Consider the following 142,365-nt stretch of genomic DNA (forward strand, 5'->3'; position numbering starts at 1 on the left):
TGCGGCTCCTATACCTGATATCCAGGCTGCCGATGGAGATGTACCGCCTGTGGTGCTGTGGTCAAGGGACGATCTGGCACCTCGATGGATTAGACGCAGCAGACGGAGGGTGAGACAGGGGGCCTCAATGGTTTCCGTATTTCACGCAGTCACGGACCGACTCAAGGGGCTGCAGAGCAGGCGACCGGCCCAGCCAGGGGGAGCAGCAGCAAGTCGGGTTTCTCTCTCTCCCTGTGATCTACGAAGCGCCCAACCTATTGGAAATTACAGATGCACACGCAAACCAGGGTTTGTACCCGATTCTACATTGTCTTCCTGTGCTCCTCATATTGCAGAGGGTTACAGACACAAGTTTGGGGACAGATCCCGGGAGGCCCTCAGCAGACAGCGATATCACAATGAGCTCCTTAGCCCATCTTGTGCCCACTTTCTCTCACAACTTGGAGTGGGTTAGAGCCAGCTACTCCTCATCAACGAGCTCTTCAGGATAAGTGATGTGTAGGGGATAGGTGAGGCGGGAGGGCGAAGGTTTGGGACTAATAATAGGAAAAAAATAAATAAAATAAAAAACCCAATCTGAGAAAATTCAGTGTGACCCCCCATACATATCTAGGTTGGATCTTAGGACAAACAAATGAACTATTATGTTTATGAGGACTCTGTCTGAGACTTAATAATAGTTGTAGACTTGTCTTTCTCTAGATATTTGGGCCCTACACACTACTTTTTAGCTTAAAGCTGACCTTTGTTGCTGTTTATTTATTTATGTTCCTTTCCCTGTATTTTTGTTACCCAGATTCCTTGTGTATTCTTTTTTTTTTTTTTTTTTGAGCCTCTGGACAAACTTCAATCGTATTTGTGTTTTCTGTCAATTGCTTTGCTCATACTAATCCTGTACTGGCTAGCTCTCTAAGTTCATTAAGAGTCTTCATTGTGACTTCTAAAACCTATCCCTTAGGCACTCATGAACAACTATATACCCATATAGGAGCAGGGTTATATACTTCTAAATACTGAAGTGCTGAACTATAATAAGAAGTATTGGTAATGTTCTAGCCCTACTTTATTCATTTTAGCTTTGGTTCAGTTTTTGCTGGCCACAGAATATGTTAAAACTGTTAACTGCTGGTTTCACGTGAAAGAACAGGTTATTTGCTCTTTTTAAAATTATTGTAAGCTAAATTACAACTTAGTCTTAAATACCAGCCTGCTAGTCCCCCTAGTACATTCTGTAATCCGCCCCTTCGCCCATAATCATTCATATCACAGCCCATAGCTTTCTTTATATCTGTCTGCTATAAAAGATAATAGGTAATGTGTTATATTTTTTTATTCTTTTAGCTCTACATAATATTGGCTCCCATATCATTATATCACTCAATTTGCTACTATCTACTAAAGGACCCACAAGTGGTCCTCCCTTTCATTTCTTATCCCTCATATCCCCCGTCTTAATTCTAACCAACAGTTAGCAGTCCAAAAGTGGCTGGTTTTCTTTTTCAAAAGGGGGAAATTGTTAATTGTTTTTGAGATCTCCATATAAAGGGATTTATATATACAGTAAAAATGAGGTATGACATGTAATTTTATTATGGCATGTATGCATATTGTGTTTTCCAGGATTATTATGCAATGCTCAATTAACGTGCTGCTGATTATCGCACTGTAAGACATTTTTTATGTTTATATGTTTGTAAGTTAAACCTCAATAAAAATCACTTAAAATTAAAAAAAGAAATAAATAAATAAAAAATAGACTGCCTTCTGGGCAGGCTTATCGACTAGTTCTTTATAAATGTGTATATTTTTAACCGGATTTGGAAGCTCACTCGCAGTATGCAATATTGCTTGTAATGTATAGGGTTTAACACTTTCTATCTCTAAATCTAAAATTGCATAGTGTTTTTTTTCATGTCAGCCAATCTATTGCCGTTTTAGACAGTCATACTAGTCCTTCAAGGTTAGGAAGGGCCCAGCCGCCATATTTTTTATCTAAGTATAGTTTCTTTAAAGCAATACTAGGGGTTTTTCTATTCAAAATATATTTTCAGTGAGGTATTTAATAAGCTAAGGTCTTTTTTGTAATCTCACAGGAACATTTTCCATAATATATAAAAGTAAAGGCAAAGTCGACCATCTCGATAGATCCGATAGGATTTTGTTAATAATGGGCTTATAGTTTAATTCATACCACTGTTTGGGAACCTTAGATACTTTAATACCTGAATATGATATGTAATTCTTAGTTTCCCTAAATGAGTAGTTGGAACAGGAATATTTATTACACACAATAAGTTTTCTAATCGTCGGGAGAAGAGAGTGTAAAATGGTTGAACATTTTATTAGTAAACCTAAATAGGATTATTTTATTTGCATAAAAATATATTATTGTGCTCAGTGAATAATACATTATCAAAGTAAGGGTTGTAGCGCTTGTTTTTTGCAGATAGCGATTTCTGAACATGGGCCTATATTGTCAGTGTGTTTTTAAAGTGATCACAAACAATTACAAAATGTCTCTGCTGTTAAAGGGACATTATACACTAGATTTTTCTTTGCATAAATGTTTTGTAGATGATCCATTTATATAGCTCATACAGTTTTTTTTTTAAATGTATAGTTTTTGCTTATTTTTAAATAACATTGCTAACACTGCTCTAACCAAGCCCCAATGTTTTAGGAGAATACTGATGTATTCCTACTCCAGCTGGCTTCTGTTTGTGTAAAGAGTCTTTTCATATGCAAAGGAAGGGGGAGTGTCTGCTTTTCCCACTTGCAGTGGGTGTTCCAGCTACCTTTTTAACAGAGCTAAACTGGAAGCTTCTAAGTAAGTTTTAAAAGTTTTTATACTGGATGTTTATATCAGTATCTGAGCATATTATTCTTTATAGTAGTGTCTATTTCATGCAATTATATGAAAATTGGTGTATACTGTCCCTTTAATAACCCTCACATTTATCAGCATTACCTCTTGAGAACAACATGGAATGGTTGTTAATCTCACAATTTAGAAAAACTAAATGGCTAGGGTTAATGACACACAAAATGGGGATTTAATGGGTTTAGCAGTTACATCACAGGTTAAATGATCTTTTTTTAATAATGTGTAGTAATACTAACAGGTGTCTTATGTTGTATATGTGTGTATATCTTTATAAAGGGACAGCAACCCCCACATTTTTCTTTCATAATTCAGATAGAACATACAATTTTTAACAATGTTCAAATTTACTTTTATTATCAAATTTGCTTCATTCTCTTGTCCTTTGCTGAAGGAACAGCATTGCACTACTGGGAGCTAGCTGAACACATCTAGTTAGCAAATCACGAGACAAATGCGTGCAGCACCAATCACCAGCTAGCTCCACTAGAATAGGATATGTGTGTATTCTTTTTCAACAATGGATACCAAGAGACCAAAGCACATATGAAAATAGAAGTGATTTTAAAAGTGTCTGAAAATGACATGCTCTATCTGATTCTTGCAAGTTTAATTTGAACTTTCCTATTCCTTTAATGTATTTGAACAGGAGCATCATCGATAAAGAGACATATTTTGACAGCAGATAAGATAGGCCAAGTCTGCCCAAAAATTCCTAAAAGTTTAAGCTTATTTTGCAGGATATCTTTATGCTAATCCCAGTCATTCTGGAAGTCCAAGTGTGTGTCCTTACAATGGATAAATAAATAGTAAGATCCCCTGTAAATCATGACAAACAAAGTAGCTTATGAACCAAACAATATAACTCCTTCCTCATCCCTGCGCTTTTCTTGGCACCAAACAGCATGAACAAATCAATTTAATCAAGCAATCATTTGTTTTTCCTCTGTTCCTTCTAATAATTTATTTGGTTGTTCGTATATCAAAGACTTGATAAATCAGCAAAATTCAGACAAATTGACATTGGTCTGAAGCCCGAATGCACATCTCTATTAAATAATGCAAATAATAAGTAGGTATAATGGCACAGGTATGAAGAAATAATGAATCCTATAGAAAAATCAGTTAGGCTGAAAGGGACAATAAAATATATATTTTTTATTCTTACACCTGAAAGAGGTCATTTTACAATGGATTACAGTTTTTTTAAATGTATAACCAAGGTTTTTTCTAATTAGATTTTTGTTGTTCTTTTCTTTCATGTAATTGGCAAGAGTCCATGAGCTAGTGACATATGGGATATACAATCCTACCAGGAGGGGCAAAGTTTCCCAAACCTCAAAATGTCTATAAATACACCCCTCACCACACCCACAATTCAGTTTTACAAACTTTGCCTCCTATGGAGGTGGTGAAGTAAGTTTGTGCTAAGATTTCTACGTTGATATGCGCTTCTCAGCATTGTTGAAGCCCGATTCCTCTCAGAGTACAGTGAATGTCAGAGGGACGTGAAGGGAGTATCACTTATTTGAATACGATGATTTCCCTAACGGGGGTCTATTTCATAGGTTCTCTGTTATCAGTCATAGAGATTCATCTCCTACCTCCCTTTTCAGATTGACGATATACTCTCAATTTACCATTACCTCTACTAATAACTGTTTTAGTACTGGTTTGGCTATCTGCTATATGTGGATGGGTGTCTTTTGGTAAGTATGTTTTTTATTTCTTAAGACACCTCAGCTATGGTTTGGCACTTTATGCATTTATATAAAATTCTAAATATATGTATTGTACTTATATTTGCCATGAGTCAGGTTCATGTATTTCCTTCTGCAGACTGTATATTTGGGGAATATAAACATCTTTTATATATGAAATTTATTTCTTACCTGGGGTTTAGTCTTTTTTTCAATTGACTACTTCTTACAAATTGCGGGCGGTATTAGGCCCACGAGTGCGACAAATGCTAAACTTTATTGCGTCATTCTTGGCACGAAATTTTTTTTGCGTAGAAAAGTACGTCTATGATGCAAGTTCGTCACTTCCGGCGGCGGTACTTGACGCCGAGACCTTTCACACTGTTGCATCATTGGTGACGCGAGTGTGTCATTTCCGGTTATTTTTTGGCGCCAAAAAAAGTTTAGTTACATTGTGCGTCATACTTGGCGCCAAACTTTTTTATTATTTCAATACCCCATTGATGTTTGCCTCTTGTTTTTTTCTATCAGAGGGCTATGCTATTTGCATTTTTTCCCATTCCTGAAACTGTCATATAAGGAAATAGATAATTTTGCTTTATATGTTGTTTTTTATCTTACATTTTGCAAGATGTCTCAACCTGATCCTGCCTCAGAAGCTTCTACTGGAACATTGCTGCCTGACATCGGTTCAACCAAAGCTAAGTGCATTTGTTGTAAAATTGTAGAAATTATCTCGCCGAATGTCATTTGTAATAGTTATCATGATAAACTTTTACATGCAGATAGTGTATCCATTAGTAATAGTACATTGCCAGTTGCAGTTCCTTCAACTTCTAATGTACATGATATACCTGTAAATTTTAAAGAATTTGTTTCTGATTCTATTCTGAAGGCTTTGTCTGCATTTTCACCTTCAAATAAACGTAAAAGGTCTTTTAAAACTTCTCATTTAGTTGATGAAATTTCAAATGACCAACAACATAATGATTTATCCTCTTCTGATGAGGATCTATCTGATTCAGAAGATCCTTCCTCAGACATTGACACTAACAAATCTACTTATTTATTTAAAATTGTTCTTTATTAAAAGAAGTGTTAATTACTTTCTATAGAGTTTTGGGAAAAGATCCCCAAAGTTGATGGGGCTATTTCTACTCTTGCTAAACGTACCACTATTCCTATGGAAGATAGTACTTCCTTTAAGGATCCTTTAGATAGGAAGCTTGAATCTTATCTAAAGAAGGCCTATTTATATTCAGGTCATCTTCTTAAACCTGCAATTTCTTTGGCTGATGTTGCGGCTGCATCAACTTTCTGGTTGGAGAATTTAGCACAGCAGGAATTGGATTCTGATTTATCTAGCATTATTCGCTTACTGCAATATGCTAATCATTTTATTTGTGATGCTATTTTTGATATTATCAAAATTGATGTTAGATCCATGTCTTTAGCTATTTTAGCTAGAAGAGCTTTGTGGCTTAAATCCTGGACTGCTGATATGACATCTAAATCTAGATTACTATCTCTTTCTTTCCAAGGTAATAATTTTTTTAGGGTATCGAATAGGATTCAGAGTAAGACCTCCTGTGAGAAGATTTTTTCTCTCACGTATCCCAGTAAATCCAGTAAAAGCTCAGAGTTTCTGGATTCCTCAAACAAGGGTCACCTTTTTAGGCTTACAGAACGATTCAGTGTCCATGTCACTAACAGACAAGAGACGTTAAAATTGTTGGCAGCCTGCCGGCACCTTCAGTCTCAGTCATTCCCTTCAGTGGCTATGTGCATGGAAGTTTTAGGTCTCATGACTGCAGCATCGGACGCGATCCCCTTTGCTCGTTTTCACATGAGACCTCTTCAGCTTTGTATGCTGAATCAATGGTGCAGGGATTATACAAAGATATCACAATTAATATCCTTAAATCCCAATGTACGACACTCTCTGACATGGTGGATAGATCACCATCGTTTAGTTCAAGGGGCTTCTTTTGTTCAGCCAACCTGGGCTGTGATCACAACAGATGAGAGTCTCTCAGGTTGGGGAGCTGTTTGGGGATCTCTGACAGCACAAGGGGTTTGGAAATCTCAAGAGGCGAGATTACCAATAAATATTTTAGAACTCCATGCAATTCTCAGAGCTCTTCAGTTTTGGCCTCTGTTAAAGAGAGAACCGTTCATTTGTTTTCAGACAGACAATATCACAACAGTGGCATATGTCAATCATCAGGGTGGGACTCACAGTCCCCAAGCTATGAAAGAAGTATCTCGAATACTTGTTTGGGTGGAATCCAGCTCCTGTCTAATCTCTGCGGTGCATATCCCAGGTGTAGACAACTGGGAAGTGGATTATCTCAGCCGCCAGACTTTACATCCAGGGGAGTGGTCTCTCCATCCAGATGTGATTTCTCAGAATGTTCAGATGTGGGGTTTTCCAGAGATAGATCCCATGGCCTCTCATCTAAACAAGAAACTTCCCAGATACCTGTCCAGGTCCTGGGATGTTCAGGCGGAAGCAGTGGATGCGCTGACACTTCCTTGGTGTTATCATCCTGCTTACATCTTCCCGCCTCTAGTACTCCTTCCAAGAGTGATTTCCAAAATCATCATGGAACAATCATTTGTGTTGCTGGTCGCGCCAGCATGGCCACACAGGTTTTGGTATGCTGATCTGGTTCGGATGTCCAGTTGCCCGCCTTGGCCACTTCCGTTACGGCCAGACCTACTATCTCAAGGTCCGTTTTTCCATCAGGATCTCAAATCATTAAATTTGAAGGTATGGAAATTGAACGCTTAGTTCTAAGTCATAGAGGTATTAATTTATACTATGTTACAAGCTCGTAAATATGTCTCTAGAAAGATTTATTATAGAGTTTGGAAGACTTACATTTCATGGTGTTCTTCTCATAAATTCTCTTGGCATTCTTTTAGAATTCCTAGAATTTTACAGTTTCTTCAGGATAATTTGGATAAGGATTTGTCTGCAAGTTCCTTGAAAGGACAAATCTCCGCTCTTTCTGCTTTATTTCACAGTAAGATTGCTATACTTCCTGATATACACTGTTTTCTACAGGCTTTACTTCGTATTAAGCCTGTCATTAAATCAATTTCTCCTCCTTGGAGTCTTAATTTGGTTCTGAAGGCTTTACAGGCTCCTCCATTTGAGCCTATGCATTCTTTGGGCATTAAACTACTTTCTTGGAAAGTGTTGTTCCTTTTGGCCATCTCTTCTGCTAGAAGAGTTTCTGAGCTATCTGCTCTTTCTTGTGAATCTCCTTTTCTTTTTTTTTTTTTTTTTATATATTTATTTATAATTCAACAGTGTATACAATTTGACATGAACACATTTAACATTTTCAGTTCACCTCGCAGGGTATCAAAAACTCTTTACAAATCATGACAAGTTAACATAATTGTAAACTGAAAAACAATACCATTCAACCTAATCCTTCTATAGCTGAAAAACAAAGACAATGGAGCCAATATTCTCTTGGTAAGGATATACAAAAAGGAAAATAGGCACTTACATTTATTATGTAATTACATCCTGTCCTCCTTAATCAGAACTTCACTGTTGAAATTTTTAACTGAACTAAAATAACATAACAAACATGACGCATACGCACAAAAAAAAAAAAAAAAAAAAAAAAAAAAGGAAAAAGGAAGGGGGAAGATGTGATTCTCTACTCCGACGTCCCCCTCCCCCTGTCCCCCACATCATATACAAGGGGTTATTAATACCAGGATACAGGGAATATATTGCGTAAGATTAAGCCTTCAAAATATGCAGATTTCTGAAATGCTTTAGTAAGTATATATTGTGTAGGAAGCGGGTAGGTCAGTATTACTGTCAGCCATTTGTTAAAGAATCGTTGGATTTGTTTTTCGCTGACATTGGAGACATTAAGTTGCTCGAACATAATTTGTGTTTTAACCGCTTGGAGAAATAGACTAAAAGGTGGGGCTTTATTGTTTTTCCAGTTTTTTAATATTAAATTCCTAACCATTAAGATAATGGTGTTTGCTAGGTTATGGGATACTGGATCTGATACCATAAAAAAGATTTTGTTTAGATCAAATGAAATGGGCTCCTGTATATTCTTATTTAACCAATAATTTACTTTACGCCAGAGCTGATTTATTTTTGGACAGTACCAAAAGCAGTGAGATAAATTTGCAAGAGGAAATTTACATTTATAGCACTGTCCTTGCGTTTCTAGGGACCAGCTGGCATGTCTTTTAGGTGAAATGTATGCGTTATTAAGAAGTTTTAGATGAGATTCCTTCCAGGAGAAAGGAAGGGGTGCGTCGTTCACCCATTTAATGCTTTTATTAATTGTTTCATCACTAATTTCACTAAGATGTCTAGCCCAGTATGCTGAACATTGTTCCATAATTAACTGGCCTTGTTTTGCGAGCAGTATATTGTACAATAGCGAGATTGAGTGCTTCCCCTGACTATATGCGTTAATATAATCTCCAACCCTATCGTATTTCCCTGGCCAGAGCCCCATCTGCAGCTTTTCCTGGATAAAATGACGGATCTGTAAATATGCATAGAAGGATTTATTCGAAATATTATACTGTGTAGCAATATTCTCAAACGTGCGTATCCCCCATCCCTCATCTAATAATTGTGCTATCAATATTAGGCCTTTACTAGCCCAGCCATCATATATTGCATATTGAAATCCTGGCTCAAACTCTGGGTTACCTATGATAGGAAGGAAGCTGGATATATGAAAGTTAATCGTAAGCCGTGAACAAAGTTGCTGCCATGCTTTAACAATATTAGAGATACTAGTTAATGATTTAATTTTTTCAGGGAGTCGTCTATGGGGACAATGTAGGGCCGCTATAAGGGAGAATGGCTTAATGAGCTCCTCCTCCGCGTTACTATTTGTTAGATAGTCGGCAGCTAGTAACCAGTCTACTCCATATCGTGCCAATATGGCGATATTATAAGTCTTAATATCCGGGAATGCGAGGCCTCCGAATTTCTTAGCTTGGGAGAGCTTTCTAATAGAGAGCATGTGTCTGCCTTTGTTCCAGATAAGATCTGCACATGTGCTATTAAAAAACTTAATGTCTTTGTCCAGAATGAATAGCGGCAGATTGTTCATTATATACAGTAACTGAGGAAAAAGAATGGATTTAATAAGCATTATTTTTGCGGTTAATGAGAGTGGGAATAAGGACCAACGATGTATTCTAGATGTAATATTAGCAAAGAAAGCTGTATAATTGAGTTTATACCATAGCGCAGGATCTCTATGTAATTGGATTCCTAAATATCTAAAACTTTCCACTTCTCTGAAGTTATGTTGGTGGAAGCTCTCCTTGTGTTTATAAACCCATAATATCTCTGATTTAAGAGTATTTACTTTATAGCCGGATATTAGACTGAACTGTTCTAGGATTTCGATGGCTTTTGGGATGTTTCTTTTAGTGTTTTTAAAGTAGAGTAGTAGATCGTCGGCATATAGGGAAAGTACACACCTTTGGGAGCCCAATTTTATGCCTGAGATTTCTTTGCGAAGATATATTGCCATAGGTTCTATTGCGATGTTAAAAAGCAGGGGGGAAAGGGGGCAACCCTGTCGAGTCCCTTTTTCTAGTTTAAGAGGCGCGGTTTGGCTACCGTTAACCAGAATCGTGGAAATGGGAAAATTATAAATGGCTTTGACAAAATGGGTTATATTTCCAGAGAAACCAAAGTTGGATAAGGCATTGTGGAGGTGTTGCCAAATAATAGAATCAAAAGCCTTCTCGGCGTCAATCATCACTAGGGCAAAGTCTTGTTTACATGCTACTTTGTTTTCATGGAGTTTATTCCATAAATGTTCAAGGATCATATATGTTCTACGAATATTTTTTGTTGGAGATCTGCCCATCATAAAGCCTGACTGATCTGGGTGGATAATCTCCTGTAATACGTTTTTAAGTCTATTAGCAATAATAGTTGTGAGCATTTTATAGTCTACATTCAGTAGAGAAATCGGTCTATATGAGCCAGGGTCTGAAGGATCTTTATTCTTTTTAAGAATAAGGGTGATGATTGACGCCGAGAAGAATCTGGACATGGCCTTTTTGTTGACATAATACTCATTAAACAACGAGGTAAGGATAGGTACAATCTCATCTTTAAGTAATCTATAAAACTCAGCAGGTAATTGATCTGGGCCGGGGGCCTTGCCTAGTTTGGCTTCCTCTAAGGCTTTTGTAACTTCCAAAGTTGTTATGGGAAGATTCATTGCTTCTATCTGGTCAGGGGAGACTATTGGGCATGAAATGTTATTCCAGAACCTCACACTGTCCTTTGAGTCAGTTGTTTTGGCAGTATATATCTTTTGATAATAATCAAAGAAAACATTTTTAATGTCTGCCAATGCTGTATGGTTCTTACCACCCACTACTAACTGCTCAATAGTGTTATTCTTTTTCCTAACTTTATCCAGTCTGGCCAGATATTTTGCAGATTTACCGTAATGTCCTGTATAGAGAGCATTCATTCTACTTTCTTCCACAGTCAATTTGGATCTTAAGAAAAGGTCCCTGTCCTGCCTGGCCATCTTATATTTGTCCCAAAATTTCTTTAGTGGTGTAATTACATAGTTTCTATAGGCGTTCGTGACTGTATTTGATAACTGTAGTTCGCGTGCAATATATTTCTTTTTGGCTATAACCATATAGGCTTTAATCTGACCCCGTAGGAATGCCTTTGCAGCTTCCCAAAAAATTTCTGGTTTATCTGCATGTAGATAATTGTCAGAACTATATTCTTGCCATTTATGACGTAACCAGTGTTGGAACGGAATATTGTTTATTAGGTGTTTAGGGAAATAGAAATTGTTAGTTGCTTCTGCTAGAAGGGGCTGGAGTTCCAGTTCAATAGAAATTATGGCGTGATCAGTAATTACAATATCATTTATCTGAGCTTTACTTCTGACTTTGAGAAGAGGACTAGAGATTAAAAAAAAATCAATCCGGGAGAAAGATCTATGCGATTTAGATTCGCAGGTATATAATTTAGTATCAGGGTGTTGGATACGCCAAATATCATGTAATTTAAGATTTTTACAGATCTGGCAGAATAAGCGCATTTTTTTAAGAGGAGGGGTGTACTGTTTAGGGGTGAATCTATCAAGGACAGACATAGGGGTCAGATTGAAGTCGCCTGCCACTATAATTTTCTGGTCTATGTTGGATGACAGTTTAATAATGATATCGTCCCAGAAAGCCTGGTCTATATTATTGGGCCCATATATATTGCACAGAACATATCGAACCCCAGCAATCTCAATGTGTAAGATTAACCACCTATCATGTGTATCAATTTGAATATTCTGAATGCTATATTGTAAATTTTTATTAATAAGAAAAGCGACCCCTTTCCTTCTCCTGGAGCAATCTGAAGAGATAACCTTACCTATCCATTTACATTTAAACTTCTCCATCTCTGCTCTCTTTAGATGTGTCTCCTGTAGCCAAACAATATCTGGTTTATGTCTAGCAAGTTGTTTGATAATTATTTTCCTTTTACTAGGAGATGTTATTCCGCCAACATTCCAAGAAAGATATTTTAATTTATCTATCATTGTGCTGGGGGATCAGGGGAAAAGTAGTGATATACCGTATCCACAATAATAAGGGGGCAGGCCAAGACAGATAAAATGGACTGTGGGGGAGAGAGAGGGCAAGGGGGAGAGGGAGAGAGAACGAAAAGAAAAAGAGAAAGAAAAAGGAAAGAGGGAAAAAAAAAAAAAAAAATCAAAATAAAAAAGAGACAAAAAAGAGGAGCAGAAAACAACACTCAAGTCCCTGCGCTGCAGGTGAGTTGCTGATTTAGACATCTCAAAGCAGGTCAACATTATTAGCCGGCTAATACACATTTTAAAAGTAAAAAAACACATAGTACATGTGTATGCTTCTAATATAACTTATCCTTATCTGCCTTTTTTACCAGATAATTTCCTTATTTTTACAAAATTCCCTGGCTTCTAACACATTGTTGAGGGTACATTTACCGTCTTGTTCCTCTATTACAATTTTAGCAGGGTAAATGAGTCTAGCTTTGAGGCCAGCGTTAATCAGTTTGGTACAGTACGGGGCTAACTCTTTTCTTTTAGAGGCAGTCTCACTGGAATAATCTTGAAAAATTAAAACTTTACTTTGGCCAATATATAAATTCTCCATTTTTCTATAAAGTTTTAAGATATTCATCTTATCTTGAAAGTTAAGATATTTAATCATTACTGGTCTGTTATAGTTCTTATCATTTATGGCATCCCTAATTGGCCCCAACCTATGTGCCCTTTCTACTGGTGTTGGTATGTCTTTCTGTAAGATACCGACAGCCATGGGGAGAGTTGTATTTGAGAAGTGAATTAGATCTGCATAGTCCCCGTTGTCGGGGAGGCCAATTATTTTAAGGTTATTACGCCGCGAGCGGTCTTCTAACTCATGGATTTTTGCTTGGAGTACTTTCAGGGTTTTAGTATTTGCATCTATGTTTTGTTCCTGCTTATATAGTGTATCCTCGTTTACCGATACCCTATTTTCAACTTCTGTGAGTCGGTTAGAAAACTGTTTAAATTCTGACATTATGTCAGTCATTTGGGTTTTTAACAACTCAAATTGTGGTAGGAAGAGATCCGACATCTGATTAACTAATGGTTGAGTATCAAGTCTATGTAATGATGGTTCAGTTACCATGTCTGGATGTGCGTCAGATGTGCGTGGTTTTTTGTCTTTCGGTTTGGGGGGCATGATTGGCGAGTTAGCTTTAAAGTTTGTGATAAATTTATCCATGTGCATTTAATCTCATAGAAAATGAGAAAAAAAAAAAAAAAAAGAGTGCAGGGAGGGAGTTTAATTATAAAACGGGGCGGGCATAGCCCCTTAAATTCCAGTGTTTAAGTGAAGAAGTGATTGTAGTGTGGTGATATTACTGAATCTCTGCCCAGTGCAAGCGTGATCAAACATATATCCTTAGTGCAGAGAAAAAAAAAAAAAAAAAAAAAAAAAGTGCAGCAAGTGTCTTCCTAGCCAATCATGTCGCCCAACAAAGCAGGTTTAAGTGTAATAATGTGTAAGGTTCCTTTTTCCTTTTCCCTTCTCCTTCTCCCCCCTTTCAAGGAGGGTACTACTATTATACAGATCGCACAAACAAGTTCTACAAATCAAGCATGTCTATACACTTTATGTTAAGCTCTTATATGTCCTATTGACACCTCAGTTTACTCGTTTACCACCCAATCTGATAACACTGAGTCGTGCTACCATATAGTACACAGATACCATTTACAAGTAACAGTGAGAATTCATCAGGGACCTCCTTCTTTGACTCCTGTAGTATTTAACATAAGGTCTATATTCCTTCACATTTTACCAGAGGGTACCATATTCAGCAGGCAACAGTATTAAGCTATATCAGGCTAGATAGGAACATTTACAAAGAAAACAGAACACTGCAGAAAAACAAGAAAAACACCTATCCTCTAACCATATGACTATTGCTATAGAGATATTAGATAGACTTTTCAACAGATTTTCCCTTTTTTCCTCCTTCTTTTCTCTTCACTTCCCCCTTTCCGTTTCGTTTCCCTTTAATTCTGGGGAATATATTCAAAGGACATGTCCTTAAGAGTCCAGTTCTTAATTACTTGCGGGGTATTGTAGTGGGGTCTGTTTTACGGGTATGTGGCAATCTTCCTTAAGCCTTCACAATTAAGGATCCAGGGCACGGCTTACTAGCGTGGTTTAAAAGTGTATCAGCGCTGTAAACTACTGTGTCTCAGTTATTACCAGGAGGGAAGGGGGTGAGAACCTGTGCCCTCCAATTTATACAGCAGTAGCAGGGATGTGAGTCCCAAGAGTGGGTATTGTGAGAGTCAATAAAGGGTTTTTCTCCCTGATTTTCTCCCTTTACTTCCTGCCCTTAGCGTAAGCATTCCCCTTCCCTTGGATTAGCTTTTGGGGAGAGATTTACTTGTGTGCGGGAGCCTTTTTGATTAAAAGGATTGTGATGCAAGGTAACTCTGAAAGTTCTGAAAACTTTTCCCAGCCTCGATTATAAGTACCCAAATCTCTGCTTTGCAGGTTATAGATCACTCAATTATAGGTACCAAAGTCTCTACTTACAGTCTGTAGATCGAATAGCACAGGGAGTAGGCAAGCCGTGATATATCAACTCTAGGGACTTTCCCCAAACGTGTCCTCTGCGTGTTACCTCGGTCTTTACCAGGAAAGGCCTTATCCAGTGGTGTCTTACCCGTAACCAGGGGGTTTCTGTAAGCTTCTGCTCCTTCCCTCCGCCGAGGGGTGCTGCTCAACTTGTCGGCCCCCCGCACAGTACTTGTTTCCAGCAGAGCTTTCTGTGAGGCAACCACGGCTGATTCTTGCGGCGGGCCTCCAGGCGAGCAGTGGTCTTAGTGGTGGCGGCAGAGACAGCGGTACTACGTGTCGGCTCCAGCGACCGAGCCAAGTGGCTTGTTCCGGGTCTCCGAGCTGTGCACCGGTAATCTAGTGCAAGCGCCCTAGGCAGGCGGATAGCCTGCAGCAACGGGCCAGGAGCCGGGGTTGGTACAATTCGAGCTCTCCGCAGCAGCACTCAGCATTCCACGTGCTGCGCTAGCTCCTCCCACCGGAACCGGAACCATCGGAAATCATGAAATTAGTTACACACACAGAATTGTCTAGTAGAAAAGGAGTGAATCTCCTTTTCTGATTTTTCATCAGGATAAGGCGGTTTTGCGGACTTCTTTTGAATTTTTACTTAAGGTTGTGAATTCTAACAACATTAGTAGATAAATTGTTGTCCCTTCCTTGTGTCCTAATCCTAAGAATCCTTTGGAAAGATCCTTTCATTCTTTGGATGTGGTGAGAGCTTTGAAATATTATGTTGAAGCTACTAAAGATTTCAGGAAGACTTCTAGTCTATTTGTTATATTTTCTGGTCCTAGGAAAGGTCAGAAGGCCTCTGCTTTTTCCTTGGCCTCTGGGTTAAAGCTTTTGATTCATCAAGCTTATTTGGAGTCGGGTCAAGCCCCGCCTCAGAGAATTACAGCTCATTCTACTAGATCAGTCTCCACTTCGTGGGCTTTTAAGAATGAAGCTTCAGTTGATCAGATTTGCAAAGCAGCAACTTGGTCCTCTTTGCATACATTTACTAAATTCTACCGTTTTGATGTATTTGTTTCTTCGGAAGCAGTTTTTGGTAGAAAAGTTCTTCAGGCAGCTGTTTCAGTTTGATTCTTCTGCTTTTGATTTAAGTTTCTTTCTTTCAAATGGAAATAAACTTATTTTTTGGGTTGTGGACTAATTTTTTCAGCGGTATATGGCTGTTTTTATTTTATTCCCTCCCTCTCTAGTGACTCTTGAGTGGAGATCCACATCTTGGGTATTGATATCCCATATGTCACTAGCTCATGGACTCTTGCCATTTACATGAAAGAGAACATAATTTATGTAAGAACTTACCTGATAAATTCATTTCTTTCATATTGGCAAGAGTCCATGAAGCCCACCCTTTTTATGGTGGTTATGATTTTTTTTATATAAAGCACAATTATTTCCAAATTTCCTTTGTTGATGCTTTCTACTACTTTCTTTATCACCCCACTGCTTGGCTATTCGTTAAACTGAATTGTGGGTGTGGTGAGGGGTGTATTTATAGGCATTTTGAGGTTTGGGAAACTTTGCCCCTCCTGGTAGGATTGTATATCCCATATGTCACTAGCTCATGGACTCTTGCCAATATGAAAGAAATGAATTTATCAGGTAAGTTCTTACATAAATTATGTTTTTATGCTTGAGGATCATTTTGTCCTTATGTTAATATAGGCAGAACCAAAAAGAAGATTTTTAATATAACTCAATTATACTAAAAGAAGAAATATTCTTAGAGCATACGATAATAGTGCCTAATATGCAACGATGAGCAATACAACAATATTCAATCCAAGGATCAACTTGTCCTTATATTAATATGGGCAGAAACATGAATAGGATTTTTACAAAAACTAAATTACCTGAAAAAAAGAGAAAGAGAGAGGGAGAAAAAAAAATGTGGGGGGCAGACGAATTACTCTCTTCATACTTCTCCCCCACCCCCATGTTCCCCCTAATAAGCTCATGTATCCTACTCTCATTTCCTAAAAAAAGGAGATTAAATCTTCCCAAATTATATTGAAAGATATTATCTAGAGACTCTACTTCTAGAGAAGCTACTGGAACTTAGAAATGGAGTTAAAATCTGTTTTTAGTTTGAGAGAGGATAGGTTTTAATTATAGGTAACCATTTATTTAGGAAATGTTTGATTCTTCTTTCTGAGGACATATTAATATTACAAGACTTAAAGATAATTTGGTTCAGAACTTCCTTAAGAAATACAATAAAAGCAGGGGCAGAGTGCGTTTTCCATTTTTAAGAATAAGGGGCGCAATCCCATATACGGCGCAGGTTTCGGCACAAGTGTGGGAACCTGCGCCACCCGTAATTTCACCTTGCACATCGGGGTATTACATATACCCCGCCGGCAGTTCCTAAAGTGCCGTAAGTCTGATAAACTAGTGATGTCCAGAAATGAGCGTAACTACAAATTTCTGGAGTCGCTAGTGACTTACGGCACTTTAGAAACTGCCGGCGCCTAAGAAAAGTAAAGGAAATATCAAATTTCCCGTAAGAGTCTAACCTGCCTCCCAAAAATAGCCCGACACGTAAAACCCCTATATCCGCAATCCCCCCCTCTCACTACTAATAATAAATGTATTAACCCCTAGACCGACAACCCCACACAACGCAATAAGCCTAATTATTAACCTTTAAACCGCCATAGCCCACAAGGCAATTAACCTATTTAAGTATTAACCCTTAAACTGCCATAGCCCACATAGGCTATTAAATGTATTAACCCCTAATCTGCCGCCACCACTATAATAAAGTTATTACCCCCTAAACCTAAGTCTAACCCTAACACCCCCCCTAACTTAAATATTATTTAAATAAATTTACTATTATTAACTAAAGTATTCCTATTTAAAACTAAATACTTACCTATAAAATAAACCATAAGATAGCTACAATATAATTAATAATTACATTGTAGCTATTTTAGAATTTATTTTTATTTTACAGGCAACTTTGTATTTATTTTAACTAGGTACAATAGCTATTAAATAGTTAATAACTATTTAATAGCTACCTAGTTAAAATAATTACAAATTTACCTGTAAAATAAAACCTAACCTAAGTTACAATTACACATAACACTACACTATCATTAAATTAATTAAATAAATTAATACTTACCTAAAATTAAATACAATTAAATAAAATAAACTATAGTACAAAAACCCCCACTAAATTACAGAAAACAAAAAAGAATTACAAGACGTTTAAACTAATTACACCTAATCTAAGCCCCCTAATAAAAAAAAGCCCCCCAAAATAATAAAATGCCCTACCCTATACTAAATTACAAATAGCCCTTAAAAGGGCTTTTTGCGGGGCATTGCCCCAAAGTAATCAGCTCTTTTACCTGTAGAAAAAGAAATACAACCCCCCCAACATTAAAACCCACCACCCATGCCCAACCTTACTCTAAAACCCACCCAATCCCCCCTTAAAAAACCTAACACTACCCCATTGAAGATCACCCTGCCTTGAGCCGTCTTCGCCCAGCCGGGCAGAAGTCTTCATCCGATCCGGGCACAAGTGGTCCTCCAGCCGGGCAGAAGTCATCATCCGATCCGGGCAGAAGAAGTCCTCCATCCGTGCAGAAGTCTTCATCCAAGCTGCATCTTCTATCTTCTTCCATCCAATGAGGAGCGGCTCCATCTTGAAGACATCCGACGCGGAGCATCCTTCCTGGCCGACGGACTAACGACGAATGAAGGTTCCTTTAAATAACGTCATCCAAGATGGTGTCCCTTGAATTCCGATTGGCTGATAGGATTCTATCAGCCAATTGGATTTAAGGTAGGAAAAATCCTATTGGCTGATGCAATCAGCCAATCGGATTGAAGTTCAATCCGATTGGCTAAGCCAATCAGCCAATAGGATTGAGCTTGCATTCTATTGGCTGATTGGAACAGCCAATAGAATGCGAGGTCAATCCGACTGGCTGATTGCATCAGCCAATAGAATTTTTCCTACCTTAATTCCGAGGTGTTTATGTTCCCAGTGTTTTACAAAACACTCTTTGTACAACATAGTCTTCTCCAACAAAAAGGTATATGACTACTTATAAAGATCACATTGGAGTGTGAAGCTGTGTAGATTAGTTTTCTGGACCAGGTGAGAGCAGCTCCATTTTCCACTTGTTCAAATTGAAATTGCGCACTTGAAAATATATGTGTTCGGGTTAGTGCGCAAGTGGGGTGTAAGTTTTCTTCCACTTTTTTTCTCTATTGACTTCTATTAGGGAATAGGTTATTATTGGCTTTTTGTAATACGAGTGCAACCGACGTGCGCAAAAGAGTTTACTACTAGCGCAGTTAGCACACTAGCAATAGCGCTAAATAGCATTTTGCTCTATGATAGCCCTTTACATGTAATTATCAAATAATTTAGCAGGACACAGATTCCAAAGGATATTTAGAACTGACATTTTATGAATCCAATATTCTATAAATATGTTATTCATTAATTCCTTAGTTGTCTTAAGGGATTAAAGGCCTACAGCTTGTTACCAGCAGAGAGGGAAATATAACTTAACCAATACCTAACCATAACTTATACTCTATAATAACTTATAACTATAAATAACGACACAACAACTTAGATTTAGTGGATAAATTTTAAACCGTCACAGGTTAAAAATTATGTTTATTATCAAAATTAGAGATAACTTAGGAGCCAACAAGGCAAAACTGGCGGCAAAAAAGCTGGCTAACCCAGCGCTACAGGAGGTCAGTGGCCCCAACGGAGACAGCAGCAGAGGGGAGGGTCCCCTCTGCCCTGGGAGATGCTACTGAGGGAAGCAAGCGGATGGACCCACCCGCAAGGGGAAGGAGGGGCACCTCATGTGCACCTGAGGCTATCCGCCCCTCCCACTTTTAGATTGGCCACCGCTCCCCCCGTTCACCCTCTCCCCACGCAACAAGGCCACGACCTCCCGCAGTCAGGGTGCAAGACTTCTCCGCCTGTAAGGATAACTACCACCCCAGGCCACTCGGACCGAGGAAAGCAGTAAATGGAGAATCATATACTACAGCTATGGGCTTACTGAGCTTAGATTGACTAATCATAACTATGCCATAGCGATACTAAAATTTGGAGCCGCCAGAAAAAAGGGGAAGGGAGGGAGGGTAAACTTCTCTGCTTCAGGATCCAGGAGAAGAGGGCAAGGAGACTGACGTCAGCACATTTTAAGGTCAGGCTGGGGCTCCTCCTTAAACTAGCAACAATGTTGCACTACTTCACTACCCAGCCCTCACTCCTATCTCACTCACTACAGCCTTAACCCTTAGATTGCTACAGTCCCATTTGGTCCTTCCACTGCCTTAAGGGATTAAAGGCCTACAGCTCGTTACCAGCAGAGAGGGAAATATAACTTAACCAATACCTAACCATAACTTATACTCTATAATAACTTATAACTATAAATAACGACACAACAACTTAGATTTAGTGGATAAATTTTAAACCGTCAAAGGTTAAAAATTATGTTTATTATCAAAATTAGAGATAACTTAGGAGCCAACAAGGCAAAACTGGCGGCAAAAAAGCTGGCTAACCCAGCGCTACAGGAGGTCAGTGGCCCCAACGGAGACAGCAGCAGAGGGGAGGGTCCCCTCTGCCCTGGGAGATGCTACTGAGGGAAGCAAGCGGATGGACCCACCCGCAAGGGGAAGGAGGGGCACCTCGTGTGCACCTGAGGCTATCCGCCCCTCCCACTTTTAGATTGGCCACCGCTCCCCCCGTTCACCCTCTCCCCACGCAACAAGGCCACGACCTCCCGCAGTCAGGGTGCAAGACTTCTCCGCCTGTAAGGATAACTACCACCCCAGGCCACTCGGACCGAGGAAAGCAGTAAATGGAGAATCATATACTACAGCTATGGGCTTACTGAGCTTAGATTGACTAATCATAACTATGCCATAGCGATACTAAAATTTGGAGCCGCCAGAAAAAAGGGGAAGGGAGGGAGGGTAAACTTCTCTGCTTCAGGATCCAGGAGAAGAGGGCAAGGAGACTGACGTCAGCACATTTTAAGGTCAGGCTGGGGCTCCTCCTTAAACTAGCAACAATGTTGCACTACTTCACTACCCAGCCCTCACTCCTATCTCACTCACTACAGCCTTAACCCTTAGATTGCTACAGTCCCATTTGGTCCTTCCACTGCCTTAAGGGATTAAAGGCCTACAGCTCGTTACCAGCAGAGAGGGAAATATAACTTAACCAATACCTAACCATAACTTATACTCTATAATAACTTATAACTATAAATAACGACACAACAACTTAGATTTAGTGGATAAATTTTAAACCGTCAAAGGTTAAAAATTATGTTTATTATCAAAATTAGAGATAACTTAGGAGCCAACAAGGCAAAACTGGCGGCAAAAAAGCTGGCTAACCCAGCGCTACAGGAGGTCAGTGGCCCCAACGGAGACAGCAGCAGAGGGGAGGGTCCCCTCTGCCCTGGGAGATGCTACTGAGGGAAGCAAGCGGATGGACCCACCCGCAAGGGGAAGGAGGGGCACCTCGTGTGCACCTGAGGCTATCCGCCCCTCCCACTTTTAGATTGGCCACCGCTCCCCCCGTTCACCCTCTCCCCACGCAACAAGGCCACGACCTCCCGCCACAAGATAACCTCGGAGACGGTATCCTTGCCGCCACAATTATACCTAGCACCTGACTTAAAGGAAGGGGATAAGAGACCTTCGAATATCACTTATAAATATATCCAAGGCTGCATCCTCTAAATGTACCCTATCCTTCCTGTAATGCTCAGTCTTGTCAGCCGTTAAGGCATCGTGTCTGACCACAAAACCTCCCTGCTCTGTGACGGTTCTACCTACAGTCGAATTAACTTTCTTCCTGACCCTATACGCTGCACTATGGGAGGACATGTGCCTCCATTCCAGCCTCAGTATAATATTGGACCACCCCAAGATGACATCGGGGATACAGGTTTTTATCCATGTTATATCAGCCTGCATAATCTTAATCAGCTGCAGGACAGGAAGGGCACCTAAATCATTTCCCCCCAAGTGCAAAATGATGATATGGGGCTTACCCCAGCGATTAAGGGCTTCGGACAAAAGGGAAGGGAGCCTAGGCCAACACATTCCTCTCTCCCCTAACCATCTAACTGACGCCCTGGCAGGGGGGAACCCAAAACTTTGTCCACCTGGGCGGGATAAACACCGGAGAGATGCCCAGTGTATGTAGGAATGACCTACAATCCAAATTCTTGTTGCGCCCTGGGATGCTCCTAAAAAAACAAAAAGGGGTTACTAACTGTGTCTGACTGCAATCAGAGTTAAACAAGGGGTCGTACATAAGACCTATACTTATTCGAACGCCACCTCCCTAAGCGCTTAATAGATTCCACAGATTGCCCTGATGTCGCTGCGTTCGTTGCTGCACCTATCCTGAATGAGTGCGGGGCTATTTTGGTTGCATCGAGACCAGCTATGGTAGCAGCGCGGGACAGTATTCTGCGGAACTGATAAGTGGACAATGCAGAACCATTTTCATGCATAAGCAAGGGGCCAGGAACTGGGGGAAGAGTAGCTAGATAAAGGTTCACTAATTTAACAGGGCAGCAGTCACCTGACCCTGGGGAAATGGTCACCCAAATTCCCTTTCCCTGCTGGTCAGTTTTTGAACGGGGGAGGAAGAGTAAAAGAGAATCAGGTGATGCTTTAATATGCTGTATTTGGACGCCCCTATTTGTGCAACTTTTAGATGGGGAAAGCAGTTCGCCTATGCGCAGGGCAGCCGCGTATGCCAATACAAACGCTGACAGGAATAAACCTATTTCATAGGGAGAAGAGCACACAGCCTCCAAAGCCGCCACCAGCTTCACCAAGCGTTCTTGGGTAATGGGCTCGCATGAATCTTTCTTCTGCGGCTGCAAGCGACCCCAACCCTTGAGCACTCGCCGAACAAAAAATGAATTTGTGGGATCAGGTAATGCAAGGGCCCGATAGAAAAAGGCGAGTGCAGCCATGCGAGCCTGAACGGCACCGGGGCGTGCCCCCGCCGACCATAAACTCACCAGCCAGTTACTTAAGACAATTTGCGTAGCTGAAACCGACTCCACTTCCTGATCATGGCAGAAGGACTCCCATTCCCTCCAAGACCTGACATAAGAGTACCAGGTGGATGGAGCCAATGATGCGCGGACTAAAGGGAGCAGGGATACCCAGGATTCAGAAGCTGCCAAAGAAATTGGGGACATGGTAAGCCTGATCTGGCAGCCCAAGGAGCAAGACGCCTAAATGTCGCCCATTCAAACCTAGATAGGGCGTCAGCAATTACATTATTCACTCCTGGGACGTGTTTAGCTTGAAACTGAATGTTAAGTTCCAAACAGCGTAACACCAAGTGCCGTAACAAACAAACCACAGCAGCAGAAGTGGCAGACAATCTATTGATGGCATGCACTACACTAAGGTTATCTGTCCAGAAAACAACATTCCTATTAGAAAATTGTGGTCCCCATAACTCGACTGCCATGACTATGGGGAACAATTCCAGGAGTGTGAGATTACGGGTTAAACCCCTACTTTTCCAATCTGCAGGCCAGGGGCCCGCACTCCACTCCCCCTGAAAGTATGCCCCATAACCACCGGATCCCGCGGCATCAGTGAACAAATGAAGCAGCTGATTCGAGATAGGTTCCGAGCGCCAGAAACAAATGCCGTTAAAGTGCTGCAGAAAAGACTCCCACACCTTTAGGTCGGCAGTCATTCCCCCTGAAATATATATTTTTGCTTTTGGTTTGATCCTGCCACTTAATTTACTCTCAAGCCTGCGATTAAATACCCTCCCCATGGGAATAACACGGCAAGCAAAATTCAATAGGCCAAGGATTGACTGCAACTGCTTCAGAGTAACGAACTTTGAAGACACAGCCGCTTTAACCGCCTCTAGCATGCTCTGCACCTTATCAATGGGCAACCTGCAAATCATTTGCATCGTGTCAATCTCTATGCCAAGGAAGGTTAAGCAAGTAACTGGACCTTGTGTTTTTTCCTCGGCAAGAGGAACCCCCAAAAAGGCCATAAGCTCCCGCATTATGTTCATTGCCCGTAAGCAATCCTCAGAATCCTTCCGACCTACAATCAAGAAGTCATCAAGATAGTGCGCAATGCAATCCCTACCCACTCTATGAGCCACGGCCCAGTGCAAAAATGTGCTGAATTTCTCAAACAAGGCACAAGAAATGGCGCAGCCCATGGGCAGGCATCGATCTACATAAAAACTACCCTGGAACTTACAACCCATCAGCGGGAAGGCAGAAGGATTTAGGGGCAACAAACGAAACGCAGATTCAATATCTAATTTCGCCAATAAAGCACCTCTACCGCACCCCTGGACTAGCTCAAGAGCGCTATCAAAAGATTGATATCGCACTGAGGTAAGCTCAGGATCAATAGCGTCATTCACTGAGCTTCCCCTAGGGTAGGAAAGGTGCTGTATCAGCCAAAATTTTCCCGGCTCTTTTTTTGGAACTACCCCTAATGGCGAGATGACCATGTTAAGAAATGGAGGTGACCGAAAGGGGCCTATCATGCGACCAAGGCGAATTTCCTTTTCTAATTTTTCCTGCACTACTTGAGGGTAATCGTATACTGAGCGTAAGTTTCTATGTGTGATTGACCCCTTAACAATCGCATTAACTGGGATGACGAAACCACTGCTGAAACCCTCTCTTAGTAAATTTGCAGCTTCGCAATCGGGGTAGTAACGCAGCCATAAGTCAAGCGTGTGGGACCTCACTGGGGAGTGAGCTTTTTTGGCCAGCAAGGATTCTATTCTGGGGTCTACTAACTGTGCTATCTTTCCTCCTGCAATCGCAACCTGAGTGCAACCCCCCGCAAAACTTGCAATTATGTTTAAATCCACAAGCGCTTCCTTTTTCGCATTTGTTATCTTGGAAAGCCCAGCAGAATCCACCCCTGCGCTTACCCTTCTGGTTCTGAAAGGACTGAGGTGCAGCTGTGGTTGACGTGGAGGGGGAACACTGTGGGCCCAAGCGCTGCCAAAGATGGGAATCCGTGCAATCAAATGTAAGCACTGGGTTACCCGCCATTTTGCGCCTGAACTCAGAGTCATAGTCCCGCCACGCTCCCTCACTGAATTTCCTTTGAATCCAGTGGATTGAATCCGTATATTTTAAAATGGCGAGGTTCTGATTCGGGTATCTCTCTAGATAGCAGGAAGAAAACACTCTAAAACAAATGAGCCATTCCTCAAAAGTTTCGGGGCGCTTAAACCTCTTAGGGCCAGTTCCATCGGAGCTTTTCTCCTTCTGTCTATAAGCCTCAGGGGATAGTTCAAAAACATTGACGTATTTCCCCTGCTGTATTTTTTTAATAACCTTTGGCTTTAAATGGGCGTGCAGCGAAGGCATATAAGAGGGAATAGTGTCTCCGTGCATTGCAACCTTCCTCTCCGGGATACCAGACAATGGGGAATTCTGCAGCTGACTACTCTGATGCGCTGACTTTGCGACCGCCAAGGATTGATGAGCTAAGTGCGCTACCGCGGAGGATTGTGCATCCGCTGGCGTGGCTAATTCAGTAACCCTGGAATTCTGCTTAAGACCTCCTGACTGCATCTCGCGCCACATCTTTTTAACCATATGAAACATCCGCTTCTGACCCCTGCCCCTCAAGCCTAAAGACGTGTCACTACCTGAATCTGATTCGGATAAGGATGAGTCAGCCGAATCAGATCTATCATGTGTGAATGCAGGTGTACTATGCTCATTGAATACATTTGCACGTGACTCACCAGTAGCAGAGGAGGATGGCTGAACCTGAGTTGATGTTAGCTCCGAAGCCACTTGAACTGGGGCTGAGGTTGCCGCCTGGTGAACTTGAGTAGAGCTGGGCGCTGAAGAGCTTGCTGCAGACGCTAATGCTTGCTGCGAGGCGGATGGCAGGATAGATGCTTCCTGAAGAGAACTCATGCCGGACACCTGGTTTTGCGGTTGCATGACCCCCTGTAACAAAGAAAATAACTCGCGAGCATTGCGAACTTGTGGCATGGCAGGAGTTGCAAATGGTACATCGTGTGAAATTTGTTGCATATCAGGAGCTGTTAATGGGACGTTATGTGAAACTTGCTGCCCATACGTACGATGATCATGAATTATGGGCATTTCATTCACCCTGCCAGTGTTAGTTAGCACATTCACATCATGAATAATGGACATGTCACCCATCCTGCCAGTGTTAGTTGACACATTCACACCCCCAGAGTTATCAGCCACAATCATTCCATAACCCTGAGGCTGTGAAGCATTCTGCAAAACATTCACCCTCTGCAAAACGCTATCTGCTTGCGTGTGACTCAGAGTTGCTGTATTTGCCCCACTATGCTGTGTATTCAAAGGTACATGACCATCTGTACTGTGCTGCATTGCGCTAATGTTATGAGCTGCAATGTGCTGTCCATCCCTGACATGTTGTATACCGCTAACGCTATGCGCTGCAATGCGCTGTCCCTCCATATTATGTGGTATACTATGCGCGGCAATGAACTGCCCATCCCTGCTGTGCTGCACATTAATTTCCATTAAACCCTGCGCATCCACAGCATTATCTTGTTGTATTGCAATCCTGGATTGCTGCAAATCACCAACATTCAATGCTGCCGTGTGCTGCGCAGCTTCAATATAGCGTGGCATGTTATTACTAGGCCCAGGCCTTTTGCCCTGTGCCTTACGCAGCGGAGCTTTTCCTTTTGAATTTCTGTTTCCAATAAGCTGCCTAGACGTGCCGCGCCCTCTAGCCCAACCTATATTTCCAGTGTGCCCCCGTGTAGGAAATACACCCCTAACACTATTGGCCCCAGAAGCTGCATTGCCCCTTTGCATATTGACACCTGATTGCCCAGGTCCTACCCGTCCCAAAGCTCTCTCGTGATGCTCACCTGCAATCCGAGGAGCGATGGACCGTTGTTGCCGAGGACCTCTATCCAAATGACTGCCGGTGACGTAACCGGAAGGGGCGGGACGCGCACTGACGACTTCCGGTATCGCGTGTGGACCAACCGGAATGGAGGACGAGGACGCCATCGCTGGAGAGGAGGATGAAGAAGCCATCGCCGCTGCCACCGACGCTAGGAAGGCCGAAACCGCCGACGCCGCTGCAGGAGGGACCGACGCAAAGAGGGATTCGACCGAGGAGGCAGGTAAGACAGGGGGCAATGGAGGGGGCTGCACGATGAATTCAGAGGTAGGCCCTGAACCACCAATTACATCATTGGCCAGATATGTGCCCTGTGCTGGTCCTGAAATGGCGGATTGAATCCGGGGGATATTTTGCCCTGCGCCACCAATGTTGCTTACATTAGTATCAGCCGCGGTATTAGATGAAATATTTGAAGGCCCTTGAGCAGCCAGTGCCCTATTTGAAGGGCCCGCAGCACTTAAATGTAAATTAGAAGGCCCTGCAGCTACCGGCACCATATTTGAAGGGCCCGCAGTACTAACTTGTAAATTTGAAGGCCCTGCAGCAACCGGCGCCATATTTGAAGGGCCAGCAGGATTAGAAACCGGGGGCATATTTGAAGGGCCAGCAATATTTGAAAGCCCTACTGAGTCAATAGAGCCAACAGGACCCCCACTAACATCAGCCCCTTGAACAACTGGGCCAGAAATTATTTGTATATGAGCTAGATGTTGCTGTTCAGGGGACTCCGGTATCACTGTCAGTGCATCCTGAGACCCCATCTGTGAGCTAAACTGTTCTGTGTGTACGCTTGGATGCTGAGTTGGGGGGACAACATCATCTACATTTTCCATATTGGTAGTGCTACTTATCTGCTTTTTGCTTTCAGGTCTCTGGAATTGAAGTTCCCTGAAGCGAACAGGAGGCAAGCTGGATCGCCTGAAGCGATGCATCCTAACCAGATAAGGCCTAAACGACTGAAGAAAAGAAGATAGACTTCTCTGCTAAACTTCTCTGCTTCAGGATCCAGGAGAAGAGGGCAAGGAGACTGACGTCAGCACATTTTAAGGTCAGGCTGGGGCTCCTCCCTAAACTAGCAACAATGTTGCACTACTTCACTACCCAGCCCTCACTCCTATCTCACTCACTACAGCCTTAACCCTTAGATTGCTACAGTCCCATTTGGTCCTTCCACTGCCTTAATCCTGTTTTTGTCACTTGTTTTGAAATATTACAAACAACCTAATGTCAGGATAATGTAGGCGCTTTACATGTCAAGCTGAGCCCACAGCTGATAAACCTGTTTGATTATATAACCTAATGTCTCTTAACACAAAATACCTACTAATGCTGTGGCAATCTCTTTAGAATTCTGCTTCCTGATTCTTGCATTATTAGTTTTAGTAATTATTTTACTATTTGCCTTGCCTTAAAAGCAATTAAAAAAATGTAATTTGTACTCATGGGTTTACATCTAGCTTGTTTATTTATTTATTTTGCACTCTCGCCCTGAAAATGTTTCCATGGATGGCTTCTAATGTATTGTTATGAAAGACATTGTTATAGTATGTAATCACACATAAAAATATATTCTCTTTTTCTATAGTGCAGACTTGGGGGTCGATTTATCAATGTCTGGTGGACATGATCCACTGTAGCGGATCATGTCCACCAGACATCTCTGAATGGTGAACTGCTTATGCAATGCTGCCCCCTGCAGATTCGTGGCCAATCAGCCGCTAGCAAGGGGTGTCAATCAACCCGATTGTACACGATTGGGCGGATTGATGTCCGCAGCCTCAGAGGTGGCGTATGAGTTAAGAGGCAGTGGTCTTAAGACCGCTGCTTCTTAACTTCTGTTTCCGGCGAGCCGGAAGGCTCGCACGGAAACAGTATGATTAGGGGCCATTCGTCCATTGTTAAATCTGCCCCTTGGTCTAGTGCGCAACATCATATGTCAGAGCTCTCAGTTGTCCTGACGTTTTAGAGATTGTCCCAACATGTGAAATCTTTCCTTTTTGTGCCTTTGTCTCTAAAATAACTTGAAAATAACCAGATCCTGTTTCATTACCATACCACCCCAATCCTCAAATGCAACAGCATCTTGTCTTATGGGGAAATGGTGGATATAAATAATAAATATAGAAATAAGTACTACACAATGATGTCCCACCTGCACAACCTTTTTAGTTAGCCCAGACCACCCGGACTCCCCCTTCCCAAAGTCAGCAGTCCCAGCACTAAACAAGTCTCTGTTGAGAGATATACATTTTCCCACATAAGGGCACAAATGAAGCGAATATACTCATGAACAATAGAGCAAATACACTTTGGTACCAATTGCAGTCCTAGTGGGTGTGGCAGCAAAGGCAAAATGCATGCATTTTACAAATAAGACAAATGTTTTTATATATTTATTAATGAAACAAGGCTATTAGTATTGTATTAGGCCACTGTCCTACTGTAATTCATATATATAAAACTGTGATGCATTTAAAATAATCTATAATGCGCAAATATACTGCACCTTGATTGTAAAATCAACCCATATATTATAACAATAATAATCATTTTTAAAATTAACAAATAAGAACTGAAGTCGACTTTTTTATAGCTCTCCTAGTTAAAGGGCCAGTGATTACAGTAGAACTGAATAACTGACAAATACACAATACAAAGACAATGCAAAAGAATTTACTTTGAAGTGAAATGAGCAGTAGAATATTTTTTAGCAAATTTTCAAATTGAATCCACTTTTTCCTCCCCCTGTATCACGTAACAGCCACCAGCCAATCAATAATGGCATAAACATATATACTGTGCACATGCTCAGTAGAAGCTGGGACATCAGAAAGTGTGCATATAAAAAGAATGAGCATATACAAGTGGCTGACAAATATTACTGGCTATATACTGCAAAACACAGCTTCAAATTGCTCCTTAGCACTAACAAAATGTGTACAGAGTTTTTCCCAAATATGGCACCCGTGTATAATGTATGAAAATCTAGCGGTGACCTAGTGAAAGCATTGGGTGCACATTGTTTATCAGTGGTGGATTGGTATTCTCTGTGAGGTTCAATCTACTGACACAGTATACACAGGAATGGCCAATAAAAAATTAAGGGAGTAAAGAAGCATTGCCTTAAAGCTACATATAAAGGCTGGGTAATGTTTTTTACTACTTCCCTTGTCCTGATATGGTAAATGGCATCTACAAAATGGACTAACTTGCAAATGTATAGACAATGATACCTTTGAGAGCAGGGAGTACAACAATAATGATTGGGGCACAAAGCTCACTTAGCACCACCTAGAGCTGCCATCAGGTATTACACATTCTTGTCTGACTTCCAGCTTGAGTTGACACACAGGAGAATAGAAACAGGTAAACAAAATAGTGATCAGCAGCTTATATTAGTGATATATTTTAATTAATAGAAATGTAAGAAATAAAATCAGCTGTCAATTAGGATCACATTTGAAGTGTAAGCAAAAACATATACTTTTTTTTATTACCAGTGGTTTACAGTGTTTCTCATTTCCCTAATCATTCCCTAAATGTAAATGACTATACTACAAAGTCTTGTCTTGTCAGTAACCGACACCCATCACTGACTATTGTTACCTGTGAGGAATGCAGCTCAGTCTGGAAATGGCACGCTTCACTTATCATACATTAAGTGCATATGAATGTAAATCCTTTATTTGTGTCCATAAAATGTAATTCTTATGGCTATTATGCAAACATGTGCAAGGCGTATACATACCAGTCAGATTCTTTGTACAAGGGGAGAGCGGAAGGTGCTGATCTCAGACTGAAATATTATTATAATGATATGGTAAGTGTATTACTGATCTTACTATTGTTATGCATGTCTTTAATATGTGATATTTATTTAGTACCTACTCCCCCAAACTGAAAATGCATGTGTTAATATCTTAATGTACCATTTTGCTTATAGTTGTCTGTAGCTGCTATCTCAGGAGTACCAAGTAATTCAATTAAGAAAAGTCCTCTTACCCTAAAAATATATTTGTCCACTAAAAAATATTCACAATCTCAGGAAACTCAGATACCATATACAGGTCATCCAGAAGTGTTAAAATGATGCACACAAAAACAATGTCCAAAAGTCTTTGTACTCACATACTTGCCATGGTGCTCATTCTGATAAGTAAATATAATGATTAGTAATGAAAATAAGCACTCAACGGTCTTTATAATGCAAATAAAAAAGTCTCCCAAAGTTTATTGAAAAAACACTGTACATAAGTAGTGCTGACATTTTTTCAAGCCTTTTTCAAAACCTTCAAACCTATTGTCGACCATATATATATACTGTATATATATTATATATAAAGTACTATGTGTGTGTGAATATATATATATATATATATATTTATGTATTTATGTATATATACACACACATTAATATATATATATATATACACCTGTATATATATATATATATATATATATATATATATATATATATATATATATATATAAACTTGCATCATTCTAATAGAACATGTAATTTTGGACACTTTTAAATTCACTTCTATTTTCAAATGTGCACATATCATACACTAGTGGGAGCTGCTACTAATTGGTGCCTGCACACATTTGTCTCTTGTGATTGGCTAAGTAGATGTGTTCATCTTGCTGCCAGTAGTGCAATGCTGTTCCTTCAGCAAATGATAACAAGAGAATGAAGCAAATTTGATAATGAAAGTAAATTGGAAAGTTGTTTAAAATTGTATGTTCTATCCTAATCCTGAAAGAAAATGGTGGGGTTTCCTGTTCATTTAAGTTATAATATATAAACAATATTAATATAGTTCATTTACACACACAATAATTTAGATTGTGATCTTTTTGGAACTAGGCATCATTGTGTAGTGCTATGTACAGGTTATATTATTGTTTTGCTTTGCATAAATTTCATGTTACAGCAGCTCATTATTAAGCTCTGTTGATTACATATAAATGACAGTACTAATATGAATACATATATTATAAACTATTATACATAATTCATATACTGTAAACTGTACCAAAAAAAAGTTATTGTCACACTTTTCCTCGCCAGTATTTTGCAAGGTAATGAATGCAGCCCTGGGCAAAGGAAGCTTTACATTTTGTGGTTGGTTTAGGACAGTTAAGCTGGTCACAGAGTTGTAAAGCTTTGGGAATCTCAGAGAGTTAACGGGGAGTGTTTGTAGCAAGCTTTCTGTCACCAAGGAGAAGTGTGTAAGCTATTGGTAAGGAAACAAAACACTAAACAGCACTTTCTGAACAGGCATTTTTTTTCTCTTAGCCTAGCTGGGTAAGTGCTATCTGCAATTTTCCAAGTCTCACTACACCAGGATGAACAAAGGATGACATGAAAATCTGTAAAGGACAAGATACTAAGTGTGAGGCCATCCTTACAAAGAGGCTGCTGCACATTTTTTTCCTGAGACATAAAAAAGTAAGTTAGGTAGAGTTTGGGGAGGGATGTTTACAACGTGACTTGAAAACATAAAAGGACAATGAACACATTTAATGTAATTTAGCTCTAAAAATGGTTGATTTTGTAATTATCAGAGTTGCAAAAACACACTGCAGACTATTTATGGCTAACCCTGCTACATATGTTAACTATTTAGATTTAACAGATAACAACTGCAAAACAAGGAACTTATTGCTAACAATATGACAGTCGCTAGCCTTCTTGTCTGCAGACTAAAACCTGGATTGTCTCTTCTAAATAAGGCAAGTGGTGCATGGAATTTGTCTATTGAAAAACAATTGCAGCAAAAAAGGTGTTACTTTATTAAAAACAATGTTTAGACTTGGCTGATATGTTATTTTATAGCAAGAGAAGAGAAATGTCTTGTAATTACATGCCGTTTACTGTCCCTTTAAGACAAGTTGTGCAAAGTCCACATAGGAAATTCTTATTTTTTTAATGTTAAAATGATACTGGTGTTGGGTCAAATAAATGTACTTATTTTTTGCTGTGTATATTGGAATTATTAATACTTTTTTTTTTATTTAATATTATACTTTTTTAAACATTATACTATATTCATATCAGAGGTTTCCAATTTTTTGCAAGGAGGGCCAACGTATACAGCACTTCATTGGCTTGTACATACAAGCTTTTCACCAGTTGTCTTAATCCAATATCTCTACAGGTTTACATATACTGATCAAAGAAGAATGGCCTTATGATTTATATATATATATATATATATATTCTCTCTCTTCTCTCTTTTCTCTCTCTTCTCTCTCTCTCTCTCTCTCCTCTCCCATGTGTCTAGCATATGTCTGTAATATGAGGATAGAAAAAAGGAGAGATATATATTCTCTCTCGCTCTCTCGCTCTCTCTCTCTCTCTCTCTCTCGCTCTCTCTCCTCTCCCATGTGTCTAGCATATGTCTGTAATATGAGGATAGAGAAAAAAGGAGAGATATATATTCTCTCTCTCTCTCTCTGTCTCCTCTGTCTCCTCTCTCTCTCGCCTCTCCCATGTGTCTAGCATATGTCTGTAATATGAGGATAGAAAAAAGGAGAGATATATATTCGCTCTCGCTCTCTATCTCTTCTCTCTCTCCTCTCTCTCGCTCTCTCTCTCTCCTCTCCCATGTGTCTAGCATATGTCTGTAATATGAGGATAGAGAAAAAGGAGATATATATATTCTCTCTCTCTCTTCTCTCTGTCCTCTCTCTCTCACCTCTCTCTCTCCTCTCCCATGTGTCTAGCATATGTCTGTAATATGAGGATAGAAAAATGGAGAGATTCTCTATTACAATAAAAACATTATTCTATAAAACTTATTTTCTTCAAGTCAGATCTTACATCGGCCACGATTACAAGTGGAGCGCTACTGATAGCACAGTATGCACTATCAATATTGCGAGCCCACGCTCAGAATAGCCCACAAACTGGTATTACAAGTCTATGGAAAAACAGAATTACCAGAGAATGTTTAGCACGGCCGACATCTCCTTAGCATACCCTATAATTTCAATGGATAGCTCAGCCGTGCTAAACATCGCTCCTATTAGGTATTTGCTGCGCTCAAACACAACACATTACATTGCTAAAAAAAATCATGACTTGAGACCTGAAGTAAAGTGTTAGTGCTAGAATAAAGTATAATAAAACCTATTAAATAACGTATTTCACTAGTTATATGTATTAAATGTCAAGTATATGTTTATGAAATAAGTGTACAAAAAGTGTTTGAAAGGGATATGGTATAATACGGTATATCTGGTGACAAGGTAATTGACCTGGAAGGGCTCAAAGGTGACCACCTGATGTTAGCGTGCAGGAGGCTTTTGCTCAGCTGAAAACTTTTAGCTTTCAACTTCCAATCTGAGTGCAAGAGTAGGAGAGCTATTGAGTTAACTTGAGCAGTGCCGGCGGTAATATTTAATCTAGCCCATAATGTAGTCATAGTACATGCAGTATCTTTATATCTATTGGCCTTAATTTGGGCCAAAAAAGTTAAAGGGACATTAAGCACTAAATTCATTTAATAACCATAGTATTGAGGTTATTCCCCGCCTAACTCTAGTCTTAGGTGCTGTCATGTTGAAATCTGTCTTTCACTACATTCCAGTGCTGACCTGTTTGCTCATGTGTTGTAGCTCTTCTTCAGATATCTGCGGTGTAACCTGGGTTCCATAATGGCAGCACTCATGATTAAAGGGAGGGGCATGAAATGTATTTATTGCTTAACCCCTTAAGGACCAGCGACGTACCCTGTATGTCACTGGCCTTTTTTTGGGACTTAATTGTTTTATAGCGCGGTCTTGCCACCAGCGTTGAGACTGCTCTATTCCACAAAGCCTGCTGGAGGGAGGGAATTAATAGCGTGTTCTTTCTAGACTTGTGCTTTTATGTCCTGAAAAAACCCTTAACGACCAGTGACATACAGGGTACATTGTGGTCATTAAGGGGTTAATGTCCCTTTAACATATTTGATTAATGTAAAGGACGTACCGTTTCATTTATTCTTTAATCTTACATTCTTACTTGTTGCATTTCACAAGACCTCACATAATTCTGGTAATTATTTTACCAAAGCATCTTAGTGTCCAAAATCTTTGTCAGTGCACCGTATACAATTAACAAATAGTGCGCTCATATTACAGTTGTTAAGTATTGTGCTCGAATGCAATACAAAACAGTGCTGTAAAATGTAGTGCTTCTTGAGACCTGGACTAATTTATTATTGCCTACTAGTTTGTATAATAAAACACACAAACATGTTCTGAAATTAAAAGATTTAAAGGGATAGTAAAGTGAAAATTAACAAATAAATTGAATAGAGAATGAAATTCTAAACGTTCAAATGTATGTCTTTTAAATTTGCTTAGTTGTCTTGGTATACTTTGTTAAAGATGAATCCCAGGTGAGCCCAGGCACGTGCACATATCTTAAGCCACCTGGAAGCAGTTTTCTAACAATGTTTATAGCATTGTTATACATATTTGCAAACATTTCTGACATAAGATGCTAAAGACGTGCATGCTCTTGATCTCCTATCAGCCTACCTAGCTTTACTCCTCAACAAATGATACCAAAAGAACAAAGCTAATTTAATAATAGAAGTAGATTGGAAAGGTGTTTAAAACTGCATGCTCTATCAGAATCATGAAATTGTAATTTGGAGTTTAGTACCTTTAATTTATATTTACAATTAACGCTTATTATTAAGAAGGGTTTCTTGTTCCTGTTAGTGAGTTTCATTAACACTGATTTAGAAAGAATATGTAAGTTGACTAATCTTCAGTTTTTCTTCTGAATGGAACTGCCAACAAAAGTAAACTTGCTTTCCTCCAGAACCAACAATGTCATATTTTCAAAAATGTTTCTTTTCTTAGCTATAGAGTACATTATATAGTTTATTAACTGTAGCTGTTGGCACTGAAGTTAAATATAAACGTGTTCTTTGCCCCCAACAGATAATGACTGTTCGTATACTCAGTGTGCCCCTTATTGAGTGGGCAATCTAGCAGCATGAAATGGATTTCTAAAAGCCTGTGGAAGACTAGTGAGTCTGAAAACCTTGTTGAATTTTGACTTTCCTTCTCAGACTACATTATTTTCTAGGAGTCACCATGTCAGGTCACCAGGGGGGTAGTGTGCGCAGCATTCGGACATTTCAGTCCAGTGAGCAGTACCTGGATGCCATGAAGGAAGACTTGGCAGAATGGCTGAAAGAGTTATATGGTTTGGAGATTACAGTAGATGACTTTTTTGATGTCTTTGAGACTGGAACTGTACTCTGTCAGCATGCCAACTATGTGAGCGATGTGGCAAAGGAATTTGCAGCAGAATATCCTGCACTGGCACAAAAAATCCAACTGCCAAAATCAGGAGCCAAATATAACAGTTTAGCCCAACCAGGCACATTTCTTGCCCGAGATAATGTATCCAACTTCATTCGATGGTGCAGGAAGGAGATGGACATTAAAGGTGAGATTTTTCATTGTCTGCGACCAAATACATTTATCATTACTGTTGCATCAAAACATGGTGAGCAGCATGAGTAAGCACTGAATAACTTTTTGGTCATTCCTCAATGGGTTGAAATTAAATCAGTTAATTATAAACTTTTTTTGTTTTGATCTTATTGCTCAGCGGTCTCTTTACAGAGGTCTGACAAAAAAAGCTGATTGCTACAGAAGTTCAGCTTAAAGTAACTCTAGCATTAAAAATGCATTTCAAAATATTTGTAGAATATTACACTAGTAGATCATATTGATATTATTTTGGGCTATTTCTATTTCTAATGCCCCACTCCCATTGGAGCCAGCTATTTAGATAAATGCCTCTATTTATCAAAGGTCTTGCGGACCTGATCCAACAGTGCAGATCAGGTCCGCAAGACCTCGCTAAATGCGGAGAACAATACGCTCTCCACATTTAACATTGCACAAGCAGCTCACAAGAACTGCTGGTGCAACGCCGCCCCCTACGGACTCTCGGCCAATCGGCCGCCAGCAGGGGGGTGTCAATCAACCCGATCGTACTCGATCGGGTTGATTTCCGGCGATTCCTGTCCGCCTGCTCAGAGCAGGTGGACAGGGTTATGGAGCAGCGGTCTTTAGACCGCTGCTTCCTAACTTGTGTTTCTGTCGAGTCTTCAGACTCGCCAGAAACACGGCCCTTCAAGCTCCGTACAGTACTTGATAAATATGGGCCAAGGTCTCATAACAGAAAAATCTTTTGAAAAGAGGTGCGAGGACTTACCAGCTCTCAGAACAATAATAAAATAATGAGGACTCAATCATGGGTGTCCACAGTCCAGAGAAATAATGCCAGGTGGAAAACAATAAAAATACGCAAATTTCCAGATGTCATTTGAAACAGACCCCCAAAAGAATTCACCAGTGAGCATTGGATTACTGCAATTACACTTTATATAGTGAGACAATAAAAATATTTATATTGCAAAACAGCATACACTATTTGATTTATCACTTACATCTTTGCTTCTCTAAAGTATTTTGAGATTTGATTTCAGTATCAGCTTTCACTTCCGTCAGTGAGAGTCAATAAAATCACCACCTAGAGTTTTTCACATTCTCCCTAATATTACCAAGAAGATAGTTTGATACAGAGCATATAGACTTTTTTTATAGACACATATACTTCATAGGTGTGACTAACGGATTCATATGTAATTCCTAGTGGGCCCACAGACATTGTTGGATGTAACCTAATAAAAGCCTGTGTGATGGCTGAAACATTTCATAATGTTGTAAATCCACAGTATATATGAATTCCAGTAGTGCCACACTATCTTCTACTTTTGGATCAAGCTACCTACTTGTGCATCCTAATAGTTTTTTATGAGCTATAAAACTCACATATACACTCAAATACACTCAAACACGCCCACATGCTCATACTTACAAATGCACGCACACCCCTGACATGTTCCTTTTTGTTTAATATATTTCCTTATACTTTAATGAAAATAAGATTCCTATTATTATATTTTTATTATCTTTAAAGAATAACTTTTTTTTTATAAGAACATGGAAATATTTTTTAAATGTGTGTCATATAGTCAGAATAGATTACCTGTGTTGTCTTTCCAGAATTAGTAAAGTTATGAAGTTAACTGTTAATGAATGATGGAAAAGCATGCTGTTCTTGTTCTTGTGGCTATTCCTGGAATAGAAGATATAGACTAAGACTTTTAATTACAAAATGTGCTGGTCTGTAAATTGCTTGTAAATGGTTTGCGGGTTTAAAAACTCCTCTGCATGAGTTTGTGTTGTTTAATATATGGATTTTAACATTTTGTATATTTAAAAAAATAGTGTTTTTTAGTTTTGGGAGCCAACAGCTAAAAGAATGAACTGGAGATATTGGCCTAGATTCATAGATGTTTGTGAAATTGCCGTGGGTCCTCATTATGAAGGCAAAAACACAGTCAAAATTAATTGAGCATCACTTCACCTATACTTTTCAATGATTTGTTAGTGGGCATCACTGCAATTAGCATATATAGTTACATTACAGAGACAATACACAATACGACTGCAACCTGGGAAGGACACCCTTAAAGGGACAGTACACTGTAAAATTGTTTTTCCATAAATGTATTTTAAATGACTTGTTATACCAACTGCAGAGTATAAAATATTTGAGAAATTGCATTTTCGGGTTTATTTGTGTATCTGAAGTAGCTGGTTTTGTGCTTTGAAACCACAGCCTATTACAATGGGTTGAGCTTCAGGAAATATCAGATCTCATTATGTTATCACTTTTATGTACACAGACTTGCTTCCTTATCTTATATTTGTCTAGAACACCAAACCTCAATATATAGAGAGAACAATGGAAAATTATCATTTTATTACTTAACTATCATGCCCCCCACTGAGGGTGTAATCTCTTCTGCTGGCTGTGTTTACTTAGGCTTCTCAATAGCATATACGCCAGTATCAAAACTTTCAGTATAGGTTGGGAAACCACAAGCTAAATCAGCTATTTCCAATGCTGAAATAGGAGTAAAGGAGCCACTTTAATACACTCTAACAGGTAAAAAGGATCATTGGGAATAATTTAAAGGGGAGAAAGTTTTTGGGTGAACTGTCCCTTTAAGATATGTGGGGCCCTGGGCAAGACAAATTTGACGATCCCAGAACTCTTATTCCCCTCCCCCTGTATGCCATAACATCTGAAAATGCGGGGGCCCCGTGCCGGTGCCTCTTTCCACCCTGCCCAAAGGGCAGGCTTAACCATAACAGTTTACAAAATATGCTTGTAACACGGTTAATGTAAATGTAAAAGGGAAAAGTAAAGGCACTGAGTAGAAAGAAAGGTGTCTCAGAGGTCACACAGAATCAGTGAAGTGCTCACAATGGGCCTACTGGGGGCGTGGTTAGAATTTGGGACTAATGCCAAACCTGAGGTATTCATAAATGCTTTATTACCCATATGAACCAAATCACATTCCACTAATGCCTCACTATTTCAAAGTTAAAGGGACATTCTACACTAAAATTGTTATTGTTTAAAAAGTTAGATAATGCCTTTATTACCCCTTCCCCAGCTTTGTACAACCAACATTGATATATTAATATACTTTATAACATTTAAACCTCTAAATTTCTGCCTGTTTCTTAGCCACTATAGACAGCCTCTTATCACATGCTTGTGTATTTGCTTTTCAAAACAGGAGACTGCTAGTTTATGTGAGACATATAGATAACATTGTGTTCACACCCAAGGAGTTATTTCAGATTTAGCACAATACAGTACTTAATGCAAGTCAATAGATAATAACTATAAAGTCATGTGATCAGGGGGCTGTCAGAAGAGGCTTAGTTACAAGGTAATCACAGAGGTAAAAAGTATATTAATATAAATGGTTTGGTTTTGCAAAACTGGGGAATGGGTAATAAAGGGATTATCTATCTTTTAAAACAATAACAATTCTATTGTAGACTGTCCCTTTAAGTTATCTCAGTGTTTTTTTGTTTGTTTACTTATTTCAGTTTTTCTTTGCATATGTTAGGGTAGACTGTTTTAGAAAGGTGTTTATTTTCCATTGTATTAGTTTGTAACCTTTTAAGGACATTTAAGTGATTCCGGTAGGTATCCTTCACAGTGAAGCTCATTCTAAGCGTTGAGTTGAAAGGTTATGTGTTTGATGTTGCTCTATTGATTATAATGTAGAGCCATTTGCAGCTCTTGGATGTGATGATGGGCTGGTACAAATATCTTTAAATTTCTCAATTTTTGAGTTGTGATTTTGTTTAGAGTTTTTCCAGTGAGATATTAGTTTCACAAACATAATGCCCCTCATTATTTGTTGCGATTGCTTTGACAGTGTAGGCAAATCCATTTCAATGCTTTGCCATAGCAACAGGGCCATATTTACATACACACACTACTGTTGTACTTATTAATCATTTTATATGTGGATTTATTCCTTAACAATGAATACAAGGCTGTGCTTTGTCGTGGGGGTGTTGTAAAGTTCTATTATTTATATAAAGCTGAAATTGAAACCACTCGGCAGGTTCTTGGTCCATTAGATAGGTAAAATCCACAATGGGGCGAAATGCATGAAGGAGCTGGAACATTCTCTGTATTGGAAATAATGAAGTTTTGTAGTGACATGTTGGTCCGATGATGCTATTTTTGTAAAGTGAAGTTAAACCAAGTTTGCGCTGCTACTTCTGCGGGCAGTTGAATTTAAACTGAGCTATGACTATTTTTCTATTTTCATGAAGGGTTCAGAGTTTTGGAAGTTTCAATAGCAAATCATCACAGCTCTGACAGACTTTTTTCTATCCATTACTTGATAACATTATTTAGAGGGTGGTTTTGACTTTTAATGTTAATATTTAAGGCAATATAGGGCCATATTATTAGTGGAGCAGTATTTAAAGATCCCACTCAAGCACTAACTCTGCTAGAAGTAAGCTTTTTTTCTCGCGTTGGGTAGCACTCGTATAACAAGATGAAAGTAAATTGTTTTCGCTCACGCGCTAACCGATGCACGTAAAAAGCCAAACTTAGAATATTGCATGCGTGATAACATATTCCCCCATAGAAGTCAAAGGAGCTAAAAAAGTGTTAAAAACAAAACAAAACACCTTACTTCCAGGCTAACCTGATTGCATATTCTCAAGTGTGCTTATATTTCGCATTCCAATGTTCTTCACATAGCAGAATATGTTCTGTTTATTCATAAATACATTGGTTTCTGAAAACAATATAATGATGGGCTTTACCAAAAAGCTGTAATTTTGTTTCGTCTGTCCACAGCACATTCTCCCAAAAGGATTTTGGCTTCCTCAGGTAAGTTTTTGGTAAACTCCAATCTGGCTTTTTTATATTTCTGTGTCAGCTGTGGGGTCCTCCTGGGTCTCCTAACATAGCGTCCCTTTTCATTCAGATGGTGACGTATAGTGCGAGCTGACACATTTGTACCTTGTGCTTGAAGGCCAGCTTTAATTTGTCTAGAAGTTGATTGAGGTTCTTTATCCACCATTCGAACAATCCTTCGTTGAAATCTTTTGATCAATTTTTCTCTTTCGTCCACATCCAGGGAGATTAGCTACAGTGCCATGGGCTGTAAACTTCTTGACAATGTTGTGCACAGTAGACACAGGAACATTAGGATCTCTGGAAATGGAGTTGTAACCTTGAGATTGTCCATGCTTTTCCACAATTTTTGTTCTCAAATCCTCAGACAATTATTTGCTGCTCTTTCTCTTCTCCATGCTCAGTGTAGCACACAGAGACACACAACAAAAAGGTTGAGTCAAATTTTCACCATTTTAACTGGTTGCCAGTGGGATTTCTATATTGTCAGCACCTGTTAATTGATACAGGTTAGTTTAAGTACAAATTACAGGAGCATCACAAACTTGGAATGCAATTATTTCTTAAAATTTTGAGAAGATGGCAATAATTTTGTCCAGTCCATTTTTAGAAATGTGCGGGGAATGTGTCAGATTTGGCTTTTTTTTCTCCACTTCTTTGTGTCATACCAATACAAACAGAAGAAACAAACATGAGAATGCCTAAACATTTGTAATTGCAACAATTTTCTGTGCAAAGTGGTGCATTATCTGACAGAAATGCAGGGGTGCCAATATTTTTGTCCATGACTGTATGTCTATATATGTATTTTTGTGTATATTTGTCTGTAAATACATATATACTTATAAACATAAATATATATATATATATACACATGCATATACATCTTTAGACATGTATATGTCTGTATCTCTATGTTAAATCCCTTTGCCTGAGATAGTTTTATTATGAGTGTAACTGTACTTTGCAATGTATTTTTTATGTGTTTTGTGACAATTTGTTTTGCAAAATAGTTAACGAGAGCTCTGAGAATGCAGTAATCAGTCTAGCGTAAATTATGATTGCGTTCAAACTATCGCATTTTCTTTCAACATGTAATACAAGTGGTAAACGGCAACAGCTGCAATAAAACCCTTTTCTCTCCAATGTAACTGTCAATGTGCCACTTGTAATCTGGCCCATAATGGGTACAAAATAACGGCTAGATCCCGAATTCTGCATTAGCCTTAAAAAGCAGCGTTGAGAGGTCCCAATGCTGCTTTTTAATGCCCGCTGGTATTATGAGTCTGGCAGGTACAGGTGTACCGCTCACTTTTCTTCAGCGACTCGAGGCTACCGCAAATCCCCTTACGTCAATTGCGTATCCTATCTTTTTAATGGGATTTGCCTAACGCCGGTATTACGATCGCCTAAAAAAGTGAGCGGTAGACCCTCTCCTGGCAAGACTCCTACCACATTTGAAAGTCAGTATTTAAGAGTTTTATGGGCTAACGCCGGAATATAAAGCTCTTAACTAAAGTGCTAAAAAATACACTAACACCCATAAACTACCTATTAACCCCTAAACCGAGCCCCTCCCCCACATCGCAAACACTTAAATACATTTTTTAACCCCTAATCTGCCGACCGGACATCGCTGCCACCTACATTATACCTATGAACCCCTAATCTGCTGCCCCTAACATCGCCGACACCTACATTATATTTATTAACCCCTAATCTGCCGCCCCCAACGTCACCGCCACCTACCTACAATTATTAACCCCTAATCTGCCGACCGGACATCGCCGCCACTTTAATAAATGTATTAACCCCTAAACCGCCGCACTCCCGCCTCGCAAACACTAGTTACATTTTATTAACCCCTAATCTGCCGTCCCTAACATCGCCGAAACCTACCTACATTTATTAACCCCTAATCTGCCGACCCCAACGTCGCTGCTACTATATTAAATGTATTAAACCCTAAACCTAAGTCTAACCCTAACCTTAAGCCCCCCTAACTTAAATATAATTTAAATAAATATAAATAAAATTACTATTATTAACTACATTATTCCTATTTAAAACTAAATACTTACCTATAAAATAAACCATAAGATAGCTACAATATAACTAATAGTTACATTATAGCTATTTTAGGATGTATTTTTATTTTACAGGCAACTTTGTATTTATTTTAACTAGGTACAATAGTTATTAAATAGTTATTAACTATTTAATAACTACCTAGCTAAAATAAATACAAATTGACCTGTAAAATAAACCCTAACCTAAGTTACAATTACACCTAACACTACTCTATAATTAAATTAATTACCTAAACTACCTACAATTAATTACAATTAAATTAAATAAACTAAAGTACGGAAAAAAACCACTAAATTACAGAATTTTTTTTTTTTTACAAATTTTAAAACTAATTACACCTAATCTAATCCCCCTAATAAAATAAAAAAGCCCCACAAAATAAAAAAATTTCCCTACCCTATACTAAATTACAAATAACCCTTAAAAGGGCCTTTTGCGGGGCATTGCCCCAAAGTAATCAGCTCTTTTACCTGTAAAAAAATACAATACCCCCCAACATTACAACCCACACACCCCTACTCTAAAATTCACCCAACCCCCCCTTAAAAAAACCTAACACTAACCCCCTGAAGATCACCCTACCTTGAGTCGTCTTCACCCTGCCGGGCACAAGTGAACCTCCAGAGGGGCAGAAGTCTTCATCCGATCGGGGCAGAAGAGGTCCTCCAGACGGCAGAAGTCTTCATCCAGGCGGCATCTTCTATCTTCATCCTTCCTGAGCGGGTCCATCTTCAATCCAGCCGACGCGGAGCATCCTCTTCAAACGAAGTCCTAACGAAGAATGAAGGTTCCTTTAAATGACGTCATCCAAGATGGCGTCCCTTGAATTCAGATTGGCTGATAGAATCCTATCAGCCAATCGGAATTAAGGTAGGAAAAAAAATCCTAGATTAGGGGTTAATAATTGTAGGTAGGTGGTGGCGACGTTGGGGGCGGCAGATTAGGGGTTAATAAATATAATGTAGGTGTTGGCGATGTTAGGGGCAGCAGATTAGGGGTTCATAGGTATAATGTAGGTGACGGCGGTGTCCGGAGCGGCAGATTAGGGGTTAATAGTATAATGCAGGTGGTGACGATGTTGGGGGCGGCAGATTAGGGGTAAATAAGTATAAGATTAGGGGTGTTTAGACTCGGGGTTCATATTAGGGTGTTAGGTGTAGACATATTTTTTATTTTCCTATCGAAAACAATGGGGCTGCGTTAGAAGCTGAACGCTGCTCAGCCCCATAAAGCAACGCTGGTATCGAGGTGAGATGTGGAGCTAAATTTTGCTCTCCGCTCACTTTTCTGAACAACATGTCTCACTTTTCTGAGGCTAACGCAGCCATTCAGAAAACTCGTAATAACAGCGTTGTTTTAAGTGAGCGGTGAAAAAAAAAAGGCTCGTTAGCACCGCACGGCTCTACCGACAAAACTTGTCATCTAGTCGTAAATGTTTGTTTCTTTATAATCAGTTATACATTGCTATACACACTTCTATTTGTTCAAATACAATTGTTTTTAGATTTTGACAGTGTTTCAGTCTGAGACCCTCTATTCTGGCTCTCAATGAGGTCCAGGTAGACTCGACTGGAATCTTCTTTAAGGAGATCAAACACATGCAACATTTTTAGTGAACATATACTTGATGTATGGCTTGAGTAAGGTTACATGTATGTACATCTGAATTGTTAGATGTATTTGATTCAGTTTTGATGCCCATAAATATAGGGGCTCTTTTAAAACATGCAGTTAGATTCTAATGTGGAACTGTACTCTTTCAAGGTTTGTGCATCAAACCTTTATCCTTTTGTGTTCTTCATTTGTATGTTGAGCCATACATGACTGGAGATTATTTGTCAGAAATATGATTTACCTTTAAGGATAGTGGTGGTATAAGCAAGCTACTTGGAGGTTGCACCTCTATGCAGCTAATGACTATCTATCTATCTATCTATCTATCTATCTATCTATCTATCTATCTATCTATCTTTCTATCTGTCTGTCTGTCTGTCTGTCTGTCGGGGATAGTGACTCTATAGCTTATCACCCTACTGAAGAACAGCTGTCTTAGTCTTACATTACAAAAAAGTCATCTTTTTTCTTTTTTTTAATGAAGTCATTTATTAGATAAATTTAAATACACTTGTAATCTATTACCAGTTAGAAACAAAATATTTTTTTCTATTTATTTACAAACCATATGTTAAGTAAAATGCATTTGTCTTAATGTTTATTAAACAGCAAACTTAGCATTATATTCATCACTTTTTTGTTCTTTCCTTGACATTAGATGTTGTAATGTTTGAGACAGAGGATCTGGTACTGCGTAAAAATGAAAAGAATTTTGTCTTGTGTCTGCTTGAGCTTGCCCGTCGGGCCTCTCGCTTTGGCGTGAGTGCTCCCATGCTAATACAGATGGAAGAACAGATAGAAGAGGAGATCCGAGAGGAGCTAGACTTGCCTCCAGAGGAAATCCCACTTCCCAAACCCCAAAGAAAACCTTGTAACTTTAAGAACCTAGATCAAATGGTAAGTTGTTCTATATAAATATATACTAAATGTTATGTCTCATTGGTTGGATATTTATAATATTACTTCTAGCTATGGTGTATTGGAATTTTTTTTAAAGATAATAATTGCATAATATTAGTCCTGAGGCAATTGATTATTTCTACCTATATATGTGGTTATTGTTCTTTCTAACTATATTTATGTATTGCATATCATATAAAAAAGATTAGAGGCAGGTGTCTGAGGAGTTATTTGAAGTTCATATTGTGAATATATTATGACATTCTCCAAGAGGTGGGGTGGTAGTCAATTTGCAAGATAAAAAGGATGAGTAACTCATGGCAGTATTAATGAACTTCCAATTATGTGCACCATTATTTTGTCCCTAAGCTTACTGTAACTTTATAATTAACAATTTGGCTATATATTGGTAAATTAGCTGGTAAGTAAATTTATTTGAATCGTTTTTGAGTTATTAAAATAGCAGGATAAGGAACTTTCCAATGTTGATTTGTTTGGCAAGGAAATACAACCTGAAGGCCTTTTGAATAAATCAATTAAATCTGTGTAGTAATTCTGCAGGTATTAAAATCCATTGAAGAAACATAACCATATTTGTGTGCATTCACACTCAGAAGAAATAAAATCACATTCATATTAGAGTGTTTCTATTCAACAATTCCATATTGTTGTGACAGGTTTAAATTTGCTTTATGTCATGGTTTAAGCATAAACAATCTTCTGGGAAGATTGTTTTCATATATATCTTGTTTTTGAATAAATTGCACCTGGGCAATAGGCCAAAACAGCTGGTTTATTTAAGGTTTCACAGAAATGGAGAAAATACAGAAATGTAAATTCCTGTTGGTAATAGGATGTGAAATAGAGGGTTTTATACATTACAATCTGTAATGTCAGTCCTTACATAGTGGTTGTAGACATACATGCTATTTCCAAACCATTATAGTATAATACACATAGACATATCTGTATCAGGATTGTATATATGAGGCTAGTACAATAACCCGGTACAATGTAAAGGAATAATATCAAGCAAACAATGTTAAAATATGAGAACGATAACCAACACGTAAAATGTACATAAAAGAATAGCATCATCTGTCATATAATTATGGTTTTTTTTTTATAATTTAGCAAATATTCCCTACATTACTCAGAAGGTCACTCATGAACTTGACTAGGCTGATGGTGTAAAGGATAGGGAAACTAGAGTTTGGAATGGTCACTCTCGGACCTTAATGCATATAGGAAGAAATCATGTGCTAATATGATATAGGAATAATATATACTCCAATGTAGGCTAATATAAAATTATAATATAAGATTTTATGGCAGTAATAGTGAAAATTAAGGGTTTTGGGTAGGTCTTAGGGAATGGTAAAGTTTAAAACATGGGAGGTAGTACTTTTTGAAACCCATAGTCTAACGTAAGCAGAGGTCTCTGTTTTCTATGCATTTCAAACAAAAAACCTAATATTAACTTAGAAACATTTCAGTTACTTATTGAGATACTTTTCAAGCACCACTATAATGTAATTTTAAGAAAAGCAATTGGAAAAAGGTTTACATTATGTAAAATGTAACAGGTAGTGAGGATATGAGGGGAACTGGTATTATGGGATAGGTTGGAAGCAATGGATTGTTCTAGAATAGACAGCAGGTAATATTGTAATGTGTTTATATTATAGATCTCCACCTTATCAGATATACTCACTATATCGTCATTATCAATAACATAAAGCTCTATATAGAAAAAATGTAAACCCAAGTGCCCACGTATTTATGCGTATATGTATATATACGTACATGGATGCTAAGTTTAGATGTCTCAGCTATTATGGGGATTTGCCAACTAGATATGTTATGTATCTGTGATTATAAGTTCAAAAGTGGATATACAGAAATATTGCTGGGCACACTTTCACTGATCTATTGTAGGTACAAACTCACAAAAGATCTTTGAGCTAGGGTGCACCCTACAATAATCCCCATCTATCCCACTCCAGTGGTAACGATCTGGAGCTGAGCCTGCAAGTTAATGTACGTGGAGGTACTGTAGAGGAAAAACCCTGAGATTGATTGATGAGTAAAAGTTATAAATTGGGGACAAAAAGGATATACCCCTCCTTTCCCCGGACAGGTTTAATATAGTCTGGAGGCAATATATATATATGTGTCCCTGGATCCAGAGAGTAGCAGGCACTGAGCCTCTGAATGGAAGAGCAGTCTCACTTTGTCCGATTAAGCTGAAAGTCTCTTCCCTGGCCTCCACATGATAACTTAGGATGTCCGTAGGGGTATCGTGCTTACAAGGAGAAGTAATGGAAAATTTCATGTCACTTTCCCTTGGATGCTCCATCTCAGGATGATCAACAATTCACCTCTGCTGATCGGCTGCATCTGCCGGAGCAAGCGGAAGTCCAAAGTTACCCCTAAAGTCGCTGGCTTGTGGTGATGGCAATTGTGCAACATTCTGTGATGGGGTCTACATAGGGGACTCACCCTGGTGCTTTCTCTTCTTGTGCTCAGTACATCAGACTCAAGTGCCGACACTGCTATTTCTGATCTCGGAGGGGGTTGATAAGGCATGTCATCCCCAGTCCTCAGGAATGAAAGTAAGTCGGCCATCTTGTTGAATAACTTTGTCTCAAGGTCCTCCAACATAATTTGGACAGTGTAGTAATAGTCTTCCATTAGTAGAACAGGAGGCGGTTAGCTAAAAGTTATGTAATAGCTTGAGTAGTACTTGATGAGGGTTTATTACTGCAGTATGATGTTGACTGCTATACCCCAGGTTTGGGTGGGATGGGATGTTGAAAGATGAAATTTAGGCCGCTGCCAAAGTCTTCAACAGTCCGGGATACAGCTTTCACACAGGGTTACTTGCACAATATTGACACCAAACAGTGCGATAGGTGCTGCCGAAGCTTATACTTTATGTATAGGTTAGCGATGCCACTTCTATAGTAGAATAATTGTCAGATTATTTAGGTGAAGTGAGGAGCTCCTAATATGGCCACTGCCCGGACACACACCCTTCTTTGCTTATTTTAAGAATCATCTATCATTGACCTAGACATTCAAGAATTCTTAGGCCAGGAAGTGTAGTTAAAGAATCCAACTTTAATTTTAACTCAAATGCACAAAAGCTGGGAATCTCCTGGATTAACATGCTAACATAATGGAAATCTTGAAATTAAAGGGACATTAAACACTTTGAGATGGTAATATAAAATGATAAATTGTACATATATAAAAAACCTCTGCAATATACTTGCATTATTTTGTCCCCTTTTTCTGTAATTCCATTCTGAAATTGTTAGCTTTTCAGCTCCCGTTAGAAATGGAAGTGCAGAACACTGTTATATTCCACACAGTCATTGGCTGCACACTCTAGTGACCTGTTTATAACTGTCCCTAATTGGCCACAGCAGAGAAAGTAAGCTAAGTTACAACATTGCTGCTCCCATTGTTTTATAGGAACTAAAGGATTTACACTTACTTTGTCAATATTTAAGCAGCTAAGGAAACTTTAAAAATGTCCTCTACATGTCATTCTCAGACTGATTTTTTCTTTGAAAGCATCATTTTATCTAGTATTTATTTAGGGCCAGATAACAGGTGGAGCGCTAAATATTGCTTTCATGAAAGCGATATTTGCGCTCCATTGTATAATACCAGCGCACGTTAATGTGCGCTGGTATGACATGTTGTCAGCAATGCGAACGCGAGCTTTCATTTGCATTGTTGGGAAGCATTGCTTTCATGAGATCGCATTTTTATAGGCTCCAATCTGAACCTTGTTTTGATGTTGTCAGACACTCCGTTCCCGCTAACTTTAGCCCCAAAATACTGTTTAGTGCAGTTGTTTTATTAAAAAATAAAGATGCTGCTATCTTTATTTTTTAATAAAATAAACTACACTGTATTTTGGGGGCATTTGGGGTGCATTTATAAAACTGATCTCTGGTTAATTTTAAGCCCTAAGCACTTGTAATGTCTGATTAATTATCGCTCGCCCGCAAACGCAATAATTTAGCGTTCCACTTGTAATCTAGCCCTTAGTGTTGAATGTCCCTTTAAAGCTTGCGTGGGCATGTTATATATATGACAATGGTAAGTGAAAGTCAACAGTAGAGACAATCCCTTTCCAAGGCCCTTTTTATTTAATAAAACCTAAATGATGGATAATAATTTGTAATTTTAACTGTTGATAAGGAATACATTAATAAATTACATTTATATGCAATATAATTTAAAAATAATGATTTTAAATGGATCTACCAGTGTGAACAGAATTAAATAATCCTTCTATTTATGGTACTTAAGCAAACAAATAATTCAATAATAATATAATAACAAAATAATTGGATTTATGTGAACTTTATTTAACAAGCTGATAAAAATGTATTATAATAATAATAATAATAATAATAATAATAATAATAATAATAATTCAGTCCGGACATATTATGTATCTAGGCTAGGGAAACTATACCAGTATAATCAGTATTAATTAGACATGTTTTTCTCAAAACACTAATAAAAAATTAAAACTAATTTTATATTTTTTGTTCTGAAGGTTTTTTTGTTACAACTTAATTAAAAATATTCAAAAGTAATATAGCTTGACTTAAAATATATAAATATTTTCAATACCCAAAAAACACTTGGGTAAATGTTAGTTTTTGAATTACCATGTTAATATTTATTCAGTTTTTGAAAGATTTTTTTTCTAACTTTTAAATTAGTTATCACAGCAATTATGTGATATTCACTCATATTGGATTGAATTGATGATGTATGTGATGTTATGTCTATTAGTGTAAAAATATTGTTGGAATTTACTTGATTTTAAACATTTGAATGAGAACTTTGCCTATTAATTTCCTGACTTTATTTGAAATATTTGTAAAATATTTTTAACGCATAAGTATTGTAACCAGAAGGTCACATCTGATTAATTCTGCTATCTTATACTTTCATATGATTATGATATACATGGTATATGAGATCATCCAGTATAAATAAAAAGTTATCCCCAAACTTTCAAATGTTTTAGTACTTTATGTTGGCCATAATATCAAAGCACACATGCTAACCTCATGTCACACCTTGGAGACTTTATATTTTAAGGTAGGATTTTGGAGGTTCCAGGTTTTATTGAGAAAAATTGGTACATAAATAGAGGAGGGACAGTGAGGCACAGTTCTCAAACAAATGGGTAGTTTTTCTTATACCCTACCAAATTAACACATTCATGTAAATATCACATATCCTTTGAATACATATTTGTTTTGTGTGTATTATTTAATCTCTCTCTCTCTCTCTCTCTCTCTCTCTCTCTCTCTCTCTCTCTCTCTCTCTCTCTCTCTCACTTATATAATATACAGCTTATTACATATACTTATACACCTTTATTTTAGGCTACCATCAGGATGATGAAGGCTGTATCACTCATATTATTATAATCTGTGGAATGAGTCTAGCAATAGAGTCTTTGGTTAGCTGCTTTCTTATAGAAATAAAGGCATTTTTTCTGAATGAGTTGTTTGCAGACAAATAATTACATTATTTTATACAGAAATAGATCATGCTCGTTTAAAATAAACACTTGACTGGAAGTTACGCACTAAAGTTGATGAATCGCTACCATGTCTCTTTAATGTATAATACTTAGATTCTGGCCTCCATTACTATAGAAAAAAAATATGTTTATATTTTACCTACTATTAAAGGGACAGTCTAGTCAAAATTAAACTTTCATGATTCAGATAGGGCATACAATTTTAAACAACTTTCCAATTTACTTTTATCATCAAATTTGCTTTGTTCTCTTGGTATTCTTTGTTGAAAGCTAAAGCTAGGTAGGCTCTAAGCCCTTGAAGGCCGCCTCTTATCTCTTATACATTTTGACAGTTTTTTCACAGCTAGACAGTGCTACTTCATGTGTGCCATATAGATAACACTTCTGTGGAGTGATTTATGAGTCAGCACTGATTGGCTAAAATACAAGTCTGTCAAAATAACTGAAATTAGGGTACAGTCTGCAGAGGCTTAGATACAAGGTAATCACAGAGGTTAAAAGTGTATTAATATAACCATGTGGCTGTGAAAAACTGGGGAATGGGTAAAAAAGGAATTATCTATCTTTTTAAACATTAAAAATTCTGGAGTAGACTGCCCCTTTAAGTGTCATTCTCTTTATATATGTAATGGTGGTATGCAAAAACAGAATGATAGACTAATGTTATAAAAAACAAAGCCTAAGGCTACCTGAGATGTTGAAGAATTATTAGAGTAATCCTAGCTGAGTTAAGCAGTGTGCATGTATCTTTAGCCAGGGCAGCACACTGTTTGCAACAATGTTTATAGAAATGTTATACATAGTCACAAACAGAGCTGCCATACACCTAGATTACGAGTTATAAGCGCTATAGGGAAATTAACGAACGCAACAAAAGTATTTAACCCCCTATAGCGCAACCATTACAAAAAAAAAAAAAAAAAAAAAAGGCTTGTGCTTGCGATATGGCTGCATTGAGCTCCATACCGCACACAATCCAAGAGCTGATTTGATGTGCTTGTGCACGCTTTCCCCATAGACATCATCAGGGAGAGCAGGTCAGAAAAAAGCCTAACACCTGCGATCGCAGAATGAAAAGCTCCGTAACGCAGCCCCATTGATGTCTATGGGGAAAAATAAAGTTATGTTTAAACCTAACACCCTAACATAAACCCAGAGTCTAAACACCCCTAATCTGCCGTTCCCAACATCGCCGCCACTATACTAAAGTTATTAACCCCTATTCCCCTGCACCCCAACATCGTCCACACTATAATAAATCTATTAACCCCTATTCTGCCATTCCCCGACATCGCCAGCACTAAATAAAGTTATTAACCCCTAAACCTCTGGCATCCCACATCACTGCCACTAAATAAACCTATTAACCGATAAACCGCCTGCCCCCCCCACCGCAACAACCTAAATTAAACTATATATTTACCCCTAAACCTAACCCTAACATAACCCTAACCCTAACCGTAACCCCTAACTTTAACATAATTAAAATAGACCTAAATTAAACTTACAATTATTAACTAATTAATTCCTATTTAAAACTAAATACTTACCTGTGAAATAAAACCTAAACTAGCTACAATAAAACTAATAGTTATATTGTAGCTAGCTTAGGTTTTATTTTTATTTCACAGGTAAGTTTGTATTTATTTTAACTAGGTAGACTAGTTAGTAAATAGTTATTAACTATTTACTAACTACCTAGTTAAAATAAATACAAACTTACCTGTGAAATAAAACCTAACCTGCCTTACACTAAAACCTAACATTACAAAAAATAAAAAACACTAAAATTACTAAAAATAAAAAAAACTAACATTACAAAAAATAACAAATTAAATTATACAAAACAATAAAAATTATTCCTATTCTAATACCCTTTAAAAAACACCCCAAAATAAAAAAGCCTAATCTAGAATAAACTACCAATGGCCCTAAAGTTAACAGCTCTTTTGCTACAAAACAAAACAAACACCCTCTAACATTATACAAACCCCCACCCCCAAATCCACAAAATAAAAATAAAGTAAAACCTAATCTACCCATTTCCCTGAAAAGGGCATTTGTATGGGCATTGCCCTTAAAAGGGCATTTAGCTCTTTTTCCTGCTCTTAAAAGGGCATTCAGCTCTTTTATGAAATGCCCAAGCCCTAATCTAAAAATAAAAACCTACCCCAAAACGAAAAAAATACATTAGACAAAATAACAAATTATCAAAAATAATAAAAAATATTCCTATCTTAATACCCATTAAAAAAAAAAAACACCCCAAAATAAAAAACCTAATCTAGAATAAACTACAAATAGCCCTTAAAAGGGCCTTTTGTAGGGCATTGCCCTAAGTTAAACAGCTCTTTTACCTGAAAAAACAAAGACCCACTAACATTACAAACCCCCAAAACCTAAAAATACCTAACCTAACCATTGCCCTGAAAAGGGCATTTAGCTCTTTTGCTTTGCCCTGAAAAGGGCATTTAGCTCGTTTTTTTACAAAAAGCCCATACCCTAAATTAAAAAAAAAACACAGAAAAAAAAACCTTAAAAAAACCAACCCCCGAAGATCCACTTACAGTCTTTGAAGGTCTGCTTGAACGATCTTCATCCAGGCGAAGAAGTCCTCATCCATGCGGCGAGAAGTTTTCATCCAACGGCCTCTTCTATCTTCATCCAGGTGGCGAAGTCCTAATCCAGATGGCAAGAAGTCTTCATCCAGGTGGCATCTTCTATCTTCATCCCAGCAAGGCGGAGCAGGTCCATCCTGAAGACATTTGGCGCAGAGCATCCTCTTCATACGGTCTTCAATGCAAGGTACGTTATTCAAGATCCTCTTCAATGCAAGGTACGCTATTAAAGATGGCGTCCCTTGCATTCATATTGGCTGATTTAATTTTGGAAATTCAAATCAGCCAATAGGATGAGAGCTGCTGAAATCCTATTGGCTTTTCAAATCAGCCAATAGAATGAGAGCTAATGACATTCTATTGGCTGATTTGAACAACCAATAGAATTTCAGAAGCTCTCATCCTATTGGCTGTTTTGAACAACCAATAGGATTTCAGTAGCTCTCATCCTATTGGCTGATTTGAATTTCCAAAATCAAATCAGCCAATAGGAATGCAAGGGACACCATCTTGAATCACATACCTTGCATTGAAGATTCAGTGTACGGTGGCTACCGTATGAAGAGAAAGCTCCGCGCCGGATGTCTTCAGGATGGACCTGCTCCGTTCCGCCGGGATGAAGATAGAAGATGCCGCCTGGATGAAGATAGTAGAGGCCACCTGGATGACGACTTCTCGCTGCCTGGATGAGGAATTCGCCACCTGGATGAAGATAGAAGAGGCCGCTTGGATGAAGACTTCTTGCCGCCTGGATGAGGACTTTGCCGCCTGGATGAAGATAGAGGCTTCTTGGAGGAAGACCTCTTGCCGCCTGGATGAGGACTTTGCTGTTTGAATGAAGATCGTTCAAGCTGGACTTCAAAAACTGTAAGTGGATCTTCGGGGGTTAGTGATAGGTTTTTTTAACCCCTTAAGGACCACAACACTTTTCCATTTTCTGTCCGTTTGGGACCAAGGCTATTTTTACATTTCTGCAGCGTTTGTGTTTAGCTGTAATTTTCCTCTTACTCATTTACTGTACCCACACATATTATATACCGTTTTTCTCGCCATTAAATGGACTTTCTAAAGATACCATTATTTTCATCATATCTTATAATTTACTATAAAAAAATATATAAAATATGAGGAAAAAATGGAAAAAAACACACTTTTTCTAACTTTGACCCCCAAAATCTGTTACACATCTACAACCACCAAAAAACACCCATGCTAAATAGTTTCTAAATTTTGTCCTGAGTTTAGAAATACCCAATGTTTACATGTGCTTTGCTTTTTTTGCAAGTTATAGGGCCATAAATACAAGTAGCACTTTGCTATTTCCAAACCACTTTTTTTCAAAATTAGCGCTAGTTACATTGGGACATTGATATCTTTCAGGAATCCCTGAATATCCCTTGACATGCATATATTTTTTTTTAGAAGACATCCCAAAGTATTGATCTAGGCCCATTTTGGTATATTTCATGCCACCATTTCACTACCAAATGCGATCAAATAAAAAAAATTGTTAACTTTTTCACAAATTGTTTCACAAACTTTAGGTTTCTCACTGAAATTATTTACAAACAACTTGTGCAATTATGGCACAAATGGTTGTAAATGCTTCTCTGGGATCCCCTTTGTTCAGAAATTGCAGACATATATGGCTTTGGCATTGCTTTTTGGTATTTAGAAGGCCGCAAAATGCCACTGCGCACCACACTTGTATTATGCCCAGCATTGAAGGGGTTAATTAGGAAGCTTGTAGGGAGCTTTTAGGGTTAATTTTAGCTTTAGTATAATGTAGTAGACAACCCAAAGTATTGATCTAGGCCCATTTTGGTATATTTCATGCCACCATTTCACCGCCAAATGCTAACAAATAAAAATAAAGCGTTAAATTTTTCACAATTTTAGGTTTCTCATTAAAATTATTTACAAACAGCTTGTGCAATTATGGCATAAATGGTTGTAAAAGCTTCTCTGGGATCCCCTTTGTTCAGAAATAGCAGATATATATGGCTTTGGCTTTGCTTTTTGGTAATTAGAAGGCAGCTAAATGCCGTTGCGCACCACACGTGTATAATGCCCAGCATTGAAGGGGTTAATTAGGGAGCTTGTAGGGAGCTTGCAGGGTTAATTTTAGCTTTAGTGTAGGTATCAACCTACCACATGATACATCACACCCCCTGATCCCTCCCAAACAGCTCTCTTCCCTCCCCCACCCCACAATTGTCCCCGCCATCTTAAGTACTGGCAGTAAGTCTGCCAGTACTAAAATAAGAGTTTTTTGGGGATTTAAAAAAAAAAAATGATAATTCTGCTCTGTAGGATCCCCCCTTAGCCCCCAACCTCCCTGATCCCCCCCAAACAGCTCTCTAACCCCCCTCTCAGCCTTATTATGCGCCATATTGGGTACTGGCAGCTGTCTGCCAGTACCCAGTTTGAAATCAAATATGTTTTTTATTATATTTTATTATTTTAAAATTCTATTTTCTGTAGTGTAGCTGCCCCCCCTCAACCCCCAACCTTCCACCCTCCCAGATCGTTAAATTACAAGTTAATTTGTAATGTTCCCACCCTCTCTCCCACCGTGTACCACTTAACATTTGTTCCATAGTGTAGGGTTCCCACCCGCCCGCGCGTGCACCCGCTCCCGTGCACGCGCACGCACCCGCTCCCGTGCACGCGCGCGCACCCGCTCCCGTGCACGCGCGCGCACCCGCGTGCACTTGATCTCGCCCCCTTCTCCACCGATGGCCGCCCACCCGCCTCCCTGGATCAGCTCCCACCCACCAACGAACATGGCCATTGATGGCCGATGCAGAGAGGGCCACAGGGTGGCTCTCTCTTCATCGGTGGGCTAAAAAATGTTATAGCAGGATGCCTCAATATCGAGGCATCACTGCTATAACATGAAAGCAGTTGGAAGTGATCAGGATCGCTTCCACTGCTTTCAAAGACCAACGACGTACGGGGTACGTCCTTGGTCATTAACTGCATTTTTTTGCAGGACGTACCCCATACGTCGTTGGTCGTTAAGGGGTTAAAGGGTTTTTCTAGATGGTTTTTTTTAAGTTTAGGGTTTAGGCTTTTCGCAAAAGAGCTAAATGCCCTTTTAAGGGCAATGCCCATACAAATGCCCTTTTCAGGGCAATGGGTAGTTTAGGTTTTTGTTAGAGTTAGGTTTTTTTATTTTGGGGGGTTGGTTGGGTGGTGGGTTTTACTGTTGGGGGGTCTTTGTATTTTTTTTTATAGGTAAAACAGCTGTTTTAAGGGCTATTGGTAGTTTATTGTTGGCTAGGTTTTTTTTATTTTGGATGTGCTTTTTTTATAGGACTATCAGATTACGTGTAATTCTTTTTTATTTTGGATCATTTACGGCTAGATTACGAGTTTTGCATTATGAGCGGTGCGGTGCTAACTTGCAAGTTATTGTCACCGCTCTCTTACCTACAGCGCTGGTATTACAGGTTTGCAAAAACCCGGCGTTATAAGGCAATATGTGAGCGTAAAGCAAAATTAAGCTCCATTACGCACTCCAATACCAGCGCTGCGGTGAGCTGCAGTGAGCTGGTTTTACGTGCTCGTGCACGATTTCCCCATAGACATCAATTGGGAGAGCCGGCTGGAAAAAAAGCCTAACACCTGCAATAGAGGAGCGTAAAGCTCCGTAACGCAGCCCCATTGATTCCTATGGGGAAATTCAATTTATGTTTACACCTAACACCCTAACATGAACCCCGAGTCTAAACACCCCTAATCTGCTGCCCCCGACATCGCTGACACCTTCATTACACTTATTTAACCCCTAATCTGCCACACCGCCACACCCTACCTATACTTATTTACCCCTAATCTGCCGCCGCCGACACCTACATTACACTTATTAACCCCTAATCTCCCGCCCCCACCGCCATCTACCTACACTTATTAACCCTTAATCTGTCGGCCCAATGTCGCCGCCACCTACCTACACTTATTAACCCCTAATCTGCCGCCCCAATGTCGCCGCCACCTACCTACACTTATTAACCCCTAATCTGCCGCCCCAATGTCGCCGCCACCTACCTACACTTATTAACCCCCTAATCTGCTGTCCCCAATGTCGCCACCACTATACTAAAGTTATTAACCCCTAACCCTAACACCCCCTAACTTTAATGTAATTAAAATAAATCTAAATAAAACCTACTATTAATAACTAAATAATTCCTATTTAAAACTAAATACTTGCCTATAAAATAAACCCTAAACTAGCTACAATATAACTAATAGTTACATTGTATCTAGCTTACGGCTAGATTTAGAGTTTTGTCGGTAACGACCCGCGTAGCTAACGCTGGCTTTTTTCTGGCCGCACCTTTAAAATAACTCTGGTAGAGAGTCCACAGAATGGCTGCGTTAGGCTCCAAAAAAGGAGCGTAGAGCATATTTAACGCAACTTCAACTCTCGATACCAGAGTTGCTTACGGACGCGGCCAGCCTCAAAAACGTGCTCGTGCACGATTCCCCCATAGGAAACAATGGGGCTGTTTGAGCTAAACAAAAACACCTGCAAAAAAGCCGCGTTCAGCTCCTAACGCAGCCCCATTGTTTCCTATGGGGAAACACTTCCTACGTCTGCACCTAACACTCTAACATGTACCCTGAGTCTAAACACCCCTAACCTTACACTTATTAACCCCTATTCTGCCGCCCCCGCTATCGCTGACCCCTGCATATTATTATTAACCCCTAATCTGCCGCTCCGTAAACCGTCGCTACTTACATTATCCCTATGTACCCCTAATCTGCTGCCCCTAACACCGCCGACCCCTATATTATATTTATTAACCCCTAATCTGCCCCCCACAACGTCGCCTCCACCTGCCTACACTTATTAACCCCTAATCTGCAGAGCGGACCGCACCGCTATTATTATAAAGTTATTAACCCCTAATCCGCCTCACTAACCCTATAATAAATAGTATTAACCCCTAATCTGCCCTCCCTAACATCGCCGACATCTAACTTCAATTATTAACCCCTAATCTGCCGACTGGAGCTCACCACTATTCTAATAAATGTATTAACCCCTAAAGCTAAGTCTAACCCTAACACCCCCCTAAATTAAATATAATTTTAATCTAACAAAATTAATTAACTCTTATTAAATAAAGTATTCCTATTTAAAGCTAAATACTTACCTGTAAAATAAATCCTAATATAGCTACAATATAAATTATAATTATATTATAGCTATTTTAGGATTAATATTTATTTTACAGGTAACTTTGTATTTATTTTAACCAGGTACAATAGCTATTCAATAGTTAAGAACTATTTAATAGCTAAAATAGTTAAAATAATTACAAATTTACCTGTAAAATAAATCCTAACCTAAGTTACAATTAAACCTAACACTACACTATCAATAAATTAATTAAATAAAATACCTATAATTATCTACAATTAAACCTAACACTACACTATCAATAAATAAATTAAATACAATTCCTACAAATAAATACAATGAAATAAACTAACTAAAGTACAAAAAATAAAAAAGAACTAAGTTACAAAAAATAAAAAAATATTTACAAACATTAGAAATATATTACAACAATTTTAAACTAATTACACCTACTCTAAGCCCCCTAATAAAATAACAAAGCCCCCCAAAATAAAAAAATGCCCTACCCTATTCTAAATTACTAAAGTTCAAAGCTCTTTTACCTTACCAGCCCTGAACAGGGCCTTTTGCGGGGCATGCCCCAAGAAGTTCAGCTCTTTTGCCTGTAAAAAAAACCATACAATACCCCCCCCCCAACATTACAACCCACCACCCACATACCCCTAATCTAACCCAAACCCCCCTTAAATAAACCTAACACTAAGCCCCTGAAGATCTCCCTACCTTGAGTCGTTTTCACCCAGCCGAGCCAAATTCTTCATCCAAGCGGAGCAAGAAGAGGTCCTCGGAACAGCCAATAGAATGCGAGCTCAATCTGATTGGCTGATTGGATCAGCCAATCGGATTGAACTTGATTCTGATTGGCTGATTCCATCAGCCAATCAGAATATTCCTACCTTAATTCCGATTGGCTGATAGAATCCTATCAGCCAATCGGAATTCGAGGGACGCCATCTTGGATGACGTCATTTAAAGGAACCGTCATTCGTCGTTCAGTCGTCGGCCAGGATGGATGTTCCGCGTCGGAGGTCTTCAGGATGCTGCCGCTCCGCTCCGGATGGATGACGATAGAAGATGCCTCTTGGATGAAGACTTCAATCGGATGGAAGACCTCTTCTGCCCCGCTTGGATGAAGAATTTGGCTCGGCTGGGTGAAGACGACTCAAGGTAGGGAGATCTTCAGGGGCTTAGTGTTAGGTTTATTTAAGGGGGGTTTGGGTTAGATTAGGGGTATGTGGGTGGTGGGTTGTAATGTTGGGGGGGGGTATTGTATGTTTTGTTTTACAGGCAAAAGAGCTGAACTTCTTGGGGCATGCCCCGCAAAGGGCCCTGTTCAGGGCTGGTAAGGTAAAAGAGCTTTGAACTTTAGTAATTTAGAATAGGGTAGGGCATTTTTTTATTTTGGGGGGCTTTGTTATTTTATTAGGGGGCTTAGAGTAGGTGTAATTAGTTTAAAATTGTTGTAATATATTTCTAATGTTTGTAAATATTTTTTTATTTTTTGTAACAGTTCTTTTTTATTTTTTGTACTTTAGTTAGTTTATTTCATTGTATTTATTTGTAGGAATTGTATTTAATTTATTTATTGATAGTGTAGTGTTAGGTTTAATTGTAGATAATTATAGGTATTTTATTTAATTAATTTATTGATAGTGTAGTGTTAGGTTTAATTGTAACTTAGGTTAGGATTTATTTTACAGGTAAATTTGTAATTATTTTAACTATTTTAGCTATTAAATAGTTCTTAACTATTTAATAGCTATTGTACCTGGTTAAAATAAATACAAAGTTACCTGTAAAATAAATATCAATCCTAAAATAGCTATAATATAATTATAATTTATATTGTAGCTATATTAGGATTTATTTTACAGGTAAGTATTTAGCTTTAAATAGGAATAATTTATTTAAGAAGTGTTAATTTCGTTAGATTAAAATTATATTTATCTTAGGGGGGTGTTAGTGTTAGGGTTAGACTTAGCTTTAGGGTTTAATACATTTATTAGAATAGCGGTGAGCTCCAGTCGGCAGATTAGGGGTTAATAATTGAAGTTAGGTGTCGGCGATGTTAGGGAGGGCAGATTAGGGGTTAATACTATTTATTATAGGGTTAGTGAGGCGGATTAGGGGTTAATAACTTTATTATAGTAGCGGTGCGGTCCGCTCGGCAGATTAGGGGTTAATAAGTGTAGGTAGGTGGAGGCGACGTTGAGGGGGGCAGATTAGGGGTTAATAAATATAATATAGGGGTCGGGGGTGTTAGGGGCAGCAGATTAGGGGTACATAGCTATAATGTAGGTGGCGGCTCTTTGCGGTCGGCAGATTAGGGGTTAATTATTGTAGGTAGCTGGCGGCGACGTTGTGGGGGGCAGGTTAGGGGTTAATAAATATAATACAGGGGTCGGCGGTGTTAGGGGCAGCAGATTAGGGGTACATAAGGATAACGTAGGTGGCAGTCGGCAGATTAGGGGTTAAAAAAATTTAATCGAGTGGCCGCGATGTGGGGGGGCCTCAGTTTAGGGGTACATAGGTAGTTTATGGGTGTTAGTGTACTTTAGGGCACAGTAGTTAAGAGCTTTATGAACCGGCGTTAGCCCAGAAAGCTCTTAACTACTGACTTTTTTCTGCGGCTGGAGTTTTGTCGTTAGATTTCTAACGCTCACTTCAGACACGACTCTAAATACCGGAGTTAGAAAGATCCCATTGAAAAGATAGGATACGCAATTGACGTAAGGGGATCTGCGGTATGGAAAAGTCGCGGCTGAAAAGTGAGCGTTCTCAACGAAGACGGCAGAAGTCCTCAACGAAGCGGCAGAAGTCTTCATCCAGACGGCATCTTCTATCTTCATCCATCCGGCGCGGAGCGGCTCCATCTTCAAGACATCCGGCGTGTAGCATCCTCTTCAATCGACGTCTTCTTGCAGAATGAAGGTTTCTTTAAATGACGTCATCCAAGATGGCGTCCCTTGAATTCCGATTGGCTGATAGAATTCTATCAGCCAATCGGAATTAAAGGTGAAAAAATCCTATTGGCTGATGCAATCAGCCAATAGGATTGAGCTTCAATCCTATTGGCTAATCCAATCAGCCAATAGGATTGAGCTTGCATTCTATTGGCAAGCTTTTTAGCCTCACCGCAAAACTCGGAATGGCTGCTCTATGGAAGTCCCATGAAAAAACATAATTTTTATGCGTATCGGAATGACGTTGCGTTACAGGCTAAAAGGCTTGCGGTACAGCTATACGGACAAGACTTGTAATGGCTGCGGTGCTGTTTTAACGCTGAAATTACAATTTTTTCAGCATTAAAATACAAACACAAAACTTGTAATCTAGGTGATAGAAAGTTAAAGACATGTGCACACTCCTGAGCTCCTATCAGCCTATCTAGGTTTATTATCAAAGCAAATTTGATAATAGAAGTAAATTTATTGCTGTATCTGAATCGTGAAAGTTTAATTCAGGCTATACTGTCCCTTTAAGCTCTCTGGGTTCCTTTTGCTCTATGCTGTGACTTTGTTATTATTTATTATAAATCTGTCCCAGGTGTTGGATTAACTAATTTCTCTTTTATTGAACAGGTGCAGCACTTAGTGAGCAGGTGCACATGCCCTGTGCAGTTTTCTATGGTCAAAGTGTCAGAAGGAAAATACAGGGTGGGAGAATCAAACACCCTTATTTTTGTCCGGGTAAGCTCATAGTTCCCAGTTAATGTATCTCTATTAATGTTTCATCCCTTAGACTTCACTAAAAATTAAGTTTGTTTTTAAATAATGTTTATTTTGCTGGTGTACTGAAGAGTAACACCAGTGGAGACTGGTGACTATGTGAGTAAACATTCCCATTGGTCACTGATTTAGGCACTATATGTATTCTCTGTTGTGGGGATTGGAAATTTGGAACGCACTCTTGTTATATCGTGCAGCAAGGTGGAAGTCAAAGGGATAGTAAGCACTTTGCAATTTTTTATATGATTAGCTATGTGTAGGAAAACAAATTTGCAATATACATTCCTTATTTATTTTCCCCCTTTTAAGGTAATATTTGTGGTTGTTCTTTCCAAGTAAGCACCATATTACAAGTAGCGCCCTAATTTATTTTTTCCCTCGTGAGCTAATTAACCTCAAAGCGCCTGTATTACAAGTTGCACGCTAACGTCAGGACTTTGGATATCGCAAGCACACTAACTTCTTCTCCCCCTAGACTTCTATGGGGTGACCTGAAAAAAATAATAACAGGTATCTCATGGGCGCTAACCCAACACTGCACTAGACCAACTGCGTTAACCAGAAGGTGAATACTTCACATTCCTATGTTCTTCACATAGAAAATTATCTTTTTTAATATATATTTCTCTATATCTATATATATATTTATATGTGTGTATACATGTGTATATATGTGTATATATGTACAGTCATGTGAAAAAGAACGTACACCCTCTTTCAATTCTATAGTTTTTTTTTATTAGGACATAATAACAATCATCTGGTCCTTAGCAGGTCTTAAAATTAGGTAAATACAACCTCAGATGAACAACAACACATAACATATTACACTTTGTCATGATTTATTTCACAAAATAAAGCCAATATGGAGAACCCATGTGTGAAAAATAAAGTTTTCTGTATGACTTTATCAGTCTCTCATATTTTTGTGGAGGAATTTTGGCCAACTCTTCCTTACAACGTTGCTTCAGTTCATTGAGATTTGCGGGCATTCGTTTATGCACAGTTCTCTTATGGTCCCGGATCATGGACTTGTTATATCAAGTTGTGTTCCAGCGATATTGCTGATCACGTCCCACTCTATCATTAGTGCACCACTTGTAATCTGTCCCTATATTTATTGCATGTCATATTAAAAAGATTAGAGATAGGTGTTTGATAAGTTAGTTGGTGTGCATTGAAACAGAAGAACACAGATGCATCCTGACTCAGGTGCAAATAATTTAATAAGCAGTAAGCGCACACACATATGACAACTTATAAACGTTTAAAGCACAAAGATGCGAATATAAAACCAATACAGATGTATTAAAAAGTCCCTCCATTTCCTACCAAACTCTGGTAATCCAATCAGTTCCTCCTTCACCACAGCCGTCCAAACCGAGTGTAGAGGTAGGGACAGAAGGCTCCTGGATGCAGATCCGGTAGGGACTGGTAATCTACACGTTTCGTCTGTATGCAATTAGACTTTTTCAAGAATCAGTAATCATAGCTGCCCTAACCGGCTCTTTAAAAGGGCCAATGCTGAGTTACTAGCACGTGATAGCCAATCATGTGCATGGCCACACCCCTTTTTGTCACAACCCAGCAAACACAGAAAAAATATACAGAAAAAATAGTAGTGGTAATACCTGTTACTCCCAGAATGTATATAAAACAGTGCACATTTAAAATGTAAACAATTTCTGTTATTACTTTATTGTATAACCAATTCCATTGTTTTTAACTGATGGTATTCAGACTCTTTCCTACTGATCTTATATTAACACTCTTTATCATACATTAATCCGTATGTATGGGTTATATCTTTTACCGCAAAATATATACAAAATATATGAACTATGTATAAAAATATATAAATCAAACCCCAAAATACAGGACAGACAATCTGTGTATAGGCTAACAGTAGATAAAAATGCATAGAAAAGCCAACCGACCTCAAAAGTACAGTAAAATTCATGTGTCAAAAAGGAAACTAAAAATTAATGATAATAGATGCTAAAATCAATTGATGCTCTATTTCATAACATATTAAAAATAATATTTCATAAAATCACTAATTCAGAACTAATCAAGTCAAATCTGAGCAAGATCTACTTGAATGCCTAGAGGTCTAGCTCTATATTTAGTCCATGGGGGTGCATAGAATTAAGCTGAAAAATCCAAAAGGATTCTCTACAACGTAGAGTCATAAATCTATTTGGATATCTATTAGGTGGTGTCCAATCAATAATTTTGATTCTTAAGCTCCCTGGATCTGAGTTATGATGGACCCTAAATTGTTCTGACACGCTATGTGTCTCCAATCCTTTGGTTATGTTACTGACATGTTCATTCAATCTAGTTTGTATATGTCTTTTAGTCCTACCCACATAAATAGAATTACATTATAGTATCATAGTAGTTGGTGTGCATCACTTACTTTTTTATGTATTCCCACAAGAGGTGCCAACTGCATAAAGGTATTATCTAAATTAACATAATAAGAAAATAATAACTTAGAGTAAATACTTCAATTAATTATTTTCTTTCTAAATTATCATATTGTCCTTTTCACAAATTTGATAACCAGTCCTATGATGTTTGTTTGTTTTTGGCTGTTTGTTTTGTTATATCTCTTCCTTATGGATTATTTTTCTTACAGATTCTCCGTAACCATGTAATGGTAAGAGTAGGGGGAGGCTGGGATACCTTGGAGCATTATCTGGACAAACATGACCCCTGTCGCTGCACATCCCTTTGTATGTATTTCATAACCTTGTATCTCTGTTTGTCACATCATCTCAAGTAACAGAAATGTGTTGATATATACCATGAAAATAAAATTATAAAATCTGATTATCAAATCCTTTTAGCTGTTGAATTTGATAAGTGAAAATGATCTTGTGAATGTGCTGTTAAATGGAGTAAATTTGGAATGTGATCAGAAAAACAGGGATGGCACAGAGTAAGTATAGGGACCTTTTTTGGCCAAAACGATTAACAAAAAACAATTGCATCAACAATGATAATGGCTAATCCACAGCTGTTAGAGTAGCAGGACATTTTGTTAAGTAGGTCTATGACATGATCCCTTCTGTTTCTCCAGTGTATTAACATGCGCTCCAAATCTATACAAATCAATGATACCTGTTTGTCTAGCACAGTGCACAAGGTCATAGGTGGTGGGTTACATGGGCATCAGATTTCCTTGTATCTAGCGTAGCACAAAAGCATATAACAGTAAGATCATTCTATTATATTCACCCATATGTCAGTCTGTGTATTCATCATACAGATTATTAACTTCTAAAACAGTAAGTAAAACATGCCGGCTAAACAATAATGCTTAGAGAAAGTAGACAGACATTTAAATGCATTTACCAGACCAGGCACTGCTTACAACCAAACACCATTAACTGTAAAAAATCAAATTTGTATGTAGAAATTGCCAGTATACACCACATAAATGCTTACTAATAAAGATTTTACAAAATTAAACATTACCCAGAATGCACAAGCTAGGTGACATCCTGCACATGTATATATTAAGCAGATGCATGATATCTACTCTTTTTTTAATATTACTGTATTAGAAAGAAGGTTATTTAAATACAGAATCTTGATATACAAGCATTTAAAGGGACATAAAACATTTGCTGCATTTACATTTCCTTACACCAGTGCTGCATTTTCACTGCTACCTGAGTACAAAATTAATTAGTTTAATAATTTTTTAAAATCAAAAGTAGTTCTTCAGTCTTGCAGCATGACCACCCAACCACTGCTGCAGTTTTTTTTCTTATTTGATTGGTAGGGCAGTTCGACCAATCCAAAGCCATATTCCTGGTGCTGTTGATAAAAGAGTGGGTTCAATTTTAATACTAAACAAACTTCTTTTTTGTGGTTGGGTACCCCTATAACAGTAGTACTGATGTAAGAAAATACTCTGCAACTTTCTTACAAATAACATGTATTACCCTTTAAGCATATAGATGCAAGATTAAGGGCCATATTACAAGTGGAATGTTATTTAACGATCCCGCTCATATGCTAACTCCGCTAGAAGTAAGCTTTTTACGTGCGTCGGGTAGCGCTCGTATTACAAGATGAAAGTAAACAGTTTTCGTAACACCCTACTTTCGTGCAAACCTGATTGCATATTCTCAAGTGCACTAACCTGACAGGAAAATATAAATATTTCACATTCCAATATTCTTCACATAGTAGAATATGTTCTATTTATTCATAAATACATATTTCTATGTATATCTGATGTTTTTTGGTAAAATATATAACTCTCTCTCCTCTCTGTTTTTCATGCTGCAGTGATTTTTACTGTGAATTCCCTGTCACTAAGAGGCTTACTTAGCCCTGTTTTGTTACACTTATATGAACTGCAACATGTTGTGGATACATTGTTCACTATTCCAGGTGGAACTTTAACAGATTGCTGATTACGTTGTGTCACATTACATGGATATGATATATTTCAAGTTGCAACATTTATACCGGTAACAGTTATTCTGGGATCCCTGATATAGGCTCAGTTGAATTAGTTTGTTTTTTATTGCCCTAATAAATATTAATTTGATTTATCTCAATACGAGAGTGATGTATACACTGATTTGTTCTTAAAGGGACAGTGTGTTTACTGTTATTGCTCTCTTTGATCAATATATATATATATATATATATATATATATATATATACACATACATATTTATAGGAATATCTATTTATAAATACATACACCATATTCTGCTATGTGCAGAACATTGGAATGTAAAATATTTACAGTAAATACACAGTATAACACTTTATTAAGTATAAATATTGTATAAATATGCTTTTTCATAATTTCCTCTACTCAGCTTCAAAGGGCTCTATAAATACATATGTACACACATATAGACATATTTATAAACACATGTTTAGACATGTATATGTATCTCTATGTTAAAGCCCTTTGTCTGCCATTTTGTTCTAACACCTGAGACCTCATATCTTTGAGCCCTTATAACTTTTTTGTTCTATATTTTTTGAATAATGTTTCTTAGTGTTATTATGAGTGGAACTATACTCTGTAATGTATTTTTGATGTGTTAAGTGACACTTTTTTGTTTTGCAAAACAGCTAACTAGAGCTCTGAGGATGCAGTAATCATTCTAGCCGTAATTATTATAGTGTAAATTGCGATTGTACTTGTGCGACCACGTTTACTTTCAACTTGTAATACGATCAGTAAACCCAACGCATGCAAATACCCGCGATAAACCCCTTATTACTTGCACGTAACTGCTAGCGATCCACTCGTAATCTGGCCCTAAATATTTGGAAAGTTGTTTTTCTTTTGTCTACACATTTTATTTCTTATAATAACAGTCTTACTCCTTTAAAGTCTGACAGTGTATTACTGTTTTATAAAAAAGACTGTGAGTCATGCAGATGGGAAGCTTATGTACAGAGATCAATAAACTAAAAAGCATTGTTTCTGCAGCAAGGAAATGTACAACTACCTCCTGAGACTAAACATGAGACCCCAGCTGACCTGACCCCAGCTACATGACATTTGTGCTAAGAATGAATTGATTATCATTTGCTTTAGATGTGAACTGCCCCTTTATAATAATATAAACTCTAGAAGGAATTGTATAAAAAAAGAAAAAATGCAAAAGATGTTTATAAAATATATAACAGTTTGTCAAATACGGATAGAGGAACAAACATAAGCAAAAAAGCTAGTTAGTTACCACTGTTAGAATAATATATTTTACCATACACTTAAGGAGACATTAAACACCCTATAATTACATATTATAAGTCCTCTTGTCTTGTTATAAAATAGCGTATCATCCAAGTCCAACGTTTTTAAAACAAACAAAAATCTTGTTTGATGAGTTTGTTTTTAAAGTGAAAGTAAACTTTGATGAATGAAAGCCCGTTTTTAAAAATACTATTAAATACAGGGGCACTTTCATTCATCAAAGTTTTCAAAGCAGCCGTTTTGATTAAAAACTTACCTTTTTTTCTTTTCACAGCCAGAGCAGCTTCCCCTTCCTGGAAATCTTCTCTTTACATGTCATCAATGACTAATCTGGCTTCCTCCAATCACGGCATGGCCTCAGGCAATGACTACCCTGGGGGGAAAGCCATATTTGGAGGAAGCCGGATTAGTCATTGCTGACGTGTGAAGAGAGGATTTCCAGGAGGGGGAAGCTGCTGTAGCTGTGAAAAGAAAAAAAAGGTAAGTTGTTAATCAAAACGGCTGCTTTGTAAACTTTGATGAATGAAGGTGCCCCTGTATTTAATAGTATTTTTAAAAAACGGGCTTTCATTCATCAAAGTTTACCTTCACTTTAAATGGCTAATTTCCACCCACAGCTTGCTTTATTTGCTTCTGCAGGCAATAAGGCTAGCCATGGTCATTATGTTAGCATGTTTTGCAGTTGTTATGTGCTGAAGTCAATTAGTGATGTACATGTAGCAGGGTTAGCCTTAAAGGGATATGAACCCCCAAAATATTATATTGTGATTTAAACATAGCATACAATTTAAAAAGTTTACAATTTTATTAATTTTGCCTAGTTCTCATGGTATTGTTTGTTAAAGAGATACCTAGGTAGGTGTCTGGAGCACTCTATGTCAGGAAATAGTGCTGTCATCTAGTGCGCTTTCAAATGGATAAAATTCTTGCAAAACTGCTGCCATATAGTGCTCCAGACACGTGCACGCTTCTGAGCTTACATCCCTGATTTTCAACAAAAGATACCAAAGAGAAAAGAAAATTTAATAATAGAAGTAAATTAGAAAGATGTTTAAAATTGTAGGCTCTATCTGAATCATGAAAGAAAAAATTGGGGTTTTATGTCTCTTAAAGAGACAGTAGAGTCCATTATTCAGATAGATCAAGCAATTTTAAACAACTTTCTAATCTACTTCAAGAGCCGAATTTACTAAGCAGCGAATGCTCCTTAACTTGTCCGGCACCTTTTAGGATGATACGATTGGGATGATTGACACCCCCTACTAGCGCCGTGAATGTGTAGGGGGCGGCATTGCACAAGAATTTCTTGTGAAATGCTTGTGCAATGTTAAATGCTGTCAGCATTTATCGATGCTGGGCGGACTTAATTCGCTACAGCAAATCACGTCCGCCCGGCACTTAGTAAATCGTCCCCCTTGTATTGAATTTGCTTTGTTCTCTTTGTTGCACGTCTTTAGCATCCTATGGAAGCCTTGTTTGCATTTATGTATTACATTGCTATAAACATTGTTGCAAACATTGCTATCAGATGGCTAAAGACATGTGCACGCTCTTGAGCTTACCTACTGTTTTACAAAGGATACTAAGAGAATTAAGCAAGAATGATCATTAAAATCAATTGGAAAGCTGTTTAAAATGTCACAACCTATTCTATTCAGTTAAATTTGACTTTACTGTATCTTTAATGATAAAAGACTCAATAACAATCTATCACCAATGTTTTCTTTATTTTTTGCATGTTTCAGCCGAAAAAGGCACTTTTAGTTTCAACACAATCACAATAGTGGGTTTTCATCTATTTCTCAGAGCTGTAAGTGCATTTTTGGCTCTCCGATAAAAGCCCTATTTTTAAAACAGAGCCAAAGGTTTTCAGTGATCACAATCCACTTTACCAATACTTTTCTTCGATTTTTGAGTCCATTTTACACTTATTAAATTCAACAGCTAAAGCCACCTGATAAAGTCACTGCCTGGCATTGTTTACATCTTTGCAAGTATTAGAAGACAATATGGAATAATTCTATTATGTTGCCCATGTGCAAGACACTCTCAAATGACCACAGGAGACATTTTACAGGTGTCTTAGCATAAATAGTCTAGTTTTATTATCTCTATTGTATAGTCTGTCTGCAGTGGGCAGGACTCACATTTACGTATATATAAGTAAATGTGCATATGTGTATGTATTGAGTATGTGATATCCTGTACAGTTTAGGAGATCTCTATGAAAAGTGAGACCAGGACCTCAACTTCTAGAAATGGTGTGGAGCAATCAATGTTAGTGTTTGTTTCTAATTGACACTTGCATTCTTGTGATTGTTACTTTCAGTACATTTATGTTCATGGATTTCAGAAGGAACGTTGCCTTAGTGACTGGGCTTTTAAACGCAACTGCACCTTTGTGGCTGCAAAATCCAAACATTTTAACGACAGTGCGTGTTACAGTGTTGCTGCTATTTTATTAAACTCCAGTTCATGAAAGTGCAATCCCATTTGAAATTCTAATCTCGAAAGAGAAATTCTGTTTCTACAACATTTTTTGCAGCTACGATATTGCTGTGCAGCGGTTTCACTGTTTACAGTGTGAGAACTGTTAACATTCTATTTTAGAAGCTGAGATAAGCTGCAGCCACGTGCTATTAATAGAAACCTGCAATGCTCTTCTTGATTTCTAGAAAACAGTTCTTTTAAAGTCAATAATCGGAAATCTAAAAAACCCCAATACTTTTAAAATAATGAAAGTGTCAATACAATCATTAAGCAAACATGCGCAGTATACCCATCATGTCTCTAAGCAAATGGCATTCAAATTGTTTAGCAGTGATCAAGATTCAGATTACAATAGGTTAATCTCACACATGTAAATGAGCATTTCCCTTAGATACTGTACAAAGAGGTTAATTCAAAAGAACTGTACTGTAGCCTTAAAGGGATACTAAATCCAAATGTTTTCTTTTATGATTCAAATAGATCATGCAATTTTAAGCAACTTTCTATTTTACTCCCATTATCAAGTTTTCTTCGGTCTCTTGCTATCTTTATTTGAAAAGGCAGGAATCTAAGCTTAGGAGCTGGCCCATTTTTGATTCAGCACCTGGGTTGCTCTTGCTGATTGGCGACTACATTTACTCCAGGGTGCTGGACCAAAAATGGGCCAGCGCCTTAGCTTAGATTCCTGCTTTTTCAAATAAAGATAGCAAGAGAATAAAGAAGAATGTATAATAGGAGTAAATTAGAAAGTTGCTTAATATTGCATGCTCTACCTGAATAATGAAAGAAAACATTTGGGTTTAGTATCCCAAGCAGGACCACCATCAGGGGGTGAAAGGGGTGACTCCAGTCAGGGGCCCCGTGCCACAAGATAAAGATAAAAACACACACACATATACAGTCCTGGCCAAAAGTTTTGAGAATGACTCAAATATTAACTTTCAAAAAGTCTGCTGCCTCAGTTTTTATGATGGCAATTTGCATATACTCCAGAATGTTATGAAGAGTGATCAGATCAATTGCAATTAATTGCAAAGTCCCTATTTGCCATGAAAATTAACTTAATCCCCCCAAAAAAATCCACTGCATTTCAGCCCTGTCACAAAAGGACCAGCTGACATCATGTCAGTGATTCTCTCATTAACACAGGTGTCATTGTTGATGAGGACAAGGCTGGAGACCACTCTGTCATGCTGATTGATTTAGAATAACAGACTGGAAGCTTTAAAAGGAGGATGGTGCTTGAAATCATTATTCTTCCTCTGTTAATCATGGTTACCTGCAAGGAAACACGTGCAGTCATCATTGCTTTGCACAAAAAGGGATTCACAGGCAAGGATATTTATCGGATCATCAAGAACTTTAAGAAGAAAGGTTCAATTGTGAAGAAGACTTCAGGGCACCCAAGAAAGTGCCAGGACCGTCTTCTAAAGTTGATTCAGCTGTGGGATCGGGGCACCACCAGTGCAGAGCTTGCTCAGGAATGGCAGCAGGCAGGTGTGAGTGCATCTGCATGCACAGTGAGGCAAAGACTTTTGGAGGATGACTTGGTGTCAAGAAGGGCAGCATGAAGCCACTTCTCTCCCGGAAAAACATCAGGGACAGACTGATATTCTGCAAAAGGTACAGGGATTGGACTGCTGAGGACTGGGTTAAAGTAATTTTCTCTGATGAATCCCCTTTCCGATTGTTTGGGGCATCCAGAAAATCCTTGTCCAGAGAACAAAAGGTGAGCCCTACCATCAGTCCTGTGTCATGCCAACAGTAAAGCATCCTGAGACCATTTATGTGTGGGGTTGCTTCTCAGACAAGGAAGTGGGCACACTCACAAGTTTGCCTAAGAACACAGCCATGAATAAAGAATGGTACAAAAACATCCTCCAAGAGCAAGTTCTCCCAACCATCCAAGAACAGTTTGGTGACGAACAATGCCTTTTCCAGCATGATGGAGCACCTTGCCATTAGGCAAAAATGATAACTAAGTGGCTTGGGGAACAAAACATTGAAAATTTGGGTTCATGACCAGGAAACTCCCAAGACCTTAATCCCATTGAGAACTTGTGGTCAATCGTCAAGAGGCGGTTGAACAACCCCCCCCCACATAACTCCAATCATTGATTATGCAATAATGGGCTGTCATCAGTCAGGATGTTGATTGACAGCATGCCAGGGTGAATTGCAGAGGTCTTGAAAAAGAAGGGTCAACACTGCAATTATTGACTCTTTTTGCATAAACATAATGTAATCTATACTATAATCACATTTGTAACGCATCCGTCGGGGTCGCCAGTTGTGCACACATCCTCAAAGGAATGTTGGCTGCGTGAGGCAGCCAAAAGAATGTTGGCTGCGCACGCAGCCAAAATAATTCACCTAGGACTAAATCAGAAGTGCCGACATTGGTAAGACTTGGCGCGAGTCGCCACACATCAACTGCGCCACAGCTGACACCGGGTGGGCACTTCCATACCTAATACTCACAGTCTGACTTAGTGTTTGTGGAGCAGATTGCAATCCGCTATGATCATTGCTCAGATCTTCAAGCTGCACTATGGAGAGACAAATCTCATATATACTTCGCAACTTACTACTCTCCCTAGACGCCCATCAGCATGCAATCATTGGGGAACTGAGAGCCGATGTGGACCCGCAACAGGTTACGTTGACAGTATGTAAGACCGAGGAATGTGCCAGCTACAGTACTCCAGAAGCACAACAACGGAGAAGAGGTGCGTCTCAAAATGCAGACGTATCACCAATGAGTCCCGCTATGAAAGCAGAAACCAATCCGGTAACCCTACCTTTAGAAGACCGAGGCAAATCCCAGTAAGGCCAAGTATAAAGGTTTTATTTCACAGGCTTGATTAAGTCTGTAGAGCCAAAAACCTACCTTTGACTTTACCCCCTACTGGGTATCTGACCTATGCCGATATAGATATTTGCCGATGAGCACACTAAGCATGATATTTAGATCCATGGCTCTTGTACAAGACTTTCAACCACCAGCAAAACCCTGCCATGACAAGAGTGGAATTGGATAACTGTCCAGCCCTCACTTTAACAGCAAAGCAGCCCAAGGATAAACCACTAGAATGGTCAGGCAGGCTGGGTTTGGCAACAGTAAAGCAGTCCAAGGATAAACCACTAGAATAGTCAGGCATGCAGGGTTTGGTAACAGTAAAGCAATCCAAGGGCACACCACTAGAATGGTCAGGCAGGCAGGGTTTGGCAACAGTAAAGCAGTCCAAGGGCACACCACTAGAATAGTCAGGCAGGCAGGGTTTGGCAACAGTAGAACAGTCCAGCAGATTAAGGGTTAAGGCAGGTAGAGTAGTCAGACAGGCAGGTTCAGCAACAGCAATTAATCCAGCAGTTTAAGGGTTAAAGCAGGTAGAGTAGTCAGGCAGGCAGGTTCAGTAATGATATGAGGCACAAGAAAGAACAATCTGTCACACCCAGGAGCACACAAAGTAACACCTATACTTGGGCAGTGACAGATCGTTCTACAAAGATTTAAATAGGTGCAGATTCGCGCCACTGAGGTCCGCCCGGCATCCGGAGCGTGCGGCAATGATGTCAGCACTGCACGCATCTGGAGCCAACACTGCCCCTGACAACGAGCAGGGAAGGAGATGCCGCACCCTATCAACGGCTAGAGCAGTGCGGCGTGACAAAAAGTCATTATACTTTTATTTGAAGATTACTGAACTTCTGAGTTAAAGGGACAGTCTAGGCCAAAATAAACTTTCATGATTCAGATAGAGCATGTCATTTTAAACAATTTTCCAATTATCACCAATTTTGCTTTGTTCTCTTGGTATTCTTAGTTAAAAGCTTAACCTAGGAGGTTCATATGCTAATTTCTTAGAGCTTGAAGGCCACCTCTTTTCAGAATGCATTTTATGTTTAAATCTTTTTATTGGTATGAACAGAGATAAGTTCGTTACAGCAGTGGTGATACAACATTTCTGAATAACTCGCAAGTGATATAAAAAGTATAAAGAGAGCCAAAGTGCTATACTTCTGAATCTGAATTTTCTGCCACCTACTAAAGTCTCTTAGAGTTCATTATATATTTGTCAAAGTCAAATCCCGATATCCTATGTTGATTTCCAAACATTCAGTGTCAGGGAGAACTCTATTGGTTAGTTATAAATACAAAGTCATTAGTAGGATAATGTGAGTGAAATAGATAATGACTCTGATCAGATTCGTCTAAGTAGGTGGCATGATTTTGATATCCTCATTGGCACAGTGTAAAACCAGAGCAACGTTAGAAATCTTCAACAAAAACAGAGAAAGAAAAAAAAAAGGAAAAGGGGTAGAGAAGAAAGGAAAGGGAAAAGAGTAAGGGTTTAGATAGAGGGTAGCCTATCAGTTGTTCTTCTGCGAGCTGTGAGTGAAGCCTATTGAACAGATAGGTAAGGGAAAGAATAGAGAAATGAGGATAAGAATAGAAGGACGTTGGGTCCCCCCCCCTAAGAAACCGAACCATTTAGTTCCTTATCTTAGAGGGTCTCTAATGGGTCTTATACGACTGAGGTCTGATTGAGTGTCCAGTAAAACCAAATTTTCTCGAACTGTGATTTTCAGAATGCATTTTAACAGTTTTTTTACCACTAGAGGGTTAGTTCACGTATTTCATATAGATAACACTGTGCACGTGCACGTGAAGTTATCTGGGAGCAGGCACTGATTGGCTAGACTGCAAGTCTGTCAAAAGAACTGAAATAAAGGGGCAGTTTGCAGAGGCTTAGATACAAGATAATCACAGAGGTTAAAAGTATAGTATTATAACTGTGTTGGTTATGCAAAACTGGGGAATGGGTAATAAAGGGATTATCTATCTTTTAAAACAATAAAAATTCTGGTGTAGACTGTCCCTTTAACCTGCTAAAATACTCCATGCTAGCCTATTTATTTACAGCCAGGTACCATGTTAGACAAAGTCATACTTCACTGAACTCAATACCTGCAAATTCTGTTAATATGCTACTGTAGAGTTTCTTACCATGAAGATGCTTTATCTGATAACCTAAGAGAGTCATATGTATATAATCTCTGATTTACAGTTAAGACATGAAACTTGTTCTAACACAGGCCTTTAATAACTCATAGTTGCCAAACATGTTTATAGACACAAAGTGGAATGTAAATCAAGTCATACATTGTCAGGATTTCACCCAAGGCCAAGCTAGTAGTTACTTACTTTAAGATGAGTCCCTATAATAATCTTTAGTGTATATTGATTATACTTGGTGTAAACCAACTATAAGTAGAAATGAAACCCTTCTGGACTCCCTATATAGTTACTAGTGAGACTTCTATGGCCATTGTACCAGATTAGTCTAACAGCTCTTACTATTTATATAAAACTACACTTTACTCCCTAGTTTGTTATTGTTACACTGTTTATAGCTGACATATGAAAACCTTATGAAAGTACATTATTAGGCATATCCTGTTATAAATGGGTCTATTAGTTAATATGATATTTCATTGCAGATATGGATCTGTTACTATCTTGAATAACACCCATATCATCGCAAGGTCTTTAACCTTTAGGTAATAGCTATAACTATATTTAAACTATACTATTTGGTTGTATTGACATTTTGCATGGGGTGGGATGTGTTGTCTACGGCTGAGGCGGCATACTTTCTCCAGTGATATATATAAAAGCACAATTCTTTTTAAGATGCCTGCTCAACTACTCACACAAGTATAGTCTGCCATCCTAGATCTAGCTGGTAGTATAATTTTGGCTGTACCTGTAGTGGTCACCACATAACTCATAGAGCGTTATAGTGGGTGTTCATATTAAAGTAAAACTCCTACAGAGGATTTACTATTTTAGTAAATTTGGATATTTATGCATTATGTACCCAGACCTAACTATGCTTATGTACACAATATGATATGTTAGATATATTCATACTATATATAAAGTGAAATCTTACAATGTACTCCTATATATTAATGCTGCCTATTCGATAACAGTGCTCACCAAGAAACCAAAACAGGTGCTCTCTTTTAATTATCTATATGGGTTTTCACCTTAGGCACCCTTTATTTTCATCTGACATGATGACCCCAGTCAAACTACCCAGAAATATATAAGTCTCTTAGGCCTAGATTTGGAGTTTGGCGGTAGCCGTGAAAACCAGCGTTAGAGGCTCCTAACGCTGGTTTTAGGCTACCGCCGGTATTTGGAGTCATTCAAAAAAGGGTCTAACGCTCATTTTCAGCCGCGACTTTTCCATACCGCAGATCCCCTTACATCAATTGCGTATCCTATCTTTTCAATGGGATCTTTCTAACTCCGGTATTTAGAGTCGTGGCTGAAGTGAGCGTTAGAAATCTAACGACCAAACTCCAGCCGCAGAAAAAAGTCAGTAGTTAAGAGCTTTCTGGGCTAACGCCGGTTCATAAAGCTCTTAACTACTGTACTCTAAAGTACACTAACACCCATAAACTACCTATGTACCCCTAAACCGAGGTCCCCCCACATCGCCGACACTCGATTACATTTTTTAACCCCTAATCTGCCGACCGCCACCTACGTTATACTTATGTACCCCTAATCTGCTGCCCCTAACACCGCCGACCCCTATATTATATTTATTAACCCCTAATCTGCCCCCCACAACGTCGCCGCCAGCTACCTACAATAATTAACCCCTAATCTGCCGTCCGCACGCCGCCGCCACCTACATTATAGCTATGTACCCCTAATCTGCTGCCCCTAACACCGCCGACCCCTATATTATATTTATTAACCCTTAACCTGCCCCCCACAACGTCGCAGCCAGCTACCTACAATAATTAACCCCTAATCTGCCGTCCGCACGCCGCCGCCACCTACATTATAGCTATGTACCCCTAATCTGCTGCCCCTAACACCGCCGACCCCTATATTATATTTATTAACCCTTAACCTGCCCCCCACAACGTCGCAGCCAGCTACCTACAATAATTAACCCCTAATCTGCCGACCGCAAAGAGCCGCCACCTACATTATAGCTATGTACCCTTAATCTGCTGCCCCTAACACCGCCGACCCCTATATTATATTTATTAACCCCTAATCTGCCCCCTCAACGTCGCCTCCACCTGCCTACACTTATTAACCCCTAATCTGCTGAGCGGACCGCACCGCTACTATAATAAAGTTATTAACCCCTAATCCGCCTCACTAACCCTATAATAAATAGTATTAACCCCTAATCTGCCCTCCCTAACATCGCCGACACCTAACTTCAATTATTAACCCCTAATCTGCCGACTGGAGCTCACCGCTATTCTAATAAATGTATTAACCCCTAAAGCTAAGTCTAACCCTAACACTAACACCCCCCTAAGTTAAATATAATTTTAATCTAACTAAATTAATTAACTCTTCTTAAATAAATTATTCCTATTTAAAGCTAAATACTTACCTGTAAAATAAATCCTAATATAGCTACAATATAAATTATAATGATATTATAGCTATTTTAGGATTAATATTTATTTTACAGGTAACTTTGTATTTATTTTAACCAGGTACAATAGCTATTAAATAGTTAAGAACTATTTAATAGCTAAAATAGTTAAAATATTTACAAATTTACCTGTAAAATAAATCCTAACCTAAGTTACAATTAAACCTAACACTACACTATCAATAAATAAATTAAATAAAATACCTATAATTATCTACAATTAAACCTAATACTACACTATCAATAAATAAATTAAATACAATTCCTACAAATAAATACAATGAAATAAACTAACTAAAGTACAAAAAATAAAAAAGAACTAAGTTACAAAAAATAAAAAAAATATTTACAAACATTAGAAATATATTACAACAATTTTAAACTAATTACACCTACTCTAAGACCCCTAATAAAATAACAAAGCCCTCCAAAATAAAAAAATGCCCTACCCTATTCTAAATTACTAAAGTTCAAAGCTCTTTTACCTTACCAGCCCTGAACAGGGCCCTTTGCGGGGCATGCCCCAAGAAGTTCAGCTCTTTTGCCTGTAAAAAAAAACATACAATACCCCCCCCCCAACATTACAACCCACCACCCACAAACCCCTAATCTAACCCAAACCCCCCTTAAATAAACCTAACACTAAGCCCCTGAAGATCTCCCTACCTTGAGTCGTCTTCACCCAGCCGAGCCAAATTCTTCATCCAAGCGGAGAAAGAAGAAGTCCTCCATCCGGTAGAAGTCTTCATCCAAGCGGGGCAGAAGAGGTCTTCCATCCGATTGAAGTCTTCATCCAAGCGGGATCTTCTATCGTCATCCATCCGGAGAGGAGCGGCAGCATCGTGAAGCCTCCGACGCGGAACATCCATCCTGGCCGACGACTGAACGACGAATGACAGTTCCTTTAAATGACGTCATCCAAGATGGCATCCCTCGAATTCCGATTGGCTGATAGGATTCTATCAGCCAATCGGAAATAAGGTAGGAATATTCTGATTGGCTGATTCCATCAGCCAATCAGAATCAAGTTCAATCTGATTGGCTGATCCAATCAGCCAATCGGATTGAACTTGATTCTGATTGGCTGATTCCATCAGCCAATCAGAATATTCCTACCTTAATTCCGATTGGCTGATAGAATCCTATCAGCCAATCGGAATTCGAGGGACGCCATCTTGGATGACGTCATTTAAAGGAACCGTCATTCATCGTTCAGTCGTCGGCCAGGATGGATGTTCCGCGTTGGAGGTCTTCAGGATGCTGCCGCTCCGCTCCGGATGGATGACGATAGAAGATCCCGCTTGTATGAAGACTTCAATCGGATGGAAGACCTCTTCTGCCCCGCTTGGATGAAGACTTCTACCGGATGGAGGACCTCTTCTTGCCCCGCTTGGATGAAGAATTTGGCTCGGCTGGGTGAAGACGACTCAAGGTAGGGAGATCTTCAGGGGCTTAGTGTTAGGTTTATTTAAGGGGGGTTTGGGTTAGATTAGGGGTATGTGGGTGGTGGGTTGTAATGTTGGGGGGGGTATTGTATGCTTTTTTTTACAGGCAAAAGAGCTGAACTTCTTGGGGCATGCCCCGCAAAGGGCCCTGTTCAGGGCTGGTAAGGTAAAAGAGCTTTGAACTTTAGTAATTTAGAATAGGGTAGGGCATTTTTTTATTTTGGTGGGCTTTGTTATTTTATTAGGGGGCTTAGAGTAGGTGTAATTAGTTTAAAATTGTTGTAATATATTTCTAATGTTTGTAAATATTTTTTTATTTTTTGTAACTTAGTTTATTTCATTGTATTTATTTGTAGGAATTGTATTTAATTTATTTATTGATAGTGTAGTGTTAGGTTTAATTGTAGATAATTATAGGTATTTTATTTAATTTATTTATTGATAGTGTAGTGTTAGGTTTAATTGTAACTTAGGTTAGGATTTATTTCACAGGTAAATTTGTAATTATTTTAACTATTTTAGCTATTAAATAGTTCTTAACTATTTAATAGCTATTGTACCTGGTTAAAATAAATACAAAGTTACCTGTAAAATAAATATTAATCCTAAAATAGCTATAATATCATTATAATTTATATTGTAGCTATATTAGGATTTATTTTACAGGTAAGTATTTAGCTTTAAATAGGAATAATTTATTTAATAAGAGTTAATTAATTTCGTTAGATTAAAATTATATTTAATTTAGGGGGGTGTAAGTGTTAGGGTTAGACTTAGCTTTAGGGGTTAATACATTTATTAGAATAGCGGTGAGCTCCAGTCGGCAGATTAGGGGTTAATAATTGAAGTTAGGTGTCGGCGATGTTAGGGAGGGCAGATTAGGGGTTAATACTATTTATTATAGGGTTAGTGAGGCGGATTAGGGGTTAATAACTTTATAATAATAGCGGTGCGGTCCGCTCGGCAGATTAGGGGTTAATAAGTGTAGGCAGGTGGAGGCGACGTTGTGGGGGGCAGATTAGGGGTTAATAAATATAATATAGGGGTCGGCGGTGTTAGGGGCAGCAGATTAGGGGTACATAGGGATAATGTAAGTAGCGGCGGTTTACGGAGCGGCAGATTAGGGGTTAAAAATAATATACAGGGGTCAGCGATAGCGGGGGCGGCAGAATAGGGGTTAATAAGTGTCAGGTTAGGGGTGTTTAGACTCGGGGTACATGTTAGGGTGTTAGGTGCAGACGTAGGAAGTGTTTCCCCATAGACAACAATGGGGCTGCGTTAGGAGCTGAACGCGGCTTTTTTGCAGGTGTTAGGTTTTTTTTCAGCTCAAACAGCCCCATTGTTTTCTATGGGGGAATCGTGCACGAGCACGTTTTTGAGGCTGGCCGTGTCCGTAAGCAACTCTGGTATCGAGAGTTGCAGTTGCGTTAAATATGCTCTACGCTCCTTTTTTGGAGCCTAACGCAGCCATTCTGTGGACTCTCAATACCAGAGTTATTTCAAAGGTGCGGCCAGAAAAAAGCCAGCGTTAGCTACGCGGGTCGTTACCGACAAAACTCTAAATCTAGCCATTAGTCTAGTCTCTAATTGAAAATAGCCATGTGTGACCCCTCATGATCCCAATAATATTTACAGGTTCCATAGCTATAAGGGTTTGCCGGAGTCTATAGTAAGTTAAATTCTTACCCCAGATTTAAACTTCTAGGCCTAGATTTGGAGTTTGGCGGTAGCCGTGAAAACCAGCGTTAGAGGCTCCTAACGCTGGTTTTAGGCTACCGCCGGTATTTGGAGTCATTCAAAAAAGGGTCTAACGCTCACTTTTCAGCCGCAACTTTTACATACCGCAGATCCCCTTACGTCAATTGCGTATCCTATCTTTTCAATGGGATCTTTCTAACTCCGGTATTTAGAGTCGTGGCTGAAGTGAGCGTTAGAAATCTAACGACAAAACTCCAGCCGCAGAAAAAAGTCAGTAGTTAAGAGCTTTCTGGGCTAACGCCGGTTCATAAAGCTCTTAACTACTGTACTCTAAAGTACACTAACACCCATAAACTACCTATGTACCCCTAAACCGAGGTCCCCCCACATCGCCGACACTCGATTAAATTTTTTTAACCCCTAATCTGCCGACCGCCACCTACGTTATACTTATGTACCCCTAATCTGCTGCCCCTAACACCGCCGACCCCTATATTATATTTATTAACCCCTAATCTGCCCCCCTCAACGTCGCCTCCACCTGCCTACACTTATTAACCCCTAATCTGCCGAGCGGACCGCACTGCTACTATAATAAAGTTATTAACCCCTAATCCGCCTCACTAACCCTATAATAAATAGTATTAACCCCTAATCTGCCCTCCCTAACATCGCCGACACCTAACTTCAATTATTAACCCCTAATCTGCCGACCGGAGCTCACCGCTATTCTAATAAATGTATTAACCCCTAAAGCTAAGTCTAACCCTAACACTAACACCCCCCTAAATTAAATATAATTTTAATCTAACGAAATTAATTAACTCTTCTTAAATAAATTATTCCTATTTAAAGCTAAATACTTACCTGTAAAATAAATCCTAATATAGCTACAATATAAATTATAATGATATTATAGCTATTTTAGGATTAATATTTATTTTACAGGTAACTTTGTATTTATTTTAACCAGGTACAATAGCTATTAAATAGTTAAGAACTATTTAATAGCTAAAATAGTTAAAATAATTACAAATTTACCTGTAAAATAAATCCTAACCTAAGTTACAATTAAACCTAACACTACACTATCAATAAATAAAATACCTATAATTATCTACAATTAAACCTAACACTACACTATCAATAAATAAATTAAATACAATTCCTACAAATAAATACAATGAAATAAACTAACTAAAGTACAAAAAATAAAAAAGAACTAAGTTACAAAAAATAAAAAACATATTTACAAACATTAGAAATATATTACAACAATTTTAAACTAATTACACCTACTCTAAGCCCCCTAATAAAATAACAAAGCCCCCCAAAATAAAAAAATGCCCTACCCTATTCTAAATTACTAAAGTTCAAAGCTCTTTTACCTTACCAGCCCTGAACAGGGCCCTTTGCGGGGCATGCCCCAAGAAGTTCAGCTCTTTTGCCTGTAAAAAAAAACATACAATACCCCCCCCAACATTACAACCCACATACCCCTAATCTAACCCAAACCCCCCTTAAATAAACCTAACACTAAGCCCCTGAAGATCTCCCTACCTTGAGTCGTCTTCACCCAGCCGAGCCAAATTCTTCATCCAAGTGGAGCAAGAAGAGGTCCTCCATCCGGTAGAAGTCTTCATCCAAGCGGGGCAGAAGAGGTCTTCCATCCGATTGAAGTCTTCATCCAAGCGGGATCTTCTATCGTCATCCATCCGGAGCGGAGCGGCAGCATCCTGAAGACCTCCGACGCGGAACATCCATCCTGGCCGACGACTGAACCGTCATTCGTCGTTCAGTCGTCGGCCAGGATGGATGTTCCGCGTCGGAGGTCTTCAGGATGCTGCCGCTCCGCTCCGGATGGATGACGATAGAAGATCCCGCTTGGATGAAGACTTCAATCGGATGGAAGACCTCTTCTGCCCGCTTGGATGAAGACTTCTACCGGATGGAGGACCTCTTCTTGCCCCGCTTGGATGAAGAATTTGGCTCGGCTGGGTGAAGACGACTCAAGGTAGGGAGATCTTCAGGGGCTTAGTGTTAGGTTTATTTAAGGGGGGTTTGGGTTAGATTAGGGGTTTGTGGGTGGTGGGTTGTAATGTTGGGGGGGTATTGTATGTTTTTTTTTTACAGGAAAAAGAGCTGAACTTCTTGGGGCATGCCCCGCAAAGGGCCCTGTTCAGGGCTGGTAAGGTAAAAGAGCTTTGAACTTTAGTAATTTAGAATAGGGTAGGGCATTTTTTTATTTTGGGGGGCTTTGTTATTTTATTAGGGGGCTTAGAGTAGGTGTAATTAGTTTAAAATTGTTGTAATATATTTCTAATGTTTGTAAATATTTTTTTATTTTTTGTAACTTAGTTCTTTTTTATTTTTTGTACTTTAGTTAGTTTATTTCATTGTATTTATTTGTAGGAATTGTATTTAATTTATTTATTGATAGTGTAGTGTTAGGTTTAATTGTAGATAATTATAGGTATTTTAATTAATTTATTTATTGATAGTGTAGTGTTAGGTTTAATTGTAACTTAGGTTAGGATTTATTTTACAGGTAAATTTGTAATTATTTTAACTATTTTAGCTATTAAATAGTTCTTAACTATTTAATAGCTATTGTACCTGGTTAAAATAAATACAAAGTTACCTGTAAAATAAATATTAATCCTAAAATAGCTATAATATCATTATAATTTATATTGTAGCTATATTAGGATTTATTTTACAGGTAAGTATTTAGCTTTAAATAGGAATAATTTATTTAATAAGAGTTAATTAATTTCGTTAGATTAAAATTATATTTAACGGGGGGCGGAGCCAACTGCCGAAGCTACAGGACATGCTATTCCAGAGCTCCTAAAAGTTGATCTTAAAAAAGATATTCAATGGCGATTTAAGAACCTAAATTTCTAAATATTGGGTAAATCTCACATCCTAGGACACAGATTGTGAAGTTTGGGATTAAAGGGATATACTAATGGCGAGCTATCAGTGAAGAGGCCTACTAGCAGGCTGAGAGCACGCCAAGCTTCCACTGCCATAATTATAAACACATACGCAGCATCTAGGTGAATTGTGAATTTTCTCTGGCACACCACTATATAGCGTGCAAATGGAGCACCAACTTATTACGGCATTACATGCCTTAATGAACACCCTAGACTATCACCATCAGGAACTAGTGGCCGAATTGAAAGCTGTGACGAACCCATTTCAACATAATACTCTGACAAGAGAAGCCGTAGAGGAGTCTGTTTGGCCGGAAACGAACTTGCCAAAATGCAGCATCGCTATACCCCAGGACATAGTGGATCAGCCTACAGCAAGCAAAGCGGAATCTGACTTGCAGATGTCGGAACAGCGGGGAGCAACTACACAAGACAGCAGCTTGGCCAGAGTTCAGCTGTTGAACGAGCAAATTGATCGGAGCGCATCCGCAGGAGAGGGTGACCCGATCCCTACATGTAAGACCTCAACGTTGTGTCATGGGCCTCTCTCTCTAACTTCAGCAACGGGAGATGTTATCAGCTCTGAGCCAAAGGTAGATATAACTGCCACACGTGGGGCGGTCACCACTCAGGATAACGAGTCGCAAGCTTACTGTACTACCGGCCCCTCGATACCTTTGAGATCAAAACAGCAGTCGGATAAGCTTACCGTCATCCGTAGACAAGGCCTCAGCTTCTATTTCCACAGCCACCCAAATCTCCCCACAGGAAGCAAGAACGAGAAAGACATCATCAGACCCTCTGCGGCCATGCAATTGCGGTCTGGAGATTGTGGATTGGCTAAAATATTCCATGTACTTGCATTTAAAATTACCTTCATCATGCCCATACCTGGAAAACTTGCTCCTACATTACCCCATCTAAGAATTGGAATAGGCTAATTACTCCCAAGTCCTAGCCTGTATTAAGTGTGACTCTGGCATTAACTTTCGTTAGGCAACCCTTCATGATGGTGACTGTTGTGTACCTATATATCCTTTGCCACCATATAGCCTACTAAGCTCCCTATGGAAATGTATCTTTAGGCAGGGACATCTTGATGAGAGTTATTTAACTGGATATTGATGCCTAACCTATCATAACAATCAATTGTCTAATGCAGATAATGTTTAACGGTTCCCCTCCCTCAGTAATTATTGCTTACTGCCTGGTAAGCTTGGTGTGTATTTTAAGTCCATTAACATATGGTACATTAGGCTGGGACATATTTCTGACCCCCAAAATTTCATACCTGGACTAGTGAATATTCTTCTATAAACTAGTTTACTATGGCCTAGATTTAGAGTTCGGCGGTAGCCGTCAAAACCAGCGTTAGAGGCTCCTAACGCTGGTTTTGGGCGCCCGCTGGTATTTGGAGTCAGTGATTAAAGGGTCTAACGCTCACTTTTCAGCCGCGACTTTTCCATACCGCAGATCCCCCTACGCCATTTGCGTAGCCTATCTTTTCAATGGGATCTTTCTAACGCTGGTATTTAGAGTCGTTTCTGCAGTGAGCGTTAGAGCTCTAACGACAAGATTCCAGCCGCCTGAAAATAGCAGGAGTTAAGAGCTTTCTGGCTAACGCCGGTTTATAAAGCTCTTAACTACTGTACCCTAAAGTACACTAACACCCATAAACTACCTATGTACCCCTAAACCGAGGTCCCCCCACATCGCCGCCACTCGATTAAAATTTTTAACCCCTAATCTGCCGACCGCCACCTACGTTATACTTATGTACCCCTAATCTGCTGCCCCTAACACCGCCGACCCCTGTATTATATCTATTAACCCCTAACTTGCCCCCCACAACGTCGCCGCAAGCTACTTAAAATAATTAACCCCTAATCTTCCGACCGCAAATCGCCGCCACCTACGTTATCCCTATGTACCCCTAATCTGCTACCCCTAACATCGCCGACCCCTATGTTATATTTATTAACCCCTAATCTGCCCCCCACAACGTCGCCGACACCTACCTACACTTATTAACCCCTAATCTGCCGAGCGGACCTGAGCGCTACTATAATAAAGTTATTAACCCCTAATCCGCCTCACTAACCCTATCATAAATAGTATTAACCCCTAATCTGCCCTCCCTAACATCGCCGACACCTACCTTCAATTATTAACCCCTAATCTGCCGACCGGAGCTCACCGCTATTCTAATAAATGTATTAACCCCTAAAGCTAAGTCTAACCCTAACACTAACACCCCCCTAAGTTAAATATAATTTTTATCTAACGAAATAAATTAACTCTTATTAAATAAATAATTCCTATTTAAAGCTAAATACTTACCTGTAAAATACATCCTAATATAGCTACAATATAAATTATAATTATATTATAGCTATTTTAGGATTAATATTTATTTTACAGGCAACTTTGTAATTATTTTAACCAGGTACAATAGCTATTAAATAGTTAAGAACTATTTAATAGTTACCTAGTTAAAATAATTACAAATTTACCTGTAAAATAAATCCTAACCTAAGATATAATTAAACCTAACACTACCCTATCAATAAAATAATTAAATAAACTACCTACAATTACCTACAATTAACCTAACAATACACTATCAATACATTAATTAAACACAATTGCTACAAATAAATAAAATTAAATAAACTATCTAAAGTACAAAAAATAAAAAAGAACTAAGTTACAGAAAATAATAAAATATTTACAAACATAAGAAAAATATTACAACAATTTTAAACTAATTACACCTACTCTAAGCCCCCTAATAAAATAACAAAGCCCCCCAAAATAAAAAATTCCCTACCCTATTCTAAAATACAAATATTACAAGCTCTTTTACCTTACCAGCCCTGAACAGGGCCCTTTGCGGGGCATGCCCCAAGAATTTCAGCTCTTTTGCCTGTAAAAAAAAACATACTATACCCCCCCCCCAACATTACAACCCACCACCCACATACCCCTAATCTAACCCAAACCCCCCTTAGATAAACCTAACACTACCCCCCTGATGATCTTCCTACCTTGTCTTCACCATGCCAGGTTCACCGATCCGTCCTGGCTCCAAGATCTTCATCCAAGCCAAGCGGGGGCTAGACATCCACTGAAGAAGTCCAGAAGAGGGTCCAAAGTCTTCCTCCTATCCGGCAAGAAGAGGACATCCGGACCGGCAAACATCTTCTCCAAGCGGCATCTTCTATCTTCTTCCATCCGATGACGACCGGCTCCATCTTGAAGACCTCCAGCGCGGATCCATCCTCTTCTTCCGACGACTAGACGACGAATGACGGTTCCTTTAAGGGACGTCATCCAAGATGGCGTCCCTCGAATTCCGATTGGCTGATAGGATTCTATCAGCCAATCGGAATTAAGGTAGGAATTTTCTGATTGGCTGATGGAATCAGCCAATCAGAATCAAGTTCAATCCGATTGGCTGATCCAATCAGCCAATCAGATTGAGCTCGCATTCTATTGGCTGATCGGAACAGCCAATAGAATGCGAGCTCAATCTGATTGGCTGATTGGATCAGCCAATCGGATTGAACTTGATTCTGATTGGCTGATTCCATCAGCCAATCAGAAAATTCCTACCTTAATTCCGATTGGCTGATAGAATCCTATCAGCCAATCGGAATTCGAGGGACGCCATCTTGGATGACGTCCCTTAAAGGAACCGTCATTCGTCGTCTAGTCGTCGGAAGAAGAGGATGGATCCGCGCTGGAGGTCTTCAAGATGGAGCCGGTCGTCATCGGATGGAAGAAGATAGAAGATGCCGCTTGGAGAAGATGTTTGCCGGTCCGGATGTCCTCTTCTTGCCGGATAGGAGGAAGACTTTGGACCCTCTTCTGGACTTCTTCAGTGGATGTCTAGCCCCCGCTTGGCTTGGATGAAGATCTTGGAGCCAGGACGGATCGGTGAACCTGGCATGGTGAAGACAAGGTAGGAAGATCATCAGGGGGGTAGTGTTAGGTTTATTTAAGGGGGGTTTGGGTTAGATTAGGGGTATGTGGGTGGTGGGTTGTAATGTTGGGGGGGGGGTATAGTATGTTTTTTTTTACAGGCAAAAGAGCTGAAATTCTTGGGGCATGCCCCGCAAAGGGCCCTGTTCAGGGCTGGTAAGGTAAAAGAGCTTGTAATATTTGTATTTTAGAATAGGGTAGGGAATTTTTTATTTTGGGGGGCTTTGTTATTTTATTAGGGGGCTTAGAGTAGGTGTAATTAGTTTAAAATTGTTGTAATATTTTTCTTATGTTTGTAAATATTTTATTATTTTCTGTAACTTAGTTCTTTTTTATTTTTTGTACTTTAGATAGTTTATTTAATTTTATTTATTTGTAGCAATTGTGTTTAATTAATGTATTGATAGTGTATTGTTAGGTTAATTGTAGGTAATTGTAGGTAGTTTATTTAATTATTTTATTGATAGGGTAGTGTTAGGTTTAATTATATCTTAGGTTAGGATTTATTTTACAGGTAAATTTGTAATTATTTTAACTAGGTAACTATTAAATAGTTCTTAACTATTTAATAGCTATTGTACCTGGTTAAAATAATTACAAAGTTGCCTGTAAAATAAATATTAATCCTAAAATAGCTATAATATAATTATAATTTATATTGTAGCTATATTAGGATTTATTTTACAGGTAAGTATTTAGCTTTAAATAGGAATTATTTATTTAATAAGAGTTAATTTATTTCGTTAGATAAAAATTATATTTAACTTAGGGGGGTGTTAGTGTTAGGGTTAGACTTAGCTTTAGGGGTTAATACATTTATTAGAATAGCGGTGAGCTCCGGTCGGAAGATTAGGGGTTAATAATTGAAGGTAGGTGTCGGCGATGTTAGGGAGGGCAGATTAGGGGTTAATACTATTTATGATAGGGTTAGTGAGGCGGATTAGGGGTTAATAACTTTATTATAGTAGCGCTCAGGTCCGCTCGGCAGATTAGGGGTTAATAAGTGTAGGTAGGTGTCGGCGACGTTGTGGGGGGCAGATTAGGGGTTAATAAATATAACATAGGGGTCGGCGATGTTAGGGCAGCAGATTAGGGGTACATAGGGATAACGTAGGTGGCGGCGGTTTACGGAGCGGCAGATTAGGGGTTAAAAGTGTAATGCAGGGGTCAGCGATAGCGGGGGCGGCAGATTAGGGGTTAATAAGTGTAAGGTTAGGGGTGTTTAGACTCGGGGTACATGTTAGGGTGTTAGGTGCAGACTTAGGAGGTGTTTCCCCATAGGAAACAATGGGGCTGCGTTAGGAGCTGAACGCTGCTTTTTTGCAGGTGTTAGGTTTTTTTTCAGCTCAAACAGCCCCATTGTTTCCTATGGGAGAATCGTGCACGAGCACGTTTTTGATGCCGGCCGCGTCCGTAAGCAACTCTGGTATCGAGAGTTGCATTTGCGGTAAAAATGCTCTACGCTCCTTTTTTGGAGCCTAACGCAGCATTTGTTTGAACTCTCGATACCAGAGTTAAATTTATGGTGCGGCCAGAAAAAAACCCGCGGAGCGTTAACAGCCCTTTTACCGCCGAACTCTAAATCTAGCCGTAAGGCTGCTTTTTCAAGTTAAACACAACTAGCATTTATATGTCAGTGCTGTCCAATATACACATTACTGATAAAGTTCTAGTTTTACTCCCCTATAGAATGTGTGTTTGGTACTGTATGCTTATCACTCAGTATGTACTGCTCTACCAAGTTAATCACAACTAGTGTTTGTATGTTAGTACTGTTCATTATGCATATAATGGGTAGAGCTCTAGTTATACTCCCCTACAGAATATACGTTTAGTAATGTTTGTCTACCACACAATGTGTTCTCCTTACTTAGTAGTTAAATAGTATATCATTTTACTAAGAACCAAATTTATGCAGGTTCATCAGTTAGAATAATATATATGCTGTGTGTAACCTAGCACATATGAATATTTTTAGCAGCTAATGTGTATGATTTTCTTCTTGTCTTTCAATGGATGTTACTATGATGTACTTTTAGACTTTAACTGTGCACTTTAGGATGTTTGGCCCTGTTTTATGCCACTATCATGGCGATCATTCCCTGTAACTAATCTTAGGTACAAGTTATCATACATTTTTCTCCCACACTTTGGATGCTAGTTGACATTAATAACAGTCTGTCTTAACTGTTTGTTGTGCTGTTAATCCAACAGCAGATGAGACTTGTTGCTTCCTCTCAGGGTATTGGTCACATACAAACACTTAACAGTCTGACACCGTAGTCTGAACTAGTACCTTGGCAATAGGGTTATGTTGGATGGGGTTCTGAGTCGCTACTTCAAACACCTGACTAGTTGATCCTTTTAGTTCCCATGCTAATTGTTTTTCTCATTAGATGTGCTTGATATATATATACTTCTACTTAGCTCGAGGGGTGTTAGGATACCACTTAACTTAAAAGCATGAACGTAATATAGCAGCTTCAATTATTTTCACTTACTAATTCTGTGATTTCCAACATCAACCTATAAGAGCTGATAAGATTTACAGTACTTACTTTTCTATCTATGCTTCTAAATGTTATGACAAATCTCACTTATAACAGGTGCTATTTACAAATGTTGACTTAAGGTATGGGATATATAATTACACCCACGCATGCTCCTAATAATCTTTATAATATGTAGCATTTGTATTTATTGTGCATTGCCTATAAAGGGAACATCTCAACTACTGCTAAATTATTTATAAGGCATGAGATATCTGTAAAGATATATTAAGTACCGCCTTGCTAGTGACAGGTACATGTTTTTCAGAGCCTATATCTTTTATGTTATATTCGTCTACGTCACATCTAGCCATGATATTAGCTTTTAGCTGCGATATGGACACATGTAATTACACTACAGTTACATATATTTGGAGTGTCACCTAGCCTAGCTATCACCCTTATTATGAGCATTGATATATTTGAGGATTACTTACCTAGTTAAATCTGTTACTTCAGCACCTATATTAACTAATGCCTTACAATGAAAATGCTAGATACTAATTTATACCAAATCTCTTCAAGTAAAATGTTAGTTTTATATAGAGTTTTTTACAAAAAAGTTGAAATCACTTTGCATAGATCTATCTATAGATAGGCTGTTCACCTAGGGTATACACTGTTTTATGTTTTTACATTAATCACCCTATCATACCTAAACTCCTAGCATGGAAATAATGTGCAAAGCCTCTTTACATAATCTATGCTTCTCTGGCTGATAATGTGTTTTAGAGCTCCACTTGTTGACAATATCTTTATACATGATGCCTAAATCTGGAGTCTGAGCCTCAAGGGTGTAAATATAAGTTAGTTTAAATGGCCTAGAGACATGATACATGAGATCATCTTTCATTATATAATCTATTGTTGTAATATCCCTAATCTACTAACTAGATCCTTCGCATATAGCCATGTTAAAACTACTATAGTTCCACTGATAGCTCATAAGCTGTTTTATATATACTTGGGTAACTTAGAACCATTGATATAGAATGGTAAAAGAAGCATTGTTTTTGTATTTCAGGATCCAGCCTTATAGGGTCAGAATATGTATTAATGTCAAAACAATATTGATAGAGCTTCCAATATAAGGTTAACCTTTATATATACCCCTACTATATATTTGCATAACTATCTAGGAATAGATAGTTGACCCTATTCAATTCCCTCAATTCACTTCATTGGCAAGACTAAAAACCCCCCTCCAAGTTCCCTAAAGTATTAGCATATAAATATGGCTCCGCCCTCCACCCTTTCCCTTCTATCTATAGCGGTGCTTACCCGCTGAATATCCCCTTCCCCCTTGTTCACGCTCTTTTTGAAGCTCCTAAGGAGCTAGACTCCTGACCATCAGATAACTCCTACTTCATATACTCTTGGTCCTTGAGGACTAAATCCATATTTCTAACTGGTCAGTTATACATGGTATATTATTGAAAAATCGAGGTTTCATTTGCCTTTAGTCAATGTATTATATAGACGCCGAATTGTTTTGGTTTCTTATGTTTGTATCCTATTCTTTTGACAAAAAGGTGTATTGTATATTATTTATGTTTTATGCCAATACCTCAATAAAAAATTATTTAAAAAAAAAAAATTATATTTAACTTAGGGGGGTGTTAGTGTTAGGGTTAGACTTAGCTTTAGAGGTTAATACATTTATTAGAATAGCGGTGAGCTCCAGTCGGCAGATTAGGGGTTAATAATTGAAGTTAGGTGTTGGCGATGTTAGGGAGGGCAGATTAGGGGTTAATACTATTTATTATAGGGTTAGTGAGGCGGATTAGGGGTTAATAACTTTATAATAATAGCGGTGCGGTCCGCTCGGCAGATTAGGGGTTAATAAGTGTAGGCAGGTGGAGGCGACGTTGTGGGGGGCAGATTAGGGGTTAATAAATATAATATAGGGGTCGGCGGTGTTAGGGGCAGCAGATTAGGGGTACATAGGGATAATGTAAGTAGTGGCGGTTTACGGAGCGGCAGATTAGGGGTTAAAAATAATATACAGGGGTCAGCGATAGCGGGGGCGGCAGAATAGGGGTTAATAAGTGTAAGGTTAGGGATGTTTAGACTCGGGGTACATGTTAGGGTGTTAGGTGCAGACGTAGGAAGTGTTTCCCCATAGACAACAATGGGGCTGCGTTAGGAGCTGAACGCGGCTTTTTTGCAGGTGTTAGGTTTTTTTTCAGCTCAAACAGCCCCATTGTTTTCTATGGGGGAATCGTGCACAAGCACGTTTTTGAGGCTGGCCGCGTCCGTAAGCAACTCTGGTATCGAGAGTTGCAGTTGCGTTAAATATGCTCTACGCTCCTTTTTTGGAGCCTAACGCAGCCATTCTGTGGACTCTCAATACCAGAGTTATTTTAAAGGTGCGGCCAGAAAAAAGCCAGCGTTAGCTACGCGGGTCGTTACCGACAAAACTCTAAAACTAGCCGCTAATATTTTATGTATGACTACATAGCTTGCCTGTCTCCTATTGTGCCCACTGAGCTTCAGTATATGCTCTTACTAAGACTTATACGTATATAAATATTGCAGCCATCTCACCCTATACTGCAATCTGATAGCCCTATTACTACCTCAGTAACTAATTAGAAGCTGCAGTAAATATTCCATTCTAAATAACATTAATATCTCTGCCCCCCCCATATGCTAACATAGGCTCCTGGAGGGCTACATCCAACTTAAAATGTGATAGTTAGCTATATTTTTATTCATTTTGCTATTATATACTATATACCTGTACATCTTACACTTATTTTCCATTACATCAAGCGGCGTTTACCCGCTGAAAAAATATCCCTGAACTGTGTCATTAGACCCAACAGGGTCTTCGATAGGACTAACATACCCCACCAGTGTTTCCTATATCTTAGGGTCCATAAGTAGCCAGCTAATTAGTCATACATGAAAGCTACCAAAAACTATAAAATGGAGGTTTCAGATGTTCATATTCTAGCATTCATCTTTCTTTTGCTTATATTCTTGTATTGTGTTCCATGAAAATGTTATCATTTATATTGTAACACTCATTGTATGTTCACCTCTTCTTACGCAAAACTTCAATAAAAGATTATTAAAAAAAAAATCCACCTGGATGCAGCGTAGGCAAACGAATCCTTAAAAAAACACACGCAACCGCTCGCACGAAACAACAACAAACAAATAAACCGCCAACATCACAAAATAATAAAGTAATTAACCCCTAATCTGCAAATGACATAATTAAAATGCCAACCCCCCACATCACAATAAATCTAATTAACCTGTTAATCCCTAAACCGACAAACCCCCACATCGCAATAAACCTAATTAACCCCTAAACCGACAAGTCCCCACATCGCAATAAACCTAATTAACCTTTTAACTCCTAAACCGCCAAACCCCCCAATGCATATATATATATATATATATATATATATAAATAAATAAAACACGTGTGCGTGTTTAGCTTTATCTGGTTTTGCTTTTTCTCTGAGTAAAAACAAATTTAAAAAGTGTATTAATGCCATAAAAAAGGAGCACATATAGCAAGTACCTATAGCGTTTTATATATATATATACTAGTCCTAAAGCCCGTGTACACAGGCCAATTTTTTAAGTACTGCGGTTCCAACCCTTGGTCCCTCTCTCTCCCCACTCTCTTTTGAGCTCTCTCTCCCCCCTATTTTGCCCTCTCTCTCTCCCCTCTTTTGCTCTCTCTCTCCCCTCTTTTGCTCTCTCTCTCCCCTCTTTTGCTCTCTCTCTCCCCTCTTTTGCTCTCTCTCTCCCCTCTTGTGCTCTCTCTCTCTCCCCCTCTTTTGCTCTCTCTCCTCTTTTGCTCTCTCTCCCCCTCTTTTGTTCTCTCTCCCCTCTTTTGCTCGCACTCTCTCTCTCTTCCCCCCTCTTCTGTTCTCTCCCCCCTCTTCTGCTCTCTCGCCCTCTTTTGCTCTCTCTCCTCTCTTTTGCTCTCTCTCCCCTATTTTGCTCTTTCTCCCCCCTCTTTTGCTCTCTCTCCCCCCTCTTTTGCGCTCTCTCCCCCTCTCTTTTGCTCTCTCTCCCCCTCTCTTTTGCTCTCTCTCCCCCTCTCTTTTGCGCTCTCTCCCCCTCTCTTTAATGCTCTTTCCCTCTTTTGCGCTCTCTCTCCCCCTTCTCTTTTACGCTCTCTCTCCCCCCTCTTTTGCTCTCTCTCTCCCCCCTCTTTTGCGCTCTCTCTCTCTCCCCCCCTCTCTTTTGAGCTCTCTCCCCCCCCTCTCTTTTGAGCTCTCCCCCCTCGCTTTTGAGCTCTCTCCCCCCTCTCTTTTGTGCTCTCTCTCTCCCTCTCTTTTATGCTCTCTCTCTCTCCCCCTTTTTTGTGCTCTCTCTCCCCCTCTTTTGTGCTCTCTCCCCCCCTCTTTTGCTCTCTCTCTCCCCCCCTCTTTTGCTCTCTCTCTCTCCCCCCCTCTTTTGCTCTCTCTCTCCCTCCTCTCATTTGCTCTCTCTCCCCTCTTTTGCTCTCTCTCCCCTCTCTTTTGCTCGCTTTCTCTTCCCCCCTCTTTTGCTCGCTTTCTCTCTTTCCCTCCTCTCTTTTGGTCTCTCCCGTCGGCCACACCCTTCATGCGCGCTCCCGCATGGCCACACCCCTCTTCATGCCCGTCTGCCACGCCCCCTCATCACGCCTGGTCACACCCCATCAAGGCATGCCGACCATACCCCCATCACGGCACGCGCGACCACGCCCCCACCAGGCAGCTTCCCCTGTGCGCACTCCTCTGCTGTTCAAGGCCAGGTATGTTGGTCCTCTGCAGTCTCTACTGTGCATGACTGCATCTGACAAACATACCTGGCCTTTTATTATATAGGATATATATATATACATATATATATATATATATATATATATATATATATATATATATATATATAGTAAAGCTTGCAAATTAAGGGCACTCTCAGGGTGTTTTAGAGAACCACATTAGTCATTTTATTCAGAGTCTCAATAGGTCATCAAAGACAGAGTTGACGTTTCGGCTCATATTAGAGCCTTCTCAAGACAAAATGAATCTTAGCAAACAAGACTGAGATGGAAGAGTATGGAGTTTGAAGATTAATTTTGTCTTGAAGAAGGCTCTAATGTGAGCCGAAACGTCGACTCTGTCTTTGATGACCTATTGAGACTCTGAATATCTGAATAAAATTACTAATGTGGTTCTCTAAAACACCCTGAGAGTGCCCTTCATTTCCAAGCTTTACTTTATATGAACTTTGAGGATTGCACCCAGGTGGTTGACATAGTGCCAAGGTTGGAGTGCTGGGACACCTGCTACTTTTATATATATATATATATATATATATATATATATATATATATATATACACATACATTTTTTAATTAATTAATTAATTAAATTAATGATTAAACAGGTCAATGAGAAGTGTAGCTCCTTAAAATGGCTGCCATAATTTGCTCAAAATTCAATATACATTTCTCTTAAATGAAATGTCAGTTATAGTAAAGTAACAGGCAACTTCTTGACCCATTTGTAGTTGATCTGAGAAGCCGGCAATCTGAGCAAAATCCTTTCTTCTGTTTCTCAGTCCCCATAGACACTACTCTTTGCTCAGTTGGATCGTTGCCAGCTTTCATTATAGGCACTTATGCCACAGAAGGTAGAAGACACAATCATGTCTGGCTATGCTCCATTAGCTTCTTAATGCTGTCAATTGCTCCTGACTCTTATAATACTGTCTGTAAAATTCTATTCATTGCTCGCATTACTATGTCTCACTATAGACAGTGGAATGTAGATATCTTAACAAAGAATTGTTAAAGCGAATTGATGTATTTGTTTAAGAAGTCTGACAGGTTCTACTTTATATTTTTATTTATATTGCACCAAGAACATTGTACAAAATACAATCTAGTAAATACACTGTAGCACAACAGAAATTTGAAAGGTTGTTGAACTCATATTGCACTTAAAGGCTTATGATACCATGCAGATGATAGCGCACAATAGTTGAATGATCTGCTGCCATTTTGCATTGACTCATCCAGTATGATATATATTACGTAGTGTGACCCCCAAATAAATAAAAAATAACCTTAATCTCAGCATTAACAAAATAGTTTAAAAGTTCCCCATAACATATTTGAGGGAATGGTGTGTACATTTGAATTTAGAAAACAGGATAATTCTTTAAGAAATTATCTTTTTATCTTAGTGCTGATTTAAATGTGATTTGACTGATTACCTGGGAACTAAGTTATTGAAAGATAAAGAAACAGACTGGGATCATGGCTTAATTATCTATGTTAATACGAAAAGAGGATAGCATAGCAAAGGATATGGTAGAAAAAAAGATGCCCCATATACCACATCCCTCAAAGAGTCTAGCATCAGTCAGATGTAGAAATCATGGGGTGGAGTCTGTCTTGTACATAGGGATAGATTTATCAAGATTAAGGTAAATTGTCTATGTGTTCCGCCTGTATCTGCGTCCCATCTCGCCTCTGCAAAAGGGCAAATGTGCGCTTATATTTATCAATGAAATAGTCACAATTCTGCGCTATTTAAAAAGGGCGAGCTGCGGCGTATAATGATAAATCTCGCTTATCGTAATTTGGCTTATCCATATTTATCACGCTACACCTCTATGTTAATTGTGCGCCTAAATAGCTTTCAAAATTGGTACATTCATAATTTATTAATCAGTGTCATATGCAATATGTTATATATATGTCTATAGATATATAAAACTATATATATACACAATATATATATATATATATATATATATATATATATAGATATTTAAAAAATAAATAAATATATATATATACAATTTTTTTTGTTAAATTATTATTCCCCTTTCACTTAAACCAAACATATATCAATGAATGTGTAAATGAATGCAAACATCTTACGAATGTGTGTGAAAGAGAAATGCAGACAAGGCAGACATGAAAGTGTCTATTGAATGTGAAGTTGAATGTTATTTAAACTAATCTTCTTAATTCATTTATCACTTTTATAAAGTGAGACATATACTTGTGAATAGTCTATAGTTAGTCTGTAATCAAAATTTAAAAAAAAACTGTCTATCCATAACACAAGCAAATGTTCCATTTCATGTCTAATTGTTATATATTTTTTTAATAGAAAACAGTTTATTCATAGTACTACTACTAAAATTGCCTTTAACACAACACACAGATACCTAGAGAATGATGGCTGACTCATTCCTACCACCACACTGGACACCGATTGAAAAGATCTGGTAGCCAAGAAATGTAGCACAGCCAATAATTTCACTATTCCTGGTATTGATCTTGTCCTTCTTGTGCTTGCTTCTAGTTCATGGCATAATAGTCCATATGAATCTAAAATAGTTGATCTGTTGAGCCTGAAACGTTTTTTTATTTCACAATCAGTCATAGCATAAAGACCACAATGGGGCAAGAAAACTCTCGGCACCCGTGTGCGCCTTTCTAAGCGCATATATGTTGCCAACTCGGTCTCCTTCAGGGGCCGAGCAACGGACAAATTAGCTAAAATCAAAAAGTACTCCATTTTCAGCTGTGTACGAATGTCGGCTGAACTGAAAATCACCTATCTATAGAAGGCGAAATTGAGAAGACATAATTGGAGGAGAAACTACAGTTCACTATTGGCGCAAAGCAATGATGAATACAAACCTAAATGTATTTCTATGTCTGCCTCTAAAATTACGTCTGTCAGCAATGTATATTAGCGCTGTCGGGAGGGCACCCGTACTCCTAGGCGAATGCAAGCGGAATGCGAAGAAGTTTCTTTCATATTTGCGCAATTATAGGCGCAGATTGCTTTCATAAATATGTGTATGCTTTATTTTGCCCGCAATTGCAGGCAAATTGCTTTGATAAATCTACCCCATAGTGTTGTCTGGTTAATATTTTACAGTGCTTTTCTTTTACGTTGGATCCATACAGTCCTTGTTTATTTCATTTAAGTATGTTCATTTCTTTCTTTAATAGCAGATACGTGCAAATCTTATTGCCATTGTTATTGTGTTATATTCTATATTAGACGCACAAAGATGTAACCATGTAAATTCCTATATTGCTCTTCACGCTATCTGTAAGTATGTAGTTAAAGGGACAGTAAAGTCAAAACTAAACTTTCATGATTCAGATAGGGCATGCAATTTTAAACAACTTTCCAATTTACTTTTATCATCAAATTTGCTTTGTTCCCTTGGTGGTATTTCCTTTGGTGGTATTTTTGAAAAGCTAAACCTAGCTAGGCTCAAACTGATTTCTAAACAGTTGAAAATCACCTTCTAGCTCAGAGCATTTTGAAAGTTTTTCACAGTTAGACTGTGCTAGTTCACATTTGTCATATAGATAACATTGTGCTCACTCCCGTGAAGTTATTTAGGAGTCTTCACTGATTGACTACACTGCATGTCTGTCAAAGGCACTTAGATAAGGAGGCTGTCTGCAAAGGCTTAGATACAAGGTAATCACAGAGGTAAAAAGTATATTAATAGAACTGTGTTGGTTATGCAAAAATGGGGAATGGGTAATAAAGGGATTATCTATCTTTTTAAATAAGAAAAATTTGGTGTAGACTGTCCCTTTAAGCTAAATAGACATATCTTTTATGTTGTATTCTCTCAAATCTCAATAAAAATTAATAAAAAAAAAAAAGAAAAGAAAAGAAAAAAAAAAGTCCCTCCCCCCAAACTCTAAATGTTTATTTCATCACCGGATTTAGACAGATCAGAATTTTAATGCTATTACTAAGCTATAGCAAGACAACAGAAATTACTGTTCCTTTATAGGGACGGTCTAGTCAAAATTAAAGGGATAGTAAAGTCCAAATTTATGATTCAGATAGGGCATTTCATTTTAAACAACTTTCTAATTTATTTGATCATCAAATGTGCTTTGTTCTCTTGGTATTCTTAGTTGAAAGCTAAACCTAGATAGGCTCATATGCTAATTTCTAATCCCTTTGAGGCTGCCTCTTATTTGAATGAATTTGACAGTTTTTCACAGCTAGAGAGTGTTAGTTCATGTGTGCCATATAGATAACATTATGCTCACGCACTATGGGGCATATTTATCAAGCTCCGTATGGAGCTTGACGACCTTGTTTCCGGCGAGCCTTCAGGCTCGCCAGAAACAGAAGTTATGAAGCAGCGGTCCGAAGACCGCTGCTCCATAACTTGTCCACCTGCTCTGATGCGGCGGACAGAAATCAAACCGATTGAATACGATCGGGTTGCTTGACACCTCCTACTAGCAGCCAATAGGCCGCAAATCTGCAGGGGGCGGCATTGCAATGATGATTTATCGATGTGCAGTGGACATGATACGCTACTTCGTATCATGTCCGCTCGCACATTGGTAAATATACCCCTTAGAGTTATTTAAGAGTCAGCACTAATTGCCTGAAATGCAAGTCTGTGAAAAGATCTGAGATAAGGAGGCAGTCTGCAGAAGCTTAGATAAAGGTAATTACAGAGGTAAAAAGTATATTTCTATAACAGTGTTGGTTATGCAAAACTGGGGAATGGTAAATAAAGGGATTATCTGTCTTTTTAAACAATAACATTTTTGGTGTTTACTATCCCTTTAAACTTTCCGGATTCAGATAGGGCATGCAATTTTAAACAACTTTCCAATTTACTTTTGTCATCAAATTTGCTTTGTTTTCTTGGTATTCTTTGTGGAAAGCTAAACCTAGGTAGGCTCACATGCTAAATTGTAAACCGTTGAACTGCCTCTTATCTCAGTGCATTTTGAAAGTTTTTGACAGTTTTACTCTGCTAGTTCATTTGTGCCATATAGATAACATTGTGCTCACTCCCGTGGAGTTATTTAAGAGTCAGCACTGATTGGCTAAAATGCATGTCTTTTTAAAAGAACTGAGATAAGGGGGCAGCCTGCAGAGACTTAGATACATGGTAATCACATAGGTAAAAAGTGTATTAATTTAACAGTGTTCATTATGCAAAACTGGATAATAAAGGGATCAGCAGCTAGCTCCCAATAGTGCATTGCTGCTTTTCCACAAAGGACACCAAGAGAACAATGCAACAAAGTCAACAAAAATTATTACTGCTCAAAAATGCAAAACTTTTTTACAATGTTCATAGAACGGCATTTTTGTATTCAGAATTGACAGCTAGATTACGAGTTTTGAGCGCTATAGGGAAATTAACGAGTGCCACAAAAGCGTCGTTATTTCACCTCCCTATAGCGCTGCTATTACAGGTTTTTAAAAAGCAGGCTTGTGCGGGCGATATAGTGGCGTTGAGCTCCATACTGCACCGAAATACAAGCGCTGCTTTGAGTGCTCGTGCACGATTTCCCCATAGACATCAATGGGGAGAGCCGGCAAAAAAAAAGTCTATCACCTGCGATCGCAGAATGAAAAGCTCCGTAAAGCAGCCCCATTATTGTCTATGGGAAAAGAAAAAGTTATGTTTAAACCTAACACCCTAACATAAAAATCACGTCTAAACACCACTAATCTGCTGCCCCTAACATCACCACCACCTACCTTACACTTATTAACCCCTAATCTGCGGCCCCTAACATCGCTGCCACCTACATTAGATTTATTAATCCCTAATCTGCCACCCCTAACATCGCCGCCACCTACATTACACTTATTAACCCCTAATCTGCCGCCCCTAACATCGCCGCCACCTACATTACACTTATTAACCTCGAATCTGCCTCCCCCAATGTCGCCGCCACCTACATTACACTTATTATCCCCTAATCTGCCGCCCACAATGTTGCCGCCACCTCCATTACACTTATAAACCCCTAATCTGCCGCCCCCAATGTCGCCGCCACTATACTAAAGTTATTAACCCCTAAACCTCTGGCCTCCCACTTCACTAACACTACATAAATATATTAACCCCTAAACCTAACCCTAACGTAACCCTAAGCATAACCCTAACACCCCCTAATTTAAATATAATTAAAATGAATCTAAATTCAACTTACATTTATTACCTAAATAATTCCTATTTAAAACTAAATACAAACTTACCTGTAAAAAAAACTCTAAACTAGCTACAATATAACTAATAGTTACATTGTAGCAAGCTTAGGTTTTATTTTTATTTTACAGGTAAGTTTGTATTTATTTTAACTAAGTAGACTAGTTTCGTAAATAGTTATTAACTATTTACTAACTACCTAGTTAAAATAAATACAAATTTATCTGTAAAATAAAACCTAACCTGCCTTACATTAAAACCTAACATTGCAATAAAATAAAATAAATTAAATTAAATTAATTAAATACAATTATCTAAATTACAAAAAAACAACTAAATTATACAAAATAAAAAACAAAATTATCAAAAATAAAAACAAATTAACCTAATCTAATAGCCCTATCAAAATTAAAAAGCCCACCCAAAAAAAACCCTAGCCTACACTAAACTGCCAATGGTCCTTAAAAGGGCCTTTTGTGGGGCATTGCCCCAAAGAAATCCGCTCTTTTACCTGTAAAAATTTTTTACAAACCACCTCCAACAGTAAACCCCCCAAATAAAAACCTATCTAAATAAACCTAAGCTAAACATTGCCCTGAAAATGGCATTTGGATGGGCATTTAGTTCTTTTACTGCTGAGGGTAACTTAAAAACAATAAGTCTTTATTTTAAGAGCCATAAAAAATAAACAGCTACAACCGCTGTACAGGCAAGAGAAAGAGGTACAAAAAACGACAAAGGCAAGGCAGGGTAGAAAAATAGACAAAAAAGTTACCCTCAGCAGTGCCTGCATCTTTTTCTTTTTCCTTTATCTACAAAGTGGCTGGGTTTCGCCACTGCTATGGCACTCCGTTGGCTCTCTATGGAAGGACTATACTGATACCGGCGTCACTTCCGGTTGTCTCGCTGAGGCCGCAGACGCTGCTAGGAACGCCGCACCTAAATTTAGTTCTTTTACATTGCTCAAAACCCTAATCTAAAAATAAAACCCACCCAATAAACCCTTAAAAAACCCTAACCCCCGACGATCCACTTACAGTTTTTCGAAGACTGGACATCCATCCTCATCAAGACGGCAGAAGTCTTCATTCAAGCGGGCAGAAGTCCTCCTCAAAGCCGGCAGAAGTCTTCATCCAGACGGCATCTTCTATCTTCATCCAGACGGCATCTTCTATCTTCATTCATACGGCGCGAAGCGGGTCCTTCTTCAAGACATCCGGCGCGGGGCATCCTCTTCTTATGAAACTTTGCCCCTCCTGGTAGGATTATATATCCCAACGTCACTAGCTCATGGACTCTTGCCAATTACATGAAAGAAATGAAGTTTCCCTTTATGTGACGTCATCCAAGATGGCGTCCCTTACATTCCGATTGGCTGATAGAATTCTATCTATTCTAAAAATCCTATTGGCTGTTGCAACCGCCAATAGGATTTTTTCACCTTTAATTCCTATTGGCTGATAGAATTCTATTGGAATGTAAGGGACGCCATCTTGGATGACGTCACTTAAAGGGAAACTTCATTTCTTTCATGTAATTGGCAAGAGCCCATGAGCTAGTGACCTATGGGATATACAATCCTAACAGGAGGGGCAAAGTTTCCCAAACCTTAAAATGCCTATAAATGCACCCCTCACCACACCCACAATTCAGTTTTACAAACTGTGCCTCCTATGGAGGTGGTGAAGTAAGTTTGTGCTAAGATTTCTACGTTGACATGCGCTTCTCAGCATTTTGAAGCCCGATTCCTCTCAGAGTACAGCGAATGTCAGAGGGACGTGGAGAGTATTACCTATTGAATGCAGTGATTTCCCTAACGGGGGTCTATTTCATAGTTTCTCTGTTATCGGTCGTAGAGATTCATCTCCTACCTCCCTTTTCAGATCGACGATATACTCTCATATACCATTACCTCTACTGATAACTGTTTCAGTACTGGTTTGGCTATCTGCTATATGTGGATGGGTGTCTTTGGTAAGTATGTTTTTATTTCTTAAGACACCTCAGCTATGGTTTGGCACTTTATGCATTTATATAAAGTTCTAGATATATGTATTGTACTTATATTTGTCATGAGTCAGGTTCATGTATTTCCTTTTGCAGATTGTCAGTTTCATATTTGGGAAAGTTAATATTGAGAAATATTTTTCTTTCCTGGGGTTTAGTCTTTTTTCTTTTTCAATTGACTACTTGTTTTAATTTGCGGGCTGTCTTAGGCTCGCGGGTGTGCTAAATGCCACACTTTATTGCGTCATTCTTGTCGCAAGATTTTTTTGGCGCGAAAAGGCACGTCCGTTGACGCAAGTTCGTCATTTCCGGTGTCGTAGTTGATGCAGGGGTTCACAAAGGGTTGCATCGTTAGTGACGCGAGTGTGTCACTTCCGGACATGGTTGGCGCCAAAAAAATTTCTAGTTACGTTGTGCGTCATACTTGGCGCCAAACTTTTTTCATTATTTATTGCCCCATTGCTATTGCCTCTTGCCTTTTTCTAAGTCATAGGGCTATGCTAATTGCATTTTTTCCCATTCCTGAAACTGTCATATAAGGAAATTGATAATTTTGCTTTATATGTTGTTTTTTCTTTTACATTCTGCAAGATATCTCAATCTGATCCTGCCTCAGAAGTATCTGCTGGAACTTTGCTGCCTGACATCGGTTCTACCAAAGCTAAGTGCATTTGTTGTAAAATTGTGGAGATTATGTCTCCTAATGTCATTTGTATTAGTTGTCATGATAAACTTTTACATGCAGATAGAGGCCTCTATTTATCAAAGGTCTTGCGGACCTGATCCGACAGTGCGGATCAGGTCCGCAAGACCTCGCTAAATGCGGAGAGCAATACGCCGCCCCCTGCAGACTCGCAGCCAATGGGCCGCCAGCAGGGGGGTGTCAATCAACCCGATCGTACTCGATCGGGTTGATTTCCGACGATGTCTGTCCGCCTGCTCAGAGCAGGCGGACAGAGTTATGGAGCAGCGGTCTTTAGACCGCTGCTTCATAACTTGTGTTTCTGGCGAGTCTGAAGACTCGCCAGAAACACGGCCCTTCAAGCTCCGTACGGAGCTTGATAAATATGGGCCAGAGTGTCCATCTGTAAAAGTACATTACCGGTTGCAGTTCCTTTAACTTCTAATGTACATGATATACCTGTGAATTTTAAAGAATTCGTTACTGATTCTATTCAAAAGGCTTTGTCTGCATTTCCACCTTCTAATAAGCAAGCGTAAGAGGTCTTTTAAAACTTCTCATAAAGTTGATGAAATTTCAAATGACCGACAACATATTGAATTATCCACTTCTGATGAGGATCTATCTGATTCAGAAGATCCTTCCTCAGACATTGACACTGACAAATCTACTTATTTATTTATTTAAAATAGAGTATATGTGTTCTTTATTAAAAGAAGTGTTAATTACTTTGGATATTGAGGAAGCTAGTCCTCTTGATATTAAAACTAGTAAACGTTTAAATGCTGTTTTTAAACCTACTGTGGTTACTCCAGAGGTTTTTCCTATTCCTGATGCTATTTCTGACATGATTTCTAAGGAATGGAATAAGCCAGGTACTCCTTTTAATCCTTCTGCAAGGTTTAAAAAATGGTATCCTTTACCAGCGGTTGCAATAGAGTTTTGGGAAAAAATCCCCAAAGTTGATGGGGCTATTTCTACTCTTGCTAAATGAACCACTATTTCTATGGAAGATAGTACTTCCTTTAAAGATCATTTAGATAGGAAGCTTGAATCTTATCTAAGGAAAGCCTATTTATATTCAGGTCATCTTCTTAGGCCTGCAATTACTTTGGCTGATGTTGCAGCTGCTTCAACTTTTTGGTTGGAGAATTTAGCGCAACAAGAATTGGATTCTGACATATCTAGCATTGTTCGCTTACTGCAACATGCTAATCATTTTGTTTGTGATGCCATTTTTGATATTATCAAAATTGATGTTAGATCCATGTCTTTAGCTATTTTAGCTAGAAGAGCTTTGTGGCTTAAATCTTGGAATGCTGATATGACATCTAAGTCTAGATTACTATCTCTTTCTTTCTATGGTAATAATTTATTTGGTTCTCAGTTGGATTCTATTATTTCAACTGTTACTAGGGGGAAAGGAGTTTTTTTGCCTCAGGATAAAAAACCTAAGGGTAAATCTAAGGCTTCTAATCGTTTTCGTTCCTTTCGACAAAATAAGGAACAAAAACCTAATCCTTCCCCCAAGGAATCTGTTTCCAATTGGAAGCCTTCCTCAAATTGAAATAAATCCAAGCCTTTCAAGAAACCAAAGTCAGCCCCTAAGTCCGCATGAAGGTGCGGCCCTCATTCCAGCTCAGCTGGTAGGGGGCAGATTAAGGTTTTTCAAGGATGTTTGGATAAATTCTGTCCAAAATCAATGGATTCAGAGCATTGTCTCTCAGGGGTACCGAATTGGATTCAGAGTAAGACCTCCTGTGAGGAGATTTTTTCTCTCACGCATCCTAGTGAATCCAGTAAAAACTCAGGCTTTCCTGAAGTGTGTTTCAGATCTGGAGGTTTCAGGGGTAATCATGCCTGTTCCTTTTCAGGAACAAGGCCTGGGGTTTTATTCAAATCTATTCATTGTCCCAAAGAAAGAAAATTCATTCAGACCAGTTCTGGATCTGAAAATTTTGAATCGTTATGTAAGAGTACCAACTTTCAAGATGGTAACTATAAGGACTATTCTGCCTTTTGTTCGGCAAGGACATTATATGTCTACAATAGACTTGCAGGATGCTTACCTTCATATTCCGATTCATCCAGAACTTAGTCAGTTCCTGAGATTCTCTTTTCTAGACAAGCATTACCAATTTGTTGCTCTTTCATTTGGCCTAGCAACAGCTCCAAGAATCTTTTCAAAGGTTCTGGGTGCCCTACTCTCTGTAATCAGAGAACAGGGTATTGCGGTGTTTCCTTATTTGGATGATATCTTGGTACTAGCTCAGTCTTTACGTTCTGCAGAATCTCACACAAATCAACTTGTGTTGTTTCTTCGAAAACATGGTTGGAGCATCAATTTACCAAAATGTTTTTTGATTCCTCAGACAAGGGTCACCTTTTTAGGTTTCCAGATAGATTCAGTGTCCATGACTCTGTCTCTAACAGACAAGAGACGTTTGAAATTGGTTGCAGCATGTTGGCACCTTCAGTCTCAGTCATCCCCTTCAGTGGCTATGTGCATGGACGTTTTAGGCCTCATGACTGCAGCATCGGACGCGATTCCTTTTGCTCGTTTTCACATGAGACCTCTCCAGCTTTGCATGCTGAATCAATGGTGCCGGGATTATGCAAAGATATCACAATTAATATCCTTAAATCCCAATGTTCGACACTCTCTGATGTGGTGGTTAAATCACCAGCGTTTAGTTCAAGGGGCCTCTTTTGTTTGGCCAACCTGGACTGTGATCACAACAGATGCGAGTCTTTCAGGTTTGGGAGCTGTCTGGGGATCTCTGACAGCACAAGGAGTTTGGAAATCTCAAGAGGCGAGATTACCAATCAATATTTTAGAACTCCGTGCAATTCTCAGAGCTCTTCAGTTTTGACCTCTGTTGAAGAGAGAACCGTTCATTTGTTTTCAGACAGAAAATATCACAACGGTGGCATATGTCAATCATCAGGGTGGGACTCACAGTCCCCTAGCTATGAAAGAAGTATCTTGGATACTTGTTTGGGCGGAATCCAGCTCTTGTCTAATTTCTGTGGTTCATATCCCAGGTGTAGACAATTGGGAGGCGGATTATCTCAGCCGTCAGACTTTACATCCAGGGGAGTGGTCTCTCCATCCGGATGTGTTTTCTCAGATTGTTCAGATGTGGGGTCTTCCAGAAATAGATCTGATGGCCTCTCATCTAAACAAGAAACTTCCCAGATACCTGTCCAGGTCCAGGGATTCTCAGGCGGAAGCAGTGGATGCGCTGACACTTCCTTGGTGTTATCAACCTGCTTATATCTTCCCGCCTCTAGTTCTTCTTCCGAGAGTGATCTCCAAGATCATCATGGAACAATCGTTTGTGTTGCTGGTGGCTCCAGCTTGGCCCCACAGGTTTTGGTATGCAGATCTTGTTCGGATGTCCAGTTGCCAACCTTGGCCACTTCCGTTAAGGCCAGACTTACTGTCTCAAGGTCCATTTTTCCATCAGGATCTCAAATCATTAAATTTGAAGGTATGGAAATTGAACGCTTAGTATTAAGTCATAAAGGTTTCTCTGACTATCTGAATTAATACTATGTTACAAGCTCGTAAATCTGTCTCTAGGAAGATTTATTATCAAGTTTGGAAGATTTACATTTCATGGTGTTCTTCTCATAAATTCTCTTGGCATTCTTTTAGAATTCCTAGAATTTTACAGTTTCTCCAGGATGTTTTGGATAGGGGTTTGTCTGCAAGTTCTTTGAAGGGACAAATCTCTGCTCTTTCAGTTTTATTTCACAGAAAGATTGCTAAACTTCCTGATATTCACTGTTTTGTACAGGCTTTAGTTTGTATTAAGCCCCGTCATTAAATCAATTTCTCCTCCTTGGAGTCTTAATTTGGTTTTGAAGGCGTTACAGGCTAATCCGTTTGAGCCTATGAATTCTTTGGACATTAAACTACTTTCTTGTAAAGTCTTGTTCCTTTTGGCCATCTCTTCTGCTAGAAGAGTGTCTGAGCTATCTGCTCTTTCTTGTGAATCTCCTTTTCTGATTTTTCATCAGGATAAGGCGGTTTTGCGGACTTCATTTGAATTTTTACCTAAGGTTGTGAATTCTAACAACATTAGTAGAGAAATTGTTGTCCCTTCTTTGTGTCCTAATCCTAAGAATCCTTTGGAAAGATCCTTACATTCTTTGGATGTGGTAAGAGCTTTGAAATATTATGTTGAAGCTACTAAAGATTTCAGGAAGACTTCTAGTCTATTTGTTATATTTTCTGGTCCTAGGAAAGGTCAGAAGGCCTCTGCTATTTCCTTGGACTCTTGGTTAAAGCTTTTGATTCATCAAGCTTATTTGGAGTTGGGTCAAGCCCCGCCTCAGAGAATTACAGCTCATTCAACTAGATCAGTCTCCACTTTCTGGGCTTTTAAGAATGAAGCTTCAGTTGATCAGATTTGCAAAGCAGCGACTTGGTCCTCTTTGCATACATTTACTAAATTCTACCGTTTTGATGTATTTGCTTCTTCTGAAGCAGTTTTTGGTAGAAAAGTTCTTCAGGCAGCTGTTTCAGTTTGATTCTTCTGCTGCTATTTTAAGTTTTTCTTTTCTTCATAAGAATAACTTATATTTGGGTTGTGGATTATTTTTTCAGCATTTGGCTGTTGTTTATTTTTATCCCTCCCTCTCTAGTGACTCTTGCGTGGAGTTCCACATCTTGGGTATTTTATATCCCATACGTCACTAGCTCATGGACTCTTGCCAATTACATGAAAGAAAACATAATTTATGTAAGAACTTACCTGATAAATTAATTTCTTTCATATTGGCAAGAATCCATGAGGCCCACCCTTTTTATGGTGGTTATGATTTTTTGTATAAAGCACAATTATTCCAAATTTCTTCTTTGATGCTTTTTACTCCTTTCTTTATCACCCCACTACTTGGCTATTCGTTAAACTGAATTGTGGGTATGGTGAGGGGTGTATTTATAGGCATTTTGAGGTTTGGGAAACTTTGCCCCTCCTGGTAGGATTGTATATCCCATACGTCACTAGCTCATGGACTCTTGCCAATATGAAAGAAATGAATTTATCAGGTAAGTTCTTACATAAATTATGTTTTTCCAGCGGATTTCATAAGGAGAGGATGCTCCGCATCGGATGTCTTGAAGATGGACCCGCTCCGCACCAGGTGGATGAAGATAGAAGATGCCGTCTGGATGAAGATAGAAGATGCCGTCTGGATGAAGATAGAAGATGCCGTCTGGATGAAGACTTCTGCCCACTTGGATGAAGACTTCTGCCGGCTTTGAGGAGGACTTCTGCTCGCTTGGATGAAGACTACTGCCGCCTGGATGAGGATGGATGTCCGGTCTTTGAAAACTGTAAGTGAATCGTCAGGGGTTAATGTTAGTTTTTTTTAAGGGTTTATTGGGTGGGTTTTATTTTTAGCATAGGGTTTTGGGCAATGTAAAAATGCCAATCCAAATACCCTTTTCAGGGCAATGTTTAGCTTAGGTTTATTTATTTAGTTTTTATTTGGGGGGTTTGGTTGTGCGGGTGGTTGGTTTTACTGTTGGGGGGTTGTTTTTTTTTTTTTTACAGGTAAAAGAGCTGATTTCTTTGGGGCAATGCCCCACAAAAGGCTCTTTTAAGGGCCATTGGCAGTTTAGTGTAGGCTAGGGTTTTTTTTTATTTTGGGTGGGCTTTTTTATTTTGATAGGGCTATTAGATTAGGTGTAATTCGTTTTTATTTTTGATAATTTTGTTTTTTATTTTGTGTAATTTAGTGTTTATTTTTTTGTAATTTAGATAATTGTATTTAATTAATTGAATTTATTTTATTGTTTTATTGTAAGGCAGGTTAGGTTTTATTTTACAGGTAACTTTGTATTTATTTTAACTAGGTAGTTAGTAAATAGTTAATAACTATTTACTAACTAGTCTACCTAGTTTAAATAAATACAAACTTACCTGTGAAATAAAAATAAAACCTAAGATAGCTACAATGTAACTATAAGTTATTTTGTAGCTAGCTTAGTTTTTTTTTACAGGTAAGTATTTAGTTTTAAATAGGAATTGTTTAGGTAATAATTGTAGGTGTAATTTAGATTTATTTTAATTATATTTAAATTAGGGGGGGTTAGGGTTAGGGTTAGACTTAGGCTTAGGGTTACGTTAGGGTTAGGGGTTAATATATTTATGTAGAGTTAGTGATGTGGGAGGCCAGAGGTTTAGGGGTTAATAGTTTATTTTAGTATATATCGTTGTGGGGGGCTTGTGGTTTAGTGGTTAATAGGTTTATTATAGCGGCGGTGTGGGCGGACAGCAGATTAGGGATTAATAATCTTTAAATAGTGTTTTTTATGCAGGAGTGTGGCAGTTTAGGGGTTAATAGGTTTATTATAGTGGCGACGATGTCGGGGAGCGGCGGAATAGGGGTTAATACATTTTTTAAGTGACAGCGATGTCGGGAGTGGCAGATTAGGGGTTAATAGGTAGTTTATGGGTGTTTAGCGTACTTTTTAACACTTTAGTTATGATTTTTATGCTACAGCTTAGTAACATAAAACTCAAAACTACTGACTTTAGATGGCGGTACGGATCTTGTCAGTATAGAGTGTACCGCTCACTTTTTGGCCTCCCAGGCAAAACTCGTAATACCGGCGCTATGGAAATCCCATTGAAAAAGGACTTTTTTAAAAGTGCAGTACTGATGTTGCAAGACGGCCAAAAAGGTGTGCGGTACACCTATACCTGCAAGACTTGTAATAGCAGCGTTAGGGAATGAAGCATACCGATGCTATTTGAGTCATAACGCAAAGCTCGTAATATAGCTGTGAGTTAGCAAAATGTGCATTATTTTACTGTCTCACAGTCCAGAGACATACTTTTTGAAAAGCCTAATGCACATATTTATCTTATCTCCTTTGCTGTGACCAATTAGGAACAGATATAAATGAGCTCCTACAATGAGCAAACAATCACTGTGTATAATGTTGCAGTAAGATTCAATAGATCCCAAAGAAAACCAGAATCTGGATATTGAAAGGGGGCACATAAGGAGCACCTTTATTTTGTTTTGTGAAATAGCTGTCTTTGCCTCTTGTATCCCCACATACTGAAAATATGAATACAGATGTATTCTCTATAGAAAATCTATTTAAACAGGGGAATAAGCACTAACTAACCTCTTAGTGGGAGGTAGGAGAGAGAAAGATGTTAGTATCTAAACGAGATTGTTGTTCTCAATGAACCTCCTAGACATAATTAGCATTTCAATACCTAACTATTATGCTGTGTATTTAGACATGGATAACATGAACAGGTCTGCTCTTTCTGCAGGGTCAGTACATTTATATAGGCATGTCCTTGAGGACAATAAGTGATGGTTTTCATGAGCAAAATAGGTTATTGCAAAATATAAAACATATTTTTTTGGGGTTATTGATTTTGTTCATTTGTATTTGTGTAAAAGTGCTTATTATTAATTGTTTAAATGTAATAGATAGAGCAGGCAGAGTTTTCCTCATAATGTCATCCAATATAGGGGTTAATCACAATCATTTTAAAAAGTTTATCAAATCATTTTTCAACAGAGTTTACCATTAAAGTCTATGGGGATTTTTTTAGATAAATAATTTGATAAGCAAAACAGGACTGGCGCATGTTACGTCTAGGGACACTTTTCACCAAGCTAATAATGATAAGAGTGCTGTGATAATCAAAAAAAATGTCTTATTGTGATCGGTTGATATCATAAAGCACCCATTGCCAGCTGCTCACATGTTGATAATTATCAGACAATATATTGTTATCTGCCCCATATTTATATTATCTGTTATGTTTAATCAATGTTCAGTTAAGATCCCCATTGAAAAAAAAGAAAAAAGTAAGTGTTTTTAAAAACAAAATATATCAGTAGTAAAATCATTAAGGAATATTTTACTGTGTGTAATACAGTCACATGTATAGGCAACATTTCTTTTATTATCTAATCTGAATGTGAAACTATCACTCCTAAAAACAGAGGCCTCATATTATAGAAAATGACAGGTAAGTAGTGATAAAACACTAATTATATGTATGATTAATTCATTTAAACCATGTGAAATCCATTTTTGACTATTTTTAGAATAAAAAAAAGAGCAGATCTGGGATTTTTTTAAAATTAATATAAATTATTATACTTCAAGAAAATGTGTTAATAATCATTATTCTCAGAATGGTCTAATTCCAGCAGAGCTAAGTGAATGTGCTAGCAATTTAGAACACATTTTAAATGTTAAGTGAGACATATCAGATATAATTAAAAAAAACTATTGTTTCTTTTATTAACTTTTGTGTTTTTTGTATATGCCATTAACTTAGGGAAAGTGGACATTTAAGTGTAATATATGCTTATCACTCACCACAAACATGTGGCTGATGCATTTACTTTATTTCTCCACTAGGGGTTTACTACAAATAAATATTTTAAAAAAGCAAAAGAAAAAAAAGCAACAAAAAGGCCTAGTAGGGTTTACGTCTAGTTTGCTCTTGATATGGCTGCCTATATCACTTGATATGTTTATTCTGAGAGTGCTTTTCATGCTGTCAGACATGCACCTAGTTTATTCTGAAAGTGCTGCTAGAGGGATAGAAAATATATAAAGTCCTTTCTGACAGTGAAGGCCTTTGCCATGTTTTGTAGGTATATTTTAAGAAAATCAAAGTTAGTTAAAGCAATCCTCACAGGGGCTTTATAAAAAGACAGCATGGATCATTGTTGTTAGGGGCCAAGTACTGGAGGGGAATGCAGAGTACCATTGGGCTCATCTCTTGGCCAATAGCTGTAACTAATTATTATTTTCTTATTTTCACAGCACACAAAGCTATAAAATTGACAAGTCCACAGAAACAAGCTGCCCCTGTGCATGAAATCAAGACTCGTTTAACTCCAAGGTCAGACAATCCCAACAAATTTGAAACCACTTTAATAGTAAGCAGATCACAGAGTCCACTGCCCCCAGTGGAGTGGAGGACTTATACACCTGCCAGCAGCAAAACTTCTTCATTATCTGCATCTCCAGAGAGTGAGAAGGCTGGAGGATTTAAAACCCCACACATGCAAAATGATCACAAAAGGATCATATCAACGAGGTAATCAGAGATATTAACCTAGCTTTTTAGTTAGATGATCTCTATTCCAAGCATGTGTTAACCTATTATATATGGATTCCTTGTATATCATCTTCTTAGTTATATACACTCACTGAAAAACTGATTAAACATTTACTTACCTCACCCTAGGATGCAGCTGATCACCATTACAAATAGTGATCACCTGCACCACTAGAAACAAAGTGATTTCTAGTGGGGGAGGGGGGCTACCTAATATATTAACTGTTGGGGGCAGTGACCCCAAAGGAGACCCTATCCCATAAAGACATCATACATCATACAACACACATAAACACAATACCACAATATCTCTCACATAAAAAGGGAATCACTCATTTTCAAATGAGGGGTGTCATATCCATTTAGGTAGCAAATTATGTCAATAAAAATGTCAGCTTTCTGTCTACTTTTTGCTTTTTATGGTGCTCTCAGCTTTAAAATTAAATTGTGTCTTACACCCCAAAATAAGTACTAATTGGTAAGCAGAAAGGATGCTCTTTCAGAAAAGGGGTCACATGACAAGGTGGTTATCTGTTGACCACTGTATTAACAATGATCACCTGCTAGAACCATAAGCATATAAAAAAACTTGAGAAGCCTTATTTGAAAGCAGCGGTCCTGTGTCTGCCCACTGCCAGCCATAACAATGACAAACACCTCTCAGCACTGATTTTATTTTGAAGGTTACAGTGCATTTTAAGAGGCCTTTATTACCTCCTCAACATAATAATATAAGACCCCACATTAGACTGAGTTAGGATTTACAAATTGATTAAAGGGACACTCAAGTCAAAATTAAACTTTCATGATTCAGATAGTGCATGCAATTTTAAACAACTTTCCAATGTACTTCCATTAACAAAATGTGCACAGTCTTTTTATATTTACACTTTTTGAGTCACCAACTCCTACTGAGCATGTGCAATAATTCACAGCATATACGTATATGCATTCGTGATTGGCTGATGGCTGTCACATGGTACAGGGGGAGTGGAAATAGACATAACTTTTCAATTTATTTAACAAAAATGTATTATTAATTTGAAGTTCAGACTAAGTGCTATTGCATTGTCTTCTTATCATGCCTTTGTTGATTATGCAAATCTACAGTGTTGACTGGTCCTTTAAGGGGTTATAGCTATGACCTTATAGCTATAATCACCATAGTAATAATGATAACCTGGTAGTAACCGCTTATTTTTCTATGTCGTTGATCTTAAGGCTCATCCATGTTTCTCTGAACAAAAAAAACAAACATTTTAGGAATCAAAATAAAACAGAGAACTGTAAATGTAATAAAATGTGATATTTTGTTATGTTCTATAAAGGTTGCCTTTTAAATATTTTTTTTGCTGCGCTTAGTGAGTTTGGACAGGGGTGGGAAGATACATTCATTGTCAAAATGGGTTAAGCTACCCCACTGGGGAATCAGGATTTTATGTCATTTTAAATGTGTGTAATATGATATAAAGTGGCACAAATAATAAATGTTTACTTCTGATTTTTAATTATTAATTTGAATTGAATAATATAGGAATAGAATTATAAATTTTGCTGTTTTGGGAAAGTGAACTGGTTGGGACAGTAAAATATGGCTCTGACATTTTTAGGAAATAATGACTAATGCTGTTATTCACTATGTACACCATAGAAAATGACACAGGTTGGTTTTTTTTTTTTTGCATTTCATATAGTGACATTTTTCTATACTATGATATTTCTGCAAATTAAAGTTATTTTCTAAAACTTCATAGTCTGCTGAACTAATTGAGGTATGATTGTGTTGGTAACTTACAGGGAAAAAAAGTTATTTTTGTATATATTTTTTTATTTGTAAACGCAGTATGAGCCAAACAACAAAAAACATCTCTAGCCCAGGGCTGTGAAAATGGCTCAGCAGCAAAAGAGTAAACCAACAGAACGTGGGGAAAATGCACATTAATTCTTTTTCACTTATTGCCTTACCCTTCGTTCTCTTCACAGACCTCAATTTCTCTATTCTACCATTGTATAGCTTTCAAATCTCAATGACAATTTGTTTTAAATATACAAAAAAGAAATGGAATCCCAAGGCTACAACAGATAAAAGCACCTCACCTCATCTACTAGTCTTCCCTAGAGCATTTATTTCTGGTCCACGTTGTCTGAGTACTAAAGCACCAGCAATCCCCAGTGCTGTCTAGTTTTTGTTTGTTTTTTTGTCATGTGACACCACATCTCTGATGAAAACAGCTGGATTATTTATTTTTCTTGCAAAACCAGTCTACAAATTTTTTAAATTCTATAAAAGCACCATGGATGTCACAATTAATCTTCCATAATTCCTACAGGGCATGCAATGAATTTTTTTTTCTAATTTGCTTCTATTATCAAATGTACATCTTCCACTTTGCATTTTTTGTTGTAATGTAGCAACTTTCCATGAGGGTGTATAGGGAAAGGCTTAGGAGCATGCACGTGTCTTGAACACTGTAGGCTAGATAATTAACAAGTGGAGCACAATCAATTGCGCAGGGTGCATTATATTTTACTCAGCTTTGCTGAAAGAATAGCACACAGTCTCGTATTATAAGTGGATGGTTGCATATTTTAGCCAAAGCATCTAAACATGGCCGAAACCTATTTAGCACTCGCTATAATTTTAATAGATAGTACAGGGAGCACTATTAGTGCGCTCATTGCGATTGTATTACCAGTGTTGTGCCCAAGCTCCATCCAAAATACTACTGTAAAATGTAGTGCTTTTTAAGACATGAAGTAAAATTATTATTATTAATAATGCAGAACAGAACTATGTGAAAAACTCCACTACTTTTGCACCTTTGGTGATAACTGACATTGGGCTAGATTACAAGCAGCGCACTATCGTTAGCACGGGCACGATATTGCAATATCACCACCCAGTTAGCTTGCGCGCATATTTCAAGTTGAAAGTAAATGTGTTTGCTCGAACGCAATCAAATTTAACACACGTCGGGTTAGCACGACTGAAGACTTTGCGTAAAAGCCAAGACTTTAGAAAGAAATGTGCACCATTCATTAAAATAAACAGCTGCACTCATATAAACACTATCTGATAAAAATTACTCATACATTTTATTTTTTTTAAAGGATTCAAAGGTATATGGTATATGCCCATGTATTTGACTGCAAAGTGCTATAATATATACAGTATATATATATATATATATATATATATATATATATATATATATATATATATATATATATCTAAATGTGTTTATATGTGGATATATGTTTGTAAATACATATATACACATATAAATACATACATTATATATATATATATATATATATATATATATATATATAGACATGTTAAAGCCCTTTGCCTGCCTTTTTTCCCCCGAACACCTGAGACCTCATATCTATGAGCCCTTATAACTTTTTATTGCAATATTTTTTTTAATAGATATAATTAGACAATGTTAATATGAGTGTAATTGTACTTTTAAATGTATTTTTCATGTGTGCAACTTTTTTGTCTCGCGTAACAGTCTGAAGTCGTTCTATCCCGACGGACATTAAATTCAATTGTGCTCAGGGGTACGCGTCTACTTCCAACTTGTAATATGTGTGCTATGTCCAATGCACGCAAAGAGCTGCGATAAACCCCTCTTCACTCACCCGCAACAGCACAAGCCAACATGCAGATGCTATCGCTACCTAGACTACCACTTGAGTAATAATACAAAAAAAAAATTTGGACACAAAAATAAACTCAATATCGATTGCACTTGCACAATAGCACTACATAGCAATATTTTTGTGCTCCTTTTTTAGTATGTGTAATGTTATTACATAGTTTCAAATATTACTACTATATTGCAGAAGACAAGGGCACTCTTCTAAGCCTACCTAGGTATGGTGACATGGAACATTTAATAATAGAAGTAAAGTTTTTTTAAATGTGTAGCCTTTATCTAATTTATGAAAGTTTAATTTTTACCTCCATGTCACTGATAAAAGCAGAATTATATAATACTCTATAAAACATTTAACAAACTAAGTTCTACAATCAAGGCTCTATTAAGACTTTAGAGCACCCATTTGCATGTGTGGGCCCTTTTTCTATTTAAAAAAATATATAGATAAATTATATTTTATGACTGCATTGGTATAACCATGACTATAATCCAGGCTGGATTATACTGTCACTATGTCAACAAAGTTGAAGTATGTACCTTGCTTATTACAAGATGTAAACTGCACTGAGGCTACGTGGGGGTCCTATACACCATCAATCAGTTGTGCCTATGGCAAAACACTGGCATCTCTAATGGGGGGGGGGGGGCAGCCCAACCTCCATAACGACCTTGTACCCCTCAACTGTGAACCTCACTCAATTAACAGAGGCTATGCTGATAAAATGACAGGGATTGTCACTAATTAATGCAGGCAGACATCCCATCCCGGAGTAGAGCTTTAGGACTTCATTAAGCATATTATAAGTAATTTCTTCTGCAAGTTATCATCTATAAAGGATAGGGATATCAAATGGGAGAAAACTAACAAACATTTTTTTTGACCCAAATAGTTTTTTTTTTTTTTTGTGGGTCCCTAAAAGTATTGTGGTCCCTTGGCACTTTGCCTACTGTGCCTAATGGATAAGTCCACACTATTTGCAATCTACCCAAACAAACAAAAACATAAACATTGAATTCACAGGGTATAAATGAGCCAGCAGCACATAACATGAGCATTTGGCATTTCACAAATGCAGAGACGTAAGGATTCATTTATGCATATTTAAATAATCAAGAAACATATTTTGCCTTGCAAGAGGTCTTACAAAAAGTTAGAAATATACCAATTAGTATAAAATATCATTTGCAAAACAAAGAAAAATAGAAACTGCACCCTTATAGGTATACATGTATTAGAGGCCTAGGACCACAATAGCATGCTACTATTATCCTGCAGTAATATACTTTATAAAATTAAGAAGAACTACCCTTTAGTACTTGAGTCACAGTCTCTTATTATGCATAAGGTAAACAAATATTACCAACAAAAGAGTTAAAAATGTTAGAAAAATTTTAATATATAGAACTGATTCTCAGTATATCTCTCTTCTGTCACAGGACTCATGAGCGTCCAGCCACTCCTACCAGAAGACAACTATTTGCTGAGGAGGGTCAACCTGGTCATCAGCTTCCATCCCCACAATATGGGCGAGATAAGTTCCGATTGTCTATATCATCTTTGGGAAGTGAAGAAGAAAACTCATGTGCTTCAGAAATATCCTCTGAATCTCAGAAAGGTAGACAAACTGGGAAGACCTTCACTTTGAACTTAAAGGCACCACTAATTAAAGATGTACACCGTGTTCCAATGCAGGCAGCAAATAATAAGGCAAATTTAGTAGCAGAGAAAGACAGCCTGCAGAATGCACCAAATATGATTTCACAATCTAACAATCCTCATGAATCACGACCTAAAACACCTTCTCGGTTTATTCGACCTCCCAGTCCTTCCAAGATGATTAATCTATCACAAAATCAACGCAATCAAGAAATGGCGAGTTATTCAATCACTTCCACACGGTCTCCTTCCCCAACTAAGCAGCTGAACTACTCAAAGAAACCAGAAATAGCAGCAAAGAATAGTACCAAATCCATCCCAATTTACAACAGGCCACCTACACCAAGCAGGAGCTTCCATAGTGAGCCGCAGTACAGAGATAGAAGTAAGTTTGTGGGAAGTGAAAACACAATTCTTCATAATAAACTTATATCAACTAAAAGTAATGAATTAAATGATGAAAAACACTATCATTTATCCTCAGGCAGGTTAACTCCAACAGTCCATCTCAACAAGAATGGAATAGCACAATTAGAGGATAAGACGTTACAATCAAGAAATAATATTAACAATTTAGAAACCCAAGATATTTCAGAAGCTGTGGAACGAGACTGTATGTATACACCATTACCCATTAATCCAGAACAAGAAAAAGAATTATATCGGAGTTTAGAAGATGAAATTTTATCAAATATTAAGGTGCTGGAAGGAGAGTCTGAAGAAAACAACAACTCAGAAAACAGAGGCATCACATTGGGGCACAGTATAGCAAGTGACTATGCTGTTCATGACACTAACCTACTAGACACTTCAGCATCCACGATGTCTTCAATCTCAAATACTTTGAGGACTCCAGAAGGGGAAGTAGGCGTACCCAGGAGTGGAGTCTACATCAATACCAAGTGGCAATCTGGGACAAGCTTTGATGATGTCATTACTGAACTTGCCAATAACCGTGTAAAACTTAATAGAGTTGATGTGGAAAGCTGGATTTCCAAAATTCCTCCAAAAGTTGCTGTAGAAAAAATTACAGAAACAAATAACACATCCAAACATAAAATATATGAAGTGAGAGAGCCAGCAGAAATGAAAAGATCTGTTGTTAAAAAACGAGTACCTTCTATGGATGTCAAGGGAGGCAAAGTCAAACAATTACCATCTCAAAGAGCTCGACAACTGGCAGCAGAGGCAAAAAAGAAAGCATTAGAAACAGTAGCTAGCAATAAGATTGTATCTACCAACTCTACAAATGAAGACGCTAGCCTTGACCAATCCAAATTGCCACAAGGATCAAAGCAAAAAAGGGCTCTGAAAAAGCCAGAAAGAGTGCCATCAATATATAAACTTAAACTAAGACCAAAAATTCGCCCAAGAAGAGATAACAGACCAGAAAAAAAGCCATCCAAAATACCAACCCCAGTTTCATATCGACAAGCACGAAACAAAGCAAATGCCAAAGTTTCAGGGAGAAGTCCAAAGAGCAGTGGTACAAATGTCGCTGGTGCAAGAAGTCGTAACACTTCGCTGAGTACGGCAGTCAGTACAGAGGAAGTGGAAAGTGATGAGGAATTATCTGCTTCTCAACAAGAATCTCAGAACATACAAAATCATGGTGAAAACAACCCCACCAGAACGGATGAGGATGAAGAATCATGGGTCTAAAATATTCCAAAACATTGTTGAGCTTATATGCAAGTATTCTTAAAGGGTTTGTATATTCAGATTTCTCTTGGACACATTCATAGCTCTGAAGCCTCTGTTGCCAACTGGAAATTTTATTAAAATGCTTTTTGAACTCTTTAAGGAGCACATGCAATAAAACTTTAGAACTATATTGTACTGACAAACACATTTAGTAATTTCAAGTAGAATAGCGCTTGAAATGCAGTGAGATTTCTATGTGAGAATGTGAATAAACTGAAACTATAGCTTTGTAATGGTATTTGTTGGTGCATTATGGATTTGTAATGTTATTTGTTGGTGCACTACAATAAAAGCAGATAGGCAGATAATAATATATAGATGTGTAGTCCTCCCTTCTCAGAAGCATTTATTTCATCTTATTTATAGATTTGTCAGTGACAGTTTATAAATATGACCAAAGGAATAATCCCTGAATAGTTTTCCACCAGGGATATTTATTCCAGTGCATTTGGTGTGTTAGGCAGTTATTAAAGAGGCAGTCAACACAAACATTGTTATTGTTTAAAAAGATAGATAATACCTTTACTACCCATTCCCCAGCTTTGCACAACAAACATTTTTATATTTAAATAAAAATTTATAACCTTTAAACCTCTAAATTTCTGCCTATTTCTAAGCTTTTTTTATTAGCTTTTCACAGCAGGGTAGTGCTAGTTCATGTGAGCCATATAGATAAGATTGTGCTCACGCCCGTGGGTTGTGCACAACACAGAACTAATTGGTTTAAATGCAAGTCAGTAAATAATAAATAAAAAGTCATGTGATCAGGGGGCTGTCAGAAGAGGATTAGATACAAGGTAATCAAAGAGGTAAAAACTCTATTAATATAACCATGTTTTCTGTGCAAAACTGGGAAATGGGTAATAAAGGCATTATCTATCTTTTTAAACAATAACATATTTGAGTTGACTGTCCCTTTAATAACAAAAATATAGTATTGCACATAATATTGATGCACTTTTATTGATAACAACATTGTTTAATACTTTAATAAACCAAAAACAAAAAATTCACTGGCAAATAAGGTTTCGTAAAGGGACATGAAACCCCCAAATTTTCTTTCATGATTCAGATAGCGCATGTCATTTTAAACAAGCTACTTCTATTATCAAATTGTATTTGTTCTTTTTGTATCTTTTGTTGATAAGCAGGGACATAAGCTCCGGAGCTTGCATGTTTCTGGAGCACTATATAGCAGCAGTTTTGTAAGAATTTTATCATTTGCTAGAGCACTATATGGCAGCTCTATTGTATTGTTTCAGGAGCCTAACTAGGTATCTCTTCAACAATGAATACCATTTGAACCAAGACAATTTGATAATTGAAGTAATTTGGTAATTTTGTTAAAATTGTATGCTCTGTCTGAATCACAAGAAGACATTTAATTTCCCTTTAAGGTGGAAAGACAATAATTCAGAGCCACTTCTCATTTTTTTTGAACATTGCAAACAAAAAACAAAACAAAATATGATCTGTCCCCACTGAACCAGTTCCTTATCTTCCCTTTGTTAAACTTTTCCATTGGTGTAGCTTTCTTGGCACTATGGATGTATCACTTCAGCATAGGGTTGTCACACAGCAAGTATTTTACCGGCATGACAAGTATTTTACCCGGCATGACAAGTATTTTACCCGGCATGACAAGTATTTTACCGGCATGACAAGTATTTTACCGGCATGACAAGTATTTTACTGGCATGACAAGTATTTTACCGGCATGACAAGTATTTTACCGGCATGACAAGTATTTTACCCGGCATGACAAGTATTTTACCGGCATGACAAGTATTTTACTGGCATGACAAGTATTTTACCGGCATGACAAGTATTTTACCCGGCATGACAAGTATTTTACCGGCATGACAAGTATTTTACCGGCATGACAAGTATTTTACTGGCATGACAAGTATTTTACTGGCATGACAAGTATTTTACCGGCATGACAAGTATTTTACCCGGCATGACAAGTATTTTACCCGGCATGACAAGTATTTTACCGGCATGACAAGTATTTTACCCGGCATGACAAGTATTTTACCGGCATGACAAGTATTTTACCGGCATGACAAGTATTTTACTGGCATGACAAGTATTTTTACCGGCATGACAAGTATTTTACCGGCATGACAAGTATTTTACCGGCATGACAAGTATTTTCAAGATTCAGGTCAATGTAGATAATAATGTAGAAAAATGTGTCCTGTTATGGTGAGACTTCTTGTGAGTTTGTGGGAGTCTATATGGGAACAAATTTAAAATGAATCCTATATGCCTTAATTTTTTAATTATGTTGCATAATTATTTATGCAAATTTACATTAATTAGCATGACCAGTATTTTTTTTCCAGAATGTCACATTCCTTCAATGGAATAGCAAATTCTCTTTGAAGGAGTAAATCTACTAGTGATTTCTGTGAACATTTTAAGGTGAGTTTATTGCTAAAAGGGAAAAACAACCTACAAATAAACGTGGTGAAATCATAGGGTCACTCTTGTTTTTATCCCACCATGTCATTCATAGCGACAGAGGAAATGAAAAGTATTCTTATCCTCATGAAGCTTCACTAGAAGGCCCAAGGATTGGTGGTCTTAAATGTACTGGTGCAACTGTAATCAATTTTTTATATCAATAATGTCAACCGTCATAACATAATTTATGAAAGTGTATTCTTTTCATTTGAGGATGCATCAAAAATACAAAATTCACAAAGGTATAAAAGGAGGAAATGTGTGTGAAAAAAATAGTTAATCTCAATAAAGAAATTTGACTTCAATTATCAAGCTGCAGATTCAATGCTAGTTAAGAAGTTTGCTGCTACTTAAAGTGAATATAAAGTTTACTTACGCTTAAAAACAAGGGCACTTTCATTCATTAAAATGTACATTATACACTCATTTTTTCTTTGTATAAATGTTTTGTAGATGATCTATTTATATAGCCCATAAAGTTTTTTGTTTTTTTTAATAGATAGTTTTGCTTATTTTTAAATAACATTGCTCTGATTTTCAGACTCCTAACCAAGCCCCAAAGTTTTAGGAGAATACTGACGTATACCTACTCCAGCTTGCTCCTGTTTGTGTAAAGGATCTTTTCATGTGCGAAGGGGGAGGGGGGGGGGGAGTGTCTTATTTCCCACTTGCAGTGGGTGTTCCAGTAATCTTTTAAACAGAGCTAAACTGGAAGCTTCTAAGTAAGTTTTTAAACCATTTTATACTGGATTTTTATATCAGTATCTATGCATATTATTCTTTATAGTAGTGTCTATGAAAATGAGTGTATACTGTCCCTTTAAACTTTACATTTAAGCATTTTTTTAAAATACCTTTTTCCTTATGACTTACCTTTTTTTTCTTATGACAGAAGACCGGCAATCCTCCGCCCGCAGCTCCTGCTGTACTTAGCATATCCATGATGAATCTGGCTTCCTCCAATCATTGCATGGCCTCACGAGCTGGACGCCTTGGGGTGCACACAACGATTGGAGGAAGCTGGATTTGTCATGGATATGCTAAGTACAGCAGGAGCTGTGGGCGGAGGATTGACGGTCTTCTGTCATAAGGAAAAAAGGTAAGTATTTAAAAAAAATGCTAAAAGGGACAGTTTACTCAAAAATGTTATCCCCTTTAATTTGTTCCCAATTATCCACTTTACCTGCTGGAGTGTATTAAATTGATTACAAGTATTTTCATTACCCTTATATTGGCATTCAAAATAGTTTATTTAGCCTGTGGTATCCCCACCTATTCTAAAAGTGTTTGGCCTTGAGGCCAATCTATAGATTAACTGTGTAAACACAGCCAGCAGAAGAAATTACACTCCCAGTGGGTTATAGAAGAGATATTGTAATAAAATGTTAATTTTCCATTGTTCTCTCCAAGTATTGGTGATTGGTTTATGGACAGATATAAGATAAAGAAGCATTTATATGTACACAATGTGATAAAGTAATGAGATCTGTTTATATCTACAAGCTCAACCCATTTTATTAGGTTGTGGCTTCAAAACACAAAATCAGCTAATTCATATACACAATTAAGCCTTACTCTCATACATTTTATACTCTGCAGATGGTAAAAAAAAGTAATTGGAAACACATTAAGGGAAAAACTTTTTTATAGTATACTGTCCTTTTAAATGTAAAGATTAATTAATAAAAGTGCCCCTGTTTTCATGAGTATTTTTAAAAACCGGGCACTTTCTCATTAAACTTTACATTCACTTTAACTTCTCTAGCACCTCAAAGGTAGCTGATTTAAATCTTCTTGCTCAGATTAGACTGGGATGATTGACAAGCCCTGCTCTCTTGCAATTGGTTGACCAAGATCAGGGGGCGTGGCTGTGCAAGCATTTACTTGTGCAATGGTAATTTCAGGCAGCAGATCCAGCCAACTCACCTCAATGCTAGTTGAACATGTTCCTAGCTGTGAACCTCATCTGTCCACAGGTGGATAAAAGAAGCTCATTCAATTTTCCCTATTTATCTTTGTTTATGATTTCCAGACAATAGGCCAGATTCACCTAAAAGGAAATATAAATGAAGTGCCATAGATATACATATATAGAGTTGCATTTGTTTTGCACTATGTATATTGTTTTTCAAACAGGAAGGAATACAAAACAAAATTTGTTTATTTAAATTTGTGTTACTGTTGTACTTTATTGTGCTCAATGAAATTAACTTTGCATTTACTTATGAATGTGTAGTTTGTGATTTTTTATATATATATATATATATATATATATATATATATATATATATATATATATCAGTATAATTAGGAATATACATTAAAATGAAAAATAAACATGTTACATGTGTATTCCTAACTGTGTTCATTAAAGGGACAGTAAAGTCATAATTAGACAATCCTGAATTAGACAGAGCATAACATTTTAAACAACTTTCCATTTTACTTCTATTATTTAATTTGCTTCCTTCTCTTGTTATCCATTGTTGAAAGTTTTTTTTCTAGGTAAGTTCAGGAGCAGCAAATAACTTAGGTTCTAGCTGCTGATTGGTGGCTACATATACAGTATATATTTATATATACACTGATTATCATTGGCTCACCCATATGTTCAGTTAAAAACCAGTAGTGCATTGCTGCTTCTTCAATAAATGATACCAAGAGAATGAAGCAAATTTGATAATAGAAGTATACTGGAAAGTTGTTTATAATTGTATGTTGTACCTAAATCATGAAATCATTTTTTGGGGTTTCATGTCCCTTTAAATCTTACATTGTTAAACAGTAGACTGAACAATGGTGTTCCTTGGGAGTGTTTAATGTGTTCTCACAGCTCTCACCATATTCAGAAACTATTTACTAAACTACATGCAGATCTAAGCATTGCAGTTTGATTTATATTAACTTCAGAGAACTTGTACGAGGTGCCTTTGTACTAAACATACATTGCCCATGCAAATTGCTTTCCATTTGTTGGCAAAAAAAAATAAGGGTGGTTGATGTTTTTGTTTTTTAAAGATACATAACACGACTGTCCTGTGCCTTAAGGTGTTGAGAACAGTATAGCTTAGATGAAGAGATATGTTGTGAGATTCAGGTGAACCCCTTTGGTACTGAGGAAGACATTTCTCATCTATATATTCTAAAGACATACAGACCCTCCCTCTCCATTCGTATCAAAAGGGATAGTACACTCTGTGAGATTTTTATATAAAAGACTTGTTATACATTGTTAAATGACATTTTACTTTATTTATTTTTCCTATTTTCAGGTAATTTAGTTATGAAATTGTGGCTTTTTCTCAGAACTAAAAAGCTAACCCTGATAATACAGAAACGTAGATTTGATGGCAGGTAAAAAACATAGGCCCAACAAGTCTGCTCACATCCTATAAAGTATAGGTTTAATGAGTTTGATAGCCTTATGCATGTCTAAGATAAATCCACCTCAGTGTTTGTCTTTATCTCTTCTAATGGAAGTTTATTTCATGAATCAACCACCCTTTCTGTGAAGAATATCTTTCCCTAATTGTCTTTACTAGATAAGAACTGTGCACTTTATAAACAATATGGTCATGACTAGCCATGTTGTCTACAGACAAAGGGGCCTATTTATCATATGTCTGTCGGACCTGATCCAACAGTGCGAATCAGGTCCGACAGACATCACTGAATGCGGAGAGCAATACGCTCTCCGAATTCAGCATTGCACCAGCAGCTCTTGTGAGCTGCTGGTGCAACGCCGCCCCCTGCAGACTTGTGGCCAATTGGCCGCCATCAGGTGGTGTCAGTCAACCTGATCGTACTCAATTGGGTTGATTTCCGGCGATTCCTGTCCGCCTCATCAGAGCAGGCGGACAGGGTTATGGAGCAGCGGTCTTTAGACCGCTGCTCCATAACTTGTGTTTCTGGCGAGTCTGAAGACTGGCCAGAAACACGGGCCCACAAGCTCCTTACGGAGCTTGATAAAAGTGCCCCAAAGCCTGGATTGGTAGGTGGAGTTTGGCAAACAAGGTGTTAATTTGTTTTGAACATGTTTAGACTTGGCTGATATTTTATTCTATAGCATGACAGCAGAAATGTCTTGTAATTACCAAGTGCTTACTGCCCTTTAGTTATTGATTTATATAAAGGAACTAAGCAGCAGCAAATTGAACAACTACATAAAGCAGTGTCTGTATCTCAGTGTGCAAACAACAGCAAACAACCTTTTCAAATATAACATGTGCTAACATTTGTATAAATATATCTATTTATAATGTCTCCGATCATTTTTACATAAAAATGAAACTTACAGTGAAAGTGCTTAAAGAAAATAATGAAGACAAAATCAAATTTGCTACTAACAGTTCATGTAAATTTGTGATCAAAATCAGATTAATATATTTTTATTGCAGGATAATTCATTTCAGTACTATTTTGTTGTGAATTAATGTGAATTATGTTTTTTTTTGGAATACATATCCTCTTCTTTATTTATAACCCACAATAGTTTTGTGCATTAATGTAAAGCATCCTGACCTATACTACTTTTTTTACGATTTGACTCTTTTATATGTAAAACTATGTATGCAATCTCTCTAAATTATGTTTGTGCATTTTAACATATTTTATATTGTAACCCATCTTTTCTATTGATGGGGTGCCCTTTGATTTCCATGTGCAGTTTTTTTTTATTGTATTTATATTCTGAACACAAATATACTTATGAACCTTACAATACTGGTTTGTTCTATGATTGTGTCTGTCTGAAATGTTTGTAAATCCAGAACTGAGCTCATCAGTAATCTTCTTACTCAAACAGAAACAGGATCAAACATTTGGAAGATGAAGATTACTGTTTTCAAATTATAGCTATTGTGTCCCTCTATGTACTGTGGTGGGCAACAGTGGAAATACCCCAACCCTCTGATTTTAGTTCCATATCCTATGGCTCTGTTATTTAATCAAGTACCATTTTAATTCTTATATATGTGTGGCTAAGGTCCCTTTAAGAGCACAGATCAACCACAAAATGACAGATCAACCAAAAAATGACCTAGTCATCTGATTGCAATTTATGTATCATACAAGGGTATTTTGTGTATGAGGTGCCTGCTGTATTTAAGGAAAATGTGCTGCTTTGGAACTACTATCCTCAGACTCTGTAAATACATTAGAAAGGTTATTGTTATTTTAATAAGACCTCATATTGAAAATAGGGTCCCTATAAGGCAATTAGATAATTACTTTATTCTGTGTCTGGAACCAAATGCGCAGAGAATGGTCTGCAGTTATTTAAAATAACCTAGCACTGAATGGGAGTCTGAGATCATTAAAACCTCTAATTCACACTTGGTTCCAGAAGCAATGTCAGGGTCACATCCTATAGGAAAATCACACAAAAAATGAACTCACTCACTTCCATAGCAGCATCCAAAAGGCAGATCACTCATCCCAGGAAGCCGGCCATGGTAATCTAAAGCTCCCTTGGTGCTTCCCCTGGCCCTTCACATCATCCCTACAGTTTGGCTCTAATATAGTAGGCAGTGCATCTCCCAGCATGCTGCACTACTTGATGCCGGGTGAGTATAGCATAGCTCCTGCCATGCCTTGGGACATAAATGTCCCCCATCTTGTTAAGATGGGTCTTATGCCCCTCTGTGTTTTCATGGACACTAGAGGAAGATGTTGGATCCCCTCTTTCAAATAAAGGGTTATGACTTGTAATCCCCTCTAATTATATCTAATGAAGAGTTAGGCGCTCTGTAATATCCCTGGTGGCTAGAGGCAAAAGTGATCACCTGCATCCTAGGTGTACAAGAGACCCATCATTAGTAAGAAAGGCTTCTCCCCTTCTAAGTAATGCAGGGATGACCAACTGGTGGCCCATGGGCCTCATGCGGCCCTCTGCACGGTTTGCGGCTCCTAAAGAAAGGAAAACTTAGAAAATGTGCCATAGTTTTTATGGCCCCAAGAAGAAGCAAAAGTAAAAATGTGTGTTTCGGGTATTTATAGTGGTGACAAACAAGGTGGCCACAACTTAAAACAGCCACCTGGAGGCGAGAACAGTAGATAGAGGATACCCTGCAACTGTAACTAAATCAGGCCCTGTGCCACTGGACATTTTTAGGAAATATATTATTATTTTTCTATAGCCATCAATTTATATTTGTCCCTTAAGGGTTTTAAAATATTTATCTGTGGCCCTAAAGCTTGAAAAATACTGATCTGTGCCTCTCATATATTAGGTGGCCGTCACTTAAATAAGGGAACACTTGTCCCTCTAGGTGAAACATGGATAGGGGGAATGAAGAGGCTCTGCAAGTGACTGATCTCTTATTTCTCAAGTGAAAGGTCAGACTCCCCCTCTCTCAAACTAAGTTTCACGAAGTTGAGCAGGGTCTGAGATATAGTTCTGTAAGAGCCTTCCCCCAGAAATGAGGAAGGGCTTCTGCTTCTGACCATTGCATTTGAAGTCAAAGTCAGACATCATTAGAAACTAAGACAGGAAGTGGATAGCGCGGCTCCCAAAGCCACCTCCAGGAACAAACAGCAAATCCAAATTGAAAATATAAACTGCACGGATAGCTGGGATAGTAGGGGTGCTCACCACAAAAAGGAAAGTCGATCCGGTAATGCAGACGAAAGAAATAGGCAGCACTCCAGGTATATGAAAAACAAATAGGAGATTTATTCCATATTCTCAGTCGCTACACACAGAACACCAAACAGGTAACGGAAGAAGGGGGCGTGTCCTTACGCGTTTCGTGCCGTGCAGCACTTAGTCATAGGATGAAAGGTAAGTGAAGAACAGGTAAGTTTATACCCCGTCCCACCAATCAAATTACAAAAGGAATTAGGAAACCAGGTGAGTAAGATGGATACAACTTGCATGTGAAGGATATACAGAAAAAATTATTACAATTCACGATATGCATAGATGAACTCACATAAGACAACAAAGGGGCTGTTTGTAAAAAAGTGAATCAAAGGATAAAAAATGAATACAAAAGATGACACAAAGAATGAGATAAAAAAGGAGCAAAAAAAAACTTTAAAAGTTGATAACATTGTCTCAATATTGCAAAGAAATACACCGTGAACGCTGTCTGCAAAAATAAGCCTCAAGGCCACAGTGAATTAAAGGAATAATTCCAAAAAAGTTTTTCCTTTTACTAACCTGATAAAGAGACAAAAAGTTTGCAGGAAGCGTATCTAATCTGATGTATATATACATATTGATGTAGTCTTATCTTGGCTTTATAGTGCCAGATAAAAAGGAATTAATATTATAGCAGAGAAATTAAAAAGAGGTCAGATTCTCACAATGACATTTGACAATTCATGATTTTTGCCTAGGGGTGTTATATCTAAACAATGTTACCCTGGAATTGATAATGAAATTGAAAAAAGCACTAATATTTAATATATTTACAAGCGAATAGAAAAGAATAATTTTATATATCATATTGTGTAGGGTACCAACGGCAAATCCACTTAAATTTATGCAATAATAATCAAAATGTAAAATCATACTTATATTATAGGCTGAAAAGTGCATATTATTCAACAAAGAGACTGATATCCCATTCCTTGTTTAGACCATGGGGTTCCCTGGTGTTAAGTGTTAAAATCCAAAATAATTCTTTCTTCATAAGAATCTTATTTTTATTACCCCCTCTAGTTGGTCTAGTTACTATGTCAATTACTTTTACACTGAAATTAGACACATGAGTAAAATGATGACAATTAAAATGTCTCGCTACTAATGATTCTTTGGAATAATTTTTGACATCCCTTTTGTGCTCACCCACTCTGGTTCTTAATGAGCGTGAGATTTGACCTACGTATTGAATTTTACAAAGATTGCACTCTAATAGATAAACCACAAAGGTGGTTGCACAATTGGCATAATGATCTATTTTGTATATATTCCCTGAGTGTGAACTACTAAACGTGTCACCTCTTGAGACATTTTCACAAGTGCCACAGTTAGATGCCAAACATTGGAAGGTACCTTTTTTATTCAACCAAATCCTTGGTCTCTTTTTGTTAGCTGAGCTGACCATGCTCGGGGCTAGCTTATTGCCCAAAGTTGGTGCCTTTTTGGATACAAATTTCACATGCTCTACATAGTTTGATAAAATGTCATCATTTTTAAGATATATTAAATTCCACTTAATGATTTTACAAATTTCTCCATATTGGGATGAGTATTCTGTGGAAAAAATTACTGAGTCGCTAGTAAAACTACCTGTTCTCTTAGGAGTTGTCTTCTTAATGCTATCCAATGGTCTAGCTTCAACTTCGTGTAATGCCTTAGCTAGAAGGCTGGGGTCATAACCCCGTGCCACTAGCCTCTCTGTAAGTGAGTCTGCTGGTCTTCTAAATAAATCAGCGGTAGAAGCATTTCTTCTAAGTCTTAAATATTGACTTTTTGGTATTGCCTTAATCAGATGTCCTGGATGGCACGCTCTTGCGTGCAAGATCGTGTTCCTAGCTGAAGGTTTTCGGAAAGTATCTGTCATGATTGTATCATGATGCCCTGATAAACAGAGGTCCAAAAATGGGACCTGTTGTTTACTCTCCATTCCTGTAAATCTTAAATTAACATCATTTTGATTTACATAGGCCAAAAAATCATCAAATACATAGTCGCCCTTGAATATAAAAATAAGATCGTCTATGTACCTCATATAAAAGTGTATAGACTCTTTAAATGGATTAGCATCATTGTAAATGAAGTTGAGCTCCCACTATCCCATAAATAAATTCGCAAAGGAGGGGGCAAATTTTCCCCCCATTGCCGTACCGCATGTTTGTAAATAATAATTATCATCAAACATAAAAAAATTATGGGACAGTAGGAACTCAATACACTCACAAATGAATACTCTATATTTAGGAGAAAAGTTAGTTCTGTACCGCAGAAAAAAATCAATTGCTCTAACTCCCAAATTGTGTGGGATGTTGGAATATAGGGAAACAACATTGACCACCACCCACCCAAACTCACAAGACCAACCAGTACTACTTAACAAGTTAATGAGATGTCCTGAGTCCCTCAAATAACTGCTCAGGCCTTGGACTAGTGGTTGTAGAATAGAGTCAACCCACTCCGACAATGGCTCAAAAAGTGAGCCTATCCCAGATATAATTGGGCGGCCGGGTGGGATGACCATATTCTTGTGAGTCTTGGGTAGGTGGTGGAAGATAGGAGTAATAGGATGTAAGGGGATCAAAAATTATTTCTCTTTGAAAATACCCAAATTTACTGCTTCATCTAGCAACTTGTCCAATTTTTGTTTAAAAATATTAGTTGGATTACTAGTTAAAGATCTGTATGTAACACCGTCACTGAGCTGTTTCTTGGCCTCATTAATATAATCAATTTTATTCAAAACCACGACATTGCCACCTTTGTCCGAAGATCTGATGACAATGTCGTGGTTCTCACTCAGCTGTTTTAATGCTTATCTCTCTTTAATAGAGAGATTATTGGACTTTTTCATATCTGCTGTAATCTTTACATCATCCTTTAATTTCAATATTTCTTGTTCAACCCTCTTCTGGAATAGATTGATATGTACACCCCTAGATTGGATTGGGTAAAAATCAGATGACAATTTTTTAGGTATCTGAATATTGGCATCATCCAATCTTGTATCACCCTGATCCAAATCCCTCAAAACTTCTAGGGTTGCAATATCATCAAAACTCAGCATAGAGGCAGGATGTACATCACATTCTACCACATAGTGAGTAATCTGATTCTGATTAGGGGAATCATCATTTGATTAATGAAAAAACATTTTTAGTGCAAGTTTCCGAGTAAATTTATTGATATCTAATAAAGTGGAAAAGACTGAAAAGGAATGTGTGGGGTTCCCTTTGGGGAAAGAAAAAAGACAAGACGTGCAGGAAAAAGGAGAAGGCAGAAGATCCTCCAAAAGAAGACAAAAGAGGGACTAAAATTATCAGTTCTTAATCTGTCTGATTTTTTACTGAATGATGACCATGTTAATGTTCTATCTAAAGAGTTAGGGTTTGCACCCACACATTCCTTTTCAGTCTTTTTCACTTTATTAGATATCAATAAATTTACTCGGAAACTCGCACTAAAAAAGTTTTTTCATGAATCAAATGATGATTCCCCTACAAGATACAAGATTGGATGATGCCAATATTCAGAGACCTAAAAAATTGTCATCTGATTTTAACCCAATTTAATCTAGGGGTGTACATATCAATTTATTCCAGAAGAGGGTTGAACAAGAAATATTGAAATTAAAGGATGATGTAAAGATTACAGCAGATATGAAAAAGTCCAATAATCTCTCTATTAAAGAGAGACAAGCATTAAAACAGCTGAGTGAGAACCACAACATTGTCATCAGATCTTCGGACAAAGGTGGCAATGTCGTGGTTTTGAATAAAATTGATTATATTAATGAGGCCAAGAAACAGCTCAGTGACGGTGTTACATACAGATCTTTAACTAGTAATCCAACTAATATTTTTAAACAAAAATTTGCTAGATGAAGCAGTAAATTTGGGTATTTTCAATCCCAAAGAGAAATAATTTTTGATCCCCTTAAATCCCATTACTTCTATCTTCTACCACCTACCCAAGACTCACAAGAATATGGTCAACCCACCCGGCCGCCCAATTATATCTGGGATAGGCTCACTTTTTGAGCCATTGTCGGAGTGGGTTGACTCTATTCTACAACCACTAGTCTAAGGCCTGAGCAGTTATTTGAGGGACTCAGGACATCTCATTAACTTGTTAAGTAGTACTGGTTGGTCTTGTGAGTTTGGGTGGGTGGTGGTCGATGTTGTTTCCCTATATTCCAATATCCCACACAATTTGGGAGTTAGAGCAATTGATTTTTTTCTGCGCTACAGAACTAACTTTTCTCCTGAATATAGAGTATTCATTTGTGAGTGTGTTGAGTTCCTACTGTCCCATAATTTTTTTTTGTTTGATGATAATTATTATTTACAAACATGCGGTACGGCAATGGGGGCAACTTCATTTACAATGATGCTAATCCATTTAAAGAGTCTATACACTTTTATATGAGGTACATAGACGATCTTATTTTTATATTCAAGGGCGACTATGTATTTGATGATTTTTTGGCCTATGTAAATCAAAATGATGTTAATTTAAGATTTACAGGAATGGAGAGTAAACAACAGGTCCAATTTTTGGACCTCTGTTTATCAGGGCATCATGATACAATCATGACAGATACTTTCCGAAAACCTTCAGCTGGGAACACGATCTTGCACGCAAGATCGTGCCATCCAGGACATCTGATTAAGGCAATACCAAAAAGTCAATATTTAAGACTTAGAAGAAATGCTTCTACCAATGATTTATTTAGAAGACAAGCAGACTCACTTACAGAGAGGCTAGTGGCACGGGGTTATGACCCCAGCCTTCTAGCTAAGGCATTACACGAAGTTGAAGCTAGACCATTGGATAGAATTAAGAAGACAACTCCTAAGAGAACAGGTAGTTTTACTAGCGACTCAGTAATTTTTTCCACAGAATACTCATCCCAATATGGAGAAATTTGTAAAATCATTAAGCGGAATTTAATATATCTTAAAAATGATGACATTTTATCAAACTATGTAGAGCATGTGAAATTTGTATCCAAAAAGGCACCAACTTTGGGCAATAAGCTAGCCCCGAGCATGGTCAGCTCAGCTGACAAAAAGAGACCAAGGATTTGGTTGAATAAAAAAGGTACCTTCCAATGTTTGGCATCTAACTGTGGCACTTGTGAAAATGTCTCAAGAGGTGACACATTTAGTAGTTCACACTCAGGGAATATATACAAAATAGATCATTATGCCAATTGTGCAACCACCTTTGTGGTTTATCTATTAGAGTACAATCTTTGTAAAATTCAATACGTAGGTCAAACCTCGCGCTCATTAAGAACCAGAGTGAGTGAGCACAAAGGGGATGTCAAAAATTATTCCAAAGAATCATCAGTAGCGAGACATTTTAATTGTCATCATTTTACTCATTTGTCTAATTTCCGTGTAAAAGTAATTGACATAGTAACTAGACCAACTAGAGGGGGTAATAAAAATAAGATTCTTATGAAGAAAGAATTATTTTGGATTTTAACACTTAACACCAGGGAACCCCATGGTCTAAACAGGGAATAGGATATCAGTCTCTTTGTTGAATAATATGCACTTTTCAGCATATAAGTATGATTTTACATTTTGATTATTATTGCATAAATTTAAGTGGATTTGCCGTTGGTACCCTACACAATATGATATATAAAATTATTATTTTCTATTCGCTTGTAAATATATAAATTATTAGTGCTTTTTTCAATTTCATTATCAATTCCAGGGTAACATTGTTTAGATATAACACCCCTAGGCAAAAATCATGAATTGTCAAATGTCATTGTGAGAATCTGACCTCTTTTTAATTTCTCTGCTATAATATTAATTCCTTTTTATCTGGCACTATAAAGCCAAGATAAGACTACATCAATATGTATATATACATCAGATTAGATACGCTTCCTGCAAACTTTTTGTCTCTTTATCAGGTTAGTAAAAGGAAAAACATTTTTGGAATTATTCCTTTAATTCACTGTGGCCTTGAGGCTTATTTTTGCAGACAGCGTTCACGGTGTATTTCTTTGCAATATTGAGACAATGTTATCAACTTTTAAAGTTTTTTTTTGCTCCTTTTTTATCTCATTCTTTGTGTCATCTTTTGTATTCATTTTTTATCCTTTGATTCACTTTTTACAAACAGCCCCTTTGTTGTCTTATGTGAGTTCATCTATGCATATCGTGAATTGTAATAATTTTTTCTGTATATCCTTCACATGTAAGTTGTATCCCTCTTACTCACCTGGTTTCCTAATTCCTTTTGTAATTTGATTGGTGGGACGGGGTATAAACTTACCTGTTCTTCACTTACCTTTCATCCTATGACTAAGTGCTGCACGGCACGAAACGCGTAAGGACACGCCCCCTTCTTCCGTTACCTGTTTAGTGTTCTGTGTGTAGCAACTGAGAATATGGAATAAATCTCCTATTTGTTTTTCATATACCTGGAGTGCCGCCTCTTTCTTTCTTCTTCATTAGAAACTAAGAATACTGGGAATAAGGAGGAAAGATCTAACACTACTAACTCCCCCCGCCCCCCTTTAAGAAAAGTCCCTCTGTGAGGATGACAAAGTGTGGAAGGAGGACACTATGTCATTTTCCAAATTCAAGCAGTTAAATGGCACAAAATATGAGATTGCATAATTACATTTTTATTTATGTATATTAAAGAACTGTATACCATCAATATTAATTTATCCATTTTCCTGTAATTTAATTAAAAAAGTTGTGTGTACTCATAGCAGGCTTCAGAGGCATAACCCTGCCATATATCTGCCCCTAATTGGCCTTTGCAGGGTTGATCTAATAATGAACTACCAATTTAATGACAGTGGAAAACCATGTCTCAGGTAACAAGTCCAGATTGATGCAGATCCAAAATAAGTGGTGGGAGGAGTTTGGCTATTTAAAGGTGATTGCAACAATAAGGTATTCATGTATTCAGAAAAAGTTCACACTCACCCAGTATTTACATTTATTGCATGACTACAGAAAATACTTGCTATTACAGGGTGTATTATGTCCCTTTAATTGTAACCTATATAAAGTCTATCCCTCGCATTGTTCTTTCACAAGGTAATTCTACAAGGCCCATTTGTACTTCTCCGACAGTTGAAGCAGAGATCTCATTTGAGGATCAATACAGCAGGGTGTCGTTTCCATTCTCTGTTTTCTGTATACTCTGTAGTTTTCTTTTTCACCCCTCCCTGCTTTTTGCTGCTTTGGATGTTCAATCATACTTTTCAAAAATATCAGAAGAGAGAGAGCAGCACTCCTGAGACAGAACAAAAGCTAGAATAACTTCCATGCCTGTTCATTTCCATTGCAACTCAGGGTGCATACTCTTTTAGCACACTATGCATTTTCACAGAGAAAAAATATCATATCAGTCTGATCCTGCCCAATGACAGTCCAGCGCAGAAATACCAGGCAATTCTTCCCTGAACAAGAGAAACAACAACCCAAGATGATCATTTTGACCTTCTGTGGGCCTCATCAGTGAGGTGCAGTTGCATCTCTCTAAGGGCCTGTGTGCCATAAGTCCATGTCTGGTTTCCCCCATTACTCTTAGGGAGACCCAAGAGTAATTTGCATAAATATCAGAAGAGAGAGAACAGTACTCCTGAGATAGAACAAAAGCTAGAATAACTTCCATGCCTGTTCATTTCCATTGCAACTCAGGGTGCACACTCTTCTTGGGGGGTAACTAGCAATAGAACAAGCTATTATGCTATTGTTCGTTCCCAGGTTGAGCGCTTCTCTCTTTTTATTTATGCAAATGATGACACTTAGGGAAGTCTCCCTAAGTGTGATGCTGGAATCCAGACGTGGACCCGTAGCTCAGTGTGCCTAGAGGAATATGGCTGCACCTCATTGACGAGGCCCACAATAGGCCGAAATGATCAGCTGAGGTTGCTTCTCGGGCCTTTGGCTTGGATCAAGTGCAGTTTTCTGTGCTTGGTCTTGGTTGAAAGATTTCCTGCCTGGAGACCTGCTCCTTCGGCCTGGGGTCCTTTCCCTTTGGGGTTTGGGTTCCTGCTGCTATTGGGGGGGGTGGCTACTCCTTAGGCGTAGAGCAACTGGGTAGTAGGGCCATCCCCTTGTCCTTGTGGCATCGTCCCTGGACTTCAGCCACATGCTGCTTTTGGGGGGGCGCTCTGAAATCCAGCCTAAAGAGGCAATAGGGCAAATATAGCTACCAATGTGCCAAATGTTCCCCATACACTTCAGGTGTTGATTTCTGAGGACTTTCGAGAGAAGATTGGTTTGGCTCATGTCCAGCAGGTGATTTTGGAGGGTGTTTTGAAGATGCCAAGAGCAAGTTTGCATTGTGTTCAGTCATTCCCTTCAAGAGGGATTTTTGATGTGGCTTTCACCGATGAGCATTATTTACAGACCTGCTATCAACGGACTATTGATATGGCTTCTGCTCCAGAGTTGGTTGGCATGAAATTTGTTGCCTGTGTGCAGAGGTAGAGAAGAATCCTGGTGACAGTACATATGTACAACCCTTGGGTCACTGATGTGGAAATTCGTCTGTTTCTTTGTCACTACTTTGCTGATGTTCAAGGAGGTAGCAAGCTGAAGAATCAGTTTGGGACTTTCAATGGAAAGCGCAGGTTCTGGGTGCGGTTTGTGCCAGATGAATTAGGTATTGGTGGAAAGAAACACCCTCCACAGACTTTTGCCATTGGTGGAAATAGAGGTTTCCTATACTATGATGACTCTTTAATTTCAGAGTTTCCTTCTGTCTCTACTAAAGACGTTCCTTCTGACTCAAGCCAGTGTATAGGTGACTTTTCTGATGCCTCTTCTGTTGGTTATCTAGATAAAAGAGATGTGAACCAACTTGCTGAAGTTACTGGTTATGAGGCTGGCAAGGGGGAGCCTAGGAGGTCGGAACGTCACAGAGGCAGATTTAAAGGATCTCCTTTGAGTCCGAAGAAAAAGAAAGGAAAGAAGAAGTCCTGATGTTATTTTTTTTTGTTTGTTTTTCTTTAATTTATTTTTGTGATGTTTCTGACCATTTCTTCCCTTAATGTCAGGTGTATGACAACTATAGCAAGGAGAGCTGCAATTTTTTAATTATTATCTATATGTTCTGCTAATATTTTTTGTTTGCAGGAATGTGGTCTCTCTGAACATCCTAAATGTGCTGACTGGGAATATGGTCCTAAAGTATGGTCTTGTTCTTCTGATAGGAATGGGGGGGTGGGAGTTTTGTTTAAGGGGTTTAGTTTTTTTATCCTTAATGTAGTTCATATTGTCCCAGGTCGGGTACTTTTGGTTAGTTTTAGTTTTTGTGGGACTGTTTTTCGTTTGTTTAATGTATATGCTTCTCCAAATAGGGTAGAACGTTTGCTTAATTTTGAAACTTTAAAGTTTTTTCTGCCAGGTCGAGAGCCAACTTTTTTGGTTGGGGATTTTAATTGTATTATTAAGAATGGGGACAGAGGGGGTGGGAGTGATTGTAGGGTGGATAGCTCAGGGAAGTTTTTACTTGATTTGCTTAAATCTTTCGGTTTGAAGGATGCCTTCGGGTCTGTTTCTTTTTCAGGGGAGGGTTTTACTTTCTTTAGTGATAGTGGTGGGATAAAATCTCGAATTGATTTTTGTTTTTTATCTAAATTTTTATGTGTTGATGATTTTTCTTTAAAGCGGATCCTGCCCTTTTGATGTGTAAGGTGAATTGTGATTTGAAGATCAAGTATGGTAAGGGTGTTTGGAAACTGAATGTGGATTTGTTAGAAGATGAGAAGTTTAAGCGTCAGTTTGTTTGGATGTATGAAAGGTGGCGTGAAAGAAAATGTGATTTTAGTAATGTGCTTATGTGGTGGGAATGGTTGAATGTGGAAATAAAGAGGTTTTTTATTAAGAAAGGCTGTGAGAAAGCTAGAAAGGTAGTTGTATGATAAATGGTATCTGAGGTTGTTGTATTTGTATGAATTGAGAAATTGTGGTATTGATGTGCATGAGGAAATTGCTGAAGCAAGAAAGATAATTAAAAAGTGTATGCATGAAAAAGGAAAGAAAATTGTTTTTATGGCAAGATTGGAGAAAATGGAAAAGGATGAGTCTTGTAGTAAATATTTTTTTAAGAAAGCTTTTGAAGGAAAGACTGGTTTTGTTAGTGTTTTTGATAAGGTTGAGTGTGAAGTTAATGGTACGGATGGTGTTTTGCGTGAAGTTCATGAGTTTTACAGTGAGCTGTATAAAGAAAAAACAAGATATGTTTTATTGGAAAATGAGTTGTTGGAAAACATTGAGGTTAAGTTGGAAAAATATGATAATGATTTGTTAGAAAGGGATCTAAGTTTGGATGAGATTGCAGAGGTTGTTAGGAGTTTGAAGAATGGGAAGGTACCTGGTTGTGATGGTTTGCCTGTTGAATTTTATACTTGTTTTTGGAATTTTATTGTGGTTGATATGTTGGATGTTTGTAAGTTTGTTTTTAGAATGAATGTTTTGCCTGTTTCAATGAGGAAAGGTTTGATTGTTTTGTTATTTAAAAAGGGTGATAAGAGAGATTTGAGGAATTGGAGGCCGATTACGTTGTTGAATGTTGACTATAAGGTTATTGCAAAGGTGTTGGCAAATAGACTGCGTGGAGTGATTGGTAAGGTTGTGGGTGAAGAGCAAGTGTGTGCTGTTCCTGGGCGTCAGATTTCTGAAAGTTTGTTGTTACTACGTGATGTACTGTGGTATGTGAGGGAGAGGATGAGGTCTGTTGCTATTGTGGATTTTGAAAAAGCGTATGATAGGGTAGTGCATGATTTTATGTTTCATGTTTTAGAATGTTTAGGTTTTTCTGGTAAGATTATTGGATGGTTTAAATGTTTGTATAGTGATATTGTGAGTCAAGTCCAGGTTATTGGTTTTTTGACTGAGGAATTTTGTGTTAAATCTGGAGTGCGTCAAGGATGTCCTTTGTCTCCTGTGTTATTTGTATGTATCATTGAGCCATTATTAACTAGTTTGAGGAAGGATAAATTAGTTAGAGGTGTGAGTGTTCCTGGTAGTAATGGAAGGTGTTTAAAAGTGATTGGGTATATGGATGATGTGAGTGTGGTATGTGAGACTCAGGCTGGTTTGAGGAGGGTGAAAACTTTAGTTGAATGTTTTTGTATGGCAAGTGGTTTCAGAGTTAATTGGAATATGTGTAAAGTTAAAGTTTTTGGTAATGATAGGGAGATTGATTCCTGTGGATGGCTTGTGACTAAAGGTACAATTGAGGTGTTGGGTGTGAAATTTGATATGGATTTGAAAGGCTTGGAAAGTTGGGAGAATGTTTTTGATAAAGTGAGTAGAAAACTTCAGTTTTGGTCTTTAAGGACTTTATCTTTGGAAGGAAAAACGTTAGTTATTAAATCGGTTTTGATCCCTATTATGTTATATTTGGCGTTAGTTTTTCCGCCACCTGAGAGGATTTTTCAGAGAATTTTGAGAGTGTTGTTTTCTTTTTTCTGGAGTTCTGGTATGGAGCGTTTGAAAAGAGATGTTGTTGTTAAGAGTAAGAATGTTGGTGGTGAGGGTTTTCCAAATGTGGAGAGATTTTTGGCTGTGAAATATGTTAGTAGGTGTGTGGTTCTGAGTGGTAAGGATAGCATGGCTGGTTGTATGGTAAAGTATGCTTGTGGAAATGTTTTAAGACAATATGGTTTATTTGAGATTGATAGAAAGAAACCGGTATGTTTTGCTGTTCCGTGGTTTTATGTAAGGGTGGAATGTTGGATTAAAAAATATGGTTTGGAGAATGTTAGTAGGGAGATGTGGTGTGCAAACAGAAGGGTGTTGAAAATGTTGGAGAAGAAGGAAGGTCTTGAGTTGATTGGGGGTTTGAATGAAAATGAATGTGTGTTGGTATGGAAAAATGTGTGTAATTAAGTATTTGATGAATAGGCAGAAAGATATTAGTTGGATGAGTGTGCATAAGTGTTTGCCAACAAGGGATTTTCAGAGAATGCGTCGTTTAGTGGCTTCAGAAGTGTGTCCTAGAGATGGTTGTTTTCAAAGCGAGAGTGTTATTCATTTGTTTTGGAATTGTGAGTATGCTAGGGATGTTTGGAGAAGTTTGAAAAGGATGATTAAGGGTTTGACTGGAGTGCAGTTTTTTACTTTTAATATGATGATGTATGGTTTGTGTGGAAGTGGTGTGGAAAAGGAGAAAGCAAGATTGATATGGTTGTTGGCATGTTGTGTGAAGGAGGTGTTGTGGGATGTGCGTAATATTTTGATTTTTAAGAAAGAGGTAGTTACTGTAGGTAATTGTGTGGGTATGATCCGTGGGAAGTTGTTTTGTATTTTTCTTTTGATAGGAGGCGATATGGGGAAT

The 142,365-nt window shown here is 38.2% G+C and overlaps 1 protein-coding gene across 1 annotated transcript; it reads left to right on the plus strand.

Annotated features, from left to right (window-relative positions):
• Positions 1 to 35,841: 35,841 nt before the first annotated feature.
• On the plus strand, positions 35,842 to 120,878 carry GAS2L2 (growth arrest specific 2 like 2). The gene is made up of 6 exons (XM_053705414.1): positions 35,842 to 36,199; positions 45,441 to 45,679; positions 62,627 to 62,734; positions 65,418 to 65,514; positions 113,594 to 113,870; positions 118,997 to 120,878. The coding sequence occupies exons 1-6, from the start codon at positions 35,842 to 35,844 to the stop codon at positions 120,876 to 120,878; spliced, it is 2,961 nt and encodes a 986-aa protein (XP_053561389.1).
• Positions 120,879 to 142,365: the final 21,487 nt, after the last annotated feature.

Source organism: Bombina bombina, chromosome 3 (assembly GCF_027579735.1).
Source record: "Bombina bombina isolate aBomBom1 chromosome 3, aBomBom1.pri, whole genome shotgun sequence".
NCBI lineage: Eukaryota > Metazoa > Chordata > Amphibia > Anura > Bombinatoridae > Bombina > Bombina bombina.

Bases quoted from the DNA above. Each gene is read 5' to 3' on its own strand.
- GAS2L2 (XM_053705414.1), top strand. From the start codon at position 35,842: ATGTCAGGTCACCAGGGGGGTAGTGTGCGCAGCATTCGGACATTTCAG. The intron at 36,200-45,440 runs GTGAGATTTTTC...CCTTGACATTAG, and splicing joins GAAGGAGATGGACATTAAAG to ATGTTGTAATGTTTGAGACA. The intron at 65,515-113,593 runs GTATGTATTTCA...TTATTTTCACAG, and splicing joins CTGTCGCTGCACATCCCTTT to CACACAAAGCTATAAAATTG.